General features: G+C 47.2%; 1 protein-coding gene across 1 annotated transcript; it reads right to left on the bottom strand.

Moving 5' to 3' along the window:
• Positions 1–44,934: 44,934 nt before the first annotated feature.
• Cryl1 (crystallin lambda 1) lies at positions 44,935–143,935 on the bottom strand. Its single transcript, XM_041634061.1, has 8 exons — positions 143,817–143,935; positions 135,277–135,384; positions 124,873–124,999; positions 77,858–78,019; positions 69,768–69,962; positions 53,605–53,710; positions 45,834–45,940; positions 44,935–45,476 (listed from the first exon to the last, which is right to left on the bottom strand). Exons 1-8 carry the CDS (start codon positions 143,855–143,857, stop codon positions 45,363–45,365), a joined length of 960 nt encoding a protein of 319 aa, XP_041489995.1. The 5' UTR covers positions 143,858–143,935; the 3' UTR covers positions 44,935–45,362.
• Positions 143,936–144,179: the final 244 nt, after the last annotated feature.

Below are 144,179 nucleotides of genomic sequence, written 5' to 3'. Positions count from 1 at the left end.
TGTGTATTAAAAAAAATTGAAAAAGCAATTCAAGCATGCATACACACCTTCATGCACCAGCATGCCTGGCAATTAACAGGGCAGCAGGGCACAGAATCAGGTGGTGGCTTGACATGTTAGGGGGTGTGTGTGTGTGTGTGTGTGTGTGTGTGTGTGTGTGTGTGTTGGCTTCTTCGAGTCTGTTTTTTCTTCTTTTATTTTTGAGACAGGGTTCTATGTAGCTCAAGCTGGCCTTGAACTCATCATATAGCTGAGGATGACCTTGAAGTTCTGATCCTCCTGCCTCTACCTTCCAAGTGCTGAGATTATAGCTATATACTGCCACAGCAGGCCTACGCAATGCTGGGACTCAAGCCCAGGACTTCATGCCTGCAGGCAAGCAATCTGCCAAGTCAGCCACAACCTCAGCCCTCTCTATAGCTCTTTTGATGAACATTTTATGTGTATGCATTTTATAAATACATATGTACAATAGACTCCTGTAGCATGTTCTGTATATGCCACACACAGACACACACACACACACACAGACACACACACACACACATCATAATCTTTCTTAAGAGGCCAATGTTTACTCTTCTAAAGGTTATATAGAAACTTCCTAAAATTCATGTTTATAACTAAGTGGTGTGTGTGTGTGTGTGTGTGTGTGTGTGTGTGTGTGTACGTGCCTGTGAGCAGATCAAGACTGATTTTTGCAAATACACACACTTTGGACAAGAGGGTGCTGGAGGTCAGTGGCGGGGGGCATAGAAAAGCAAGCTGACTCAGGACAAGTGCCCACCTCTTTTCTTACTGAAGGCATCCTCTTCTATTTCCACTCCATAAAAATCTTGGTAGGTGAAATGCTTGCTGAGCCAACATGAAAACCCAACTCTGAATAAACCCCCATGTTATATGGCAGGTGGAACAATGTATGCCCGCAATGCCAGCACTGGGGAAATGTGGGAGGTGGGGTGGGAGGTGAGGGTGGAGTGGGGGCTTGGAAACAGGTACATCCCAGGGCCTTGCTGAAAAGCAGTCTAGCTAAACAGCGAGCTTCAGGTCCGGTGAGAAATCCTCAGAAAACAAGGTGGGAAGCAATAGCAGAAAATACTTAAAGCTGATCTTTGTTCTGCATGTATACCCACATACAGGCATATACCCCACACAGACACCACACACACGCACACACAATTTACCCAGGCTCGTGTACACAATAAAACCAACCAAGAGTGGCTCAAACATTTCTGAGTTCCCAAAAATGACCTGAAGTGGCCACCATTATCAGTGACCATCTGCACCCATGACACCAGAGTTATTTTTTTTCACAGGACTTCAATGAGACTGGTCCCAGAGCGGCCACCCCCTGGGAGAAGAAGCCAAAGGACCTTGCCCCCCTCCAGCCCAGGTGGTTCACATCCCACATCCAGCACTTTGTAGCTAGGTGTCCATCAGCAACTTACTTCACTCTGTGAGCTATGGCTCTCTCATCTTTAATGGGGTAATTATAGCACGGGCGGCTGCAGTGTTGCAAATGCTAATCACAGGGGCATTATTATTATTCCTAATAACAGCCTTGCAGGCAAGCAGGCAGGGCGCGCAGGCATTCCTGGTTTGCAAATGAAGAGACAGCTCAGCATGGCCAAGGTGACTCACCCGGTGTCACAGCTGCCTATGGGAAGGAACAGGCTGGGACTCAGATCCACCCACGCTCCCTTCAGTGCTACTTTCCCTCCTGTACACCCAAGGGAAGACAAGGTAGAGACCTGCAACTGGCGTGGTTTCTGGTTAATAGTTTAAATGTAGCCGGGAGCCATGCGCATGAGCTCTTTCCCCCTCTTAAGCCTTTACATAAGGCCTGACTCCATACACTCAATTTGCGTCCATTGTACTTTGGCCACTACAACTGTATAGAGCGGTGTTCTCTAGGCAGGAATGTCCAGGCAAGACTAGAGGCACCAAGGGAAGTGTCCTAACCAGCTGGCTGCCCATGTGGCTCACTGACCTGTTTCCCTTGGAGACTCCTATTCATAAAATCCTTGTGCCAAGTGATGACATATATGTGTACATGCGGAGAGATGGACGGATAGATGATAGATTTGAGTCTTGCTGTCACTCGTGCTGAGTGAAGGGGGCCTGTGGTTAATGGCGTCCTCTGGAGATGGGTGAAGGTGACCTGTCATTCATCTGGGCACTGTTCTTGGCACGTATTAGATGCTCAGGACAGGGCATTGACTCAATGGGCTCTTCAGTAGGGCTGGGTCTCATTGGTTTTAGAGGGATTAAAAGGCTATGGACAGGGAGCTGGAGACAAGGCCAACCCTTTTACCAGCGATGAGACCGTGGCTTTCCTGTCTAAATGTCCCAGGTTCTTCTGGGGAACATAAGCAGTGGCCCGTTGGCTTCTTCTTAAATGACAGCTCTGGTTCAATGGTGGCAGCTGGTGAAGGAAACTTCCAGACTGTGGTCAGGCTCTGGAAAGACAGTCCAAGGCAACCAATGCTGTCTCACTGGGTACTGGCCCCAGGGCTAGGAGGCCACACCCTGAGTCTTCTTAAAACCTATCAGTTTTACACATCTGTAACCAGAAAAGGTTGGATGGGCAGAAATTGAATTTTAGAATTAACTCAGAAGTTTAAAGTAATTTCTGGGTTTATGTCAGAAAGTGTTTTATCTGCAGCCCTGTAACCCATGGGGCAAGAGCAGCTTTTAAGAAGGAGGAAACTCCCCGGAAGTTCACCTGGCGCCCCTGGGAAGCAAACGGAGGCAGCTGCTTAGCACAGCATTATTCTGCAGCTTTGAGTCACCACAGGAAGAACCACCTGCCTTAGGATGTTTGACTGACAGTCCTGGCGTGTCATTTAGGTCACTTAACTGATGGTCCTGGCATGTCATTTAGGTCACTTAACTGATGGTCCTGGCGTGTCATTTAGGTCACTTAACTCCTTGGCATTTTCTTCCCCCGTAAAAGGATCTACAGCTCACTCAGCGCGCTCATATGCTCTTACTAAGCCCAGCCTCTCCCCTGACCCTACTATGTTCTTCACCTGGCTGAGTTTAATTGAGCCAAGACGACTGTCAAGTCTGGCAGCCTTGAAGCAGAACAGGTCCTCAGAACTCTAGTCTGAGGTCACAACACAGAGATAGTTGACTTGAAGGCAACGGGCTGTTAGGCCTTGTTTGACTTAGCGGGCCCCTCAGTCACTCCTGGAGGCTCTTGCAGTCAAGAGGTAGACAGGAGACATCTGGGGCTGCCTCTGCTCACAATGGCTCCTTCTCTTTCCTGAGGCAGTGTCTCAGGTTGGTCTGGAACTTGCTTTGTGGCCAACGATCTTTGTCCCCCTGGTCTTCTTGTCTCCAAGGTCTGAGATTAGAGACATGCGCCACTAGGCATGGCTTCTAGTTTTTTAAGGGTAGAAATATAGTCTAAAATAAATAGAAAGCATAGCACAGTGATACACACACTGGTGCCACCTACCTACTCTGTAAGGAGCCAAGTGTGGTTTAACTCAAACTGCCACTGGCCAACATTTCTGCGGCTCAACTTCCATGAAAGGCCAAGTTTACTCCGTGCCCCCTCCTCATGACTGTCACCTCGTTGAAAGTTATTTTCTCTTAGGAACCCTAACTGACCAAACCTGGCGCCCCCTTTCTCTCCCCACTCAGCTCCATGGCACTGTGCTCAGCAGATGCCATGCTGAGGCCTTGGTCACTGCATTCTGTTTCCCTGGCTCCTTTAGACCTGCAGCACTCAGAGCAAATCAAGGATGGGTCATCGCTCTACCCCAGAAGACCTCAACGCTGGGCTGAAGCTAGAGCCAATGGGGGCTTAGAACTGAAGCCATATGCGCAAAGGCTGTATGACAACATCCCTAACCGAGCTGTGGGGAGGGCACAGAGAAAGGATGCAGGCTTGGGCAGAATGGCAGCGCTGGTTTGATTCTTCATCATCCTGTGGCCTCCTCGTGAGTGAAGAAGAGAGAATGATAACATTCATAAGGAATGAAAGGAGAACTCATAGAATACCCACAAGTCTTCAGTTCCCTCTCCAGGAAGAAAAGAAAACCACTTCACAAGGCAGCTTCAAAATGGGGATGTGGCCACTGGTAGAATTACTAAATGGATGTCTTCATCAAACCGCTCCTCTCAGGGCTCAGCAAACTACATGGAAGAGGAGACAGAAAGATTGTGAGAGCCAGTGGAGATGAAGGACACCAAGGAAACTATCTTCCAGATACAACAGGACTCATAGAGATAGTGGCAGCATGCATGGGGTCCGCACAGTGCCCAGGCAGATGGGGTCCCGGCACTGAGAGGGCAAAGTCAAAGTTATCTCCATCCCCAACCAGGTCTCTTCAGTTGATAACTGCCTGCAAAGTGGAGTCTCACCCCGATATACAAACCACACAAAGGGTCAGGCTCCATGCCCAGCAGTGGATGAGCGCAATGATATTTGGAGAGGTTGTTTTGTCTCATGATGCTTTGTCTGGGCATATTTTACCTTACTGGTCATTTTCTTATGTTATGACTTCTGATTTTGTGTTTTTATGGAATTTCTGTGTGCACATGAGTCTCTGCTTGTGCGTGAACAACTCATGCTTTTTGTTTTTCTCTGTTTCGTTTTATTCTGGTTTATTTGCCTGTTTGTTTTCTTACTAGTGACGAGGGATGTCCTTCTGTATGAATAAAGCTGCTTTGGCCTATGGCAGGGCAGAATATAGCCAGGCTGGAAGAGATATAGAGAGAGAGTAGGCAGAGTCAAGGAGACACAATGTAGCTGCTGAAGGAGAAAGATGCCACCAGAACCTTACTGGTAGGCCATTGCCTCGCGGGGATACACAGATTAATAGAAATGGGTTAATTCAAGATGTAAGAGCTAGCTAGAAGTAAGTCTGAGTCATTGGCCAAACAGTGTTGTAATTAATATCGCTTCTGTGTGATTATTTGGGTCTAGGTGGCCGGGAAACAAATGAACACTCTCTGTTATACTAGAGAGAGAAGTAAGGTGTGGAATTAGATGAGTGGGAGGGGGGACCTGCGAGGAGATGAGGGAGAGAAAACCATGATCAGAACACATTATATGGAAAAAAAACTATCTTCAATTAAAAAATGCATAAGCCAGAGCTGAAGAGCTGCCTCAGAGGTTAAGAACATTGGTTGCTCTTCCAGAGGACGTGGGTTTGATTCCCAGAACCCACATGGTGGTTCACAACCACCTATATTCCAGTTATAGACCTTCTTCCAGTCTCCTCAGGCAGTGTACACACGTGTGATACATAGACATACATATAGGAAAGATACCTCATACACATAAAATAAAATAACAAAAAATTTAAATTAAAAAACAAAAGAATAGGCAAGCCTCAGGATAGAGTGTATTCCAAGGAAGTCGGCTTCCACTAAAATAGAAAAACACACACAAGTAAAATGAAAGTTGTATTTCCCATCTTCCTGAGTCAAGTCTTGTAATGTTATTTGCTGCAGTTTAGATACACACGTGCAGAGAGGAACCCTCAGAACACAGCCTGGCATGAAGCTGTTATATAGAGAGCATACATCTACAGGCTTCAAGGAAAGGCTAGAAGAAAATTCCCTTTCATGCAGTACATGTGCACGCTATAACTGCACCAGAATGTTCTTTGGCAACTGCTAGTGACAGGGTTGAATGAGAGATGTTATGATTTTATTGATAAGTAACTTTTTAAGGAAATTTCTGGTTTCTGTGTGCATTGCTTATATAACACAATCAATTAGAAATTCTGGAACATTTTAATAAAGTTTATCTTTTCAGCGATGTGTCCGTTTCCTAGACGCATAGAAAACACATGTCTGGGAGACCATTTCTTACTATTGAATATTTCCACATAGAAAAACCTGTTCTGGGTAAAACCAAGTGCTAGAAACTTCTACCCACCGCCCACATCAAACTTCTGATCACATTGCTTAGCAATGACTGAAGATAGTTGATGCCAGATGTAATGATTGGAGACATCTTGGTGGCAGCAAGCCTGTCATCCCTGAACTTGGAAGGTAGAGGCAGGAGGATAGAGAATTTGAGGCCAGGCTGAGCTACGAGGCAAGACCTCATTCAAAAACAACAAAACTCCCAAACAAATAAGAAAGTGTGTGTGTGTCTGTGTGTTTGTGTGTCTGTGTGTATGTGTGTGTATGTCCCCACACAGTGGATTTGCTGCATGTGTTGAGAGAAAATCCTGATTGGAACCTCCGAGAAGAAGCAGGCCGCACTTGTTTCCTCTGAACACCTGGTCCCCTAGTACAGCCTTCACTTTGGAAAGTTTGGGTCCCTGGCATAGCCATCCCTCAGGACTTCTGCTCCCTTATCATCATAATTCTGTAATATAGAGCCCTATTCTGTGTTTATAACTTTGGCTTTGTTATTCCTGTATTCATGGCTCCTGGCAAAACTTAAATCTAGACTCTTACCACAGAAGTGTCCCATGGGAATCTTGATGGGACCTGAAAGTTCATCTGCTGTTCTGGAATTTTGGCATCTACACGCAATGAAGGTTTGTTTCCATCTGGAGATGTGGGTTACCTGTGTCTACGAGTTCAAGACTTCTTACCATTCGTCAAGATGGACCTGGGAAGACAGCAATGATTTTCATCTCAAGATCAACGAGAGTGGGAACTGTTGATGTGCCCACGGGACCTTGCTAGTTACCCCATCATTGTGACCACACATGCCTTACTAAGGATGCTCACACATCTCACGTGCTCACACTCATATGTTTGGGACACCCACAATCACACATACACAAATTTACATGTACTTGAAGTATTGCATACATGTTCACACACAAGACCCACAAACACACATGCTCACTTCTAAGTGTTTGCACATGCATGAAGTTCACACATCCATGTTTGTATATTTGTGCATTCCCATATATACCTTTCACACATTTGCACACTCGCTTAAATTTGCATATCTATCCTTACACACTCACAATTCTCACCTGCATTCATATGTGCACATGCTCACTTATTCACCCATGTTTGCACACACACACTCACACTCACAATGATCACCTACACTCATACATGCATATATATGCACACTTATATAGAACAGATTACACACTCATCCACTGTTGTATATACATATGCACACTTGCATGTTCACCTATCCTCAAACACACAAACTATGCTAAGGTATCACACTCCCCAAACATGGCCTGCAGCATCTGTGCTACTACATGTACTATGGTCCTATAGTGCCTGTGCTACGTGTACTATGGTACTATGCCTGTAGTGTATTCGAGAGTCCAGCAAGGGCCTGGAGATTGAAATACACACACACACACACACACACACACACACACACACACACAGAGAGAGAGAGAGAGAGAGAGAGAGAGAGAGAGAGAGAGAGAGAGAGACATGGGTCATCCTTGAAACAAGAGCTCCAAGAATGCCCCTTTATTGTGTTCCAGGGCAGCTTATATAGGGTCTTCTTGACTATTGGCCATGCCCTAGCTCTCGGGATTTTTCAGCTGCAAGCCCACCAGAAACCATATCCCTGCCATCAGGAACTCATGAGGGTCTTGTGCCCAGAGCATCTGCAAGCACAGAAAAACAAGCTGTTTACTCCGGCAGGCAAGAGGTTGTAGAAAATTCAGGATCTGAGGGTCTGCAGTCCCCAACAATGGGCTATTTTCACCTGTTCCCCCACCATCCCACCTCTTATCCTCGGACTGGTTCCTCACTGCCCTTCAGGGCCTACAATGTTGCCTTCATAGCCTTTTCTTGTTCTTCAGAAACACAGGCCCTTCCCTCTGTCCAGAGTTCTCCTGCCTGAGGCTGTTCTTGTCTACACATTTTCCTCCAAGGCCACACTTTGAGAGTACTTGGTTTGTGTGGGTCTTTCCCAGCTGGTGCCCAGTGCCAGTTGCCCTGCTAACTGAGCATGGCCTTGCTCAGCATTGTCCTCTTAGTCTTCCTCCTTGTAGTTGAGGCTCCTGAACCACTAGAACCCTTCACAGGACCACGCTGTCCTTGGCAACAAGCCTTCCAAGACTGTCTAAAGCAGATGTTTCCAAACACTACGGGCTCTGCCCACCTGCCCTGCCCTGCTCTACAGAGCCGCTCCCTGAAGCTGCAGAAAACAAGAGAGCAAAGAGGTGGCCCTCTTCGCAGGTGTGTGGCAGGCAGGTCCATCCAAACATTCACGGTGGATGTTTCCTGCTTTGAAGTTGACACGGCCTGTACTCAGGAGTCCACCCTGAAGAGAGCACGACCACATCTGTTTCCTCCCTTCCAGGGAGCAGGCTCGGCACTGTCCTTCTTGTCTGTCGGTGCCCAGGGCTGTACACAGCATCTGCTTCCCACTGATCTTCCCAGCTTGACCGGCTCCCACACAGCAGGAGACTCCCAGGGGACCCAAGAAAGCAGGGAACTTCAGGTTTCAGTCAGGGTTCACCAGGTGGGGCTCTGAGGTGTTGCTTTCATCTCTGACTTGGCAGGGCTTGCCTCCCGCACCTGGCTTTAGGATGTCTCCAAGATGCAGCACTAACATGGGACCAATATCAATATTTTCATGTTGCTATCTGGTTGTATAACAAAGGTCAATTTATAAACTTCAGAGAGACCTGCACAGCTGACACTAAGTCCTTCCTTCCTTCTTTCCTTCCTTCCTTCTTTGTTTCTTTCCTCCCTTCCTTTCTTCCTTCCATCCATCCACCTTTTTTCTTCCTCTCTCTTCCTTCCTCCTCCCTTCTTCCCTCTCTGCCTCTCCCTCACTCTCCCCTTCCCTCCCTCTCTCTTTTATAAAATATATCCAACAGAAGGTAGAGAGCAGCTTGAAGGGTGTGTGCATCACTTCCTTGGGGTGGATTTTAATGTCAGATTGGCCAGGGGCAGGGCTGAGGAGAGCCAGGTTCACACACAGATCAGCCTGCCGTTTTAATTCATTCCCGTCCATATCTGGCCTGTTGTGGGTGGGTTACAAGGACAGCAGGCCCCAGCCCAGGTGACAGTCTGTCAGCTGTCGAGCTTTCTCCTGCAGCAGCCAGGCAAGAAGTTAAATCTACTTGAGAGAGTCTTATGACTGGCATCACCTAATGCCTGTCACCTGAAGGGTGGCCAGACAAAATACAGCAGGACCTTTGACGGATTCCTGTATCAAAATATGATACAAGGATATCACCCAGCCACAAAAAGAAACACAGTACTGATACTGGCCCCAAGTCTTGGAAATATTATGATAAGCGAAAGAAGCCGGTTGTGAAAGGATAAATAATGTATAATTACATTTACACAAACAGGTGTAGAGAATGGAGCAGATTTGTGGCTAAGGCTCAAATAGGAAATTATAAAAAAAATAAATAAATATATCAGCAGTGGCAATACATGAAAGTAGACTAAATCTGCCAGCTAAAACGCAGAGACTCCAAGCCTCTCCATGGGCATCTGCCCTGCAGGTATTTTCTTATGTGACCAGTCTCAGCCCTGTGTTCCAGTTCAGGCCCCCAGAGCTTAGCACAACCGACTCCATGAGGGATGAACCATTCAGGCCATAAAACTCAGCACATAGACAGCACCACCTGCCAAAGTGAAAGCAAAGGCCGAATCCATCAAAGTCCATAGTCCTGGGAAAGTCTCTAATGTACTAACCTTGCTTTTCTGTAGTTCCGCTTCTAACTGACTCTTCTTGTTAACTGAAGTGTGTCAACCCAGGACATGGTTTTTGTGCTTAAAAGCTCACCTGAGAAAGGCTCAGGGCTACACTGGGCTCCCAAACACCCAGCATAGCTGCCGGCAAATACAGATTTTCTATTGGCTTAAACCCATGCACGAGCAGTCTTCTCTAGTGGATACCCCACACGGCGTCCTCGTCTGAGACATCTCAGGCTTACTATGGCCAAAACATGGTGAGAACTTGTGCAAACAGCTCTTTGATTTCCTTCTACTGCAGTTTTCCTCAGCTCCACAGCCATTCTCGGCCTCCCGATTTTCGCTATTTCTCCAGGATCTGCTCCTAGCAAGTCCCGCTATTTTGTCTCATCTGCCCGAGTCTGTCCATCTCCATCACTGACATCCAAGTTCACATCCCCAGGATTTCTCTAACTTGTCTCTCTATGAGTCTACTCTTATTCCTTATGCAGATGAAGGGGAGTAATTATGTAGTATTCTATATTATCCATGTAATATATCCTGTATTTCATAGCTTATGATGACAATAATAAAGCCACCCTTGTGAATCTCCCTCTGGTGAATTGTTGAATTAAGAGCGGCAGGCTGGGCTGCTTCTCGCCACCCGGCTAGCTTTACCCGAAATAATTACACGGAAACTGTATTCTTTTAAACACCACTTGGCCCATTATATCTAGCCTTTTCTCGGCTAACTCTTGCACCTGGACTAGCCCATTTCTAATAATGTATGTAGCCCACGAGCTGGCTTACCGGGAATGATCTTAACCTGCATCTGTCTGGAGTGGGAGAACCATGGCGACTCCCTGACTCAGCTTCTTTCTCCCAGCCTTCTGTTCTGTTTACTACTCCCACCTGTTTTAACCTATGAGGACCAAGCAGTTTCTTTATTGCTTAACCAATGAAATCAACGGATTGATATATGACACTCTCACATCAGTGAATAATTAGCAGAATGTTCCTACAAAAATCTTATATCTGGACATTTCGTCCTATTTAAAGCTTTGGCCTTGCTTTATGGTTGAGACACAATCCCAAGTCCTGGCTTCTCTGGGCTACTGTCACGCTTTTCTCTCTTCCTCAGAGCAATCTGCCTTGCCCTTCTTTCTGCTCCTAGACTACGTCCCAGGGCTTAGTACTCATTGGCCCTTCTAGCCTAGATCTTCTGAGACCTGGCTCCTTGTGTCACCTCACATATCACCTTCCCAAAGGGACCAGCTGTGACCACTTTGTCTCAATGTTTACATGAGTCCTGACCAGTTTTCTTCAGAGTACTCACCATATGCTAAGGTACCTATTAATTTTTCTCTCCCCTTACTTAAACATCACAGCACACAGTCCTTGGGAATACATGTCTAGAACGAAATTGTCACCCTTTAAGCATTTGTTAAGCAAGCAAACCCACACACTGTTGTCTTAGTCGGTGATGAGGTACCACTGGGAGGGGAAAGGTTTATTCTGCTTACACTTTCACATCACGGCTCATCACTGAAGAAAGTTGGACAGGAACTCAAACAGGACAGGAACCTGAAGGCAGGAGCTGAGGCAGAGGCCATGGAGGAGTGCTGCTTGCTGGCTTGTTCCTTGTGGCTTGCTCAGCCTGCTTTTTTATAGAACCCAGGACCACCAGCCCAGGGATGGCACCACCCACAGTGGGCAAGGTCCTTCCCCATCAATCACTAAGAAAATGCCCCATGTGCTTACCTACGCCAGATCTTAGGGAGGCATTTTCTCAACCGAGGCTGCCCCTCTCTCTGACGACTATAGCCTGTGTCAGTTGACAAGAAAACTGCCAGCCCACACCTGAACTAGGCTGTGCACAATGGGTTGCGGCTCTTCCCCCTTTTCAGTGGACTCTGTGAGTTCATTTCAGTGCTCATGTTACCCTTTTATGAAAAACCGTCCGAGTGATTGATTTCTGAAACTCCGCAGGCTCCAGCGTGTGTGCAGTCTCGCATCCCTCATCTACCTTGCTTTGAAGCATTAATGACAGTCGGGCTTGCAGGTGAAGCTCGCTCCTGAGGGAGGTATGCAGATGGACTAAATTCTCTTTTGCACATGACTGCATGGAATTTGGCCCAGCCCTGAGTGTTTCTCCCTCAGTCCCCCTAATGAGTCTGGCCAGATGTTAATGTACGTCATTTTGTCTGTTTTCCTGGGGTCATGAAGAAGGCATTGGAGGCACCTTCGCACCTTCGTCTTAAACAACAGCAGGTTCGGATGGTGAAACAGTCTTGCATTCCCCCACGACTTCCCATTACCATGCAGCAGCTGAGACTCGTGCCTCTCTTTCATAGTCTCTTCTGCATTGAGCAGCTGGAAACAACGTTCAGGGATCCTCAGACTCAGTGTGCAAAACAGTGATTTGTGCTGTTGTTGTTTAAAATGCATGCTTTCGGGCTCTTACTCCAACCTGGGAACTTTTAAGCAGGACCTGAGGTTTGTACATTTTGTCCCACATCAAACACAGGCCGCATGCCAGCTACACTGAGGGAACCAGCTGAGTCAGTGTTTGAGACACAGTTCTTCTTCCTGGGGTCTGGCCAAGGGCCCACCATTACCAGAACAAAAATCCCAAAAGCTCTGGTATACTGTTCACTGGTGCTGTAGAAACACCTGTCTTCTTAGCCTTACCGCTTACTAAAAACCTCCACTCTACGGAGGTAGCCATTAATAATTTGCCTTGGAGCCTCTTGCCAAGGACTGTTTCTGTTGTCGTTGATAGCCCTAGTTTATGCCTTCCCAAAAGACCAAATACCACCAAAAGGGGTGAATACAATCTCAGATTGTCTTCTCTCCTTCACAGAATTGGCGTAGAACTGGCTCCGCTGGCCCGTTCTCTCTGGATCGCCTCCCAATTCTTGCGTCTCTCAACAGCAGCATTCCCTTACAGAAAGGAAGCGGTTGGGACACAGAAGTACCCAAGGGCTGTTTTAAATAGACTTTGAAGAAGGAGCCTGTCTGGGTTTACAGAAAAATTGAGCTGGGCATGCAGACCTCCCCCTTCTCCTCTGGTTTCCACGTCTTTAAACATCTTCTATGTTCTTGGGGTGCCTTTATCAGAATGTCTGAACTGAGATTAGTGCCTGACTGTCTATTAGTGTCTTCTGTCTACATAATGTCACAACACAGCCATTGGCCTTAACCTGCTGGGTAACGTTATCAATCACAACAGCACACAGGATCGGTTCCCTGTCTATTCATTTCTCCCTCCCTCTCCTCAAATGCTACTTTTAATTTTAACAGACACCCTCTCAGGACTGAGACCAGCCTCATCACTCATTCTCTGGTTTTTAGAAATATAATTATTCCCAACGTATGAACCCAGATTACTCTTTGAACTTTACGTGATGGATTGCATTGCTCCCACCGGCGTAAACAGCACCTGAATGCTATCTCTCAATGCCCCTGGCAGCCTGGCTCACGGCTGGACTGCATTCCAGAGCTGCTGTGACCCGCACTGTGTGTCTTCTTTGAAAGGCCCCGTCAGCTGTCGCAGTCAGATGAGGATGCTGGGCCTCCTCGGCACCAGGAAAATTTTCATTAAAATTCATAGTGGACTACAGCTGGGCCTGAGGCATCACAGTAGACTCGTTCCCCAAGGAAGCCTATTACTAGCCCCATTCCAAGGCCAAGGTCGGGGGCCATTACAACTGTCCCAGACACCTGGCTGGGGTAGTAGCGATGTTCCTGGGCCTACTTGGGTGTCATAGGAGAGGGTCAGCAGGAGGGCCCTGGAGACTGCGTACACTTAACGACCTGCTTGGAGAGAGTTAAAGCCTCATGTCTGCCATGTCATCCCCCACAGCTTTGTGTGTCTGTCAGAGACTGTGTCCTCGGTGTGGGAGAAGGGGACGGCCAAAAGGCTGCGCCTCGTGAGTGGGTCACTGGTGACACTGCCCGCAGCTGGAATTGACCCCACACAGTTCCTCAGAGCCCAGGGTGTAAAGGAAAAGGCCATGCCTGGCCCCTCACCTCTCTGGCTTCTGTCCGTAGCATGCGCTCTTTTCTTTCCAAATAGTCCGTCACCATGATGTCTGGTGCCCCTCACTGTGCAGCGAAAAAGCTCTCATCAGAGCAGCGTGGAGGCAGTGCTGTGCTGTTGGCCCAATCAGGAACTGGGAACCACTCTGATCTCCTTTCATTAAGCACTACCTAGCCTCAAGCATTTTGTTACGGCAATGGAAGAGACTGAGATACTTACTGCACCTGTGGTTGAAGAAAATGACCCCGTCTCTGAGGCCATCATGGATACTGTCTATCGGCAAAGAAGAGTGTGAGAACAAAGTTCCCATTCTGAAACCTGTGTATTTAAATTTTGATGGAAAAAAAGGGGCTGCATAGAGAATAATAAGTTAGCTGGAGGGAACTCGTGAGCCTTCCCCCATCCACACACACACAAACAATGGAGCCTAGTGTCTGTTTCCTTCTCTTTGTGCTTGACTGAGACCCAAATGGTTCACTGTCCCTCAGGATGTTCCTGCTACCTCCCCGCTGAGATCTCACTGGCCGTGACGCACTGCCCTGCTTGAGTTAGGACACTACTGTCTTTCTTCCCTGTGGGAATGTGTTCCCAGGGCCAACTCCAACAACACTGACCTGGGCATCACTTGGGTGGTGCTGGAGTGAGCTGCAGGCTCTGGTCCCGCTGCTGTAGCCTGGAGTCCTAGCTGTCATCCCCGTGACCCAGCCGAGGGAGCAGATAGCAGAGCCACTGGTTGGGGCCACACCATGAATGGTTGGACGGTGACACCCAGAACATTGGGAGTAAATACTTCCTCCACAAGGAGTACAGACAGTCTAAAACTGGTCTTCAGGCAGGACACACACAGCCCTGACCCCTTCTGGGCTGGCTGGTGCCCAGCCATAGCAACCCACAGAGTTCTGAGACCTGGGGTTTGTGTAGCTGGAGTTCAGCGAGGGAAGAGGGAAATTCAGGAAACTCTGGGCTCTGTGCTTGCTTCACATCCAGGCAAGAACAGTCCATGGGCTTGAGAAATCAGAGGAGCCTAAGAGGTACAGTCAGAGATGAGGGAGCCAACCAGACAAGAATGGGACTTGCTATTGGGACCTTCTCCCTCCCCAGCCTGCCCCTCCTTCTCCACAATGTCTCTGCTATCAAAGGATGGAAGGGCTGAGAGAGAGTCAGTTTGTGAACTCTTGTCCTGTGGCCAGTTAGGAGAGTTGACTGGAAGCTTTGGATGTGACAGAGAAGGACAAAGAGAGTCAGTTCACAGCATCTGGACCACAGTCGTGGTTTGACTTTGACTTTGCAATCCCCCCTGCCTCTACCTCTTGAGTAGGATTACAGGAGTTCACCATTACGCCTGGCTTTGTTTTGTTTGGATTGTTTGGTGGTCCTGGGAACTGAACTCACGACCTTGCATGTGCTAGACAAGCCCTCTAGTACACAGCTACACCCCAGCCTCCATCTTGTATTTTAGCGCCAGCCTTATTGAGATAGCCAGCCACTCACCATAAAACCTTTGTACAGCAATAGTTCGGAGAGTTATGCGAGCATCTCGATTGTCTACACAGGCATTTTTTATCACTCTGAAAACAGAAAACCATACACACACCGTTTATGCATTTATAGCTCCTGGAAAGCTCTAAGCTATTCCCTCTCTCTACATATTAACTACTCTGAGATTTCATGTAAATGGATTCAGACCACATGTATCTAGTTTTAATGTCTGGTTTCTTTCTCATATGGTCCAGGTTGTCCCATGTATCAGTGTTTTGTTGCTTTCTTGTGGTTGAATAATAATCTCTCATACGGACGTACCATATTGAGTTGATGCATTTGTCTGTCAAGTTGTTGCTATTTTTCAGCTTTCATGAATTATGCTGTTATGAAAATTTGTATATGTTTTATGTGTCTTCTATGTGCTGGGTGTGCTCGCCTTTTTAAACAATGACGCATCACCATGATGCGTGACCTCTGGTCACACTTGTCATACCTTGCCCCTTTCCAAGTCCTGGGCTACGTGCAGTGTCAAGGATGTGCTCTACATCTGAATCCCTCGATGTGCCACTCTGAACCAGGGGCAGGTCAACAAAGAAGACAAAGCCTTTTGACTCCTCTGTGCTCCTCCACCCATTCTGTCCCCTCTGTTCCACCTTGGCCTGGCACATACCGGGGGTCCATTTCACATGCCAGCTAACGAAACATATCAGTCTTCTGCCTCCATGCACAATGAAGCCAGGTCACCGATGGAACATACCTGCTGCACCCTGACACCCACTGGGGTGTTCTCTGGTTGCAACCAGAGTCCAGCATCCTCTGAACTGGAGCAAAGAGCAGCTTGCGGTTCTTCAATACTGCTTACCAAGCCCCATGGACTCCCTTCTCTCAAACTGTCCAGCTCTGTGTGGACATCTACGAAATGATGCCTAGACCCTGGGAACCCGTCACAGATGAATCAGACAGCATCCCCTCCCTCATTGTCTTTCTCCAATAAATCACCTTCCTCTCAAAACCCGCAATTAGTCTGTCAAGACTCACCTCTCTTCTGGAAACGTCTATGAGCTAACACTTCCTCTCTGATCAGACAGTTGCAGGGGGAAGTAAGCTGGAACCTGATGGGCTCTTCTGTTCAAGAGGCACATGGCCCTGGGCTTAGCTCTCACCTCAGCTGTATGAACTGTGAAACCTAACAAGCTCGTCAGTGGTTGTTCTACATCCTTCCCGTCTGTGGAGGACTCCACAGGACACTGGCCACGGAGTACAACTCCTGCTAAGGGTGCAGCTCAGTTCCGGGCTTGTTCCAGGGTTTTCTGAGGCTTTCTCACTTTCACCATTGCTTGGTCATGTGACATGCTGACTTCCTGGTGGTTTTGCATTTCCCTTTATTTACAGTCTTTCGGGCTGACTGTTTAGGAGATCCTCGAGGCATTGTGGTCGCTGACTCTGGATTCCCAGTTGCCTGGAATAGTTTCTGAAATCACACTAACTCCTACCTTCATTACCCACAATGGGCAGAGACGAAATCTCGCCACAGTGGGTGTCTTGCTGTTTCCTAGTCCAGACAGGGGACCGCATTGCACAGAGAAAGGAATGAATGGATCAGATGGTCACACTCAGACTCTAAGGTGGGCGTGGTGATGTTTAATGTCCTACCCGGCCAGCCTGCCTCCCTGAAGGCCTTTACCACATCGGGTCCTCAGAGTATCTCCCTGTACCTTTGGTCACTCAGTTACTAGCTTCTGGGGTCGTCTCACTAATGGAATCTGCTGGGTCCCAAGAAGAGGGAGCTGGGGCCTGGTATGGCTGTTCACAATCTTGTCACCTGATGTCCCCAGTCAAGTGCCTGCCATCAGCCTGAGGCTCTCACCTAGAGGTCTCGAAAATGCTGTGGGCTGTCTCTTACTCCTCACTGGTATAAACTGAGCTCATGTGTGTGTGTGTGTGCGTGTGCGTGTGTGTGTGTCTTTAAGCTCAAACTCGTGAATAAAGTAAGATCTATTTGGTGAAATAGTGTGAATACTTCTATTACAGAACTCCAATATGTAAAGATCAAACAATCAAGAAATAAGAAAAAACAAGCGCTGTGTATGTGCATGTGTTCGTGTGTGCAGATACATGTGGGGGACATGTGCTTGCATATGTATGCATGTGCACATATATACACACATATGTGCTACAGGTGTCGTTCCTCAGGTAGTCCTCAGTCCACCTTCTCTCTCTCCTCTCTCTCCCTCCCTTCCTCCCCCATTTCCCCACCTGTGTGTGTACATGCAGACAAATGTTCATGTGGATTCCTATGTGTATACAGGTTTATATATATGAGGCAAGCCTCAGATGGCATTTCTTAGTCATCCTCCATCTTGTTTGTTTGTTTGTTTATACAGGGTCTCTCTGGGTAGCCCTGGCTGTCCTGGAACTTGCTCTGTAGATCAGAGTGGTCTCAAACTCACAGAGATCCAACTGGGACTAAAGGTCTGCAACAGTGGTTTATGCCTAGCTCACCTTGCTTTTAAGACAGTCTTATTGTCCTGGAGATTGCCAAGTAGGATAGGCTACTGGCCTGAGGGCCCCAGAGGTCCTCTTTCCTCCAGCTTCCCACTTGGGATTATAAAGATGTGGTATGCCTCGATGTTCATTATTTCTTCTTCTTCTTCTCCTTCTTCTTCTTCTTCTTCTTCTTCTTCTTCTTCTTCTTCTTCTTCTTCTTCTTCTCTTCTTCCTGCTCCTCCTCCTCTTCTTCCTCCTGCTCCTCCTCCTTTTCCTCCTCCTCCTCCTCTTCGTATGTGTGCTGTATTATTCACTTACAGGGATGTGTGCACATGCCTGTGTGTGTTGCTGTATGTATTCATTTATGTGGGTGTGTGCACACGCCTGTGAAGTCTGAGACTGAGTTTGTCTGTTGTCTTCCTCACCTACCCTATATCTTATTTTCTGAGACTGAGTCTCTCACTGAATTTGGAGCTCACTAATTGTCTAGCCTTGTTGGCCAATGAACTCCAACTATCAGCCTGTCTTCACACACACACACACACACACACACACACACACACACACACTAGAATTACAAATGTGCACTGACTTTTATACAGGTCTTGGAGATCGGAGTCCTGGTCCTCACATTTCCGTAGCAAGCATTTTATCAACTTGATCCATCTCCTCAATCCCCTTAGCCCAACTTTTAAAAACCAGATTTGGGGAGCAGCCTGGATAGCTGAGTGATTAAAGGTGTTTGCTATCAAACATGACGACCTGAGTTCAATTCCAAATCCCACAGAATGGATGGAGAGAACTGACTCCTAAAAGTGTCCTCTGACCCCAACACCCATGCTCTTTACAGGGTTACATGGAGGACTAAATACACACACACACACACACACACACACACACACACACTACATAAATACATGAATTAATGTGTGTTTTTAAAGAGAGAGTTTAAAAAAATTAAGGTGGCATATACCCCAGCTTCTTCCCACAATCTGACTGTACCAACCCTAACAACTCAGGGTGGCCCCATCCACAGAGCTCACTGTCAACATATTTGCTTCACAGAACATGCTTTGTGCTTGACTCAAAGACCAGATCTCTGACTCCCAGAGGCTTACAGCCTAAGGGTAGATACGTTACCTCTATCCTGCAAGATGCCAGAAATTGTAGGAGGGGTAGGGCCCTTGGAAGGACAGAACAGATTCTGCTTGGAAGATGCAGGAAGGCGCTGAAGAAGAGGCGAGTACTGGAGTTGGAGGTTGGGCTGGTAAATCCAAGGGAATATCTCACAGGTTAGGGTCAGGCACCCAGTGGGGTGTCTCAGCCATCCGAGTCAGATGGAGGGCAGGCACAGGGATCTGAGGTCAGAGATCAAGGATGGAAGGCAGAGGGGAAAGGATGGAACAGTGCCAGCATGTGCACAGGGCAGTCTGCTGGTGCCTTGAAGAACAAAGGTGGGCTGTCCCTGGGCATGAGGCAGAGTAGGTAAGGCAGGCTGGAGAGGGTAAAAGTGGTACTACAATAATCCAGGCCAGGAACCTTTATGATCCCTGGCTGGGGTAGCAACTGGGGTAAGGAAATTGTCACACGAAATTCAGTTCAGCAGAAACTGGGAAGTCACAGTGTGCACCATGGGAGATGTTCTGGAGGCAACACCCGCAGCGTCAAACATCAGCTGGTAAGCACGCTGTCTCTTCCACATGATAGTCTTCAGAGTGGCACAGTGTCTTCATCAGACCTGGTGCTCACACAGCTGATACAACCACAGAACAGGGCAGGTATCAAATTTTTGAAAACAGGGAACAATGGGAGAAATTGATCTTACTGGTGATTAAATGAGATACAAAAGAAATGGCTAATTACCAGGAGACGGTCCTTCCAACCAGGGGGAATATCGTCTGCTGACTCTACAGAGTCCCTGACCATGTACCTAAAGGGTCATTTGGGTGTGTGGTGATCCTGGCCAGCTCTGCCAGGCCTCTGTTTCTGCAGAGAGGTGCAGCCATGTTAAAAACGGCTGCTCTGGGCTGGTGAAACTACTTGGCTAGTAAAGGTGCTTGCCACCAAGTCAGATAACCTGATTCCAATCTGAGAAACCTGCAGGGTAGAAGGGGAGAACTGACCCCTTCAAGCTGTCCTCTGACCTCCACATCAGTCATAGACACACATACACACACACACACTCTAACACCCCAGGTCTCAGCATAGACACACACACACACACAAACCACACACACATGCGTGTACCTGAATACCCCAGGTCTCAGCACACACAAACACACACACACATACACACACATTAATGTATCCTAACACCCCAGGTCTCAGCATAGATACACACACACACATGCGTGTACCCTAGGTCTCAGCATAAACATGCATACACACACACACACGCGCGCGCGCACACACACACACACACACACACACACACCAACACCCCCAGTCTCAGCAGTGTGATCCACCTGGTGAGCACAGTTCCAGTCTAGTCCCAACTGCCTTGAGCTCAAAGATGGAAAGCAACAAGACAGGAAGACGAGTGGGACATGTCCCCACACACAGCTCCTTGTGCATGAGGAGGAGGGGAGACCTAGGATCCCTGGAATCCTGCTTTATGGTGATTTCTCCCATCAGGTCCTCTCGCATCCTACTGAATCCCACCCTGCCCAGTGCTCTCCATTTAGATCTCATTCAGTCCTCAAACTAGTGTTGGAGACATCAGTCCTGATCTGTCTTCCAGGCCTCTCCCTCCTTGTGAACCTGTGTGTATAACTTCAGGCTGAGAGGCCATGGATGGCCCTCAAGTTACTCCCCATATAATAACGTAGGTGCTCCAATGAGATTGGGAGTCCTGTAGAAGCCAGGAGCGCTGGCGCTTGCCTGTAATAATCCCATGACTTGGTCACTGATGAGAGGACAGTGAGTTTGAGGGCAGCCTGAGTTACATAGCTATGCATGTCTATGTCGAGTTTAGTGCTGGAAACGAGAAAGCCACCCAGGTCCTGGCCGTTCCCCATATTGCACAAGGTCTCTCGGCACCAGCTCTGTTTCTCAGTGTGTGGTTTGCCTTAGGACCAGCAGAGTTCTCCAGTCTTCAGTGCACCTGAAGCTGCTCTTCTCCCCAAATCAGGCTGCAAAGGACCCAGCTGGTGGAGTCTCTGCTTGGGCTCCTTCTGCCTTGTGGAGAAAGACTGGGCTGTCTTGGGTAAGTAGCTGAGCGAGTGGAGTATGGAGCATTGAGTACGGAGCCAGGAGACCAGACAACGGATGTTTGGTTTGGGCTTGGCTACAGGCGTTAATTGAAAGTTGGCACAAACACAAACTTCTTGTTTCCATGCTTCTCCCAAACAAACAAGGTTGGGTAAGAGTGCCTTCCTTCAACACCTTGCAGCCTGGTTCTTGTCTTCCTCTCCAGGGAGGTCCACGAGGCAGCCATAAAGGTGACTAGTCCTGGCAGACAGGGTCTTGACCATTTACAAAGCAAGTCTAGGCTGGCTATATGGATGACCCAGTCACACATACCAAGGACTGAACAGCGAGTTCAGATGGGAGAAACCATTAGGAAACTTCAATGGATCACCCACAGCATTCTTCTCACCCTTGGGAAACCCAAGGTCAAGAGGCTTAGCCCCTTTTCCACTATGGTGACAAAACAGTTGAGGCCAGGTAAGTTATAGGGAAGAGCCAGTTCTGGAGATCTGGTGAGGGTGACTCTGGGGATGGTGTAACACACCAGGAGTATCCGTTGAAGAGTCTTGCTCTGAGAGCAGGGAGGGGGAGGGGGCGTGCCAGGCTTGCTCTTACTACCACTGACTCACTCACTTAATAACCGATTAACTCCCTAATCACCTTGACAGAGTGGAACCCTCCTGACCCCAAGTGCCCCAGAAAGACTGCTGCCCTAGGAACTGAGCCTCATTTTGGTGGGGACAAAGCACATGGGAGCCACAGCAGAAAGCACCGGTGTCCAGTGCCGAACACCTGTCTCTGGCATAAACCCCCTTCACCCCGGACCATTTAAGCTTTGTCTGCACTTACAACAAAAAATGTTCTTTCCAAAAATGTTGGTGTGGCGTTGCCTAAGAAAGCACAGCTAAAATACATTCAATACAAACTCACGGAGAGAGAACTGATGCCTGGAATCAGCCAGTGCCCACTTCTGGGATTGAAGCTACAATAGCCAACTTTTCTCAAATCTGTTTCTATTATTTGTGTGTGTGTGTGTGTGTGTGTGTGTGTGTGTGTGTGTGTGTGGTAGAGATGAAGCCTAGGTCTTGCCCAGGCCAGTCAAGCACTCTATGATTGAGCCACACCCCAGCCTTCTACACAAACTCCATAGAGAGTTAATTTTCAGACCCTATGTGTGGTTAATTTGTAGCAAAATGTGTGGAAAGGCCATAGGCCCAGTCTGCCTGAAGATCTAAAGGACAGGTCAGGGCAGAAGGCAGCTGTTGGCTGGGATTTTCATCCAGGGGAAGCAGCCTGGCCCAGGAGCTGACTGACACCGAGAAGTGGAGAGCGAGGCACTCCTGGGGAGCCTTTGGGTATGTTTTCATTGTGTGTATTTCAGCTGTGCTTTCTTGGGCCACACCACAGTCACTTTTCTGGAAGGGGTTTTTCTGTTGGAATTTCAGGGCAAAGTTCTAGCATCTAAAGTGCGAGGACGATCCTTGACTCCAGGCACGGGACTCGCGCCTGGAATCTCAGACTCTCAGTCCTTGGGAGGCTGGTACAGAATAATTGTCATGCATTTCAGGCCACGCGGACTTACACAGTGAGTTCCTGGGCTAGTGTGAGACTGATCTCAACAAACAAACAAAGCGGGGAAGAAAAAGAGAAGAAAGGATCCCCGAGGCTACACAGAGGTGAGCGTGTGCACTCGGAGGCCAGAGCTGACCTCAGATGCATTTCTCAATTACTTCTCCACCTTAGTTTTTGAGACAGTTTCTCCCTGAATCTGAAGTCCACTGATCGGTTAGACTGACTGTCCAGCCAGCCCCAGAGATCCTCCTGTCTCTACCTCCCGGCATGTGGGTGCTGAAAATCTAGCTCATGAGTTTGTTTTTTCTGCTTCGTTTTGGTTTTCAAAGAAAAATGATCCATTTCCATAGCTCAGGCCTGTGGCTGCTGACAAAACTTCAGGACAGTGTGCAGAGCAGGCTTTGGGTGCCGAGGGCTCCTGGAAGGCTGCACAGTCGTGCGAGTGGCCATTCCACTCCTCTCCGCATGGCTGGGTGTGGTTGCGGGGTGGGGGAGGGTGCGAGTGGCCATTCCACTCCTCTCCGCATGGCTGGGTGTGGTTACGGGGTGGGGGAGAAGCTGGACTACTGATTCATGTTTTATCTGGTTCACCCTTTTTACCTCCCCAAGTGAATCCCATCCCCGGTCCTTACACATGACCATCTTGGTACTTGTGAAGCAGTTAAAGATAAAATACGGACTTAAGGAATGGATTAGACAAACCTCCAGCCTCTCCAAGTTAGAACGGTGCTTCAGTCCCCATTATCTTTCAAAGGACTTCAACCCAACACACACGAAGAGAGCATTGTGAGTCTGCGATAACAAGCAATTGGATAGAAGCTGGACACGGTGGCATACACCTATAATCCCATCACTTGGAGGTTCGCTAAAACAGGAGGACTTACCAGGACAAAGCCAGCATGAACTGCAAAGTGAGATTCTGTCTCAAAGTTTTGTTTTTTGTTTTGTTTTGTTTTGGTTTGGTTTTTTTCAAGATAGGGTTTCTCTGTGTTAACAGCCCCAGCTGCCCTAGAACTAGCTCTTGTAGACCAGGCTGGCCTTGAACTCACAGAGATCTGCCTGTCTCTGCTTCCCATTTGCTGGGATTAAAGGTGTGTGCCACCATTGCCTGGCCTGTCTCAAAGTTCTAAAACCAAAATTTCATGGATAAAGATATATGGATGACTACAAATAATTTTATATGTTATTTTATTTTAGTGTGTGTGTATTTGGAGGTCAGAGGTCAAGTTATAAGACTAGTCCTCTATACCATGTTATTTCCAGGAATCAAACTCAGGTCATCAGGTTTGGAAATAGGCCCTTCTACCTACTAAACCATCCCACTGGCCTAGAAAACCTTAATTTAAGACCATATTAATTTAAAAATTTGTTTTAAAAATAAAGTAACATTAAGATATCTTTTCACCTACTGAGATTAACCAAATTTAAAAGACCAGTTACATCAAGTATTGACAAAGATGGAGACCAACTGAATTCATATGTTGCTGATAGGGTCCAGAGCGGCACAACCATATTAGCTGGCTACTTCTTGTTATAGAAGTTACAGGTAGACTTACAATATCAACACAATTTAAGCTTGAAAGTATCCCAAGTCCATGTACTGAAGGTCTGGCCCCTTGTCAGCGGCAGAACTCAAGAGAGGTGGAGCCTAAATGCCCTTAAGGGGTTGTTTGAGACTCTGGCCTCCCTTTCCTTCTCTTTCCGTGCCCCAGACACTTTTAAGTAAGCAGTATTTTCTGCCGGCTGTCTCCTAAGCCGTGCACTGTATTGTACAGGCACAAACCTCAGAAGCCCATAAGCCATGCACTGTATTGTGCATGCACAAACCTCAGAAGCCTGTAAGTTGCTTACCTCAGGTCTTTTATTCCAGCGACAGAAGCTGACGAACAGGACTATGACTCACAGACTGCACTTTTAGACACAGAAATCAAAAGACATTTCTCACAACAAGACTTGTGTGCAAATATTCACAGAGGCTTTGTTCCTAGAAGTCAAAACTTTCAGGTGACAATTCCCACAAGTCCATTGTCCACCAACAGGTGACGGAAAACCCTGGCGTAGCCACTGAATGAGAACGGCTCACCATTGATTGATTTAAAGGAAAAAGACTTCCGATTGCGTAAGCATATGTGTGACTCTCAGACTCCATTACAGTGAGAGCGAAAACCCAGACAGGTTGGAGAGCTCTCACAGACGACTCCGTCTGCACAGAGTTCCACAGCCACGGAACGGCAACGTTCATCTCTCGTGACACACTGGGTGAACACGTGCTGGGCCAGATGTGAGAAGGTGAATTCGCTGCGAAGGGCATGAGTGGACTTCGTGCAGGATGAGGATGGTCCATACCTGGGACTCCGTCTGCACAGAGTTCCACAGCCATGGAACGGCAACGTTCATCTCTCGTGACACACTGGGTGAACACATGCTGGGCCAGATGTGAGAAGGTGAATTCGCTGCGAAGGGCATGAGTGGACTTCGTGCAGGGTGAGGATGGTCCATACCTGGACTGGGGTGATTTCAGTGTCAGCTGCAGTGCACACACCCAGTGTGAGGCTCTGAGTTCAAGCCCAGAAATAATTCAGAGGCACACGCTTGCGTGTGTATCTACTGCATATAAATTAGTTAGTTAGCACACTAAAATATTTCAGTCATCCGTGGAATATTGTCTCTTCAAAGCTTTCAAAAGGATGTGTCAGGCATCAGTCCTGAGATTTAGCATCCATCACAGCACACTGAACAGGACCGTGGTTGCCAAGTTTTCCAACGGGACTGGATTTAGAATTACCTAGGAGACACACCTGCTGGCATGCCTATGAGGACATTTCCAGTGAGGATTAACTTAGCAGGGGTGACCCACACTATCCTGTGGGCTGGGTCGAGGACTGTATCAAAAAGGGAAAAGCTGCTGAGCGCTTTCCTTCCTGAACCCTGGATGCGATGAAACCACGCCTTCCCACCGTGATCCACCTTTTCCCTCTCAAACCCCAGTTTAGATCCAAAGCAAAGCAAGATCAGCATGGATAAATAGAAAACAAACTATATGTAGCAATTATAAACCAGATGTATTGTAATTATACCACATGCTGAAAGAAAAAGAAAGTCCTTTTAAAATCTCTATAAATGACACATCATCAACCTAATCAACATCTTTTTAAAAAAGAAAGCTGAGCTGGGAATGTAGCTCAGTTGGTAGAGTATTTGCCTAGCATGCACGAAACCCCGGTTTAGATCCCTGATTCTGCATGAATGGGCCGCAGTGGGAAGTGCCTGTGATCCTAGCAATCAGGAGCTGGAGGCAATGTTGTGGGGAATTTAAGAATAGCCTGGGCTACAAAGACCTTGTCTCAAAGAAAGGAAAAATAAAAACAAGGCCTTTGAGATAGCCCAGCGGGTAAAGGCACTACCAAGCTGATGACCACACACACTCTCTCTCATACACACGTACACACACTTAAGGAAAAGAAGAGGAAAAAGGAGGAGAAGGAAGAAAGAAAGGAAGGAAGGAGGGAAGAAGGGAGGGAGGGAAGGAGGGAGGGACGGAGGGAGGGAGGGAGGGAGGGAGGGAGGGAGGAGCAGCTAAGAATTTTGTATGGTTTCTCTGGATCCCGATTCAGCTGTCTGTTCACCCTCTGTCCCTAACCTTTGGCCACAGAACGAAAGAGAGCCCATCCAGTCCATCCATTTGAAAGGGCATCACATGTCGTTTTTTAAGACCAAACTCATCTCATTTCCTCATCAGCTCACTGCAGAGGTAAACATGGCAGGGAAGGGAGTTGCAAAAAGGTGAGCACAGCAAGGAAATTCTAAGGCGATTTAAGACACACCTGGGCAGGAACCGTGCGTGACTCAGATCCAAGAGCTGACATCCTTGGTTCCAAGACAGGCGTGTTTGTGCGATGTGACCACACACCTTCCAATAGAAAGGTACTAACTATGCTCAATAAATAGAATGTCAACAGCTGGAAAAATAGACTAGAAATCATTTGTTCAAACAATCCCATTGTTTACCACCCAGTTAAAACTAACCAAAACTGCAGTGTGCCCGACATTCTTGTATTTCACGTAATGGTTTTTGCCAATATATACTAAAGTAGTTTCTGTGTAAACAGTGTTCTGTTTGGAAATACATTCAGGCTGGCTTTACACTCAGCAATCCTTCTGCCTCCACCTCCAAGCGCCTAGGTGACCTGCCTGCATCACCACACCCAGCTAATACTAAGAAGATAGTTAGAAGTCCCTTTCTATTGGATGCCTGTTCCCCTTCTGGAGATCTACTCAGCTTTGTGTGTGAAATAGTTTCTGCAAATCTCTTGCAGTAGTAAGACACGCTACAATGGTTGAACAGAAAGGAACTACAGTGACTCGGGGAAAAAAAGTGGCTAACTTCAGAGCTGCCCTGAAAATAGAAACTAAAGAGGATCCCAGAAAGCAGGATGACCATGAGGAAAACACAAAATCAGCTCCCTGGCTACTTTCACAGGTACTTCTGCTGTGTGTGTGTGTGGTGAGCATATGTATGCATGTCTATACATGTGTTCTTATGTGGTGTGTGTGTGTGTGTGTGTATGCATACATGTGGTGTATATGTGAAGTATGGGTGTAATTATGTCAGTCTTGTGCCCAACCAACAATGTTTTGCCAGGCATATTATTTTCCTAAGATTTGTGTGTGTGTGTGTGTGTGTGTGTGTGTGTGTGTGTGTGTGTGTGTGCAAGCCCATGTGCCAATACCGGGAGCCTTACAGACAGCAACAGCCTCAAGGGTTGCACCTACAAGTTCCCCTTAGAGTTTGGCAAACCTGGCAGGCTCTCCCTGAAGAACAAGAAGGACTGTGGCCGAGGACTCAGAGCCACCTCCTGAGGCTGAGAAGACTGCCAGAACCTGAAAAACACCTCAAAACAGGCTTAAAGGAAGTTAGTGCAGGTCAGAGTCTCTAGCCACATACACTTCCAAAGCATCGTAACTTAAAAATGACTAGACGAGGAAAAAGCAAGAGTAAATGAGACCCAGGATGGAGGCCACAAGAAGCCTGCAGGTAAGTCAGATTCTGAGTTTACTGGCAAGTGACTGAAACAAACCAGTAGATATGTTAGGAGGGGTGTAGGAAGGGATGGGAGGAAGGAGCAAAGAGACAGACTCTAGGTGGAGAAATGTGGATGTTGAGTTACAGCTCTGAAAATATAGTTCTGGGGCTGACGAGCCATCTGCAAGGCGTCACTGAGACCAGGCAGTGGTGAAGGACTGTGAACTTGAAAGCCTGCAGGCCTCATAATCCCAATGCAGGGGTCTGCAGGCAGGATGGCATGTTTGAGGACAACCTGACCTACATGGGGTGGGGGTAGGGGAGGAATCACTTCTTGAAGCACAAAGAGAAATGAGTGTTTTAGACATTGAGTGGAAGAGAGACGTGGTGCACACTTGTAATCTCAGTACTTGGGAGGTAGAGGTCAGAGGATCTGAACTTCAAAGTCACCCCCAGCTTCATAGCAAGTTCTTAGCCAGTCTGGGCAAATAAGTAAGTAAGTAGTAAATAAGTAAACAAATGTCAGGGCTAGGGAGATGGCTTAGTCAGCAAGGTGCTAGCTGCTCATCTCTCCAGGTCCGGGTGAATGCCAGGCACTGCCGTTTCCATCTGCACCCTCAGTTGTTGCAGGGGGGAGCTGCTTGTTCGTCTCGGCCGCCCGGCTAGCTTTGACCCAAAATAACCACACAGAAACTGTATTAGTCAAATCACTGCTTGGCCCATTAGCTCTAACTTCTTACTGGCTAACTCTTACATTAATTTAACCCATCTCTATTAATCTGTGTATCGCCACGTAGCAGTGGCTTACCGGCAAAGTTTCAGCATGTCTATCTCTGGTGGATCCATGGTGTCTCTCTGACTCCGCCTTCTTCCTCCCAGCATTCAGTTCCATCTTCCCTTCCTACCTAAGTTCTGCTCTATCAAGAAGCCAAGCAGTTTCTTTATTCATTAATGGTAATCACAGCACAGAGAGGGGACTTCCATACCACTCAGTATGGGGCAGAGGGTCGAATCCCTGGAGCTCATTAACCAGTCAGTCTAAAGATGAGCTCCAGGTTTAGGGAGAGACCCTGTCTTGAAAAATAAAGTGGAGTGTGGCTCAGGATATAGACCTCTGGTCTTTGTGTTTATGTGTGGGGGGGTACACATGTATACACATATACAAACATGCACATATATATACCACACATACATGTATAAATATGTACATACATATACCACATACACATATATATACATAGACACACAAACATGTACACATGTACACTACATATAAATATACACATACAAACACATACATACATACACACACACACAAATTCAGGCAAAATAAGACATTTTTAGTCAAATACTAAGCAAATTTCTTGCAGATAAATCCTCATGACATGCAATCTTATGTAACTATTTAAGTATACTAAGATTATGTAGTTATTTTTTTTCACTCTTTATTCTTTGGGGGCCCACCACCTAACTCCTAAATAAATACATGGAGACTTATTCTTAGTTATGAACGCACAGCCTTCGTTTGACTTGTTTGTAGCCACCTTTTCTTAAATTATCCAGTCTTCCTTTCGCCTCTTTTACCTTTCTCTATCCTATATTCCTTTCTTTCCTTCTTACTCCATAGCCAGCTGTGTGGCTGCCCCCTGGGTGTCCTTTCCTTCTCCCTTTTTTGTTCCTCCTCCTCTTCTATTTATTCTCTCTGCCTGATAGACCCCCCTATTTTGCTTCCCTGCCTAGCTATTGATTGTTCAGCTCGTTATTAGACCAATCAGGTTTTTTAGATGGGCAAAGTAACACAGCTTCACAGAGTTAAACAAATACAACATAAAAGAATGCAACACATCTTTGTATCATTAAACAAATATTCCACAGCATGAATGAATTAACACATCTTCAACTAATATTTCACAAGATTCATTGCATCGCATATTTAAATTGAGTAGTTTACAGTATGTAATTACACGTCAATAAAGCTGTTTCTAAAAGCTTTGGGGGCTGAAGATGCAGCTCAGTGATGAATGCTTGCCTCGTGTGCATGAGGCCCTTGGGTTCAACCTCCAGCACTACAGAAATAAGTAAATAAATAAGTTAGCAAGTAATTCTGGTCAACTTCTTCTAGTCTTTCTCCTCCTCACTGTCTCTTTCTTGCTGAGGTTTGATTGTAGGATCCCAGGTAAAACTGTTGCATGATAGATAGTAAAAGAGATGCCAAATCCCCAATAGATATCTTTAAGTGGAGACTGTGCTTTAGTTTCTTGCTACCCAGACCCAAATAATCACACAAAAACTATATTAACTACAACACTGCGTGGCCGATGGCTCAGGCATATTTCTAGCTAACTCTTATATCTTAAATTAACCTATTTCTATTAGTCTGTGTATTTCCATGAGGCTGTGGCTTACCAGTAAGATTCTGGTGTCCTCCTTTGGCAGCTACGTGGCATCTGCCTGACTCTGCCTTCTCTCTTCTCTCCTTGTATTCAGTTTAGTTTTCCTTCCTAGCTCTGTTCTGCCCTAACATAGGCCAAAACAGTTTCTTTATTAACCAATGGCAATAAAACATACTCATAGCATACAGAGGGGAATCCCATATCAGATATCCCTATCAGGTGGTGACATTATCTCTTCCCAGAGAAGAGTCTACCTGCAGAGGTATAGACCTGAGCTCATGATAAGAAGCCTATTTAGTCAGTTCATCTGTATAGGGAGGACCGCTTGGGGATGCTGGGCATAGCTTTTGAGATTTTTGCTGTTAGCTCTCCTCTTTTCTGTCTGCTTATCCGCAATAGAAACATATTTATGTTATTATTCAAAGTGAAGGGAAATTCAGGAGGCAATGGTGGGGAGAGAGTTGGCTTGGAAGACCTGAATTCTGGGTTCTGTAATGTAGCTATCAAAGATAATGTACATGAAATCCCTAGAACTATGTTAGGGTGCAGTAGTATATGCTCCATAAAGTGATAGCTATTGTTATCATCAGCAACAGCATTACTGGGGGTGCTATCACTTAAGTATGACTTGAAGTGCGTCTCCCTAAAAGTTCATGTGTGAGAAGCTTGATCCTCCATGTGACAATGATCAGGGGTGGAGAAACCTTGAAGACACAGGATCTGTAAATAGGCCTGGAGGGCTTTATGTTTGGGGGAAATGAGATAGCTCTCATGGGACCTGGTTAGTTCTCAAAGGGGTTGATATCAAAGAGCAAGAGCCCACTCTGCAGTCTCTCCCCCTTCACTGTCCTCTGTAAAGCCCTCACCCAGCTGAGGAGAAGCCAGTCCTTGCACCCAAGCCTCCAAAACGTGAGCTAGATAAACCTCTTTTCTGTGTAAGTGTTGGGTGCAGGCAGTTGTTATTGCAATGAAAACTGTACGAAGAGGGGTACAAAGAAGCCAGAGATTGGGGCTCTACCACACGACTAGCCCTGTAAAGCACATCTTAGCTCCATCTACTGAGGATGAAGGTGAAGATCAGTTAGATGCTAGATGACCAGACTGTGAAGCACAGGACACAGAATCCCGACCTTTGGTGTCTCTTCTGACTCCAATAATCTATCATCTGCATCAGACAAAGGGGTGATTGTAAATAATTACTATAGTATAGAAGGCAATGAGATTTTCCAATGATCAGAGTCACTGTAGCAAATCTGATGTTATTTGTAAAGTAAGCTTGGTAGTTTAAAGGAGTTTAGTCCCCATAGGCTCATGCATTTAAATACTTGGTCCCAGTTGGTGGAACTTTGGGGGAAGGATTAGGGGGTGTTTCCTTGTTGGAGGAGGTCACTGGGGGTGGGCTCTTAAATGACACAATTTAAGAATTGTGTCATTCTCTATTAACTCTCTCTGCCTCCCATGTAGTCTCTCGGCTGTTCTTGCTACCATGTTTAACTCTGCCATCATGGACTCTAACCCTCTGGAACTCTAAACCCAATTAAATGCTTTCCTTATAAATTGCCTTCATCATTCTGTTTGATCAGGCAATAAAAAAGTAACCAATATACTACACTAGCTGTATCGTGTCTATGACCAACATAGCCAACAGAATAATTTTAAAAGAAGGAATTTTTATACTGGCTCGCAGTTTCAGAGAGGTCAGACCATGACTGTTGGGCCCATAGGCTTGAGCAGAGCATCATAGTGGCAGGGACGTGTGGCAGAGGCCGTGTACCTCACAGTAGCAGAGACAAAGAGATACAAAATACACTTGGTCTCGGTCAAGATACTTAAAAAAAAAACAGCTTGTAGTGACTTATTTTCTCTAGCTAGGTCCCTCTAATGTTTCCAGAACTTTCCAAATGGTGTCATTTAGCTGATAACTTTGCCCCTGGCACATGAGTCTATGTAGGGCATTTCTTAGTCAAACCACAGCACCCACCTTGTATAATATCCACTGTAGGTAGCACAAAGAGAAGCTGCATTTAGGGCTAAAGTCAACTAAGTTTTGTTGTTGTTCGGTTGTTGCTTTATTTGTTTGTTTGTTTGTTTGAGACAAAGCCTTACTATCTTGCTCTTGTTAGTCTCAGATTCACAGAGATCTGCCTGCCAGTCCTAGGGCCTGGGATTAAAGGCATACACCACCACACCCATCACTATCAAAGTTAACTAATTAAAGGTTTGGTAATATGATCTAAGAACCTCTTTGTATATTCTGAATGTCCAAATTTGTCTTGTACTATCAAAATATTATATACATATTTAAATACCTACACACACACATACACACACATATATATATGTATATATATATATATATATATATATATATATATATATATATATATGTCCTGCCAACTTACACCATTAGTGGACTGTAAATAGGAAACACTGTTCCATTAATTCAGTCACTACAGAGAGAGGGGCAATGAACTTATAGACATATAAAGATTGGGGAAGTTGAATTAAATGAATTAAGCCTATCTGTCTGAAAGGGTTAAGCTCTGCCCACATGTCATCAAAGGGCAGGTCACTGAGCTGTAGAAAGTAGCCAAGGGGCCGGGTGGTGGTGGCGCACGCCTTTAATCCCAGCACTCGGGAGGCAGAGGCAGGCGGATCTCTGTGAATTCAAGGCCAGCCTGGTCTACAAGAGCTAGTGCCAGGACAGGCTCCAAAGCTACAGAGAAACCCTGTCTCGAAAAACTAAAAAAAAAAAAGTAGCCGAGGGGACTGAGTATCTTCAAAGGAGTCTTGTCATCTTAAGCATAATAAGAGTGGCCCTGGTACTTGGCAACCTGCCCAGTTCTGGTGGCTTGGGGATTCCACATCACTATAGAAAATTTTTTCAACTTCTGGTGTCATGTTAATTATTGGTTCCGTTTTCAAAGGTTAACCTGTGCCAAACATAAGCTTTTCTTGTGAAAGGTGAACTTTGCCTTCAGACCTTTTTCTCAGTAAGGTGCAAGGACTCTGGCTTCCAGACCCCACGGTGATCGATAAACGTCCTTCACTTTCCTCCCTTCTGCGTGTGTTAGAATTCCAGGGCTCTACGTCTCTGACTACGAATCTTTGACTTGGCTCCAGCTAGGTGCGTCTTTTCCTAGTTGAACTTGATACAAGACGGTTGGTTCTAAAGGGACATCGTTTACCGTCATGAGTCTGCTGTCCCTGTTTCCTCCTCACAGAAAGTGCCACTTCCTCAAAAGCACACTACATGGCAGAGAGAGCTCTGGTGTTTCTTCCTTAAGAAACACTGTCAAGGACCAGAGATGATCTGATGGACATCACAGAAGTGACACCCAGAACCAGTGTGACACCTTAGGAGACAGATTTGAATCAGTCCAAGAAGGGACTTCCTCAGCAGAGGGGCACTGGCCTAGCATGCACGAGGCCCTGGGTTTGAGACCCCAGAATGAAGGAAGGGAGGGAAGGAGAGAGGTCTTCCTAAGTCAGTGTCATCCCAGACCACATAGGCAGCCAGGAGGCAGGAAGACGCTGTTCTCCACAGATTTCTAGAGTCGCTGGTGACTTGATCAATGTACCTGCCGCTGCACACTGGCCATAGCTGACATTCCTGGGCCTGCCTCTGCAGAGTCTGATTTGGGGGGCCTGGGGACCCCTGCAGAGTCTGATGTAGGAGGTCAGAGGATGAAAAATCTGTATTGTCAACAAAAGTCCAGTTGGATTGAATTCTCCCTAAGGTAGCTTCATAACCCTTGGTTTGTCCATTTCTTCTCTGATTCTCTGAAATGAGAGACTGTGTTCATAGTAACAGAGAGGCGTGGCCTGCACAGGCCTGGCCTGGGGATTAGGAGTCCGATGGCTGGTGGGTCATTCAGGCCAGTTTTAGAGGACAATCTTCTCTTTAGAAAAAAAGTATACATTTGACTTAAATCAATGTTTTAAACTATTACTTTAATATATAATCCATACATAAATAATATGACATTTTACATCCCTTTTAATTTACTTTCTCTTATATTACTGGGGTACATGTTAACCTGTGGTACAATGACTGCTTGGTGACAGCGAGCTTCCTTATTTCACAGAGCACTGGGGGGCTTGCTGACATTTTTGTGTTGGAAATCGCAAATATTTGTGCTTTCTTGTGTTTTTCATATTGAGTTTTTTGTTTACAACTGGATTTGAGGATGAATGCTACCAACTCTTATAAATTTATCCCAGAATAGTTAATACAAGATTAAAATTAAGCATCTCAGGAATGTTAGCACAATGACCTTTGAGAAGCCTCCTGGGCTGATGTTTCTCTTTGGGGAAGGACCTGACATTCAGCGTTGCCATTCTTGTTTGTTTGTGTGTACATTTTGAAACCGAGTCTTGTAGAGCCCAGAGCAGCCTTAAATTCTTGACTTTCTTACTGTCATCTCCTGGTACTGAGATTACAGGTGCACCACTGCACCTGCCATGAGGACTGGGATTACAGGTGCACCCCTGCACCTGACCGTGAGTACTGGATTACAGTGCACCACTGCACCTGGCAGCAAGTACTGGATTACAGTGCACCACTGCACCTGGCCGTGAGTACTGGGATTACAGGTGCACCACTGCACCTGGCCGTGAGTACTGGATTACAGGGGCACCACTGCACCTGGCCATGAGTACTGGATTACAGGGGCACCACTGCACCTGGCCGTGAGTACTGGATTACAGGGGCACCACTGCACCTGGCCGTGAGTACTGGATTACAGGGGCACCACTGCACCTGGCCGTGAGTACTGGATTACAGTGCACCACTGCACCTGGCCGTGAGTACTGGATTACAGTGCACCACTGCACCTGGCCGCGAGTACTGGATTACAGTGCACCACTGCACCTGGCCGCGAGTACTGGATTACAGTGCACCACTGCACCTGGCCGCGAGTACTGGATTACAGTGCACCACTGCACCTGGCCGCGAGTACTGGATTACAGGTGCACCACTGCACCTGGCCGTGAATACTGGATTACAGGGGCACCACTGCACCTGGCCGTGAATACTGGATTACAGGGGCACCACTGCACCTGGCCGTGAGTACTGGATTACAGGTGCACCACTGCACCTGGCCGCGAGTACTGAATTACAGGGGCACCACTGCACCTGGCCGTGAGTACTGGATTACAGGGGCACCACTGCACCAGCCATGACTCTTTGTTTTTGTTTTAATAGGTAAAGAATCATACCAAGGTTTTTTAAAATTTTGTCTTCTAAAATGATTTTTAAGGAGTATGTTTTCTATGATATTATTTCCCCAAAGTGTAGCATTTTAATTAGTATATGTGCCTTGTCTGGAAATCGTCTTTCCTTCAAGTGACTACAGATTTTGAGGCTGACCCAAGCGCATGTGCGGCACTGATGGACCTCTGTTGTCACTGGGCCCCTCTTATCACACTGCCTGGATCTATTTGTATTGGGGGTATTTTTCCAACCCTTTAAAGAGATAGTTTTAAATTCTATTGCTCTTCAACAATGCTTTGAAAAACCAAAAAGAAGATTTGAGAGACACCACAGAAGTGACAGTCGGAAGCGAGAGGGACACTTCAGGAGACAGACTCGGCTCCTTCTGGGAAAGGGAGCATTTGCTTAGCATGTTGTTTTGTTTCTTTTGTTGAACCAAGGCATCAGTTAAAACTCAGGGTGAAGGGAAGGCCTTCCCCATTACAATGTGTCTGAGTCCTTGTTTGAACGTCCAGTGTCACCTCCCCCTGGAGGCCATCCTGTCTCTCGGCCAACCCTTTGATGCTCCACTTGAATGGTGCCTTCATTCTGTCCTGTAGCTGGGACACTCAGCACCCCTTGTGACTGGAGCATCTACTCATTTGCATAGAATCTAAACACATTAGATTCTCAACAAGTACTTGTTAAGTAAACTGATGTCTAGTCCCTCAACTTCTGGCCACTCCTAGCAATGAATAGATTAGATAGATAGATAGATAGATAGATAGATAGATAGATAGATAGATGATAGATAGATGATAGATAGATAGATAGATGTAGATAGATAGATAGATAGATAGATAGATAGATAGATAGATAGATGTAGATAGATGATAGATAGATAGATAGATAGATAGATGATAGATAGATGATAGATAGATGATAGATAGATAGATAGATAGATGATAGATAGATGTAGATAGATAGTTAGATGTAGATAGATGATAGATAGATAGCTCCTAAAGACATAGAAAATATAAAATAAGACTGTAAGAACATAGATGTATACTCTGAAAATTCCCAGGAGGGACATACCATCAAGCAAAGATGTTCTCAAACTACCCAACTGCACGAAAAATCTCAGGAGACAACAGGACGGGGTCCCAATTGCCAAAGGTGGATGTCCACATTCCTGAGTCACAGGTACAGCCCATCAAAGCATACACTCCTGAGCTTGTAATACTACTCATGAATTTTAAAGCCTCACTGATCACCTTTAAGCCAGTTCCTAGCAACTCACACTGGGAATGCAAATAAATGAAAGAAGGCAGCATCTTCCCCCCTTCCCGTGTGCTGAGCATGCCTCATGGTAACCAAATGTGTAACGAGGACACGTTTGATTGTGTGTATTCCTACTGATGGACTGAGAATGGCCAAGGCTGGGGCATAGCTCTCTGGTAGAACTCTGGCTTAGCATCCACAAGGTCTTAGGTTTAATTCTCCAACACAAAGCAAGCAAATAAAAAAGGAATGATGGTGAGCCTAAGGACATGGCTCAGTCAGCGAAGTGCTGGAAAGCAAGAGGAACTGATTTCAATTCCCAAGACCCATCTAAAATTCAGGTGTGCAGGAGGTGCCTTGGGAGACAGAGACAGAGACGGGGGGACCTTGCAGCTCACTGGCCAGCTAACTTGGCCAGATAGTGGATCTCCAGGTTCAGTGATAAACTTTGTCTCACAAAACCAGATAGACAGAGATAAAGATCCTGGGCCTCCAAACGCATGTTCAAATAGATGCATGTGTACCTCACACATACACATATACATAAACATGCGTGCTCTCTCTCTCTCTCTCTCTCTCTCTCTCTCTCTCTCACACACACACACACACACACACACACACACACGGGGTGGGGGACACTGGAAGTTTAAACAGGACTTGGGCTGTTGGATGACAAGGGACTCTCAGCACCTCCTGAGCTCACATACCTGCAGCCCGCTCACACTCAAGAGTTGTCTCCAAAAAAGGCTTCGGACCTCGCTGGGAGCCTGTGTTTCTCTTTTCCACACCTACACACCATTTGGCCTCCATGCAGAAATGCAAATGCAAGAGGAAACGTGTGCTGTCTAAATTGCCACACGGTCAGGCATCTTCCCATGAATCCCCTCACAAGTCCTGAGGGATGGAGGATGCTTAGATTTCATGTACCTTTTCCACTCAGTTTCAAGGACGTGGGAGAGGAAATGTGGAGTTATTTGGGGACATATTCAAACAAGGGGAAGGAAATTCAGCAAAAGTCCCAATATTGTATGACTTTTCTAAGAATACAAAATTAAAAGGCATTTTTTTTTTCCAAAAAAAAAAAGGATAAAAAGGATCATTTGAGATATTTATGTGGATATGGAGAATGGCAGCCTTGAGCACGGGTTAGGTGCCTCAGCTTGGCTGACTGACCACCATGCAAAGCCATGTCCCAAGGGTGGACAAGCCGGAAGACCAGTTAGGATAGTGAATTCCAAGTCAGAGTGCTGGAGAGTGACAGAGGGGAGGTGACATTTGCACCTGAGCAACTGAAGAATGAAGAAAGCCAAAGACAGGGACAGCTGGCAGCTTGACTCTACCAGATACAAATGAGCCCCCTCCTGCTCACCCTGGAGGTGTGTGGGGGGGCACCATTTCACCAGGAAGTCAAGGGTAGGGAAGGGAAGTTTGAATGAGGCCTGGTCCTCCACAGGCCCTGGCTCCCTTCCCTTCTACCTCCTTCCATCAGCTTTGGGCAGAAAGGATTTAGGGACAGAGTGGCAGATGTCTTTGTGACACTGAGCGTCCCATCTGTGCAGAGCCTTCGGGGCAGCTTAACATATGCTCACTTTAAGGCTGAGGTGTGGCACTGGCAAACCTGGGTAACTTTTACCTCAAAATCTGACTCCGCCTTAGAACCATGAGAAACAATGGCTGACTAAGCCTCCCCTCCTGTGGTCGGCCCTACTCAGACCCAGGCAGCAGGTGAAAGTCACAACCGCAAGTTTCTTGGGGTTAGGGGTGTAGCTCAGTGGTAGGACACATGCCTAGCATGCACGGTATCCTAAGGTTGAGCCCCAGTGCCACCAAAATTGCTTTTCTCTTCGTGTTGATTCATCTCACGGTGTTGACCCTGAAAAGTGACTCTGACAGATATTATGGTGTCCACACTTGGAGCTCCACCCCTCAGCTGCCAGGGAGAGATGAGAGGGGCCCACAGCCCTCTGCAGCCCTCTCCAGAGTCACTCCTAGGGAGGCATAGACAGGCAGCGTCTGCAACAGTGTTGTTAGCAGGCTGGAGAAGACCAGACTCACACCACACAACATGTAAAACCACGAGGGGTCAGATGCTGCTGAGGCCATTCCCGTGCCTGGGAGCCCTAACTTTATCACTCTGACCACCCACAACTGCTATCTGCTGGGCTTGTATCATCAGACCCAGACACTGTAGCAATTGCATTATCACCTCACTTCCGCATAAGACACCAAGACCCCAGCAAGTAAGGCCTAGGAAGCTTGGGCAACTCTCACACAACTACCTACTGCAGAGGGTAGGCAGTCTGGCCCCCGAGCCCAGGCTTCTCATCTCTGTGTTCTGGGACTTCTCTGAGCAGGTCACCAGCTAGAGTTGTGTGACACTGATCTTCAAGTCAACGCTACAGTGCTTTCGTGTACCATTGGCTGCAGCAATGTCCCCAATCTTTGGAAGGAGACCGTCTTTTAGCTCTCTCAGGGAATCTGTTCTCGGGTGAAGTCCGTCCTCTCGTCAGAATTCACAGTTGTGTGAGGAGGCAGAATGTGCTTGAGGCAAGCATCAGACCCTGAGACTAGCCCAAACCCCACATGCCCCCCCCCCCCCCCACATAGAGTAAGTCCCACAGATTGGAGCTCATGTTTGTAATGAAGCATTACATCCTGCCTCATCTGTCTCTCTCTCTAATATTCCTAGTCCATTCCCCAACTCTCGCGGTACCTCCTGACTGCTTCTGCTGAGATTCCTCCTCCTTCCCAGCCAAGCCTGTCCTGTAGCTGGGGTTTGCCTATACTTCCCTCCCCAGAGTAGCACAGGCCTAGGTTCTCCGTGTCCATATCCCAGAGAGGTCTGCCAGCCCTCCAGCAGTGAGTGGACCTTCAGCGACTGCCCACCAGGAACTCCAGTTCCCTGGTCAACAACCACCATACTGCAGTTTGTTTACCTAGTTTATCTAGTCCTTTATCTTGGTTTACTGTTTCCCTTGCTGTTGTATGAAAGGCTTTTGCTGGAGGGGCCACACTACACTTGTCTATTCAACCCCAAAAGGGAGCCCACTTCAAAGTAATGGCTGCACTGAAGCCCAACCTGGTGAACCCTGAGTTTTAATTGTAGTCACCAGCAGGAGTAAGGGTGAGGGGCTCCTTACAGGAGCAGGGATGGCTCAACAGTAGCTGCATCGCCCAAAAGCCCACCCCAACATGGGTGATGTCTCACGAAAGCTGAATCCCTGGATTTTTTCTGCATGACCTGCAGGCAGCTCAACAGGTCCAAGACTCTCTCCACAGCTGGGCCCCCACTTACTGCTTCCGTGACCTTGGAGAAGGGCCTGTAAATTTCATGTTTCTCGGGCATTAAAGTTTGTTTACTTCCTGAGTGAGCGTCCCCTCTCTACCCCCTCCCCCACCCCGTTTAATCTGAAGGATATGGCTGTGAGATGTGTGCCTAGAACCCAATAGGCTTCCTGAAGGTGGGGGCGTAGGTGATGGCGTTGCTAGGATACTGAGATGGCGGTGGAGATGGCGGGAGTGATGGTGCGGGTAGCGGTGCTACCAGAAGTGATGGTGAGAGTGATGACGGTGTCTGCGCAGGTTCTGAGACGGTAGTGGTGAGCTAGCAAATGCTCAGTAAGCTCCTGGGGGGGACCCCAGCATTCTGCACTTAGACCATCTACTGTATGTCAAGACCCCTGGGCTCTCCACTGCCACCGCTGGCTCCATCTGCACACGCATTCATTAGTTGACAAACACTGAGGTCTACCACAGGTGTGAAGCTAGCCAGGGGAGGGTGCCGGAGGCCATGTCCTTCAAACTCTGGTCTTGATGAGTGATCGGAAGTCCCCAGAGCAGGGAGACTCAATGTTATCAGCACCCAGGGTTTTAGTATAAAAATAGAATATGCTTGTGCTGAAAGAGTATAAAGAAAACACACACACAGTTAGAACCACCCAGAAGTAACCAATCTTAACATTTTGAGGCCCTTCCTCTCAGGTGTTTTTTTATGAAAATGTCCAGTGTGAACTGACAGCCTGTTATTCTCAGTTGACAGACAGATCAAGGCCTCACAGGTCTCTGGGATTGACCCAGCTCTCTTTTCTCTGGAAAATTCCCTTTCTCCCACGAAGTTCAAGCATTGGCAGCTTTTGTCACTGGAGAAAGCCCCTTTCCATATTAGCTACACTGTCCTATGCAGACGGAGCCCTGGCGTGCGGCAGGGGGTGGCTCAGTGGTGCTCACCATGCCCAGCAAAGGCCTCATGCCCGTCACAGGAACTCGGCTCACCTCCTCACGCTCAAACACCAAGGAGTACCGCTTGATGCCACCTATGGGTCTCGGTTCCAGGAACACAAAGGAGAGTCTTTGCGCTTGTAGGACTTTTTCAGGTGACCCACTGATACTCCATACTGTCATATGCATTTGAAGAGCATCTTTATTGAGTATGTCTGTACCCTCAGGGATGCGGCTTTGTAGTTGAAGACAATCTTTATTGAGTATGTCTGTACCCTCAGGGATGTGATTTTGTAGCTTATTTACATACAAGATGATTTGAGCAGTGTCTACAGATGTTTGGGTGTTGTTTTTGAAAAGTAGGGGTTATAACACAAAAGAAGTGCAGAGAAAACTCTAAAGAGAACCTGAAAACTTTCATGGGGAGCATGTCTGGAATCCTGCATTTGGAAATGGAAACAGGAGGGGACCCCGTCTAAAACAAAATCAAGCAAGTCAAATGCTAAATCCAACTAACTCTCATTTCATTCCAAGCCACAACCACTGAGTTCCACAGAGGCTGGCCAGACCAGGAGGGAGCCAACCAGAACATGCCGGATGTCCACGCTGTTTGAAGATTGAAGCAAGGCTTGGTTAGGTGCCCCTTGACCCTGGATATGAGGTTCCTCTCAGAGGAGAGACACGAGATGAAGGCAAACTGGTGATGTGGCCTCACCACCCACTCAACTCCTTGGCCAAGCGGTGCCTTCCGGGGACGCCAAAGAGGACGGCTATGAGGAGCCACCCCCCAGAATGCACTTGTTCTACATATACAACTTGTCCCTCCATGCCTTTCATGGACACTTTTTTTCTTTGGTGCGTGTGTTCACACCACAGAATACAGTGTGCATGTGGAGGTGGGAGAAGAGTTTGTGGGAATCAGTTCCCTCCTTCCAACATGCGGGTTCTTGGGATCAGACTCAGGCCGCCAGGCTTGGCAGCGAGTGCCCATACCTGCCGAGTCATTGCGCGGGCCTCTTGCTTTGTTTTTATCTACGGAATCAATCTTTAGTCGTACTGCCTGCTCTGCTGAGTGATCGTCTGTTCATATTCATATTGTGTGCTGCAATGTAAGGTCTAGAGAGACGGGAGATTTCTTTTCTTTTCCTTTTTTTTTTTTTGCCTGCTTTATTCTTTTCTCTTGTTATGCCCAAATCCGCGAAGTCCCCACGCTTAGCTTATCATGGCTGGCCCCCACAGCTCTGTCTTCAATATTTGAAGTAGGTCTTGGCATATGACAGATATTCAATATCTGTTAAGTAAATTCACTAAAAATTAATACATTTCAAACAAATTGTGGTGGCTAACATGACGGTCTCAGACATTCATGTGGCCACACCTCGGCTGGATGTAAAGCCACCAGCTCCAACACTGTGTGTGACAGGGCAATGCAGTCCCTGTGAGACACAGGGCACAAAGCAAGGCCATGCTCAAAACTAGCCTAGTGGTGAAGGCAGCCACAGCACAGGAGGGCTGCCCCTGTGAGCGTGGGGACTACAGAGCGTGGCTTCTAGAGTGGAAACAAACCAGCCAGGCGTGGTGACCACACCTAAACAGTTCAAGGTCATCTCAGGCTACGTGGACCCAGTCTCAAAACAGCTATAGCAATCTTTTGATCCTCAGGTACAAGCTGAGCAGCAACTGTAGGCACTCCACTGTTAGTGTCTCAACCAGGGCAATCACATGGAGTCGGTACACACAGACACTGTGGGGGCCTTGGAAAGACTCTGGGTTCAGAGGGCAGAAAAGGAGGAACTGAGTACATCCATCATGCTGATAGAGATTTATGACTTTGCAACCCCGAGAAAATGATTCAGAAACTAGTCAGGATGATGTCTTATTGGGAAGGTCCTTCTAATTAACTCCCTAATTTTTTTTCTTCTGCAACAGCAATTTGAAATAGAGAAATCCAACAATGATGGCCCAGCAGTATTGCCTGGTCATTACAGACCCCTGTTTGAATGTGACAAGGGGAACATTTCTTCTAACCCCAAACCAGATCTCAGTCTCCTCGCGAGAAAACATCAGATAAACAGAGGCTGGGATTCTTCAGAAATGTCAAAGCTGGTAGAGGCAAAGCCAGACAGAGGAGGATGGGCAGGCAGAAGATGACGTCCAAAGTGGCACCCCATCCTTTGCAGCTTTTGACCCAACAGCCCTTGTGGAGGAGAGGATATGAGGAACAACAGCCCCTCAAGAGCCACCATGCTCTTCCACAGCAGCCCCCAGCCTGCCACGCTGTGGGGAGGAGGCCCTCCCGGTGTGGCAGCTCCTCTAAGAGGCATAGTTCTTGGTTCCTGTGAAGCTGGGCTCGCAATCTCTGCTGCAGTTCCATGTCTGACCAAACCCTGACTCTTGACAGCTGCTTCCAGCACCATCTTCCTCAAGCTGGGTCTATGCACCCTACCATTTGTTCTTGTTTGAACCAATTGCTATTTTCAGCTCTGAGGTGAGGGCCAGTATCTGTATAGCCTATCAGTTCCTCACTTTATGCTGTGATGGCTACAAGACCAGGAAGCCTTCCTGCCACTATATCAGCTCCTTCCTAAGTAGCCATAGGATTGATGCCAGGATCGCTATGGGTACCCAAATCCACAAATGTTCAAGTCCCCTATATAAAATGGCCCCACAATGGCAGAGAACCCACACACATCCTTCTGCATACTATAAGGCACACATAATCCCCAGAGGATTCATAACAACTAATACAGTGTAACTGCTGTGGAAATGGCTGCCATGCTCCGTAGCCATGACAACGTAAGGGGAAACGTTTCTACATGTTGATTTTCAGAACTTTCTAGAATTCTCTTCCAAATATTTTTGATCCCCATTTAGCTGAATTTCTTAGATTCTGAACCTTCAGGTATTTCCAAATGTGCCTGACATTCGGCCGGGAAGACATGACAATGAAAGTTGTAAAATATAACTTAGACATACAATAAAAACCAGCGTTTTCAAATGGCACCACCTTCTGTCCCCCTACAGCCAGGCAGATGACAAGTGGGAGCTACTTATGCCCCATGCTGGGCTAGGTCTCCCTCAGGGGAGTGTTCAGGACCCAAGGCTGGGAACTGCATAGCCTTTAGGACTCAGGAAGGGAGGACACAGGCAGCTCTGAGAACACAGCTGTAATTCTGCGCCAGCACTGGGAAGTGCCTTGAAGGGAGGGTGGAGAGGTCTTAGCTGCAGGAAGGTGCACCAGGCCCTGCTGCTGGGTGAAGCAATGAGATCAGGAAGGGTGAGGGACTGAGTCACCATAGCTGAAGGGTTCTCTGAAAGAAAGAGGAGGCCTTTCAGGGTTGAACACTTCCTTTCCATCTGGTCCCACCAACTTCCCAGTGAAGATTTCAAACACAGGACATCTCCTGTCCTGCCTCTCACTTTCTGACCTTGCACAAGGCATGTCTAGCACTTTTCCCAGCAGGGACAGGCAGCTCCTACATGTAGGCATTCCCCCTAATCCAATGCCCCACGGCCTCATACCCTCACAGCAGGCTTGTGTCCAGTCTGGTCCTGGCTGCTATCAGAGTGAACTTGCAAGACCCTGACCTGATCCAGGGCTGGGGAGAGAGAGAGGTCTAACTATTAGCATGGCCTGGCGGCTCAACCTTATCAGGCTGGTTGGGGCCTCTGTGGAGCTCTCTCCTGACCACGGGGAACTGAGTCATTCTAAACACAGCCTGTTGGGACCTCATGCTCTTTTGCTGGCAGGCACTGGCTGATTCCTGTGATCCACTCAGGCTCACAGCCCACCTCCTCGAAGCTTCCTTTGCAGGCCCTCTCAGTGGTACCATCGTTCCTCCATGTGCATGAGGTCTTGGAGCACGCAGCCTGCTGCACGGTCACTTTGATTCACGATAACCGCAGCTCTTCAGCCATTCAGTGTGGGCTGAGAACATGGGGGTGTGCTGATTAAGACTCACAAGCTGGCGAAAATGATCTAAGCCACTGCTTTCCACACAGCAGCCTCCACCCTGAGGAAATGTGGCTCCTTACCTCATGACCCTGAAACACTCACCACCCAAAATGGCAAGGCCAGTGCCTTGCCAGACCTATTGGGGACTCCTGTAATGGTATCCAGCAATCAGTCACATGGAGAAATGCATGCACTGGTGTTCTTAGAGTGTTCTGGAAGCTTGTGCCAGCAACAGACTTCATGTTGAAGGAGGTTCTAGAAACAAATGTTAGAGCTGGTGTCTTTTTGGCTGAACTCTACCACTGTCTCATTACCGCAGACATCGCTGGGCAGCCCACAATGCTCCTTAAGCACATCTGACCAGAGGACCACAGGGCACTAGCTTGGGAAAGTACTGGCCCAAAATGGAGGACCATTTACACATTTATGTATGTGTTTCTTTGTTTGGTGTGTGTGCGTGTGTGTGTGTGTGTAGAAATTGACTGTCGTCATGGAGTCAAGACTTTTATTCAGAATATTATTTATTCAAGCTGAAGGTGATTGCTTTATAATGCAGGGTCACAGGACACTCAGAGAAGGATTAGAAAACGATTACAAAAATTCTTTTGAAGTAGATTAAGATGACAGAAAACTGTAATCATCGCCTGCAAATGCACGTGTAATCACACTGAAAAGAGGTGAGGATCTTCGGCCTGCTTACCCAGGTGGCAGGAAATCCACACCTCAGAGCCAGGCAGCACAGGGTCAGGTGGGAGTGACCAGAAGACACTTGGTGTCTACAGCTGCTTACAATCAGACACAGGGGAGCAGACCTGGTCTTCAGGCCAACGTCGTGGGCTTTTCAATGTCCCACAGGGATTGGATCAAGAGCATCTCATCTCACTGGACAGAGCTTCCCGGGGAGGAGTGATGGAGACATTACAAGAATCCTACTGGGGCTGCGCCTTCTGTTTCAGTTTGGCAAGACTCTTGAGACAGTCGTCCCTCCACTGCCTTCTGGCAGCTAAGTGTTCGGGATCATCAGGAACCTTCATGCACATGTCCTGGGAGAAGGAGGGAGGAAGAAAAACAGAGAACACATGCAGAGGAAATAGTCTGCCAGAAGTGTAATTGTCTCTCATATTTATGCCAGCTGTATGGACACCGCTTCCAAACACAGAAGCACAAATCCCACAGTTAGTTAACACAAGCTCCAGACCTCCAGAGATCCCCAAGACAAGTCAAAATGAGCTGCCTACCTTGGGAAATCCTGGGGACTAGGATGCAACTATAGACAGTCAGGAAGAACTAAGGGTCAAGACTGCAGCTACTGACAAAGCCCCGCCCACAGACAGCACGGGAGGGAAGTGGGCAGTATGCACCAGCTTGCATTCCCAGCTTCCCCTGGAAAGTCCACATACCTGGTTAACTTTCTCCGCTGTGGCCCCTGAGAATTCCGGAACAGGCCCAAAAGTCTTGAGGACCCGCTTCATTCCATCACTGTATCTGTCGCAGTAGCTGACAATACCTGAAAACAGGAACCCACATGCCAGCATCAACATTCTGCCACTCCAAACTGAGACCTGTGTAGAAGGTTCTGCCCAGGAAAAGGGAATCTACAGAAAAGAGGCAGGAGATGAGCAACCTTCTAGCCTGGGCAAACAGTCCTCATAAGTCTATCCTAGCTTTCTAGAAACTCCTGAAGAGCACTGGGCCCCTCAGGCCTGCCATGCATCCCACACCAATGCATCTCGGGAATCCTCCGTCAGTGCCATTCAGGGGTCCTCCATCTCAGGGGTCCTCAGTCAGTGCCATTCAGGGGTCCTCCATCTCAGGGGTCCTCAGTTAGTGCATCTCAGAGGTCCTCCATCTCGGGGATCCTCAGTCAGTGCAACTCATGGGGTCCTCCATCTCGGGGGTCCTCGGTCAGTGGTGCTCACATTCTGACATGCAGAAAGCACCCTTTCAACCATGGACTGCTAAGGGTGTGTCCTGGGCTTCAGTGCATTTTTCTCCCCCCTTTTCCCTTTTTCTTTTGCCTTCCACCCCTTTTCTTTCTTTCTGATACAAGAGCTCATGCAGCCCAGGCTACATAGATGACTTGGAATATATGGTCCCATGTCCACATTCAAGTTCTGGGACTACAGGCATGCACCACCACTCCTGCTTCCTGTGGAGCGGGGGATCGAGCCAAAGGTTCTATGAATGCTAAATAAGGACATCTTCAGGCTGCTCTCCTTCCCCCACCTTCCTTTTAGAGACAGAGTTTCATTCTGCGGCCCACAGCCCACAATAGCCTTAAACTCATGGTAATCCTCTTGCCTCAGCCTCCCAAGTGCTGGCACACTACAGGCGTGAACCATCATGAATGGCTTCAATTCATTCTTCATGAACCCCAGATGTCAAAACTCAAGTCACTCCCTTCTTATCACACACTTAAGTCTCAAGGTCAGGTTATACCTTATCAGGTATTTACGAGGTGAGGAGACACACACCGGGGTTGTTTTCATCCCTTGCCACACTTCCATAAGGAGGGCTGGAGCAAGGCCTGCCTGAAACCCTGTGCACAGGCCGTCCCAGCCCAGCCAGGCTGATCGGTTTCTCCACTGCAGGGTTTTGGTGGAGAGGTGAGTGAGGAGAAGGGGCACACAGTCCGTGCGAGCTGCTGCAGGGCTGGGTTGGCTGATTAGCCATGGAACCCAGGTGAGCTCCGAAGGAAAGTACAAGCCTTGTCTAGCCTGGGCACCTTTCTGAAGTGTAGCCACCTGCCCTAGGGCATTCAGTTCCCACTTCTTCCCTACAGGCTAAGTCTTGGGGCTGCAAGAGTAGACATAAGTTAGAGACAAGATAAGCCAGAAGCCAGGCCTGGGACCTCAGAGGCCAACGTGTTTAGAAGTCTTGGCTGTGCTGATTCTGGCCCATACTTTTCCCCTTTGTGGTGCTGGACGTGAGTTCTACCACTGAGCTAGCCTTGGGCCCGTGTTCAGTCTTCCAGAGCCACAAAGCCTCAGCAGGGGGTCACTGGAATAGAATCTAGACACAACTACAATGTATTCATTTGGAGTTGAGGGGAGCAAGAGACACCAAAATGAATATATTTGAAAGATGTTAAATGATCACAAAATAAATATATTTGAATAATAAAATAAATATTAAATATTAAAAATAAATGTATTTGAAAGATGTTAAGTGATCACAAGTTAGTTTGCTTCCATCGTTATGACAAAACTTCTAAGATGTGTGTGTCTAAGATTTGTGTGTGTCAATAAGGCAGTGAGAGCGGCGTCGAGACTGTGCTCATCACTCATGCGCACTGCCGTCAGGACGGCTGGGGCCAGACCTGCCTTAGCCACACCGTGCATGAACCTCACATCTGCCATGTCTCAGCTCCGCCAGGCTGATTGATTTCTCCATTGCTTTGGGCTTGTGGCAAGCAGACCCTCATGGTGGGGAACACATGATGGAAAGAGCTGCTCACCTCGTGATGACCAGGATACAGACGGGAAGAGCCCAGCCTCCCAATAGCCCATCCAAGGGCACCCCAGTGGTCCAACTTGTTTCTAAATGGACCCCGCCTCTTTTAAATAAATTTATTACATCTGTGTGTGTGTGTGTGTGTGTGTGTGTGAGAGAGAGAGAGAGAGAGAGAGAGAGAGAGAGAGAGAATATGTAGGTATTGTGGGAACTGGTTCTCTCCTACTATGAATGTTCTGGGAGTTGAATTCAGGTTCTCAGGCTTGGTGGCAATCCCCTTGGCCCATCTACCCCCCAACCCCCCACCTCTTAAAGGTCCCATGCTCCTTTTTAAGTAACACCATGAGCCGGTCAGCAAGCATTCCACAGTCTTTGGGAGACATTTAAGACCCAAACCATCACAGAAGAAAGTGAGAAAATTGATTGTGACTGCTTATTTAATCAGCCTATAGTGAAGATGGAGGCCAATCCCTTCTCAGGACCCAGCCCCATCTCCCCAGCCAATGGAGGCCAGTCCCTTCTCAGGAGCCAGCCCCATCTCCCCAGCCAATGGAGGCCAGTCCCTTCTCAGGAGCCAGCCCCATCTCCCCAGACAATGGAGGCCAGTCCCTTCTCAGGAGCCAGCTCCATCTCCCCAGCCAATGTAAGCAGCAGCCTGAAGGGATCTGATACACAGACCATGTTTTATCTCTGGGTTACTTTACATTCCTTCAACAAATGCTCATCTTCCACCATCCTGAAATCATTCCAATCTTACAGAGACGTTCTAGAACTTTCTCTATTGCCTTTTATAAAACTCCTGAAAATTTAAAGGGCATCTCTCTCTCTCTCTCTCTCTCTTGCAGATTTATTTATATTTTCATTTAAAGGATATGAGTGTTTTGCCTGCATGTATGTGTATGTGTGCACTATATGCAAGCTTGGTGCATGCGAAGTTTGGAAGAGGGAATTAGGAATGGCTCTTCCACAGCCCTTGGAAAGCTTAACTCTGCAAAGGCTAAATCTAATTTTTTAAAAGAAGATTTATTCCTGTTTCATGTATATGGGTGTTTTGGCTGCACGTGTGTCTGTGCCGTGGTTGTGAGCCTCCACGTGGTGCACGTGTGTCTGTGCCGTGGTTGTGAGCCTCCACGTGGCTGCACGTGTGTCTGTGCCGTGGTTGTGAGCCTCCACGTGGTGCACGTGTGTCTGTGCCGTGGTTGTGAGCCTCCACGTGGTGCACGTGTGTCTGTGCCGTGGTTGTGAGCCTCCACGTGGCTGCACGTGTGTCTGTGCCGTGGTTGTGAACATCCACGTGGCTGCACGTGTGTCTGTGCCGTGGTTGTGAACATCCATGTGGTGCACGTGTGTCTGTGCCGTGGTTGTGAGCCTCCATGTGGTGCACGTGTGTCTGTGCCGTGGTTGTGAACATCCACGTGGCTGCACGTGTGTCTGTGCCGTGGTTGTGAGTGTCCATGTGGTGCACGTGTGTCTGTGCCGTGGTTGTAAACATCCACGTGGTGCACGTGTGTCTGTGCCGTGGTTGTGAGCCTCCACGTGGGTGCACGTGTGTCTGTGCCGTGATTGTAAACATCCACGTGGTGCACGTGTGTCTGTGCCGTGGTTGTGAGCTTCCATGTGGTACTAGCAGTACAACTCAGATCTCTGGAATAGCAGCCAGGGCTCTTGACTGATACTCTCAACTCTCTCATTTCTTAAGAGGTGTATGTATGGACAACGAAAGCACAAAAAGGAGTTGATTCCCAAAAGATTAGAGTTAGCTTATCTTGCTGATGCAGTTTGCTATGTGTGAGCCCTTCGGGATAAAACAGGGGTTTACCTGAACCCTAGCACCTCCACCAACAGGAAGCCCCCCTGTCTGTTGAATGTTTGGGCCAAGTCACAATCCACCATGCCATACCTGGCTGACACCCCACAACACTAGGTGTTCAGCTTTCTGGAGAACCATCACTATAACCTAGACCAAGGCGTCTAGTTTTGACCCAGCTCATGAACCCACACCTACATGGATTCATCTGACTATGGAGAGTCTTCTGTACTTTATGAAAATAGGTCAGAAGGGCCCCAAAACAGAGTGACAATATTGAGTGTCCTCTAAGGACAGAACTGTCAGGGAAGCAGGGCCCACTCCAACACCAGCCCTTGTCTTTCAGCTCAGTTGCCCCCCCTCCCCCAAGGATGGCTCAACACAGATAACACCCCCAACGGGCTTCCTACTCAAAACAACCAGTTCACCTGGTGGGGGGTCTGGGGTTCCACATTCTGAGATACTGTCCCTCCACAGAGACACCAAAGAGCTGCCAGAGACAGGGCACGATCCAGAATCTCAGCAGAGAAGCCAGGCCTGCTGCTAGGACTTCCCCTGCCACGTAATCAAAAAATGACCTTGTCTGTGCTTATTCTGTACTTCTCCCTCAGGCCTGGGTGAATCTTTGGAGGAGAATTAAGAAAAGTAAAAATGAACAAAAACCCTGGAAGAGAAATAAATTAAACATAACAAGCTGGATAAAGATAACATTTTAACGGTGGACGTGTAGCTCAACCTAGCATGTCACCAGGCTCTGGGGTCCATGCCCCAGCACCACCAAAAACAAAGAAACAAAAGGTCATTTATTAAGCAAACAAGTATTTGGTTTTTTGTTGTAATTGTTTTGTTTTTTGCAAGAATGGTTTGTTGTTGTTGTTGTTTGGGGTTGGGTTTTTATAAATAAACCTAAAGTGTCTGCACTTGCTTTAGAAAAATGGTAGCTTTTAAGGCCAAAAACTCCTGTAAGTTCAAGACTTATGAAAACCACGTCAGCAAAACAGGAAACCTCCTCCCCTCCCCAATCTTGACATACTCCAGGTGACACCCGAGAATGAGGGCCATTGGTTCCCAGCCAGATCTCATAACTTCCTAGCTCTGGGCTTCGGAACGCTCAGAAGTTGAGAATTGCATCCGACCCCTATTATCATATGAAGCCAATTAAGCTTTCTTATCGTATCGGTTTTGTTTGAAAAATTGTCGTGGCCTCCTTCCTGTCTGCCACCCCACTGAGCCTCCAGTGTCTGGTGTCACTGCTTCTGTTTCTGTTTGTTTCAGATTCAAAGCTGTTCTCAGTTCCCTCCTATCCATTTCGCATAATACCTTAACTATCTTAGTTCTCTCAAGAAAAGAGAAATGCGGCGGTTATCAGACAGTGCCCATGCCCATTTCAATGCTTGGCTGTGCTCCCCGCTCATAAGGGTTGGCTGGAAAGGCTTCTGGAATGATCCAAGACCATCCCGACAGTACTTCAGAACTCACTCTATTTCACATGTGCGAAGGCGTTGCCTTGGTGCTTTCTTCTAACCACACATGGTTATCCTCCCATACAAAGCACGGGAGAGACGCCCTTCCTCCTTTAAAGAAGCCTCTGGTCTTGCACTGGTATTGCAGGGCCTGTGTAGTGGGTCCACTCAGCAAATTGTACATTCGCCTGCTGTACACAGGGCCGGGTCTGGGAAAGCTGCCTTGGCTGTTGGTTGGGAGTACAGTTCATTAACTAAAACATCATGGGCTCACAGGACAAAAGTCAGATCTGAGAGGCCAACAGCTCCAACCCATCACACGACAGGCATCTCCTCTTGACGTCTACCATGCCACCTTAATTCGCCCAGGGCGTGAGCCCTCCCTTCCCGGGTCACTAGCACCGGTTACTAGAAAGTTTTTTCTGCCACATCAGTCACACACTGAACCTGTCTGCCTGCCAGTTCCAGTCTTTTGTTTTGACTCCACCCACTCAAAAAACAGGCAGGGTGTGGTGATGCACTCTTATAAACACTAAGAAAGCTGAGGCAGGAGGATTACTTGACGTTTGAGATCAGCTTGGGTGACATAGGAAGCATTAGGAGAGCTGGAACTAGAGTGGAACCCTGTCTCCAAACAAAACAAAATGATGGGAACACATTTATACCCTCTCTGAACCGCGCCTGACCCAGGAAATTTCTTTGTAGCAGTAATTCTAATAGGCATTAATAACAAAAACCCAGAGTCAGACATTAGGGGGTGAAGGCTGAAGGGTCAGACAAACAGTACAGGCAGCCACAAGAGAGACCTTTTACCTCTACCAATACTCAGACCAAATGGGTGATCCTGTCTCCAGACTGTTCCTCAGACTGCACTGGGCTCCTGTCTCCTCCTGCCTTATATTCCTCTCTCCACCCAGCCGTATCGCTCCTGTCTCCACCTCCCTAGAGCTGGGATCAAAGGTGTGGGATCCCAAGTGCTGGGATCACCTTTGTGTGAGTTCTGTTTCTCTTTTAGACAGATTCAATCTTGTATCATCTGGGGTGGACTTGAACTCACAGAGATCCGCCTGCCTCCATCTCCCAAGTCCTGGGATTAAAGGTGTGCGCCACCACTGCCGGGCCTCTAGTGGTTTAGTTCTGCACTCTGATCCTCAGGCAAGCTTTATTTGTTAAAGCGCAAACAAAACATCACTACACTCTTTTCTCAATATCTCTTGTGACAATATAGTCTTGATTTACAGATTCCTTTTATCTTTCTAAGTCTTTTACCACTTAATAGGACTCTGTTAAAGTGTCATACGGTTATTAGATGTGTTTACAGCAACAGGGCAGTAAAAAGGTAATAAAAGTCACTTGTAGCTCAGTGAATGAGTGCTTGCCTAGCATGTAGAAGGCTCTAGGTTTGATCCCCAGCAATACACACACACAAAAGAAAAGCAAAAACCATAAACAACATTTCCTATTGTGCCAGATATGGCTCGTGCCTATGATCCCAGCATGCAACAGGAGAATCGTGCATCTATGGCTTAGCCAGATCTATGTAGTCAGACTTCACCCAGGACCAAAAAAAAAAAAAAAAAAAAAGTTACAATTTACTATTATATAATACCAAGAGATAGCTAACATATAGGTAGCATCTTTTTAGATTTTGGTTTATCACTGCACTGGTGTGTTTTAAGTTGGTATCAGTAGATCATCTTTGGATCATTTAACTGGAACTACCAAGTCACACTGATTCCCTTCCAGAGTTATCTGACCTGCCCCACCTTGCCAGGCCCGTCCCATGAAGCACCTGGCTTGTGAATCCCGGTCTTCGGGAAGGCCGGCCCTCAGCAAAAGTGTACGCCCACAGGCACTCGTGCATGGGCAGAGGACAACTGCATCACTGGGCACCACTCGGCACTGCCTCTCATCTTTGTTCTCCATCTTGCCTCTGCAATTCATTTCAACACCCTAGAGAAGCCACAGCCTCTCTTCCATCAAGCAACAAGATGCAGGGCAAGGCCCCCAGCACAGCACTTCCTTTTCTTTCTTTCTGATTCCATCAGAGACTCCCTGTGGTCCAGACCCCACGTGGACTCACATGTCAGTCCACGGTGCTCTGTGCCTCAGCCCTGAGTTCCTAGGGTTGCTCAGAGTCCTTCTAGAATCTGCCATTACCACCTTGTTTAAAAAGAGACAGCACAGGCGGCAGATAAGAAAGCTCACAGACGCTGGGCGGTGGTGGCGCACGCCTTAAATCCCAGCACTCAGGAGGCAGAGGCAGGCGGATCTCTGGGAGTTCGAGGCCAGCCTGGTCTACAAGAGCTAGTTCCAGGACAGGCACCAAAGCTACAGAGAAACCCTGTCTCGAAAAACAAAAAAATAAATAAATAAATAAAAATAAAAAAAATAAGAAAGCTCACAGAAACATTGCACACCACAGAGTCCCATCTCTGTCCCGCGTACCTTCAGCATTGAGGTGCATAGTCTCCAAGGGTCCAATGAATGCGTACCTCATGCCCAGCCCATCCGACATGACCAGGTCCAGGTCATTAGGAGACACTATTCCTTCCTACATGGGGAGAAGGCAGTGACACACAGTTGAGTTCTTTAGAAAGGCAATTTTGTTAACATTGCTTGTCCTAACTTTTTGAGGGCAGTATTTCCCGCCACCCCCAAAAAACCCACTTGCCAATGCACTTTAATATTTTAATGGAATTTTGTACAGCCAACCTCTCCTGTATGTGGGTCCTAAAAAATGAGTTTTTATGGCACAGGTGCTGAGACCTTCAATCACTCTGAACCCCTTCTCCTCCTCACAAGCCCCATGTATCTCCTGCAGCATTGGAGACAGTGAAGATAAAGTAGGCCCAAGTTAAGGTGTGTGTGTGTGGGGGGGGGGCGCCTGGATATTTGATCAGGAGGTGGAAGTTCGTTTAAACACCCCAAAGAATGGGAAGTGGCTCGCAGGCTTCACCTGCCTGCAAGTCGGGCCTTGTTCAGCTTTTAATGAGTTTGTGGGAAAGGCCATTCTTTGATGAAACACGGTTTAGGATAGGTTTGTTTGCTAAGGTGGGGCCCTAGAAGTTTCTGCAGATGTGAATTGCCAAGCAAGAGAAAAGTTGTGCTTAGGAAGCCAGCCAATTGGTGCGCATGGCTTCAGGTATGGGGCTGAATTCACCATAGTGGCGGTGTATTCTGGTGACTCACTGCAGGTCCACTCCCTGCTGAGGACCTCTGTATCCCGAGCATCTCAACTCTCTGGAGGGTGGATATGAGGAAAGAGAAACATGTCCCCCAAATTCCTGCTGGCCAGACTGGCAGTACCCCTGTGGAGCCTGCCGCTCAGGGACTCTTGCTGAGCAGTTTCTTTCAGAGAGAGCCATCAAGACTTGATATCTGTAAGGCCACTAACCATGCCACCTCTCCCATAAGCAGCCCTGGGAGGCCCCGGTCAGCCCGCAGCTGGAAGACAGAAATCTTATCCAGATGCATCCATAAACAGTCACCCCGTGCACCTTGCACCCAGTGACAGGCTCAGGCAAGCAGTCCACCAGACATGTCACCTCAGTCTGGGTTTGGATCATTCTCCAAAAGGAAAAGATGTGTCTAACATCTTTCCTAAAAGAATGAACCTTGCCAACCTGAAGGAGGGGTCAGAGATGTCATCACGGTCCTCAGAGAGGAACCCTTTGTCCTCCAGAAGCCCCTGGGATTTGGGCATTAGGGGCTGAACAGTCCCTTGCTGGCCTGGTCAGCGGGCGCTTTCCACTTCCCAGACTCCAAGGGTAACAAGACTCAGAGCAGCTGGGAAAGGGGATTTGCAGTAGTACCTCCCCACCACTGCTGCTGTACCCCAACAAATCAAAGAGACATAGGGAGTCTTGGGTCTGTGTGTGCTTGGATGACCCCAGGTCAATTGAGGGAGAAGACAGAGTTGCAGAATCAAGATAAAGATGGAGCACACCATCCTAGAGCGACAAGCATAAGTCAGGTCTGACTAAGGAACTCAACTTCAGAGAACCACTTTCCATCGAGCACGTGAGACATGAATACAGAAAGATGTACGTGCTCAAGATGCCACACAGTGCGGAGAACCATGATAAAGCAAGGCCTGGCAGAAGCTCACTGTCTTCTTAAAGACAGACACCCACTTTCTGTAATACCAAGTCCTGGCTTCTGAGACCGGCCCTCTGTCTACGCCCCTCAGCAACAGAGTTTGCCTTTTGCACACTTCGCATCAGCAGATACATACATAGAATGCGTTCTCATGTGACTTGATTCTGTTTCTCAATATCACACAGGGGTGGGGTGAGGCTTGTCTTTCTACTTGTGTACAGCCCTGGGATTTATCCACTGCACCACAAAAATAATAATGTACATATTCTATATGTGCCTGTAGTTTGTCCGTTCTTGTTTATTCTAGGGTGCAACTCCTATACACAAGGCGACAGAGAATATTCTGAAACAACTGTTGGGACCATGTTCCATCTTCTGCTTTATTAGACAATGTGTTCTGCTCCCCAGAGCATTGCCTCATGTTCATGGCCTCAGGCACCAGCACTATGTGCAGGGGTTTTCATCACTCACTGCCTTCCAAAGACAGGGTGCCATGATGTATGCAAACCCTGCTGACCTGGTAGGGCACTGTGGAAGTCATCCTGGGTCTCTTGCTACTACTAACCTCCCCACCGTGTGTTTATTCATAGAAGAACAAAGTCATTTATTCGGTTCATCAAAATGCTGACAAGGGTCGCTTCCTATCGTTCTCAAAAACAAAGGGGTAGGAAGGGAGGGCACTGAGAAGCAAGAATCCACAGAAAGCCCATGGTGATGTCCAGAACTTCCCAGATGCTTCTTCCTACCTGGCCAGCTCTTGCTCGCCTACTGGCCTGAAGTGGGGTTTAGATTCCTGTACTCTTCAGACCATGGAATGTAGAGAGGCAGTGTGTGGTCTGAAGACCCTCCTTCAACCTAGAGTTTCAGCTCAGCATTCCAAAATGCCTGAAGTATTCACATTAGCCTCCAAACTGTGACAGATACAAACACTGAAACCACCGTATGTTCACAATGCTATCTGGCTCTTTCTTCTACAATTGGATGTAGTACTTTTAGAGTTGACTTTAAAAGAATTTTAAACACTCAATGAGCTACCCAGATTAGCTAACTTTTTTCCCCTCTTTTTCTTTTTTGTTGGAACTGGAAGGAACCCGGGCCTCACAGGTGCCAGGCAAGTGCCCTACCAATCCCCAACAGCTTGCCTTTCTTTCTGGTGTAGTCTGGAGGAAAACAATCTAACAATTATTCTCCTCATTCCTTCCCCCCATAGCACAGACAGAAAAGGGAAGAATGTTTTATTATCTTCACTTCTGCAATTCTTTCTGCCCTGTGTGGACTATTCAACCGGATTCCTCCAGCCTGTATTTCTACCAAGAAGCTAATCTAGAGGAAGAAGACATGCACGGGTCCTCGGTTTTGCTCCTGAACTCATTTCCACCCCAACTGTATAATACTTGCCTGATGGTCTGTATAACACATGTCCTCGTGGGGGGGGGGGGGGGTGGCAGGTAGGAACGAGCGCTGACAAGTGACTCCTGGAACCCAGATGGAGCCCAGCACACTGGACGGAACATGGAACCCGATGCCAACCCAGCTTAATGCTTATCAGAATAGCTATCTGCACTTCCTCCATTTTGTGGCAAAATTCTCAAGACACGCGTACAAAGGACAGTCCCAGGAGGCTAGACGAGTCCTAAAAACTCACACAGAGCAGCAAACACTGCCATCAGTGTTTGGTCAAAGCCTGGCTTTTGTACCGCATTCCGAGAAACCTCGGGGTGAGGAGGGCCCAGACACAGTGGTAAGGAATCCCCTTTCAGTGGGAAACTTCTGCTCTGGCCTTTCTTTAAGATCTGGGACTTACCACAATTTCCACTGACGCATGGGGACAAGGAGGGGCCAGACAGTCAACAGAGAAGCAAGAAAACGTGAGGCAGATGAAGTGTTTGGTCACTCTGCCACACATCTTAAGCATAATTAAAGGTTTGGAGGTGTACCAGATAGAATTCTATTAGTGGGGACACACAGAAACTCTCTCGCGCTCTCTCCCTCCCTTTCTTCTTCCCACTGTCTTTCTCTCTTCTCCCTTGGTGTCTACAGAAAACTTGTTACAGAATATCACACCTCCCCTTACCAAAATTCACAAATAAAATGGAATGGAATTGTCCTAAAGCTTAAGTACTTCTTCCCATAGACTTTAACTCACCACTTGGTGACTTACAACACCTAACACAGCATAAACACTATGCAACATGATCACTCAAGTGGGTGAAGGTGCTTGCAGTCAAACCTGATAACCTGAGTTCAATCCTTGGGTCTCATGTAGTAGGAGAGAACCAATCCTTGCAAGATGTTGTCTGACCTCCATATCTGTGCATGAATGCACTCACCCAACACACTCAATAAATAAATAAATGATTTAAAACTTGTAATACTATCTTGTTTACATGTTCAGTTTTTAAAAATATCTTCAACCTGTAGTTCTTTGATCTGCAGAAGGAAAACCCACAGATACAAAGAGCTCACTGCATACACACATGTACAGAGATTTAGTACCAAGGAGTTGGCTTATGTGACTGTGGGTTGGGCTGTCATGGTGCACAACATTTGATGACTAAATTCCGTGACCGTCGCCACTTTAGGTCACCAGCTGCATGCGCTTATCTCCCTTCTACTTGATCATCCACGCTTCTCTTTTCTTATATATGGTTGCTTGCCCTCATTTTCCCTTTGCTTTTCTCATTTTAATCTTGGCCACCTCCCTTTGTCTACTTTTTAAAAATAAACTTCCAGTTCTGTTCTTCCATTTTTGTTTTGCTGATTCCCCCACACATGGCCCTGAGTTGTCAAGCATCTCTGAGCAAACAGTCCTTACTTGGCCACCATGGTCACCTTCAGGGACCCAGCCTAGCTCCCAGGTGTGTAGATAGGGTTCTCTCTGAGTTCCTCCCCTGCCCAACCGTCAACCAAAACTGTCAGGGTGTAAGCCCAGTGTCTTAATCGAGGAACAACAGAAAAGCAAAGGGTAAAGAGTAGAAAGAGGTTGTATCATGAGTAAGTTCCAGACTGTGATGCGCACGATAAGACTTGGGGCTCTGCCATCTTCAGGCACCGAAGAGGGACAGGAAGGAAAATGGATTTGTTTTGATATATCCGGCCACTGGGAGGAGGTTACAGATCAAGATGTCACTTTGGTCCCTATGTATATGGAACAACCCTGAGCTTCAGCAGTTTCTCTGTCTCCCACTGTGTTCCCAGGTAGGTTGGCTAAGACACCAACAGGTACAGACTTAACACCAGCAGGAGCCAAGCTTAGGGCTGTCCCTCTTGGAGACACTCATTCCTGGAGCCCTTAGAGATGGTCCAGAAACAGAGAGTTTCATTTGGATCTGGAGGATGAAATTGAGAACTGATTGGGCACCGTAGTTTACTGATGGAGCACTGGTCTTGTAAACTGAGGGCTAGCACAACGCAGGTCTCACAAGAACTGAGATAGGACCACAGCTTAGTTCTCTCTATTGGTTGAGTCTTATATACTGGTTTTTTATTTTCTTCTCCACACATCACTGCTCTTCTCTGCACCGCAACATGATGCAGAGAGGAAGGGATGCCAGAGAGCGTTCAGCAGTCCAGAGCGCACACTCTCCTTGCAGAAGGTCTGAGTTTGGCGCCCAACATTCACATCAGGTGGTTCACAGCAAGCTGCAACTCTGGTTCCAGGAGTAAGAGCAAAAAAGACCTGCCCTAAACACTCCCACCCTACCCATACCACCTTCCAGGGAGATGTGAGGCAAGAGTAAATCTTACTAAGGAGAAAATAAAAGACAGCTGAGAGCTGCCTCATGACCCATAGTGACTCATGGGTTTGGGAGCAGCATGGCATCTTGCCAACGCTTACAAGAGTTCTTGGAAGCAAGACACAGACATTCCTGCATGATGACATGGGCAGATTTTACTAACTGTGGAAAGGCCTACTGAAGCCCACACATGCAACAGGACACTGAATCATGCCTAGAAAACACACATTTGTCAAGAGCCACCTGAAAGACTAAAGAGCTTGAGTCCTTCCCCCAAGTCCCACAGGGCAGGGGGAGAAGCAGCAGGTGCCCTCACTGGTGAGCCTGCTGGGGACAGGTAGCAGGAGAAGCACATCTCATCTTCAGGGACATTTTGGTCACACACAGCAAATGATGAAAATTCCATTTCCTGGCCTGGAGAGCTCATACCCCAAACTACCCATGAAAAGACCCCAAGGACAAAGGCATAGGAGCAGAGGAGTCAGACAGAAGCAGAAGCTATTTCAAAGCAACCTGCAAAGGGAGAAACATCCCAACATTTAAAAGTCAACCAAAGGAAACACCGAAGCCATTAAACATCAACAAATATCACAGCATTCATATTAGGGACTAGATGGATGAAACCCTAACTAAGATAGTTTGCTGTCAGTGTGTGAAATGCTTTTATATCCTATAACCTTACTGAACTTTCAGCTCCAATATTTCACCTGTGAACTGCAACTTTACCTGTTCTAACAGAGGTTTGGGGAAGTCCTTAGTGTTTTCTGTATACAAGATCACATCATCGGCAGAGGTGATTTAATCTCTTTCCAACATAGATGCTTCTTATTTCTTCTTTTTCCTAGTTTATCTGGCAAGGGTCCCTATCATGATATCAAGAGAAGCAGGGATGTGGGCAGCTTCTGCTTTTCCTTCATCTTAGAGGAAAGGTTTTTGGCTTATTGATATATGAGCTCCGAGTTATGATGCTTGCTGTGGGTTTGGTACATATGGCCTTTGTTGTGTTGAGGTATACTTTATCTTTCTTTTCTTGGAGACAGGGACTTACTATGTAGCCCTGGCTAGCCTTAAACTCACTATATAGACCAGGCTAGTCTCAAACTCACAGAGATCTACTTGCCTCTGCCTTCTAAGTGTCAGGATTAAAGGTGCATGCCACCAATCTGGCCAAGGTACACTAATTCCTATACCTAACACATAGTGTTGGTTAGTTTGTTTTCACAACAGAAGGATGCTGAATTTTGGCAAATGCTTTTTGGCATCTACCCAGAGGATCACACAGGCTTTGCTCTTTGTCCGCTGTGATGATACATCACACTTCTTGGATTGCCAGGTGTTGAACCACTCTTGCATTCCTGGGACAAACCCCACTGGATCGTGTAGATGATGCTCTTTGTGTGCTATTTCTAATACTCAGTTTGCTAGTTTTCACTGAGATTTTCAGAGAGCCAGGCTACATATCAGCTGCTCTGCTTCCGGGAGCATCCCCTGGTTGCTGCTGAACCATACAGTGTGCACTGTGCTAACTTCGAAGTGGGGTTCTGGTATAGTTCTGAGCTCCCCCAAAAGCCCTCCTGCTCAGAAGTGTAGCCTGCTCTCAGTGCCTCCACGTAGACCAGCACCCACACGGAGCTGTCCTGATAAACAGCCATGCATCCGCTATAATAACACAGCAGCCCGATAGATGTGCTGCCTCGGCACTGTCACTGGACTGAGCAGCTTTGTAGGACTCTGCCCGACAAAGCCACGCATCAAGAAAGTCATCAGCCAACTTCACAGGGGTGAAAGAGTGAAAAGAGCTAAGCCTAAGAAAACTCTGACTCCCTCTGGCAACTTGGTGGCTGCAGCAGACACACTGGCCACTTGACTTTCTGCACAGCTGAGTGCCCTCAGTCCTGCATCCGGCAGAGCTAGAAGCTCTCACTTCTGCATGCTGCTGGCAGCTAGGTACCCCCAATTTCCCTTGCTGCAAGCAGGGTATCTGAACAAAGTGTGGTCTCCAACCCTCCCCAGAGATGGAGGTACATTCCGGGGCTCTGTCTACAGCCCTTCCCGGAGCTGGAGGTACAGCCTAGGCTTGGTCTACAACCCTTCCCGGAGCTGAAGGTACAGCCTAGGCTCGGTCTACAGCCCTTCCCGAAGCTGGAGGTACAATCCAGGATTGGTCTACAACCCTCCCTGGAGCAGGAGGTAATTCCCGGGCTCTTCATCCTCCAGGTTCCTGCTTCTACTCCCGTAAGCTCTCTCTTCCTGACAGAAAACCTGATCACAATTTGCATCTCTGCTCAGGAAATGGAGGGGTGGAGTGTGGCTGGTGTTCCATGTCTGAGCAATGTGACCAGGAAGCAAGCCCAAGTGAGATGGGGTCTGGCCAGGGAGCTTGTGATCGGAGGAACAACTCTCACCTCCTACAACTCCAGCCTTGCTTTGTTCAGCCTGTTTGTTTTCGCTCTTGTTTTTGTTTCTTGAGACAGGTCTTATTTAAACCCAGACTGGCCTCAAAGTCCCATGGTTTATGTTGTCCTGGGTATCAAAACTAGTGCCTAATGCATGCTTGGCAAACACTCTAACAAATGAGCTGTATCCCAAACCCATATCTGTGCTTTACTGAGCATAAATTAAGACTTTTAAAAAAACAAATAAGTTTTGAGCTGGGAAGTGGAGCCCTATACTCACAAGGCAGAGGAGGCAGAGCTCTATGAGTTCAAAGCCAACTTGGTCTACTTAGCAAGCTCCAAAACAGCCAAGGTAACACAGTGTCAAAAATCAATTTTCACATCTCTTTTGGAACAGGCAGAGGCATTCAATGCTTTAAAGTAGGGCTCAGATTCATACAGTATTGAAATCATCAGAACGTGTATTGAGTAGAAGTCGGTATCAATGGGAGACCTGAGTTCCAGATAAAGAGAGAGAACAAAACACATAAAAGAGGCAGAGAAAAATAAAGGGGAAAAGCAATCAAGAAGTGAAATGTCATGTAACTCCATGCAATGAAGACTCCATCAAGTACAAGCTAAATTGGCATAATATTCTATTAAGGAACAAAGAGCTGCCAGACCCCTAAGCTACCCCACCAGCTGCAAAGTGCGGAGATTCTCTTTGGGTGGATAAAACACAGTCTAAGGAGACTTTCAGGCCCAGGCTTCAGGGAAGCCACATCCAAGGCTTCTCCAGGGTTGACACCCACTAGAAACCCTGGCTGGTCACGGGCTGGGAGGTCCACAGACTGCATTTCTCATAAGCTCCCAGGTGAGGCCCAGGAAGTCCTGAGGGATGCCACCTACACAAACAGGATGTGAGGGCCTCAGCTAAGAGCAGTGGTTCTCAACCTGTGGGCTGAGACCCACTGGATGGAAGGGTCAAACGACCTTTTCACAGGGGTCGTCTAAGACCATCGGAAAACACAGATATTTACATTATGATTCATAACAGTAGCAAAAATCACAGTTATGAAGTAGCAACAAAAATAATTTCATGATTGGGGGGGGGCGTCACCACAATATGAGGAACCATATTAAAGTGTTAGGAAGGTTGAAAATGCTTAGAGCAGCCCTGGGGAGAGCAGCTCCACCTGAGACAGAGGGATGAATTCAGAAGCTATCACCGTAAACTACATGTCGGACACAGAGACTCCCACCTGGTCTTCACCACGTCCCAGTGAGAGAGGTCCATTATCATCTCCACTTCATAGACCCTGCAGCAGAGGCAGATGGATGTGGCTCTCAGTTCCTAACCAGGCTGTAGCATGTGGACCAAGCTGCCTAACTTACTGTTCGATTTCCTATTGTGTAAAGTCTAAAATAACAGCACGTTTCTCCTGATGTTGAGACTTGACTGGCAGATCTGAAAACATCCGATCAGGGGAAACGGAAAGGAAAGCTTCTCCAAGCTCTGAACTTGGTGTGTGTGTGGGGGGGGGGGGGGGGGGGTGACTGTGAGGAGCAGGAGGTTGTGCCCGGTGGGCTAGGCTGAGTCCTAACTCCTACAGCAGCTCCGGGTCCATGCTACAGGTCTCTAAGGAGCCTCAGCAGCTAATCTGACGACATGATCTTTGAAGCTCACTTGCTAACTGGAATAATCCTCCCAGCACCTGGCACTGGGGTCTGAAATGAAGCTCAATGCTGAAGTTCTGGAACCCCCAGGGTGTCTTGATCAGATGCCACAGGCCACACCCCTTGTGAAAGGCTAAGAGGCTAAGAACTGAATCCAGTATCTCAGGATGCAGGGGCCACAGACCGTCTCCCACAACACAGCACTGTACCTTGTGCTGGCAGATGCTGGAAGATTGCGTACACAGGCTGACCTTCCTTTTCCTGCCTGAAGACTAGCCTGGCCAGAAAGGAAAACAACTGCCTTTGTCTCTCTGAGGTTTCACCAACTAAGCCGGCCTACCACAGCATGATGGCTGAGATGCCACTACCCCTGGACAAACGATGTTGCCAGCTATCGTCCCTCTCGAGTCCACTTAACTTCCAATAGGAATGGTTTATGAACTACTATCTATTTTCCAGGTCACTCATTCTGCCTAGAAATTATTGCCCCTCAAATATGTCCTCATTTCCCTCTCCCTGAGAAAAAAGGGCACATGCCAGGTGTGCTGGCAGATACCTTTAATCCCAGCACTCAGGAGGCAGAGACAGGCGGATCTCTGTGAGTTCAAGGTCAGCCTGGTCTACGGAGTGAGTTCCAGGACAGGCTCCAAAGCTACAGAGAAACCCTGTCTCGAAAAACCAAAAAGGAAAAAAGAAAAAGGGCACATGATCATCTGAGGGGTTATTGGGCACTGTGTCCTGTGAGGTCCTGGTGGGAAAACAAAAAAGCATGCCTTGTCACTCACTTGTCAATCTATTCTTAAACATTTCAAGGGCGAAGAGAATGCTTTCTCCTCATTCCCGTTGAGCCCCAAGAACAGCAGTCCTGCTAGGGATTATACTGCTCAGAAGGATAAAACCCACGGTAAGCAACTTCCAAGGCTTACCAAGCATCAAAGCATGCCAACAGGCTGAGAACCTGCTAATGGCTTCATGATTCATTCCAGGCTCCCCACCTACCTTTCCCTGATGGGGAAAGAACTGATGGGCAATAGACTCAGCTATTGTCTGGCCAAAGACTTTTCATCACAACACAACTTCCCTCACCGTGTTAATGCCTCAGGAATATGAACTTGAAATTACATTCCCAGCCGAAAGGATCTCATCACCCAGTGACCGAGCCCTGGCAGGGAAATGTTAGTGTTTCTAGACTGCAGTCAGACCAGTATGCCCAGCATTTACCAGCTCAGGAAGGGAGAACGAAACAGGACTACCATCTATGAGACAATACTACAGACCCCAGTTCTTTCCTTCCCTTGGATACCATTCTTCTCCAGAAGGTGTGGGGCTGTAGCAAACAGGTGTGCACAGACATGATAAGAACATGCCTCTCACTACTGCACTTTCTCTTTCTTACCTAGAAATGCTGCCGCAGCATGGGATCCTTTCACAAGCACCTGCTGTGGACATGTCCACAGGGGAGTCCTTCCCATGTCATTCTTTGCTTCTCTTAGGATTGGTCTTGGTTGTTTAGCTACAAAAATTTAATTATGTCCTCCACTGTTAGTGACTTTAATTTAAAACAGGAAAATATATAGGTACTGATAAGTGAAAGAAAAGGTTCTGCTGTTTGGACATTACATGTCCCACAAAGGCCAATGTAGTGAAGCCCTAGTCTCTAGCTTGGCACTACTGGGAGATGGTAGAGCCTGGTGCAGTGGCTTTCAATCTTCCTAATGTTGTGACCTTTTAACACAGTTCCTCATGTTGTGGTGACCACCAATCATAAAATTATTTTTACTACTACTTCATAACTATAATTTTGCTGCTCTTATGAATCATAATATAAATATCTGTATTTTCTGATAGTCTTACGTGACCCCTGTAAAAGGGTTGTTTGACGCCCCTCCCCCAAAAGGGGTTACAACATACAGGTTGAGAACTACTGGGTTAGTGGGTCATAGGGAATGTGTCTCTGAAGGAGTATATGACCCTGGTCTTTCCTCTTCCTCTTTTTTTCCCAGTCTGGACACCAGAACCTCTTCCACATGCGGACATGCGGTCCTGCAACAGGCTCCAGGCAGTCATGGGCTGAGCCCTCCAGGACTGGAAGCCACAGTCAACGTTTGCTCTCTAAAGGCGCTTGTCTTGGGTATTTTGTCACAGCTGTGGAAAGCCAAGTGTCACAGTTTTGCTTCTCAAAACAAAATTTACAAATAAATAAAATTGACAAACCCCTAACCAAACGCAATGGGAAAAAGCAGACATAAAAATGAATTTCAGAAACAAAACTGGTGGCATAACTGTAGATTTAGAAGCCATAAAATGGATAAAAGTAATATCACCAAAACTTTACCCGTAAAAAATCTAATACCTTGAAATAATGAACCCATTCCTGAGCAACCATAAGCAATCCAAACTGAAACAAGAGGAAAACAGACAGAAATTCTACCACTAAAGAAACTGGATTTGTGATGTAAGGTTCCTAAAAAAGAATTCTCCAGTCTCAATTAATTCTGCTCAGATCTACCATGTAGATCTGCTTTGTGACTCCAGAGAGCAAGAAGACGGAGCACCCACGGAGAACTGGAGAGGCGGGGAAGCCACCCCACATATGGAAGCTCATTCTGTTCTCTCAGTCCAGGCAAGGGTCAGACACTCCAGCCCAAGTTTTCCGAGCAAAGGGGAGCTCCGAGGCCTTTGGGGCCTGCCTGCAAACAGGACTAAGTAGTCCAAGGCTTGCTCAGGTTGTATGATGAGCTTCAAACAAGCCTGCCCTTCTTAAAATGACCTTGTCTCCAAAAGCCAGTGAGAGAGGGAATATGGGAGGAGGGAGGGAGGGAGGGAGGGAGGGAGGGAGAGAGGGAGGAAGGGAGGGAGGGAAGGAGGGAAGGGAAGAAGGGGGACTGGGAAAAGGGAAGCTTCGCAAGGCCTGCGACTAGCCTCAATTCTGCTTTTGATAGCAAAGTTACCCTAGAGTTTTGGAGCAAACTTAGAAAACCCCAGTCCAAGTTGAAACATTCCAAACAAGCTGAAACACCCCAAAATGTAAACTTAAGTTCAGCAGGCTCTATCTGAAGTTGTGAGGCCTCACTTAACTCCTTCCAGGCCGGAGGCTGAGAGCATAGCAGCCAGATTTGCAGCAGAAGGCCAGGGTTCTGCAGAGGTTTGCCCAGCCTTTGCTGATTGTAGTGGCTGAAGAGGAACCGGGCCAGAGGCAGCACAGACCTTCCCATAAGAATGTATACAACAGTCAGGTATCCTTCAGCCAAACCCAGCAGGTACAGCATCAGACACACTTCTGTGGGAGAGGGCTCATGCGGCTGGCAGTTACTGTGGGGAGATTTTCTCCAGTCACCTCCAGATAAACCACAGCCTATCAATCAACTTTGGAAAGCTACAGAAAGGAAGGGGTCCATGTGGACACACAGAAGCCAATGCCAGCAACTGCTTCAGCAGAGAGCCAGTATCCAGGGTCCCCTGCTCAAGGTACAGCGAGATGAGTTAAAGAGCCCCAGCAATACCACTCCTGGGAATATACCCAAGAGATGCCCAATCATATGACAAGAGCATTTGTTCAACTATGTTCATAGCAGTATTATTTGTAATAGCCAGAACCTGGAAACAACCTAGATGCCCTTCAATGGAAGAATGGATGAAGAAAGTGTGGAATATCTACACATTAGAGTACTACGCTGCGGTAAAAAACAATGACTTCTCAAATTTTGCATGCAAATGGATGGAAATAGAAAACACTATCCTGAGTGAGGTAACCCAGACCCAAAAAGATGAATATGGGATGTACTCACTCATAATTGGTTTCTAGCCATAAACAAGGGTCACGGAGACTACAATTGGTGATCCCAAAGAAGCTAAGTAAGAAGGTGAACCAAAGGAAAAACATATAGTTATCCTCTTGGCTATGGGAAGTAGACAAAATGGCCGGGGAGAAAATTGAGATCTTGGGGGTGGGGTGGGATGGGGGTAAGGGGAGATGGGGAGAGAAAAGGGAGAAGGGGAGAATGGGGGGAACTTGGGGAAAAAGGAGGATTGGGATAAAGGAAGGTTGGATAGGGGAGCACAGAGGCACAATTCTTAGTTAAGGGAGCCACCTTAGAGTTGGCAAGAGACTTGAACCTAGAGTGGCTCCCAGATGCCCAAGCCAAGGTCCCCAGTTAGTTCCTTGGGCAGCTGAGGATAGGGAACCTGAAATGACCCTATCCTATAGCAATACTGACGAATATCTTGCATATCATCATAGAACCTTCATCTGGTGATGGATGGAGATAGAGACAGAGACCCACACTGGAGCACTGGACTGAGTTCCCAAGGTCCCAATGAGGAGCAGAAGGAGGGAGAACATGAGCAAAGAAGTCGGGACCACGAGGGGTGCACCCACCCACTGAGACAGTGGAGCTGATCTATTGGGAGCTCACCAAGGCCAGCTGGACTGTGACTGAAAAAGCATGGGATAAAACTGGACTCTCTGAGCATGGCGAACAATGAGGGCTGATGAGAAGCCAAGGACAATGACACGGGGTTTTGAACCTACGTAATGTGCTGGCTTTGTGGGAGCCTACCCAGTTTGGATGTTCACCTTCCTAGAAATGGACGGAGAGGGGAGGACCTAGGACTTACCACAGGGCAGGGAACCTGGACTGCTCTTTGGACTGGAGAGGGAGGGGGAGAGGAGTGGGGGGAGGGGGAGAAGGGTGGGAGGAGGGGGAGAAGGGTGGGAGGAGGGGGAGAAGGGTGGGAGGAGGGGGAGGGAAATGGGAGGCTGGGAGGAGGTGGAAACTTGTTTTTTTTTCTCCTTTTCTCAATAAAAAAATGGAAAATAAATAAATAAATATATGATTTATATGCTAAAAAAAAAAAAGAGCTGCTGCTAAGCTGATAGGGTAAAAGGAAGCATGCTCCTGGGCTCCACCCTATGCTCTCTGCATGCCTTCCACCTCCCGGTCCCTGGGTAGAGCCCAGAGCCCCACAGACTGGACACATTGTAGCTCGGCCCTAACAGTCTTCAGACCCTTGCACTGGAGCACAGATTTTCTCTAGAACCACAGGAACGGCAAGACTTTGGGTTCTAACCACACTTCCTTAACCTTCCCGTGTCTAGACAGAAGGAGCTTGCAGGGCAGTGAACTTAGCATCCCCTCCAGTATGCTTTCCTCCAGCAATACAAGGAGATGCACCAATGCTGCTCAGATCTTCCAGCCTACAATCAGTTCCGCTGTGTGGTCAAACAAGATGATTTTTGTGCACGTCTTCTGCCTAAAGTCCTACACAGGTCTCTACGTTCTTTCTGAGTTGGTTCACAACTTTCAGAGTAAACTGAGCAAGACTTAATTCAGAGTAAAGAATTACTCTGAATTTAAAAACAAAATTAAAAAGTTGAGCAGATAATTTCTAATCTTAAATTATACAAATGAGACAAGTTACTACTAATTAAAATGTTTATAAACCTTCACAAAAAAAAATAAAAATTCACCAGGCAGTAGTGGCACACACCTTTAATCCTAGCACTCGAGAGGCAGAAGCACACACCTTTAATCCTAGCACTCTGAGTTCGAGATCAATCTGATCTAAACAGCTAGTTCCTAGATACCCGGGCCACACTGAGAAATCCTGTACTAAAAAGCCAAAAACCAAGACAAACAAACGAACAAAAACCCTAAAATCCTAACAGATAGAAAGCCCAAATTGCCAGAGCACCACTTCTCACCACGCCGTCTCGAGTCTATTAGACTGCTGTTCTGTCTTAAATAGACCTCGAAGAAGGTATTTTAAGTGCAGGATTCCTTTCAAATATCCTGACACTGATTGATTTCTGAAACATTCTCAAGGCGTGTGAGAGCCCAGCACGTACACTGCAGGTGTGGAGTGGGAGGCAGGTTTCAACGCTGAGTCACGGCACAGTGCGCACCTCGTGCACGGGCAGTGGGGTCACAAGGTGACTCTAACAGGGGAGTCACACACGGCATGCACATCTGTTGAAGCCTGGAGGAAATGCTGGAAGGAAATACAACACCCACAAAAGATGAGGTACAGCTGGCTTCCTGGTTCCCGTCCTGTGCGCTCTGCAAGGAGCTGTGGCGCTCCACCCAGTAGGGACGGTCCAGCCAAGCCCTGTCCCCCTCGCCTGAGAACCAGGCAGTCCTTTATACACTTCACTATGACCTGCATGGATGCAGCTGCTATGTGTCTGGCCCATGAAGCAGACAAGCCTATTACTAACAAGTTTAGTATTTATCATGGTTTTCCTCAGTTCTTGAAATAAGCTAGGTTCTTTAAGGGACTACAAATTTACTTTGTACAAAAAGAATACTTTCTCATCCTGAAACATTTTGACACCAAGAGGTAAAAACTGGTCTGTGGGAAAACACAACATGTCACACACAGGTAGTTTTGTACAAAGGGCAGGAGAGATTTGCAATTGTGTCTGCTATCAAATAGTGACTTAGAAACAGTGAACTGCTATGTTGTGTTCTGTTTCCAAGTGGAAGGCCCTGGGTCTCCAGAAGAGAGCAAGGAGCCATGAGTGTCCTCTAACTCTGACAGACTTGGAAAGTGACTCCTTCCCAACTCAACCATGGAGGCTAGAGAGGAAGGAGGGGAAGAAGACAAGGAGAGGGAGAAAAGGTGGGAGGGAAGAATGGAAGAGGGGACACAGGGAAGGAGGAGAAGGATGGGATGGAGGCCAGGAGGAACCGGAAAGGAAGGAGGGACCCAGGGCACAAACCTCCACCAGTCTCCAGGCCTCGCCGATGATCGCGTACTGCAGGCGGTTCAGGACGAAGCCGTCGACCTCCTTCAGGACTCGCACAGGGGACTGCCCGATCTTCCTCATCAAGGCATAGGTTCTGTCCATTGTGGCTGGAGCCGTCTCTGGGTGGGGGACTAGCTCAACCAGTGGGACATAATATGGTGGATTGACCTTAGGAGAGGGAGAGAAGAGTAAGAGAATCAAGGCCATGGCTGACAATGGGTGTTGCTCTGGCCCACCCCAGCTCACCTATATTAGGTGGCAGGTGGGGTGGGGACAACTTTGGAAAGGTCCTTGGCTTCCACATCCAAAGAGAAGACTTGAGAAAGGAACACACGCACAGGGGCACATGCACACCGGGCGGGGGGAGGAGGGGTGAGGTAAATGTGCACAGAACTGTAGGGGTTTGTTTTTGAAAAGAATACATAAGGTGCACCTTGACATCCCATATACAATTGTGGAGAACTCCCAGAGAACCCCAAGCCTTCCAGCCTCCCCAGGACAAGGTTTCTATACTAGTAACTGACATAGCTTTCCCTATCCCCACTGTCCAGAACCACTTTCCCATCCTAGACTCAGGTGTGATGATTCATGTGTGCAACCCCAAAGCCTGGAAGGCAGAGGACAGGTAGACACTAGCTTCAACCCCTGTCTCAAATACTCCTTAGACAGAACCTCCCAAAGCTTGGTTCTTTCCTGGTCCCTCCTTGTGCACCTCACCCACTCTGGCGACCTAATGTCTGAGAATCGCAGAAAACCCAGCACCCTGGCAGCCTCACACCTCAGGGTGCTAGAGACAGGAAGGCCCCACCAATGGGAGGGACCCAGTGGAGATGCTGGTGTGGTCCTCAGCTCTGGTTTTCTCGGTTCATACTTGGTTCCTTGGCTATTTCCCATAAAAATGAACAAACATCCCCCCAAAAAAACAAAGCCTAGCAGTGCCTAACAAGTCCGTACTGTGACAATCTGGTCCATATTTAAGGGGGTAGGCCTCCTTCAGAAATGGAAGGTTTTCAAGATGGATAGTCAGTAAAAGACAAAAGTATTCATGTATTTAATGCCTCTGAGCCACCCCCTTAGAATGGTTAAAGCGGTCAATTTTATGGTATGGCTACCACAATTAAAAGTAAACAAATTAAAAACAGTATTCTGATCTCCCCACCTCCAGCTCCAAATTCTGGCATAATCCCTGCCCCAGCCAGTTAAAGGCTGTGCAGCTGAGGAAGCATAGTGGTGCATGCCTTTAATCCTAGCACCTAGCAGTCATGAGGCAGACGTAGCTGGGCTTCTGTGATGTCGAGGTCAGCCTAGTCTACACGGAGAGTTCCAGGCCAGCCAAGGCTATATAGTGAGACCCAGTCTCAAGAAAAAAAAAAAAGTGATATATCTGGCATTGGACCCTTCAGACTCCTGAGATGGAACCTGGTCGCCCTCCTCTCCCTCCAGGAGGCTCCGGGTAGGTTGGTCTCACTCTGCTCTAGCACTTGGCCTCTGACAATGAAATCAATCCCTCTTTGGAGTCAGAGATGAGCAGCGATAGTGCTTTGGACCATACAGTGGACAGAGGAAAGGGCAAAATGTCCCACAACAGAGGAAGCTGATGTCCAAAAGTCTGCCCGGGATGGTATTCTTCTCATGGGTCTAAGCAAGGCAGGGTAATCCCTGGTAATACCCACGGATGTCTCCTGGGGAATGGGGCCATGGTCTCAGACCCTGCAGGACTGTCATTACCCACAGGCCACAGGGGCCGCTCCTCTCAAGCTTCCTGAGAAGTGAGCTGGAAACCCGCATCTAAACATGCTCCGTACCCAGCCCTCCTCCCCCGACACCAGATTGTCTAGAAGCAGGTGTGCGCATCACCCCAGGGTTCCCTCAACCAAGGCTGTAAACCGATAGGACTGACTTGATGTCTAACCAGAGGGTATCACCAGAGAAAAAGGATAGGGAGCTGGCCTTTCATTCTCCCAAGAAGCTGAGGCAGGAGAGTCTCGAGCTTCAGAATGACTTGGACTACATGGCAAGACACCGTGGAAATAAGAGGGTCGGGGGTGGAGCACGGTGGTTCAGCCCTTACCTAACACACAGGAGGAAGCGTGATACACTGGCAGCAGACACTTTATATAAGAAAGCAAGCCTTTATCCAATTCCAGGAAGAGGCACCCTGCAGCTGACCAGGAACCTGGGACCATCCCAGAGCCTGTGGCCTCCTTCTAGGCAACCTGACCTATACAACCGAGCACTGGGGGGGCCAGAAACCCTGATCCCACAACACATCAGGAAGGAAGACGAAGGGAAAGTTTTTTAAAGTGAAGCCAAAATAAGTACGATGCTCTGCAGTGTTGATGGCAGCCTACACTGTACGGTGGGGACATGGAGAGCGCCTTGGTGCCCCCACGCCAGTCTCCCTAAAGCCATTTCCACACACAGCAACTCTGGCTTCCTTCCTACAAAAGGAAAGTTGACATAAAACCCATCTGAGGACAAGAATGGCATAGCAGGGAAGGTGGGTGCATGAACACCCCTTCCTTTCTCGAGGCTCAGGCAGCAGATCTTAAATGGCTTCTGAAGGGGCAGTCCAGGAAGCCCCTCACTGCTGACAGCACACACCCACTGCTCAGTACCTTCCACTCACCCTGGAACAGAGATGACCAGAAATTCTGCCCTGACCCTGCAAAAACCATGCCCGAGAGAACAAGGGGCTGTCCTAACTTGCCGGCTGGAGCTTCCCAGTGTGGAGGTGGAGGCCACAGTCTATTGCAACGGTAAATATCCACTGTGCCAAGGCCCTGCGGGGGCATGACCAGGCCTCCTCCTTGACATCTGATTTCCTGTCCAGGCAAAGATCCCAGAAGACTATAGGGCTGAGGACGTGAGCTCAGCCACTCTGGTCAGGACTGTGGGATTAGGAGAAAATGTAGATTCTCAAAGACTAAGGATGACTCTTGAATATTTAGGACAGTCCATTTGACTCGAGATGGCCCACAGTAGTATGAAAGACTCCAGAGACAGTTAACTTTAGTGATCGGATTTGCTTTAGTTAACAATATTTTGGGCTAAAACGGCACCTCATAAAAATAATAAAAGATTGTGTGTGTGTACACACACACATGTACAATCTTCTTGTGTCCTACCAAGACTAAGACCTATGGCCTTCTGCAAGCTGAGCAAGGCTCTGCACAAACAGATCAATTTGTAGTGGCTTTTCATCTTGTTTGTGTTGTCGTTGGTTTTTTTTTTTGTTTTTTTTTTGTTTTTTTTTTTTGAGAACTCTGTAGCCCCCTGCCTCAGCATCTAGTCCTGGGATTATAGAAGAGAACCATTGTACCGTATTTTAGAGAGGTTTGAATTTATGCTTTAGTTTATGTACTTGTCTATTATTCTTTATTTTCGTCTTTTAATTTTATTTTTATAATTATACCATTTCTCCCTTCCCTTTCCTCCCTCTAACCTCCCCCATGCACTTTCAAGTTTATAACCTCTTTCTCTTTGTTGTTTTACATATATCCCTAAATACAACGTCCTCAGTCCATACAATGTCATTCGTATGTATATTATTACTTCAGTGTTGACCAGCTGGTACTGGCGAACCAATCAGGGGCCACTGCCTTGGGGAAGACCATGTCTCCCTCTCTCAGCATTCCATAGCTGCCTGCATCTCTTTGTCTACAGTTGAGGCCCCATGAGCTCTCCCCTTCCATGTTAGTATTACGTCTACAGGTGTCGTTCTTGTTCAGGTCATGCTTAAGTCTTATAAGACTTCAGGAGTGTAGCTTCTCAGACATTTCTAGGAAACACATCACAGCAGACTTCCTGTTTCTTTGGCTCTTCTTCTTGTTTCTTCTTCCATGGAGACTCAGAGCCCCCAGTGCAAGGGTTGAGCTACAGATGCATTCATTGGGACTAGGTTCCATACGATCTCTTGTTCCCTGCATTTTGACTGGCTGTGGTTTTCTATAATAGTCTCTGTCTGTTGCAAAGAGAAGTTTATATGATGAGGAGTAAAAACTATACTCGCCAGCAGGTATCAGGACAAATATTTCGAGTATCGTTAAGAATTACGCTGGCTTAATAAAGCGGTGGTAGTGTGTTTCCCTCGAAGATCCATGACTTCACTGGCCCTGAATGGCTGACTTGGTTTCTAATACCAGGCATATTTCCCTCTTGCTGAGCAGGTCTTCAATCCAATTAGACAGCTGTTGGCTACTGCCAAGGTATGAGTGCCCCTATTACACCCTAAGAATTATTGTGCCACATTGGTCACTGTTTTAACTCAAGGGCATCATAGCTGGGTAGGACTGTTGGCTGCTTCCCTCCCTTAGAGGCTTGTGTGACATCGTCTGAAACCATGAAAGCTGATGCTCAGGGAGGAAGATTTTGGATCAGATCCAGCTTGGGTCCTCCAGGTCCTGTGTCAAAGACCACTGTGTCTTCAATATTTATTTATGTTTGAGTGAAGGTCTCATAAATTCTGGCAGGCCTCAAACACACCATGCCACTGAGGACCGCCAGCTCCTAAGAGACCCCTGCCTCCAGCTCCTGAAAGTTAGAGTTATGGACATTTGCTACCCCACCCAGTTTCATACAATGCTAGAGATCGATCATGTACACTAGAAGAGCCATCTACCACCTAGACTTGCCTTGTGCCATCTGTAGTACCTAAACAAGGCGGAAAAGTCTTTCTGAGAACACACAGGTGATTTCTGAAGTCTCTGATTTAAGTAGTGTTCCTTTTCCAACTTAAATGTTTCCTTTAACCAACTTAAATGCGAAACAACCTATTAGAAGTTGATGGCTTTCTCACAAGCAAATACCTTCCACTGCAGTCGTCAGTGGCTGTTCTCCAAGGGACTTTTTATGACATCTCTCTATCACAGGAAAAACTACAACTTCATGGCCTCGATGCCTGGGTGCTTTCAGTTTCTGTCCCTGTCAACCCTAATGTCACTTGCATGTTTTGTAACTGAATGCAGCCATTTCCATTCGATGACCTTCCGGTTCTGGGGCGGCAACTCCGATGCTCATTCATCTTTCTTTCAATGGTATTTCACAATACAGCAAAAGCTGGAGTCTGGGCCGCCTGTGTCATGGCACTGAGTATCTAGTGGGTGTCTAGTTGCTCATCCCTTTTCTTTACCCTGAGCAGTCTAGCACCGCCTCTCAACTGCTCTTCTCTGGAGGAAGACTTTCCATGCTCCCAATTCCATCCCCAGCTCCTCAGGTTCAAGTACGGCCCTATACCCTGGCTTGTGGGGTCTGGACTGTAGGAGACCATTTCTCTCCCAAAGCAGCATTGCCAAGGCTTCGTGTTGCTGCTCTGTGCCTACGTTCACACAGTCCTTCAAAGTAACATTATGATCCTCCTGAACACTGCTGGTGGGCCTCCCACCCCAAAAGGCTCTGGGCATCTGAAATGTTTTAAGCTCTGGCACTGTGCTTAAAAATCTAAATTTCAGAGCTTTTCAGACTTGAAGATTTTTTGGATTAAGGATGTTCATTTGGTAAAGGCTATGTAAACATTCCAAAGTTCAAACTCTGAAATACTCTTAGTCCCAAGCATGTTGCTATGGTTTAGATAGGAGATGCTCTGTGGAGCTGCATAGATGGATGGTTCAGCATTTAAGAGCATTCTGCTCTTCCAGAGGACCAGGTCCTATTCCCAGAGGCCACATAGCAGCTCATAGCTGTCTGTAACTCCAGTTCTGGAGGATCTGCTGTCTTCTTCTGGCCTCTGCCCACACCAGACACATATGTGCACAGACATACAAGCAGGCAAGTCACCCAAACACATAAACTAAAAATAAATAAATCTTTATTTTTAAAAAAAAGCCCCCCCACACACACACTAGCTCATGTGTTTGAACACTTGGTTCCCAGCTGCTGGTGCTGTTCTGGAAGGTTCTGGAACCTTTAATTTTCCTCACTGGAGAAAGTGAGAAATGGTCACTGTGCAATGGGCCTTGAGGCTGACAGCTGACCCCACCCCCAGCCTGTTCTTAGCTTCTCTCCCCCATACTTTCTCTGTCAGGATGCCCCTCACACCAAGAGCTAAAATAAACACCTCTCTCTTAGCCTACTTCCTGTGAGATATTTGGCCACATCAATAAGAAAAGCAACTAACACAGGTACCTCGTCTGTATTCTCTAATCTCCAACACCCCCCCCCACCGTGTGTGTGTGTGTGTGTGTGTGTGTGTGTGTGCGTGCTCTCCCAGAGATGCCATCATGGCCCCGCCCCACACACTCTCCCTGGCTCCTGCCCTATGGCCTTTGCTTGTGCAATACCTCAGCTTCCAGCACAGTTCCCATTAACCCAGCCAGGCTGGCCCTGCTCCTCTGTATAGCTTTTGGCTGGTGATGACACCATATGCCATCATATTTATCATGGCTGGAGCTACAGTGGCCTTCCCACCCAAACGGGCTGTCCTGGTTCTGCACGGCTGTACTGAGTTCAGAGTCAGGACTCCAACAACACTCACCGTGTGATCTTTAAACCCCTGTGCTTGTTCCCTGCCTTCACAAAGACACAGTAACCTCAAAAAGACTCATTGAGCCCTCCTGCACCTGCTAATTGGAGCCCGTGGCCCAGCAGACCAAATAAGGCGTTCCTGGTGAAGAAATGTGCTTACTCAATTAGAGTGGATGGGGAAGGGGGAGCAGCAGAGATGGGGGTGGGGTGGGTGGGGGGGCTTCAACTCAGAATTCTGTCAGTGACACCCGGAATCTGCATTTGAACAGATCCGATTCTACAGTGAATGACACAAGGCCAGTGACACGCGTGATATGGACATTGTAAAATCTTGTGAGCATGTGTGTGAGGGGTGTATGCATGTGCGTGTGTGTGAGGGGTGTATGCATGTGCGTGTGTGTGAGGGGTGTATGCATGTGCGTGTGTGTGAGGGGTGTATGCATGTGCGTGTGTGTGTGTGAGGGGTGTATGCATGTGCATGTGTGTGAGGGGTGTATGCATGTGCGTGTGTGTGTGTGAGGGGTGTATGCATGTGCGTGTGTGTGAGGGGTGTATGCATGTGCGTGTGTGTGAGGGGTGTATGCATGTGCGTGTGTGTGAGGGGTGTATGCATGTGCGTGTGTGTGAGGGGGTGTATGCATGTGCGTGTGTGTGAGGGGGTGTATGCATGTGCGTGTGTGTGAGGGGGTGTATGTATGTGCGTGTGTGTGAGGGGGTGTATGTATGTGCGTGTGTGTGAGGGGGTGTATGTATGTGCGTGTGTGTGAGGGGGTGTATGTATGTGCGTGTGTGTGAGGGGTGTATGCATGTGCGTGTGTGTGAAGGGGTGTATGCATGTGCGTGTGTGCGAGGGGGTGTGTGTGTATGTGTGTGTGGACACGAGTGCACACTTGTGCTAGCCAGAGTCTGAGGTGAGCTGACAACCCCTGGCATCAGACCTGGCCTTCTGCCTCGTTTGAAACAAGGTCTCTGTTGCTTGCAGCTGCGTACACAGGGCTAGCTGGCCCTCTCTCTTGTCTCTGCCTCCCATCTCCCTGTAGCAGTTCTGGGGTTACAGATGCACACACTACTATTCTCAGTTTACATGGGTTCTCGGGTTTCAACCCCGGGCCCTCATGCTCACACAGCACACACTTTATCCACTCAGCCAGCCCCCAACCCACGTGGACATTTTCAATGCAGCTCTTTCACTTTGATAATCGGGCTGCTCACCTAGCCGCTAGCCTTCTACCACACGAGTGCAGTGCCCTGAGGGTTAACACATTAAATACTGCCTGTTTTATGCTGTGCACAGATAAAAGTCCAAGGCATTTTGGATCATATTCCTTTTTGTAAAATGATGACATTGTACAATCCTAAACGTATGCAAAACGATGGAACTGAATTTGTGGTATGTGGATTACACCTCAATAAAGCAGTTCAAGATACCTGCAGATCCATTGCAATCTATTGCCCCTAAAAATAGAACGAGATACAGTCACGTCCCCAGGCTGACCACACTCCAGAGGGTTGGAGTGTACCCTGGTGCTTGACTAGCGAGTGAGAGGACCTGAGTCTGAGCCCAGCACCACATAGGGGGAACAAGCCAACAACGTACTCACAGGATGAGCGACAATGCACTGCTTCACGTGGGCCAAGCCTGCAAACAGCTTGGAAGGCAGCAGACAGGAGCTGGAGCTGCTTAAGATGACTCTGTCGTCCACGAGGCGATCCAGCTGGGCGAAAATCTTCTTCTTCAGCTCCAGGTTCTCCGGAGCACATTCCTGGAAGGGACACATTTGGAGGACGACTTAAGATCATGACAACAGTCAGGCTGTGTTTGCTTTATCCCTAAAGTGAACAAATCTGGAAATGACGCATCGAGGGACCCATAATCCTAGCACAGGGCACCTTGAAAACAGTTGAGGCAGGAAGTTTTACTGGTTTTCTTCCCCAACCCTCACTCTGCAAAAGACTATGAAACAGAGTTCTGCCTTTCCCAGAAGCAGGTCACAAGACTCTGCAGGAGGTGCCCTGCACACACAGAGGAGAGGAAAGGGGCACCTTGGCTTGGAAGACAGGGAAACAGACAGGACGAACCTACCCAGAAGGCCTTGCTCACTCCTTAGGTCAGAATCCCTCTGTCCACTCTTCATCTTACCAGCTGGAAAACCACATGGGGTTTCTTGGATCCTCACTTCCGACTAGTGTGGTGCCACATAAAACTTAATTAAGTAAATGTGCATGTTCTTATTTGTCTCTGTTTTGCTAGTGGAACTGCAGCCATGGACCTTGCCAGAGGTGAGAAAAGATCATCCAGTTGCAGAACTCGCTCCACTACTGGTTTTAGACAGGTCTGAACATTCTCACCCTAAGAGGCCTGGGCTGGGGTCAGTTCCATGGGAAGGTATTTGCCCAGCATCTGGAAGCAACTCTGCCTCCATTTCCCAGAACTAGGGAACAGGGAACCTGCCAACTGAGAATTCTCACGATGCAAAAGTCCGCTATAACGCGAGTGCTTTCATCCTATCTGCCCCGACCATCACATCCACATCTTCAAGGGAAAATCTCATCCTACAATGAACAAACACACTGCACCTGTAGCTCCCAGAGGCACTCAGGGACCCATTCCTAATTGGGAGTCCTCTGGAAACAGTCCTTTGTTTTTAACAATTGCAAAGCACTAAATGGGGTGGGCACCCGGATAGAAGAGATAGCGGAGTGAATTTGGATTAATTACTGCTGATAACAAGCACTCTGAAATTCTAATTACAGGGCTGGGTGGGACTGAGATGGCAATCGCAAACAGCCCAGGCTGGCCACAGGTGAGGGGTGTTGCTGGGAACTTGGAGTTGAGGGGGGACACCCTGCTCTGGAAGGAAGCACCGCACCCACGGGGATCACACTGAGAGTCACTCTTAGCAAAGTGGGTCCCTGCTCACCTGGGAGGCAGAGACCTTACACTATGACCTTTGTGACATTCACTTTCTTCTCACAATGGCTCGAAAGCCAAGGATTAGAATCAATGAGGTGCTCCTTAACTACAAAATCCCAAGCCCCACCCCGGACCTTGTACAGGAGGGGCTGAGGTACCCACATTTTTCACAAGCATCCTGGTGATTCCTTAAGCTCAGAATTACCATCCATAAGTTCAGAGCCACAGTGCATTGTCACTACTTAAAAAGAATGGGTACACCCCACACTTGGCATCCTACAGATGCCAGGATCCCCCATCTCCTAGCTCAGTGGTTCTCAACCTTCCTATTGCTGTGACCCTTTAATACAGTTCCTTATGTGCTGACCCCCAACCATAACATTATTTCGTTGCTACTTCATGAATGTAATTTTGCTACTGTTATGAATCGTAATGTAAATACCTAATATGCAGGATATCTGATATGCCACCCTCGGTGGAGTGACTCACACCAATCAACACAATCACACTGGCACTTTGGCCACTCCAGTGACTCTAACACCCAGCCAATTTCCCTGGAATATTACATGTATGCAACAGTTAAGGTAGTGTAAAGAAACTCAAGAGCCCAACCGTAGAAACTTAGTGTCAAAGTGACATCAGAATCACTCCTCACAGATAAAAACTGTCAGTCAGCCTAGAATCCCAGCATCCCATCTGGGGAGAGGAGGTCAGCCAGCCTAGAATCCCAGCATCCCATCAGGGAGAGGAGGTCAGCCAGCCTAGAATCCCAGCATCCCATCTGGGGAGAGGTCAGCCAGCCTAGAATCCCAGCATCCGGGAGTGGAGGTCAGCCAGCCTAGAATCCCAGCATCCAGGAGTGGAGGTCAGCCAGCCTAGAATCCCAGCATCCGGGAGTGGAGGCAAGAGGATCAAGAAGGTCAAAGCCACCTTCCGCTGCACAAACAGCTTGAGACAGGACAAGGCTACACTGTGTCTCAAATAAAATAATAAATAAATACAGCAGGGGCTGGAGAGATGGCTCAGAGGTTAACAGCATTTCTTGATCCTGCAGAGAACCTGGGTTCAGTTCCCAGCACCACATGGTGGCTCACAACCACCTGTAACTCTAATTCCAGGGCATCTGATGCACTCTTCTGGCTTCTGTGGCTACCAGGCACACACATGATATACAGACACACACGCAGGCAAAGTGCCCGTACACATAAAATAAAATTTTAAAAAATGTTAATTTTATTCAAATGGGAAGGGGTCCACACTGTGTTTGTTTATACCTTTTAAACAAATAATCAGGCCACATGAAATTTTATTACAGGAAAAACCATATAAGCATCTCATCTCATACACAGAAGCAAAGAATGGAGTCATTTAAGAACTGTAAAGCCCATTGTGTTCGGTCCGCTTATCAAAACGGGAAAGGAGCTACAGTAGCTGGCTGTTCCTACTGAGTCACTCCTGGATCAGTTAAGTCTGCGAGGTGGGTTCGGTTTAAATGGAGCCTTGTAGTCCAGCCAGAGGTGAAGACCGAGGCAGGGCTTGTGTGAGCTGGGAAAGAATGGGCTCATTGTGCGCCACCCTGCAGATTCTCCTCTGCAATTCTATGCCTTTCTCCCGATCGTTTGATCATGACAGAGGCAAGAAAATCTGAACCACAGGAAACCCAAGCCTCCTGCAATTATGTAAGGGTTTCCAGTGGCCTGTTGGCTTGACATTTGGTTGCTCTTGCTGTGGTAACCAAGTTGTATGAGACGAGGGAGCCACGGGCCTCAGGCTTCGGTCCATGTCACGCGCTGGGCTCAATTTCCTGTCATTCACTAAGGTAGCCCAGGTCTATAAAAGAGAGTGGGCCATCAGTCAGAATCTCAGACGCCCACAGGCTGTAATCCTTGCCCTGAAGGGCTGCAAAGATGGGGCAAACAGCTAGGGCAGAGAAATGTAGAGCTGCACCGGCTCTCTGGTCCGCACCTCCCTGCTTCTCCAGTCACCCCGCCGTGGGTGTACTTCTATAAAAAGCTACTACGTGTGAAGTATTTGCACTGTCCGGCCTCACTGCTTGCCTCTAACTAATTAAACTCTGACCACATGTCCCAAAGGAGCTGATTTACTATGTTTGTTTGGGTTTATTTGTCAGGAGGGAGTGGGGCTGCCACATCTAACAAAAAAGATAGGCTCATACACAGCCGACACCACAGGCATGACTAGATTTGGGCAACAAAATCAAATGGTGAACCCTTGGGAAGTAAATTGTGACAGAACTTCCCAGTCACACAATTCTTAACAGCTATCAGAATCAGTTTCCTCCTTTAGTTTGTTTGAGACAGGGTCCCTTAGCCCAGGCTAGCCTCCCATTCAATACATAACCAAGGCTGACTCAGAACTCCTGACCTCCTTGCCCAGGCATAAGCCACCATGCTAGCTTTACTCAGTGTTGGGGATCAAACCCGGGGCCTGGCAACTGAGCCACATCTTTGGCCCAACTCTCACCAGCTTCCAAGTCCAGGCAGAAGCCACAGCTAACAGGTGAGGCTAAACTTCAACACTGCCTTCTCCCCCACCCCCCAACTATGGGCGTAACGTTTCCACTTACAATTCACAGACAAATGTCAGTGTCTCATACATAGGAAAAGTTAGCTGGGTTGTTGAGGACGTATCAGGACTGCACTCTGGAGAATCTGCACAGTTCCAGCAGGATGGCTCACTGGACAATTCCCAGAGAGAACAGGGCACAAGGTGAGTACCTGCTTGTCAAGTCCCGCCACTGGCCACAGGACACACATTCCCACAGATGTCCGCCATGAAGGGCGAAGATGAAACTGCTGAGGTTTTCTTTTAATGGCCTCTGCCCTGCCCTGCCCCACCCAGTCACCCCACACAATTGAAAAGGCAATCCATGACTCATGTAAAATATCTGAATGGAAATGTCAGTGTGCTTTCCAAGAAAGCCCAGAAGTCTGCAGTACTTAAGGTATTTTGCACACAACATGGTTCCAAGAGCTGCTTTTAACGTGGGGGAAAAGACTCAGGAAGGTCAGGCAGAGAAGCTGACAGAGCCCAGGGGACAGTCACTACAAGGCTGGAGGTGAGAGCAGAATGTAGAATGTGTGGCAGCTAGATGTTAGCAATTAATCTCCTGCTTCCGGCTGTCGAATAACCACCACTTTCTCTTCAGTGCTTCCCCAAGAGCACAGTCTTTAAAAACTATCCGTTAGCAGGCGACTGTCCACATTCCTGAAGAGGAAGACAGGAGAAGCGAGAGGGGAAAAGGAGAGACATGAAGGGGACAAGAGTTTCCCTGCTTCAGAAGTAACTGTGTTCAGAGGAAAGGATGTTCCTTTCCAACCTCCAATATCTCTGCCAAACAAATGGGGCTCATTTCCCCCTAAAAATCCAATTAAAGTTTTGGTTTTTGTTTTGTTTAAGTATATTACATGTGCTCACTCTGCTAGACTAGAGGTTTCCACAATGATCCTAAACAAATTATACCCAGAGACCTTCCCAAGGCAAATAGGGGGCACAGTGTACTGGGCAGTCTGGGGGAGCAGTGGGGTACAGCATACTGGGCAGTTGTGGGGAGCAGTGGGGTACAGCATACTGGGCAGCTGTGGGAAGCAGTGGGGTACAGCATACTGGGCAGTTGTGGGGAGCAGTGGGGTACAGCATTCTGGGCAGCTGTGGGGATCAGTGGGGTACAGCGTATTGGGCAGTCGAGGGGAGCAGTGGGGTACAGCATACTGGGCAGTCGTGGGGAGCAGTTGGGTACAACATACTGGGCAGTCGTGGGGAGCAATGGGGTACAACATACTGGGCAGTCGTGGGGAGCAGTGAGGTACAGCATTCTGGGCAGTTGTGGGGATCAGTGGGGTACAGCGTACTGGGCAGTCATGGGGATCAGAGGGCACAGTGTACTGAGGGATCAGTTCCTGGAGCTTAAGTGTTCTGCTTATAGAGATTAGTGCTGTCTGCTTTAAAAAGCAGTGCTGCCTCAGGTGATGTCACAGAACCTCAAGAGGCAAAGGTGGCACAGCACTGTCCCTCCAAACATCTATTCCCATCCTCATTCCTGGGATATTTTTGTACCTTTTATGGAATCATTTATTTACAATTTAGATGCTTGACATGAAAAAAAGAATACAATAAAAACAGTTCACTTACATCTCTATTTATGCTGTTGGCTTATGGAATTTCTAGTATTTCTCAGGAGGAAGAGGTGACACTGACCTGAGTGCCACGGGCTAAGCCACTGGAGCGCCAAGAGAAGTGACATTCTTAATACACGCTATTGAGACTTTTGTTTTTGTAGGGTGTTTTTTGTTTGGGGTGGTGTGTGTGTGTGTGTGTGTGTGTGTGTGTGTGTGTGTGTGTGGCTAGCCTTGGCCTTACCATGTAATTAAAGATGACCAGTAACTCCTAATCCTCTTGTCCCCACCTCCCACCTCCCAAATGTTAGGATTACATATATGAACCATGACACCTGGCTACAAGTTGATTTAAAAAAAAAACCTGCCCAACCACAGTAAAGCAGGATCTTATTCTGTAGCCCAGGCTACTTCAGAACTCACTCTGTAGCCCTGATAAAGCCCATCTCTGCCTCCAGAAGGCTGGGACTGCAGGCTGTGCCACCACACCCACCTGCTACATTTTGAAGAAGACACTTTGCAATTTCCATTAAGTTTTAAAAAAATCCATTTTAAAGCCACAGCATTTGCTTTATTTAATGCTGACAATCGGATGGCTTGCTTGCTTCTTTTCCTGATTCCTTTACCATCCGTTCAAGCTGTCATCCTCACCTGTGGCACTGAAGAGAGCGCACGCCCCACACCTCATATGTCCCGGGTGGCCTCGCTGTGTGGCTAACGATAACCTTAAATTCCAGTCTCACTGCCTCCACCTCCCAGCTGCTGAGGTCCCAGGCATGCACCGCCATGCCCGGCATTGGCGGCACTTGGCCTTCTGCAGTCTAGGCAAGCACTCTACCATCCCCAGTCCGTTTGTGTTGTGCTGTTTTCTTTGGGACAGGATCTAGCTGCATAGCCATGGCTGGCCTGGAATTGGCTATGAAGACCAAAGCAGCCTTAAAGTTTTAGAGATCCTCTTGCCTCTGCCTTGCACATGCTGAGATTATATGTACACCGCATCCCTCACTCACCTTTGTAAAGAGATTCCTAGTTTTGTCTGTTACATATTGAATACTTCAATCTTTAAAAAAAATTGTTTTCTTTTTGAAAAAACTGAAACCACACTGATTTTTTAATGGCCTTATTTGGTGGTTTTGGTGGGTCAAGATTTCTCCTACAAGCCAGGCATGGTGGCAAACACCTAACTCTCAGCACTCGGGAGCTAGAGGCAAATGCATCAGGAGTTTGATGCCATCATGGGCTATACGAGACTTGTTTTAAAGCATAACAAAATAAGATTTAAAATATTTAATACAAATAGAGTCACTTTAGCCCTCAATTTCTAATATAATGCTAGTCTGTGTCAACATGAATAGTCAAACATGAGTGGTTAGCAATACAATATTCTTTCCTAGGCTCCAAAAGAAACCAACCAAGTATTCATATGGTGTGTGCATGTGGGGCAGAGAGAAGTCATTGGACCAGGGTCCTACACCAAAGCCATGACATTTCCTTGAAAATAGCAAGAAGGTAGGGTAGGGACCCCATGTTGATGGCCTGCCTCACAAGGCCACACAAAATGAGTCTAGTGCACAGCTGCGCGTGATGTTAAGACATGTGTATTGGTTTTCTCCCATGGTTGCTGATCCACAACTCCTTCCCCAAGGCCAGCCCCATCCTGCCTTTAGCTGGCCATAAAGAAATCCTCTGACCTCTCCTGACAGTAAGTTATACTCCTCATTCCAGAAGAGTCTTGTCCATGCCCTAGAGGAAGGAATGCTGTGTGGAGCAGCTGAGCAGCCTGCTGAGGCCCTGGAGTCTGACTGGTACCCACCCTTGCTGCTGCTGTGAGATTGGACCCTTTGGTCCAACCATATTTTAATACCGTTGTCCTAGCTTCAATCACACTTTCTCAGGGAAATCTCCCCAACACTCAAAGGACAGGGTTCAGGGTTCAGATGACTGTCTGCACTGCTAAACAGGTGGGAGGGAGACTGTGGAGGGTGCAAGCCCAGGGAGGCTTCTGGAAGCTTTGGTCTCCTCTCTACCAACCGCAGCCTTTGTGATATGCTTTACAATAAACTATATGGAACAAATCAATCCAACACAGTCACCGGACTGTGGGAAGCCCGGGTTACAGGAGTGAAATGCAGCAGGAAATGAGGCATGGTCCCACACCTGTAAATCACAGCACTAAAAGGCAGAGGCAGGAGGATGTTGTGTAGGAATCCCATCTTGGCTACATAGTTCCAGGAACAACACCCACCTTGTCTCAAAAACAAACAAACAGAAGTATAAAGAAACCAGGAACTTCTGGAAAAAGTGCAGGGGTGGGGGAGCAGCCTTAGGGGTTGGTCCACCATCCGCAAGACTGTCAGACCCAGGCTGTCAGACCCAGGCGTGTAGACAGATTTCTGCGGCCCCCAGCCAGTATCTACCTCGGCAGAATGCAGCCCGATGGATTTGCAGGAAGTCACTTCTGAAGTCTGTGTTGACTGCCTGTGAGAACACAGGGATAGTATCACCTTGGGACTGACACACACCTCTATGGAACCACAGTCCTGATGTTTTATCTCCCATCAAGAAAGCCAACAGAGGAGTGGAAAGGGAGATGCTTAATCTAAGTGCATAGGAGGGATTGTCTATTAGTTTATTGCCATGACCTTTGGCCTATAATAGAATGCAACTCTCACCAGGGTTCCACACGGGGAAGAAAAGAAAACATATTGTGACTCCGAAAACAAGGGTAGATAGTTTCATGGGGGGAGGGAGACACTCCCATGTGGAAATAAACCTTTCTTCCATCAATATGTGAGAACTTCTGATTCTGAAACTATGAGGTGCTAGAAAACCTAGTCCTTCTTCAAATACTGAACAATTCTATACAAAACAAACCATCCTTTTAATTGAAGTGCTTCACTGATAGAAAGCTAAGAAAATCATCTTTGAAAAAAAAAAAAACCAAAGCAAAAGCATTGGAGCAGATGCTGGGGCCACAGGGTCAGGAGTCCATTTCAGTGTCTGGATGGGAGCTGATTCAAATACCTTCCTGAAAGGCTGAAAAGATGAGACACGTTTGAAAACCATAGCCCAATCATTAAGACTCAGGTCAGTGAGAGACACTGTCTTAAAAGAACAAGATGGCAGGGGGCTGGAGAGATGGCTCAGTGGTTAAGAGCATCGCCTGCTCTTCCAAAGGTCCTGAGTTCAATTCCCAGCAACCACATGGTGGCTCACAACCATCTGTAATGAGGTCTGGTGCCCTCTTCTGGCCTGGAGACATACACACAAACAGAATATTGTATACATAATAAATAAATATTTAAAAAAAAAAAACAAGATGGCAGGCTCCTGAGGAACAAAACCCAGCGTTATTTTCTAGCTCCATATGCATACTCTGACATATGAACACGGCTACATAGGTGCACCTGTACATACACAAACACACACACATGGACACATTCAACACAAAATAAATAAGTAAATAAATGAATGAATAAATAGATTTATTTTATTATTTATTATGCAGGAAAACATAAAATGGTAAGAGTCTGGGGGTACAGTCAAAGAGTAGAACACTTGGCTAGCATAACAGAGGCTCTGAGCTCAACTTCTGACACCAAAAACAAAACAAAACCAACCAAAAACATTAGCAGACAATCTGGGTATGGTGGGCATGCCTTCAATCACAGAACTTAGGCAGCTGAAGCAGGGGGGTCATGAGTTCAAGGTTTCCATCTCAGGAAACCAACCCCCCTCAAAATTAATATTATGTGTACGCGCGTGTACAAGATACATGTGTGTGCATGTGTGTGAAGTGTATTGTGTGAGTGTAGGTGTGTGTAATCGGTTAGGTGTTTGATGTGTGTGCCGCTGTACACACAGAAGCCAGGGGAGGGTATCTAATGCCGGGGGAGGGTCTCTTGCTGAACCTGAAGCTTGAGATTTCTCTCCTAAGCTGCATCCAACACACCCCAGCAACCCTTCTAACTACCTCCCCACCCCGCCCCATCAACGGTGGAATTACAGGCGTGCACAGGCTCTCAGGCTTGCACAGCACGAGATCCTAACTGCTGAGCCACCTCCCCAGTCCCTCTCCTCATTCCTCCTTGTACCTGGTTCTGTGAGTTAGCAGAGCAGGGACATTCGATGTCCAGTGTGCTGACAAAGGGCCTGAACTAAGAATGGGCAGACAATCAGTGAACATTGTCACTGATTAAAGAAAGCCTGTGGGACTTGTTGATCTCACGCCATGCCTTCGGCTTGAGGACTTCAGTCATCTAGTGTGCTCTAACACACTGTCTAAAGGGGCTGCAAGAAGAAACATGAGCCCTATTCCTGCCTTCACTAGCCAGTCCTGGACCCACGTGTTTAAAGCATGCTCCTGTCACCATGGCTTGAGGGTCTGGGCTTCTAGCCTGTCAGACTTCTGACTTAGGGTGATTCTGCTCAGGGTCTGTGTACAAAGGCCCCTCTCCCCCTTGAAGAGTGTGTTTGGAATCATGGTGGTGGCCACAGATAAACTGGGTGTATCTGTGGGACTCTAGGAAGGTGGATGTCTGAGAGAGGACAACCTCAGCATTAACATGTGTTTTCAAAGCACCCTGGTTAAGGAATGGACTCGGGACGGGGGGGGGGGGGGGGGGGATCTTTGCCAGGACAAGAAGATGCGGGGAGCTTGCCAAGAAACAGTTCTAGGAGATGGCAGACACAGAGACAACTGACTTAAAACAGGGCAGGCAACACACGTGGTAACTGAAGAAAGCAAAACCTCACTGTGGTGCCAATCCAAACTGCCACTTAGACGCTGGCCTGTTGTCATGACAACAGACACATATGATGCTGTGCTCTTGGTAAAGTGAGAAGACAAACAGCATCCCCGACTAAGCAGAATTCCTGGGGAAGAACAGCACACACTGCCAACAGTTCTCACTCACCACCAGGGGGCCGGCACAATACACCACAGCATACACCACAGCATACACCACAGCATACACCACAGCATACACCACAGCATACACCAAAAGCTGGATCTACTGGGCTGGAGAGATGGCTCACCTATAACTACAGCTCCATGAGTATATGATGGCTTCCTCGGTCACTGCACTCATGTGCACACACACACATATATACACAACTTAAAAAGAAAATCTTTAACACCAAAAAACTAGCTAGGTAATGGTGCCCCCACCCCCGCCTTTAATCCCAGCACTTGGGAGGCAGAGGCAAGAGGATCCCTGTGAGTTCGAGGCCAGCCTGGTCTACAGAGCTAGTTCCAGGACAGGCTCCAAAGCCACAGAGAAACCCTGTCTCGAAAAAAACAAAACAAACAAAAACAAAAACAAAAAACAACTCCTCCTAGATATAGGGAAATAGCAGAATGAGTTGTTTTAGACAAGTTATTGTTGCTACAAATAAAAGAGAAACGCAAAAGTTAATCCTTTCCAGGCTAGGTGTGGCTGTGGTGCACACCCATTATTCCAATACTTAGAAGGCAGAATCAAGAGGATTACAAGTTCAAGACTAGCCTGGGCTACAAAGTGAGACTTTGTTTTTATTTTTAATAATTCTTACTTAAGATATTGGAAAGCATTCATAAGAGTGAAAAATTAAAAGCCAATATCCACATAGGGAGGAACTCAGAGACAAGCATTTGTACCCATCTTAACTTTACCTTTTCAATGAGTAATTGTCTGTTTCAAAGTCACAGGACTTGGATGGCTGAGACAGCCGGCAGAACTTTTAACTTCCTCAGAGTGCTGGGGGTGGGGAAAGCAGTCTAACCCTCCCAGGGTTGTTTCTCAGGAATAATCGTGACAAGAAACAGGACAGTCTTCCTAAGAACTGACGCCCAGCCTCAGCTCAGCTCCGTCTCCAAGTACATTAGGGAGACCTGCTTCCGGCCTTCTGGAAAAGTCTCTAGAGGCAGAGCATCAGCTAGAGCCCCGGCTCTTTCACTGGCAGTGTCTCACAACTTAGAACTAGGGCCGAATGACATTCAGAGAAGTCAGTCTTGGCTGTGAACTCTGAAATAACAATAATTAACATGTCTGAAAAATTACAAGATTTTTAACATTTTTTGAATATAACAAAACTATTAGAAAAGATCCAAATAGAAATTCAACAACGGAAAAATACAATTAACTTAAAAGATGCATTTCAAAGCAGATTAATTAGACCTAGCTGAAGAAATAATAAAGACACATCAGGATAAAACATCCAAACTGAAGGGTGGAGAATGCAGGGAAAGCAAGGCAGACACAGAGAAATGCTACACAGTAGCTCACACAGTAGGTGCAGTCCCAGGAGAGGAGGAGTGACTGCGGGTGGATGGGAAAACAGAGCAGGAGGAGGAGGTCGTTTCCAACCTGACTGAAGCAGTTACTTTGTTTGTTTGCTTAGGTTTTCAAGGGTCTGCTTGTAAGGGTCTGTGAGGGGGATGAATGTGCGTGTATGCACACACAGGTCAACCTCCGCCTAGTGTTGAAGACAACATCTCTCCCTGGGACTGTTTAATCTAGGTTGGCTTAGCCAGTAAGTCCCAAAGATCCTCCAGTCTCTGTCTACCCAGTTCTGGGGTTACAGAGAACTCCAGTTCTCATCGTTTCAAGGCAAACATTGCCCAACTGAGCCATCTCTCTAGTCCTTTTAAAGACCTTTTTAAGGGACAGTTTGTCTGCTACACTAAGCATAGAACAACAAAACACTCCCTCTCAAACAAGAAAAAAGGTAAAGTCTGACACTTGAGGCTGTCTTCTGACTTCCACGCATGTACTATAGTACACACACACACTTTAAATATATATATTATATATGCCTAAACTTTCAGTCTAAGAAAGGAAAGCTTCCTTCCAAGTGGAGATTTATAAAGTCTCTGTAGCATTGACTACCATCAAATTAAAGCTCTTATTAACACGAAACTTGCCCAGGGAAGAGAACTGCTGGGAGAATACTTGCCCACCAGCAGGGATATGATTAGCCGATGCTGCAGATGAACAAAGTTACAAGCCTTCATGGTTAATAATACTACAGGAAAATAAAACTTCTGAAGTCATGAGTCTCTTGGAATACGATACAAATGTGTTTTTGTCTCACTGACATGTCGGAAAGCAGGAGCCCTAAAATTCCCATACTGAGCTGAAGTAAAGGGGAACAAGAACAAAAACCCCATCCCTGGAGGAGGGATGAGAACAGATGCTGTCCACCCCAGGGAGAGCCAGGATCCCTGCAGAGGCCGCCCTGAGGACACAACACCCAGGACAATGGTCAGAATCTTCCCCAGGCTCAAAGGTCTTAAGCTGTATGTAACAGATGAACACTTTTGGAAAGGAGAGCATGGAACCAGACCTTCATGAAGGACATGCAAAGGGAGGACCAAGTGCTGAGAATGGAGCAGATGTGGAGAGGAAATCCCACATGAGCCTCTGGCCAACTAGTCATCGTCTTTTTTTTTTTTTATAAATTTATTTATTTATTAAGGATTTCTGCCTCCTCCCCGCCACCGCCTCCCATTTCCCTCCCCCTCCCCCAATCAAGTCCCTCTCCCTCATCAGCTCGAAGAGCAATCAGGGTTCCCTGACCTATGGGAAGTCCAAGGACCGCCCACCTCCATCCAGGTCTAGTAAGGTGAGCATCCAAACTGCCTAGGCTCCCCCAAAGCCAGTACGTGCAGTAGGATCAGAAACCCAGTGCCACTGTTCTTGAGTTCTCAGTATTCCTCATTGTCCGCTATGTTCAGCAAGTCCGGTTTTATCCCATGCTTTTTCAGACCCAGGCCAGCTGGCCTTGGTGAATTCCCGATAGAACATCCCCATTGTCTCAGGGTGTGGGTGCACCCCTCGCGGTCCTGAGTTCCTTGCTCGTGCTCCGTCTCCTTCTGCTCCTGATTTGGACCTTGAGATTTCTGTCCGGTGCTCCAATGTGGGTCTCTGTCTCTGTCTCCTTTCATCGCCTGATGAAGGTTAATATTCAGGAGGATGCCTATATGTTTGTCTTTGGATTCACCTTCTTATTTAGCTTCTCTAGGAACATGAATTATAAGCTCAATGTCCTTTATTTATGGCTAGAAACCAATTATGAGTGAGTACATCTCATGTTCCTCTTTTTGGGTCTGGCTTACCTCACTCAGGATAGTGTTTTCTATTTCCAACCATTTGTACGCAAAATTCAAGAAGTCCTTGTTTTTTACTGCTGAGTAATACTCTAATATGTATATATTCCATACTTTCTTCATCCATTCTTCCATTGAAGGGCATCTAGGTTGTTTCCAGGTTCTGGCTATTACAAACAATGCTGCTATGAACATAGTTGAGCATATACTTTTGTTGTATGATAGGGCCTCTTTTGGGTATATTCCCAAGAATTAGTCATCGTCTTAAACACATGGCATTACTGACAGAAATGGGAATCTTTGGCGCACCTAGGGTAACCACAGCAACTCCAAACCTTAAAATTCACCCAACTGTGGGCTAGAATTTTAAGGTTTGGAGTTGCTATGGTTATCCTAGGTAATCATAACTCAAATCTGCAGTAAAAGCCTAGCAGAAGGAAAGGTGTACCCATACCAGACTTAAAAACTTCTTACTAAAACTTAAAGCTTCTACTGTCCTGCTGGAGATGGCTAGATTTTTAAAGTAACAAGGCATACAAAAGACAAGAAAGATTGGCAGCAGACACCCAGAAAACAAAGTGATCATCAGAGACTCAGGTATGGCTCAGACATTGGGGTGATATGATGGTAATTATAAATAATTATGATTAATATGCTAAAGGCATTCGTGAGAAATTGGTTCATATGTGTTATTTCAGCGGAGACTCAGAAGCCATGAGAAGATGCCCAAAAGAATGCTAGAAAAGAAAACAGCAAAGAAACAGAGATGAAGAATGTCTCTTGACAGCTCATCAGAAGACACGACTCAGAAGAGAAAGGCGTTTGCATCCTTAAAGACTGGGTTGGTCGACAGAAATCATCCAAAACAATGAACAGAAAGGCCGAGAATGAAAAGAGCATCCATGATTGCCAGCAACAACGTCAAGTAAACACATGAAACTGGGTGCATTGTGGGTGAGAAGGAGAATGGGAAGGATGGGAAGGAAAGTCATTAAAGGCTAAGAATATTATACTTATAATGAAAACCACAAAGCACAGACCCCAGGAGGTCAGAAGATACTGTGGGTGTGGGTGTTTATCTGTGTGTGAGTGTATGTGTTTGTGTGTGAGCTTGTGTCTCTGTGTGTGTGTGGTGTGTGGTGTGTGTGTGTGAGAGAGTGTGTGTGTGTGTGTGTGTGTGTGTATGGTGTGTGTCCACGAGAGAAAATCAGATCCACTGGAGCTGGAGTTACAGGTGGTTCTGAACCATCCAAAGTGGGTACTGTGGGGACACTTAACTCAGGTCTTCTGGAAGAGTAGCAAACCCTGGGCCATCTCTCCATGGCCCGTATGTTTTTTAAAACCTCCCATACTTCCTGTACCTAGATACAGTATATTAAAAATGCTGAGAACAGCAAACAAAAGGAAATTCTGGAAACAGACAGGAAAAGTGAATATATACAACAAAAGTAAGAGTTACAATAGGTTTTCTTAGAAACGATACAAAATAGTAAACAATGTAGTTAGATCTTTGTTTTGGAGCTTGGGGGATTTACTTTTTTAGATTTTGTTGATTAGTTTTGAGACAGGGTCTTACTACACAGCCTTGGTTGGCTTGGGACTCAGACAGACCAGGCTAGCTTCAAGTTCACAGAGATCTCCGTGTCTGCTGAGTGCAGGGATTAGTGTGTGCCACCATGCCTGGCTGGAGTTACATCCTTAAATGCTAGAAGAAAACCCCTGCCAACCCAGGGTTGCATAGCAAGTCTTCAAAACTGAAGAAGTAAAACCATGCCTAAGGAAAGCAACAACTTAGGAAATTTGTTCTTGGCATATCTAATGCATCTACAAGAAAGGTCAGAGTAAAGTCCATAGGTAAAGGAAAATAATCTGTACAAAGAAGAAATAGGATCACAGAAAGTACAGCACAAGTTTTCATGCTGTCAGTTGCTCTACAACATAACTGACCAAAGTGGGAGGTGCAGCAATGCTCATATGAAGTGAAGACAAGAGGTCCAGAGATGGTGAGCGGTCCAGCTGTCCAGAGATGGTGAGCTGCCCTGCAGTCCTGAGATGGTGAGCTGCCCAGCGGTCCAGAGATGGTGAGCAGTCCAGCAGTCCAGAGATGGTGAGCTACCCACCAGCCCACAGCCACCCTTGAGCAATGATGACACAGTCTCTAAACTTCAAAGTTCCATTTGTTTGGTTTCTGGAGACAGTCTCTCTGTGTAGCCCTGGCTGACCTGGAACTGTCTGTGTAGACCAGGCTGGCCGTGGACTCACTGAGATCCTGCCTGTCTCCCAAGTGCTAGATTAAAGCATGCCCCACCATGCCAAGCAAGACATTAAAAGCTTTATTTTTCAGAAGTACAAACAATGACTGATAGATAGAATAATGTGATGGACACGATGACTAACACAAGCTCGGGGAAAAGAAAGCAGATGTGACAAACAGAGAACAGCTGAGATGCACATTTAAGCATCTGTAACGCGAGTTGCATTGCATGTGAATGGCATCAACACCTCAATTAGAAGGCAGAGGTTTGGGGGTTGGATCCTGAAAGGTAAATGTGTAGCCCTAGATATAAGTCCAAGGGAAAAGAGGGGAAACTGCTATGATCTGGGTATAGCATCTCCCAAGGGTTCAGTGTGGGGATCCTGGCCATGGGAAGAGCTATCATCTAGGCCAAGGTGGTTTTGGGTCCTTCCCTTCAAAATGATGCAGTTCTCATGGTACCCTGTTAGTTCTTAAAAGACATTAGTTACAAAAGAGCAAACCTACCTACTCTGTCTCCTCCTTACATCTTGTCCTGTGATGTGAACAAAAGGGCCCTCGTCAGAAAGCCTAACGTGTTGAGACTTTAACCTCTAAAACTGAGCTGAAGAAATACTGCTTTCCTTATCCCGCCCCAGGGCTCTAATGGGTAGGATAAATATCTTTTCTTTAGAAAGTACCCAACTTCAGGCATTTTGTTACAGCAAAGGAAAAAAATACAAAACGCATCCTTGTAAACGCGAAAGAAAGGTAAAGGAACTACATTGTATCTGAAATGGAGGCCTCAGAACAAAAAACACTATGGAATAAAGAAGAGCAAACATCCTGGAGAGAAATGATGGTAATGTTCCAAGAAGATACAGCAATCCTGAACAGTAACACCTCTCACACAGAGCAGGGGTGGGAGAAGAAGCAGGGACACACAGAGCAGGGGTGGGAGAAGAAGCAGGGACACACAGAGCAGGGGTGGGAGAAGAAGCAGGGACACAGAGCAGAGGTGGGAGAAGAAGCAGGGACACACAGAGCAGGGGTGGGAGAAGAAGCAGGGACACAGAGCAGGGGTGGGAGAAGAAGCAGGGACACAGAGCAGGGGTGGGAGAAGAAGCAGGGACACAGAGCAGGGGTGGGAGAAGAAGCAGGGACACAGAGCAGGGGTGGGAGAAGAAGCAGGGACACAGAGCAGAGGTGGGAGAAGAAGCAGGGACACACAGAGCAGGGGTGGGAGAAGAAGCAGGGACACAGAGCAGGGGTGGGAGAAGAAGCAGGGACACAGAGCAGGGGTGGGAGAAGAAGCAGGGACACACAGAGGGCTTCAGGATAATGGGAAGACTCTGGTGCGATAGTTACAGGCACATGCCAATGTGCTCGTGTCCAAGCCCACAGAATAAAAACCACCAAGAGTGAACCCCAACTTGAACTATGGACGGTGAATGACATGTTTCATTGTTTACCAACTGCATTCACTGGTGTGGGTGGTGAAAGGCGTCCTTTTAGCTACTGTGGTAGGACGGTCATGGAAAATCACTGTACCTCCTTCTGACTTTTACTGGCAAACCAACATTTTTCTTAAATAAAAAAACAAATATATTAAACAACATATTTTGGATATTAATTACTAATTTCCTTATAAAGTTAAGTGTGTGTGTGTGTGTGTGTGTGTGTGTGTGAAGTAAAAACTAAGAACTGGGAAGAGAAGCAGACATATCCTCAGGACAAGCAGACAGAGACTGCAATACAACAGCAGCTGTCAGTCTATCAGCCAACTTGATCTGTTTGACCACCCGCAGGCCACTCCTCCCAAGAGCACAGGTGAACTAGTCACAAAGATGGTTCATATCGTGGCCACGGCATAAAGACATCATCCAGGAATGTTCTTGCATTAGAACTGATGTAGAAATGGACAACAGAAGAACAATTAGGAAATGCCCAAATATCTAGAAATTAATTAACACAGATCCTAATAATCCAGAGCAAATGTAGAATTAGCATGGAAAATTAGAATTGCTTTGTTGAGACAAGGTCTCACTCTCTATCCCAAACTAGCCTGAGACTCACTAAATAGCTATATATATAGCCTATGCTAGCCTGACTGGAAATTAGAACATTTTAATTTATTAAAATGAAAACAGCACATAAAATAATTGATTTCAACTAAAGAAGAGTTGAAAGGGCGGTTGACAGCTGTACATGTATATAATGAGAAAAAAGAAAAATAATTAAATTATTTTAGCTCCTTTGGCCCCTTCGACTTTTCTTTTTCTAAGTTCCAACTTCTCTGTTTGCTTGTTTATTTATTTTGCAGTGTAGGGATAGAGCTGGGATGCTAGGTAAGCATTGTCAATGAACTGCAGTCATTTTTTAGATGGGTTCTGCTATGTAGCTCAGCTGGTCTCAGATGTAGTGTTCCTATCTGTGCCTCTGCAGTTCAATGTATATTTTAATTGATACATAAAAATAAAAAAATTGAGGCTGAGGAGATGGCTCAGTGGGTAAGAATGCTTGCTATGCAAACATGAGATTTTATTAAATTTCAAGACTCTCCCTTACAAAGCCAGAAAAAGAGAACTGGGCATGATGTTGCTTGCCTGTGATTCTAGTGCTTGGGGTCAGGAGTTCAAGACCACCCTTGGCTACATAACAAGTTCAAGGCCAGCTTAGACTGCTTGATTCTTTGTCAAAAACAAGCAAGAAAACAAGATTTCAGCAAACTCATTCCTAACACTGGTATGGAAAGTAAGGCAGGTCTGTTGTAGGCTGGAGGGCTTGTGCGAAGTCCTGAGTTCATCCCTGACACTAAGAAATCTTAATAATCATACAAATACTATAAACAAAGGCGATATGTTGAACTTTAATACACAACAACATTATGAAATCTATACGTGTATCAAAACACTACACAACACCCCACAAATATGTATAATTCGTTGCAGGCATGTCACTGTGCAGCTGCTTATGCAGGCCAGAGAGGACATCAGGTATCTTCCTCCATTGCTCTCAGCTTATTCCCTTGAGGCAGGGTCTCTCACTGACCTCAAGCTTGCCATCTGGGGCCAGGCCAACTGGCCAGTGCACTGGGAGCCCCTAATGCTGGGGTTACAGGGCACACAGCCATGTACCTCTACATGGGCGCTGGGGATTCAATCCCAGGGTCTCATGTTTGCATAGCACTGAGCCATAAGGGAATTTGCCAGGAAGTCCCCTCCTAGAAGGTGAGGGCGGATGCATTCCGCAGGTCCCTGTGCGCAGCCATGCTCACACCTCCACAGCACTGCGAGCTGTGGAAGACAAGAGATACCCAGTGAACAGTTCATGGAGAGCTGGACAGAGCGCCACACTATGGAGCCCGCCCCACATTCTAGCAGTAAGAGGAAATGACGGGCGAGTTTTAAATGATGGAGACCTGGAAATCTAAAACAATGGCAGAAGAGAGGAGGAGAAGTGCATCCAAAACGAATTCAGGAAACAGAGTCACCTCACGGTGGCTGGGCGGACATGGGGGGTCTGGAACTGAGGACATGTGCCAGGCATCTGGCTCAGGGAGCTGGCAGACGGAGGCACCCACAGAACTCTCCAGACTGAAGACACAAATGACTGCCTTGGAGTGGGTGGACGTTAGGATATGCTTTCTGCACTCACACAGTAACAGCAATGATCAAATCTGTGGCATGAAAACAAGGCAACAAAATAAACTATGACAGGTTCGAGCGCTGTCCTCAGGAAAGTTCTGGAACCCTTCCAGCCTCTGAGGCAGAGAAGACTGCCAGTGTCCAGCCAGTGTGAATATTTCCCTGGCAGCGTCCACCATCCAAGAAGCCATTACATAGCAGCACAAGCCATTTATGAGCCCACACTTAGAATAATAGCTCAGCAGCTGCCTCGCTCTTTACCATATTTCCAAGCACAGATCACAGGTTTCACCCGCTCAGCCTTGCCTGGGCCTGTGGCTGTGCCTAAATCCAAGGCTCCCATCACAGGGAGCGTCCAGCCCAGCAGTTCACTTAATTCTGGCCAACCACAGGAGAGGTCACCAGGTTTGCTCCTTCCTAGAGTAATGGGTACACAGTTTTATCTTCTAATACCTGCTGGAATGTGCCTCCCCATAGCCTTTGTTCTCAGAAATCAAATGAGCAAAAGCAGAGAAATGTCAACATCTGTTATTATCACTAATATTTCCAAGCATTTCAAGCGATACCTGGTACCTGGTGAGCAGTTTATGTCCCTCTTCATTTAATTCTCAGAGTGAGGATGGGGAGTCTTGGTATGTATGGTGCCTCGGTAAATACAGAGGCATGAGGACCCGAGATTGGCTACCCAGTTCCCACATTAAAGCCAAGTGTTGTCACAAGCATCTGGGAGCCCAACCCAGGGCTATGGAGCAGCAGAGACAGGCAGATCCCTGGAACTCCTCAGCCAGCCAGTGGACCAATGAAGTCCAAGTCTAGTGAGAAAGCCTGACCCCAAAACTAAGGTAGACAGCAAAAGGAGACACCTAGTGTCAACCGCAGGCCTCCACACACTCAGAAAAACACACTACATATGTGCAGACATACACACATGTGCTACACAAACACACACAAAAAAATAAATAAGGAAATTTCAGAGTAACCATGTTATAGTTTGGATTTGAAATGACTCCCAAAGGCCCGTGAGACAAAGGTTGAGTCTCAGCCTATGACACTATTGGGAGTTAGAACTCTTAGGAGGTCGACCCTAGGGAAAGAGCACTGGGACCCCAAGTGGGAGGGACACGATCTTAAAGGGAACTATGTGATCGGTCCTCTCCTCCCCCTTTTCCTTCCTGGCTACCAGGTGCTCCCACCATGGGGAGCTGCCTCAACAGGCCCAAGAGACCAGTGCTGGAGACAACACAGCTCATATACTTGCTTTTCTCACATTTTACAAATGAGAAACATTTCCTGAACCCATGGGGCTAAGTACCCACCAGCAGTAGGATGACACCAGGTCTATCCGGGCCCTGGCTTCGAAGAGGACAACTAAACTCAGGTTCCCACAGAGAAGGTCAGCTCTTAGTGACTCTTGTGTCACTCATAACTGACAGACACCTGTGTGGGAAGCCTCTTTTAAAACTAAGTATGTTTGCATCTCTACAAAAGCAATCCTTTGTATCACTACAAAGAATTTAGGCAGCCCGGTGGTGGTAGCGGTGGTGGTAGCGCATGCCTTAATCCCAGCACAAGGAGGCAGAGGCAGGTGGATCTCTGTGAATTCGAGGCCAGCCTGATCTACAACTCCTGAACAGGCTCCAAAGCTACAAAGAAACCCTAAATCGAGAAACAAACAAACAAAAAAAAATTAGGCAAGTATCTCTCAAAAACTTATCAAAAAAGTAATATTTTGTGGGATTTCAGGGGGCAGGGAGGTTTACTCCATACCAAGTTTAGTTCAAGTTCACAGTGTTTGATTTTACCTAGGAAAAAAAAATAAATGAGATTCTGTTTGCATGTCATTCTGAAGGGAGCCAATTAGTATCAGAACTAAAATCTGTCTAGCACACTCCCCACCCGCCACTCCCTCCATCCTCCCCTCCCCTTCTCTCCATCTCTCTCCCTTTCTTCTTCTCACTCTCTCTCCTCCATCCACCTTCTCTCATTTTGTTTTCTGAGTCAAATGTTTTTTTCATTTTAATTTGCTCTTATTTTTCAATGACATGAGGAAGAGACCTGGTCAGTTGTCCTCATCAACTTAGTCCATGAAACCCAATACATGAACAAGTTCAACAGAACCGCCATATATGGGCTGCCCATGCATGCTTCAGCATTGCCAGGGCATAAATTTAAAAAGAAAAAATTCATTTCAATGACATAGAAGTTGAAAACCCCATATCTGAAATGCTTCCTGAAAAGAACATCAGATCCTCTGGAGCATGTTGTGAGCTGCCTGGTGTGGGCTTTGGGAACCAAACTGGGGTCCTTCACAAGAGCAGCAAATGTCCCTAACCTATCCATGTCTCCACCCCTATAACTTTACTTTTATTCATACTTTCTGGCTTCTAAGTTGGCATGTGATATAAAGACATGTCCCCCTCAAAATAAGCCCTTTAAGAGCAAGAAACTGTACCATGTTCCCTGGGATGGGACGGGACCTGTCCCCAATCTCTTCAGGACCCCACTGCATCCTGTATGCCCCAATGCCACAACGTTCCTGCTCCTGCTCTGTGGAACTGAAGGAATCGAAGGTACTCTCTCTCCTGTGCTACCTCTGATGTGAGGCTACACCTCTCCTATTTCAAGGCCAGGTCTTGACTGCCTATGGCCGTGAACTGACTCTACCTAATAAAGCTCACCTACAGAGTAATTTCACTTCCTCTTCCTTTCTGTGAGCTACCGTGACATCTTTAGCTCTTATAGGCACAGACTAACCTTTGAGACCATGAGCTAACGTGAGGCCTCCCCTGTCTACACAGACAGCTCAGGAATGTTTTCCCAGTGACAGAGGCTCTCTCACGTGTGCCTTCCACACATACCCTGGGATTTTTAAGCATACATACGTATAAATGGAATGCAGTTTTATGAGAAATTATTGTAAAATTTTCCGTTTGTGCCATCGTACCCATACTGAAGATGTCTGGAGTTTTGGAACATTCTGGGTTTTAGATTTTTAGGTGAGGGGTGTTCAACTTGTACCAACAACAACAGTTTACGTAGAAAGGCAAAACAATTTCTTCACCAGCCCTTCCCAAACATTCTAAGGCAGACAATGGCCACAATTTACAGGATTCAGACTTTTAAGCATCCCAACTATTCTCCAAGTTTAAAGGACTAAGGACGAATAAACAAAAGTTCCTCAGCAGGGAACAGCTTGAACAGAGCCAGAAAACTAAGCTAGGAGTCCCAGAATTCCACAACCACTCCCCACCCTGCTGACCTGCTGTGTGAACTCAGGAGAGCCACTCAACCTCTTCGGACCCGAACCTCAGAGAAACAAACACAATGCGATTCAGCATCGAACCAAAACACTTCAGTGTGCAAGGTTCTCTGGGGCTGGGCCGGGGTGAAGAGTTCCTAGGGACACCTCCAGAATAACTGGGAGGTTGGGTTTCATTTTCTCCCTTAAGAAAGGAAAGAGCCCTGAGCAAGAATTTGGAGACACCCCACGCCTCACCCACCTCCTGGTCCTTCAAGGGGACAGGACAGTTCAGCCCTTGAGCAAGGGTCAGATAAAACAAAGACAGGCACAGATCACACTGAGATAGATCTGCCACTCCCACACAGGTGGGCTCACACCTCTCGGTCTCATGCGTTATTTTGGGCATCTCTTCTCAGCACAGACCTGGCGCTACCCCACGAGGAGCTTACCAGATGTTGGCAGCCATGACCCAATTGCCTCCTGAAGTCAGCCCCTCAAGGGCTCCCAGCTGTCCTACTGGCAGAGGCAACAAGAAACTCTTTAACAAGCATTAAAAAGTCCAAGGGACAAAGGAAAATGTTGATAAATTTAGCCATATTGGAAATGATGATTTATGTGCATAAAAGGACACCAAGAACACAGCAGGGCACTCTTAAAACAAAGGATTTAGTACATAAAATAAAAAAGCTGTTAGTATGAATCCATTAAAGAATTGTTAAAAGATCTTACTTAACTGGGCAAACCAGGTTCTGTACCCCAGGCAGAGAGGAAGTTAAAAAGCAGCTCAGACACCCAGTCTTTCAGAGAAAGGAAGCACAGACTACAGCACCCTCAGCAGAATGGAAACATTCACATCTCTCGGGCAGCTCTGGGGGAAAATGAACTGGTGAGCTCCAGGAAATCGGGTGCGTGTGTGTGTGTGTGTGTGTGTGTGTGTGTGTGTGTGTGTGTAAGTTATACACATGTGTAATTACTACATACCTTACCTATTCATACAAATAAACATTTGGATATGTGTCTATGTGTGTGAATACTCACTAAAGCATTCTTTTTATTATCTAAATATAGTATTTTATTAATTCTTTGAGAATTTCATAAATCTATACGATGTATTTTTTTTTTAAAGACAGGGTCACATGTAGCCTAGGCTGCCCTTGAACCTCTAATCCTCCTGCCCCTGCCTCCCAAGTGATAGGCTTATAAGCGAGTACCACCATGCTTGGCTTTTTGGTATTCTTTATAATCCCACTTATAATAAGCTGATAATTCTTAGACATCTATCAACAGAGATTAGCTACATTGTATAATAGTTAAGCATGGCAAAGAACGAAGACAAGCTGTGGAGTTACACAAGAGGAAACCACGCATTTAATTCAGAATCATCCAATACAAAACTATGGCTGCACTTGTCTGTCATAAAAGTAAACAGTGGGGCTGGGAGTAAAGATGAGTGCAGAGTTCTCACTGTAATGAACACCACTCTGGGTGTGAACCTCGTGCTGAAACACAGCTACACACGCATGCACGCGCGCGCGCACACACACACGCGCGCACAGCAACTGTGGCTCATGCCAGCAACCCCAACACTTAGACGGCTGAAGCCTTAAGTACAAAGCCAGCATGTAAGTACAAACACAGTAAGTTTCAGGCCAGCCTAGGCATAAGACCCTGTCTCGAAAACAAAAACAAACAAGCAAAAAATACCTAAAATGAGAAATTTCACATTTGACTAAGACCCTCCTCTATCTGCTGCTGTCTAGCTCTGAAATCAAGGCACTGTCCTCGGCTGCTTTCTGGATGGTTGGGAAGCTAGCCTCCTGTGGCTCTCGCTCCTTCCCCCAGCAGCTGCTAGCCCAGTGCCTGATGCACAAGTCCAAGACAGTCTCAAATTCAAACTGTACTTTATCAAGTGCCTTCGTGCCTTATGGCACCTCACAAGTAGGTTAGGTCACATGACATGGACTTTCCCCTGAAACCGACAGGAACAAGAAACTCCTTTGCCCTCTAGAACTGAAGGGCCTTCCCTTTCAGGACCCTGGCTTACTATTTTTGTGGCTCTGAAAGCTCTCCGTCCCTGTCCAGGGCCCCATGGGGCTGTCAGCGGCAATGATGCTGTAACTGTCCCAGCAAAGCTCTTCTGAAGGGTGATTTGTCTCCACTTCCCTTCTACGAAACCTATTAAATCTCTTTAACTTTTCTCTAATGTCATGGAGTGATCCTTGAGGACAAAACACACCTAAAATAGGGAGCTATGTTTTTTGTTTGTTTGGTTTTGGTTTTTCGAGACAGGGTTTCTCTGTAGTTTTGGAGCCTGTCCTGGAACTAGCTCTTGTAGACCAGGCTGGCCTTGAACTCACAGAGATCCGCCTGCCTCTGCCTCCCGAGTGCTGGGGTTAAAGGCATGTGCCACCACTGCCAGGTGGGAGCTATGTTTGTGAAGTTAGGTCTTTAATATTTTTAATGTGTCTGTGTCTGTGTGTGTGTGTGTTTCCATGCATGCAAACATGTCATGATGTACATGCAGAAGTTAGAGGACAATCTATGGGAGTCGGTTCTCTCTTCCTACCATGTGAATCCTAGGGATCCAACTCAGGTCACCAGGCTTGGCAGCAAGCAAGCACCTTTAACCTGCTGAGCCATCTCAGCAGCCAGCATTGTTTGTTTTTTGTTTTGAAACCTGATGTACCCTTATGTTATTCTATACAGTTTGTATGCCTAGAGTCTCTCATGAAAAAATGCTACCAGCCCCACTTTAAAAATACCTGGAGAAACAGACGTCACAGCCTTCATGGGGATGCTCTTTATCTACACTAAAATATGTTAACTACTTGAATTTCACAAAAGAAGCTAAATTGCTGAAAGTTTCCAGTTTTGCAATCAGTGGGCCTCTTGATCCCACATCTCCTCAGAGCTTAGTTTTCATGTTGAAACCATGCCACAGCTATTCAACCATCCTCGGGATGAACCCATGATCCCTGGTAGGATTCGCATTCCTGGCCATCCACAGAACACACTAGAAGCTGTTTTCCAACACTCCTTTCTAGAAACGCCTCTTTCCTTCCTGTAGCTCGCTGTTGGGTTTCTAGCATGCTTGGGTGAAAAGTCGGTATGAGGCCTCTAGAAACCTTACATGAAATCAGAATGCAGAGCGAGCTGACTCGCACCCCTGCCATGGACCGCTTTGCTATCGCCGCTCATGTCTGCAGCCAGGTTTCTCGCCTAGTCCCAGTGTCTGCCAGGGATGGCCTACTTTCTGCAGCTTTTTGAGGGCCCTGGAAGCTGTGGTGAATACACAACATTTCCTTCAGGAAATGAACCATGTATTAGATAGCAAAACCAAGCCCCTGTAAAAGAGTTTTTTTCTTTTTTTTTTGATTTTCAAGACAGGGTTTCTCCGTAGCCTTTGGTTCCTGTCCTGGAACTAGCTCTTGTAGACCAGGCTGGCCTCGAACTCACAGAGATCCGCCTGCCTCTGCCTCCCGAGTGCTGGGATTAAAGGATTGCGCCACCTTCGCCCGGCTAAAGGAGATTTCTTTTCAGAATATCCATCCCTGTCACTCAAATCCCATCCCCCGAGTGGTTTACAAACACAACTTTCATCTTTCCTACATGCACCTTTAGACAAGCAAACAGTATTTCACACCCTCAACCCTGCACCCGGGCTCTGAAAGCAACCAGAAGAGCCTTCTAGAAGGTCAAGTCTGGGTCAGCATGTAATTTGCCATATTTACCCACCAAGTGCTTTCAGTGACAAGTGACCAAACACCTAATCCAAGCTGCCTTGAACAAGGAAAAAATTAGTTGGTTCACACATAGGAGGACCAGATCTGGGGAAACTTGGGGTGTGAGTCCCATAGCAGCTGTAGCTTTTCTTAGTTATACCTTCTTTCTTATATCCATCTCATCATGAGACTGAAGATAAGATGCCTACAGTACTCCTTGGTCCTCAAAGCCATGTGTGTGCGCACGTGTGTGTGTGTCTGTCTGTCTGTCTCTCTGTCTGCAGGAAACATGTCAAGGTCTGGAAGGAACCCTTGTCCTCCCTGCACCTGGCCTCACAAGAGACAGAAGCCATTCCCACAGGCATAGAGCAGGTCAGGTCCGTTCCTACAGCCACTTCATTACACCAAGCTGAGTCTGAGTGAACGGTAAATGGACCTTGAGGGTGTCTTAGCCTGTCTCCTATGGCTAATAACACAATACCACAGACACGGAGGAGTTGAGGGCAAACCAGTTTTTTGGTTTTTTTTTTTTTTTTTGGTTTTTCGGAGCCTGTCCTGGAACCAGCTCTTGTAGACCAGGCTGGTCTCGAACTCATAGAGATCCGCCTGCCTCTGCCTCCCAAGTGTTGGGATTAAAGGCATGTGCCACCACCGCCCGGCCGGCAAACAAGTTTTGATCTAGCTCACAGTTCTTGCCATAAGGATCCTCTTCTGGTGATGGCCTCCTTGCTGGCAGAGTTGAAGGTTTCAGAGAGAAGGTTATGTGTTTAGAGAGAGGCCTGGCCATGCTGGCTTGTTTGTTTACTGAAACAGTCTTGCCATATAGCCCAGGCTAGCCTTGAACTCACAACAATCATTCTATCTCAGTCTCTGAACTCCAGCTGTGTATTGCCACATCTGTCCCAAGGTGGTTTTTATAGCAGACTCACTACTGAGATAACCCATTGTATGAGTGGATCGATCCGCTCATGAAGGGAGGGCCCGGGTCACTTTGAAAGTCTCACTGCTCCCACCCCTGCTATCTCATAATGAAGATTAAATTTCAACACGAGTTTCAGGGGACAAAGCATATTCAAAGCATAGCAAGAGGAAGGACCTCAGCATTTAGAGCACACTGCACAGGTTTAAATTGGAGGTCGATCTTTTATACCTATTGTCCCTGGAGAAGGCTGTGGCTGAAAGGGCCTAAAATGGTGACACAGAGCTAAGCCATCTTCCCTGTGAGCAGCCCCCTCCTCTCTTCTACATCCCAAGAGCAGAAACATAACATATCCAGCATGTGTATATGTGCACCATGAGTGTGCCTGGTGCCTGTGGAGGTCAGAGGGCAGAGGGCAGTGAATCCTGGAACTGGAGTCGGGGCGGGCTCTGCAAACTGAATCCTGACCCTCTGCAACGCAGCACGTGCTTGCTCTCTCCAGCCCCACATATGCTCTTTCTGAAGGAAACAAGATTTTTTTAAAATAAGAGCACATGTTCAATTATTTGTTCACCTCTGTAAAACTGTGTACAAATATCACAAAATGCATGTAGGTTAAAAAGAGACAAAAACTCTAGTAATGTTTATTCAGGTTGCATATCTCTTGTCCTAAAATTTTGGAGGAAGACGTGTTCTGAATTTCAGTTTCTTGGGTTTAGGATATTTGCACAGACTTGGATGGTTGAACATCTCTAACCCACAAATCCCCAAGTCCAAACGCTCCTGAATCTCACATTATGAGCACTGTGGATGCTGTAGTCTCAGACTGGAGATGCTGGAGAGGCTGTAGGACATCAGTCACCGAGGACAGTGACGGCTACTGTGACGCTTGTGTATTTCTAAGTCTGGACGTGCATCACGGTTTCCTCCAGCATCGTGGGGAGTCCACATTATCTCCAGCTCCACCTGCAAAGGGAGGCCAGCGGTAGCCAGACCTTTCTCTCCAGCACTGTCTAGAAAGAGGGGCTCCAGCTGTTCTCAAGCACACTCGGGCCTCACTAAAGCAGATGCCAGAAAAGATGAGAGCCCCCAGGGAACCTCAGAACTCTGGGAGGGGCCAGGCAGTGAGAAGAACCTGGGCTGGGAACAGGATTGCGAACCAGCTGGTCCTTGGCATTGGGGAGGTGGGTATCGTCTGTTTTCGCTACTGGGCTTCCTTAAGAGCTGGTAGGCTTGGGCTTGGGACAGAAAGAAGTTGAACCAAAATTACACCCTTCGGTCTAATTCACATCGCCCCCCTGCTGACTGAGGTATGGAAACAAACATTCCACTTTTCTCAGCACGTGGAGGAAGATTTGTGAAACTAGTGACACATGGCCGTGGACAGAAGAGGCAGCAAGCAGGGCACACAGGTCCAGCCTCACAGTGCCAGCCAGCACGCCACTCTCGGCTGCCATTAGACTTTATTTTAAGGAGTCGTTAGGCTGGTACATTTTATGTGGCAATTTCTAGACGTTGAACCACTAGTGAATCATTCAAACCAGAAATGCACAACTTTTTTTTCTGACTGCAAGTTAGCTCTTAAGCTGAGCCTCTGAGCTGGCCTTAAGCTGGAAGAGTTTGTTGAGTCCAGGGTCCTCAGAGAGCCACTGGGAGCCCTCAGGATGGAATCCAAGCCCATCAGGAAGCAAAGAGCATATCTGGATGCCAAGGCCATGGTCCCGGGTCTGCCTCCCAAACACAGTAACATGGTCCCTGTGACAAAGTAACAAGCATGCCACCAGAAAGCCTGGTTACAGTGTTACTAGGAGGAGCCCACATGAGGTCAGGCAGAGCCTGGATGAGGAAAAGCACAAAAGGCTGGCTTGTGAGGCGGCAGGCTCGAGGTAACTGATACTTCATTTCTAGCTTTATCATGGTTTATACAACAAGACAATGGCTCCCACATACTCTAATGTCTTCTCAGGAAAGTACCAAAGCCAAGCTCATTGTATGTAAGAAAGAGAAGTTTCTTGCTGCTCACTCACGTTATTAATGAAAGGCACCTGTTTCCCCGTGTTCCTTAATCTCTAGGGAAGGGATCCCCTGCCTGTGGGCTGGGGAGAGAGTAGATGCCAAACAAAGGCATCCAGCACAAAAAGGACAGGCTCTACGAAGGGCAACACAGTTGGATGCTCGCAGTGGCTACTGGGAACTGTCCCAGTTAAGGGTTGAAACAGGCAATAGAGTTTTTGGTTTTTTGTTCTTTTCTTAATTTGGGTTTTTTGTTTTGGTTTGGTTTTTTGGGTTTTGTTGTTTTGGTTTTTTGAGACAGGGTTTCTCTGTAGTTTTGGAGTCTGTTCTGGAAATTGCTCTGTAGACCAGGCTGTTCTCGAACTCACAGAGATCCGCCTGCCTCTGCCTCCTGAGTGCTGGGATTAAAGGCGTGCACCACCACTGCCCGACTTTTTTTTTTGGGGGGGGGTGTTTTTTAAGACTGTGTCTCAGTCTGTAGTCCAGACTAGCTTACTATATAGCCCGGGCTGTCTGAACTTGAGATCCTCCCACCTCGGCCTCCCAAGGCTTACTTACAGGTACACACTGCTATACCTGGCTTGACAGAATTTTAAAGACTGACTGTATGTTTCTCATAATTCCACTTTCTGCCATAACTGGCTACTGAGGGGCTCCCCGGGTGACTCGGCGCTCACCTGAGGCTCCGGCAGCCGTCACACGGTGCCCACCATCCCTGCTTTCTCCACAGCAGGGTGAACTGTGAACTCCTCCACGGCTGAGTTACGAAGACAGAACATGTTCCACAAACAACAAATTAACAAAGCAGAGGTCTGGGGGGGAGGGGGCGACAAATGAAGCTCTGTGTTGCCGTGGCTGGCCCAGCCTGGTAACACACATCACCCATGCATGGCAGCCTCGTTTGTGTAAATGACTATAATGAGGGATATTTTTCACAACCAAAACGTGTATCTCAAGGGTTAGCTTGAGGAGAGAATAAGAGGGAAAGTTGAGAGGAAAACGTGTTCCTGACCCTTCTCATACACCAGTTAGCACCCCTGTCCCTCACCCCAGCAACTCCAGAAAAGGCTACTGTTGAGTTTAGAAAATGATACCCACAGTACAATGCCTTGACATGCTGAGTATACTGAATTAAAGGAATTCAATTAATCAAAGGAACTGATTTAAATTCCTAAAAGCTGCCTCTGATAAAGTTCATTCCAACGTTCCACCAAGCGCAGAGAGATGTCTCTCAAGCTCCCTGGACACATAGCATTGTCCACCTTGGGCAAGGCTCATACCCCGTCCTTTGGAGGACCAAAATGACAGTCTCCATGACCTCGTCCCAGGTGTGTAGCCAATTGCCTTGGCTTCCGAGTGATGGGACGTAAGGCTTCTGCTTGGGACTGTAGAGGCCACCAACAGAAAGACGCCCTCTTGATGCCACCCCACCCACAGGGCACCACAGTTTCTGGACACCGACTTTCAAATGAAAATAAACAACCAAGGCAGTGCAGAGTCAGCAGATCCGAGTCCCCCAGGGGCTAAAGCTACAAGGTGAGTGGCAGGAAGCCCAAAAGACCGGAAAACCAAACAAACAATAGCGGACAACATTTCCTGCAGCCACCCGAACTCCAGTCTCGTGGTCTCAGCCCAGCGTGGAGGTCGGCCCCAGGAGCTCCTTATCAATATTAAGTTGCTGGAAAGATTTCCTCATCGGCTTTTAAACAGCCAGAGTCCCTGGTGTGTTCGGTATGGTGTGCGGGCTCTAGAGAACTTGGTTAACAGCAGTCAGACGGCAACAACTATGAGTGAAGACACTAAGAGAAAAATCCCTGGGAACAACTTTCCTGGTTGTTAAACCCCTCCGGGTTTCTGAAGCTTTAAATATGTGTGCCTGGTATGCTGTGCTCCAGACAGAGGCTGACTTAGCACGTATGAGGCCCTATGGTTTGGTTGTTGTTAGGAATGGGGGCACTGGGGATCAGACCCAGGGTGTCACCCACAATAAACAAACACTTCCTTCTGAGCTCCAGCCCTAAAGCAGGTACTGAAGGATCCATAAAAACATTCATGACTGGACACATGGCTCAGTGGTTAAGAGCCCTTGCTGCTCTTAACCTGGGTTTGATTCCCAACACCCACTTGGTAGCTCACAACTGTATATAGATCCTGTTTCAGGCGACCCAGTGCCTTCTTCTGACCTCTGTGGGTACTACATTCACATGGTGCACGTTCACATGGTGCTCCTTCACATGGTACACCTTCACATGGTACACCTTCACATGGTGCACCTTCACATGGTGCACGTTCACATGGTGCACGTTCACATGGTGCACATTCACATGGTGCACCTTCACATGGTACACCTTCACATGGTACACCTTCACATGGTACACCTTCACATGGTGCACCTTCGCATGGTGCACGTTCACATGGTGCACCTTCGCATGGTGCACGTTCACATGGTGCTCCTTCGCATGGTGCACCTTCGCATGGTGCACGTTCACATGGTACACCTTCACATGGTGCACCTTCACATGGTACACGTTCACATGGTACACCTTCACATGGTACACCTTCACATGGTGCATGTTCACATGGTGCACCTTCACATGGTACACCTTCACATGGTGCATGTTCACATGGTACACCTTCACATGGTGCACGTTCACATGGTACACCTTCACATGGTACACCTTCACATGGTGCTCCTTCACATGGTACACCTTCACATGGTACACCTTCACATGGTACACGTTCACATGGTACACGTTCACATGGTACACCTTCACATGGTGCATGTTCACATGGTGCACCTTCACATGGTGCATGTTCACATGGTACACCTTCACATGGTGCACGTTCACATGGTACACCTTCACATGGTGCACGTTCACATGGTACACCTTCACAAATGCAGGTAAAACAGCCATACACATAAAATAAAATTTAATTTAAAAAAAGAACCTTGCTTTCTACTCATTCGGTGAATGAGTTGATGTCTTTACAAGGCGCAGTGCTACAAAGGCCCTAGAAGAACCCCAGGCTCCAAGAACAGCGTTAATGCTGATCACAGACACTGTCCCTAGAACTATAGAAATAAGGATGACTATGCAAAAACAATACAGGATATGAAACTGGGCGTAAATAAATGAAAAATGTAATAAGAGTTTGGGGGTACCTGAATTAGATGTTTTTTTTCTTTCGAGTACCTATCCCTAACATTTTTGTTTGTTCTTGTTGTTATATGTAGCCCCACTGGCCTTGAAGCCACTATGTAGTATAGGCTACCTAGTTAAACTCACTAAGGCAGATGGTTGAGATTACAGGCGTGTACCCCCAAGTCTGACTTGCCGATACTTTTTAAAGGGCTGGTTTGTGTCTTCTGGAATTCCTCTCAGAAGCTGGCTGGCCCAGTCTGAGGATTAGCAATCAAAGTGCTAGGGCTGCCCCTGGGCCTAGTCTTAGGCAAGGTCACATCCCCAGCTTTCCCCACCTCCGGTCCTCACACCAACAAGCCTCAGGTCATCGCTGTCTGTCACCTGGAGCTTCATTCAGGTCATCATTGTCTGTCACCTGGAGCTCCGTCTCCGCGAACTCTGCTCATCATTGCAGTCCGCCCAGGCCATTGCAAGCCTAGGTCAAAATCTCCTGGGCCAGGCCCTACTCTCACAGATGTCAATAAAGACAGCACTGAACCCTGGAAAGCACATAGGAGCATGTGCACTTGGATGAAATAAAGGCAGCCAGAGAAAGTCAAAGTCAGATCTACGCTAACCTTCACCAGTCTGAGACCAGAGTCCACTGCCTTCTACCATTCTGGCCGGGACATGGCTTTATTCTCAGAAGGCAAAGGCAGAGAGCAAATTGCCATGGACTAGTTCCCTACTGACCTTGCAGATCACAGCCTGAGACACACAAGTCATTACCCACTCCTTCGTCACTGAGGGCTTGTGGGGTAAACGCTCACTGGAGGGTCAGCGTCGCTGGCCATTATCAGGCCTCACCTACAACCAGGTGGAATGCAAGGCAGGTGTCCTCCCCTACCGGGACTTTACTTCCCTCTGTTTGTGCCTCGACTAATCACTTTCTCAAGTTCTGCTTTGGTCACAGAGCCATGTGTTCCTTGATGTTAGACATATTTCTAAGCGCTGCATGGGGAGGTTATTTTGTGGTTGAGAGAACACCTTGGGCAATAGTTACAACAAAGCTAGCTAGTCCTGGTCAGGTGCTGCACACGGTCACTCACGAGGTGGGAGCTGAGGCGGTGACTCAGTGGGAGAGAAAGGGCCTGGGATGCCTGGATTCCATCCATCCCTAGCACATCCCTAGCAAGACAAGGTAAGTTTGAGGTGTCTAAGATTGCTGCCAGCATCACACACACACACACACACACACACACACACACCACAAACACAACACACACACGTTGTTTTGCAGTAAGTTTTTTTAGGAGGGTTATGACAAGGTCTCCCATAACCTAGGTGGCCTCCAATGACACGAGCAACTGAGGATGGCCTTGAACTCTTGATCCTTCTACCTCAGCAACCCAGGTGCTGGAATTCCAGGATTAACTGCCATGCTAAGATCTATGTAAAGTTTCTTTTTATAGGTACAGAACCTACACTTTAAAATAATGATTTAAAAGAATAGTACAAGCTGGGTGTGAGGGTGCATGCCTGTAACCCTTACACTATGGAGGCTGAGACAGGAGAATTAATACAAGTTTGAAGTTAAGCGAGTTCCACCTGTGAAGTTCCAGGCCAGCCTGGACTCAGCAAGATCCTGTCCCCAATAAATAAAGGAAAGTAATCATAAATAAAAAGTATACTACATTAAACATACACACTAGTACCACTGTTGCTTATTATGACGGTTAAGTATTATATACTGAATGTAACTGTATCACTAGTGTAAGACTTGCAGCTTGATAGGTCAGTTTGTACAGCATCACCACAAGCATGATTGACACATTGCAATATGGTGTCGGGGCATAAACAGGAGGTAAAGATCTCTCGGCTCTCATATAACCTTATCAGCCCTACAGCAGTGGTCATGCAGTATGTGACTGTGCACAACCACAGGGGAAAACTTGCCTCGCATGCACATGGTGACACATTTTATTCCGTGATGCCACTGTATCTTTGAAAGCTAAACATGCCCTAATAAAGAGGCAAAATAGAGAGGGAGGGAGGGAGGGAGGAGGAAGGAGGGAGACAGACAGACAGACAGACAGAGCAAACACACAGAAACAAGAAGTCAAACCTCCTGCCCAGGTCTGGAAGCATACTGTTTGAACAGGATAAGAGGGAACTATCAGAAAAATAGAGTTCTGGTAAGAAGAAAGATGGACAGAACATTTTTCACATTTTGCAAGTCAAATAATGAAGCTGTGTTCTTCTGAATGACCCTTGAGCAGAGGGAGCTTGCACTCCTTAGGGTCTGGAGCCCTGGGGAATCCAAGATACAACAGATGTCTCTGATAACCAGAGTGTCTAGAAGCCCTCTCTGTCTCCCTCCTCCACACTTGGTGCTACCACTAAGACTCAAGCCTAAACCACCATAAGCTTCCTCAACCAGACCTAAGATGTGTGACAAACCAAAAGAGCCTTCTTCCCCCAAAGGTGGTTTCTGTGGTGACACACTCAGAAACCTTGCCCAGGGCCTCAGTCCACACATAATCTCTTCCCTTTTGCAATGTTGAGAAGACTGCCGATACTAAGATAAATTTGTTCTTTGTCAGGAGCAGACAAAACACAGAGCCAGGAAGGCTAGGGGGGAAGAGTGGGTGCCTTGCTGGTAGAGATAAGAACTGTCTCAAGGACTTTCTAGAATGCCCCGCCAGCCAGTCCTTCAGAGCTATATTCCTCGTTCACCTGCCTGGATGTACAGACGGCTGCGTCAAAGTTTCTCTGGAACATTCTGTGAGGTATTGCACAACTCCTCCTGTCAGCTGATGTCAACCCCTCCCTCAGTCAGTCCCCATGGCCCAGGGCCTGTGTATGGAAGTGACTTACTTGAATTTCTCCTGTTTGCTGACAAAGCTTCACTTCCCTGTGTGGCTTGCCATAGCTTGCATCTGGATTACAACCTTTTTTCTTCTGCTTGAAGGTATTTCCTGTGGGTTGGCTTTTTGTCGTTGTTGTTTGTTTTGCTGTTTTTACCTTTGACACTTTATAAGCAAGACAGGGCCCTCCTAGCCCCTGGGACCCAACCTGCACACATCAGCACCACTAACACTTGAAACTGAAGAGGTCAAGCAAGTTACAACTTTTTCCTCCTATTAACAAAAGATACCTGAGGAACAATGGTGAAGAAACTTGACCTAGCTACCAAAACAATCTCACAAGAATCAAACTTCTTCATAAAGAAACTGACAAGGACAGGATGCAAGGCATTGTGTTGCTTTGTAGTAACAAGTCAACTAAATTTTCATACAATTATCTGAAAAAAAATCATTCTCACGGTCTTAGGATATAGCTCAGTGCTGGGATGCTGCACAGGGCCTGCATTCTACCCTCAGAATTAAAAAAAAAAAAGTCTTTACTGAAAATGTACATACTTCTTTTGTGGCCATCATTCCCTAAAATAAACAATATAACCACAATTCACTTAGTATGTATGTTGTATTAATTATTATAAATCATTTAGGGATGACTTAAAACATATGGGAAGGTGTGTATAATGTCTGCACACATGCTACAAGCTTGTACAAGACCGTACAAAGGTCTCAGAGCTTGGTATCAAAAGAGGGTCTTAGATCCAGTCTCCCACAAATACTTGATGGCCTTCAAGAATGTTCTTACTAGGTCAGGTGTAATGGCCGGGGCCAGTAATTTCACCTCTTGGGAAGCTGAGGCAGATGGATTGAAGAAGTTTGAAAGGATGGAGGGGATCCAAGAACCCCGCTGGTGAATGAAAACAGATGCTCACACTGCTGTCATCCCCACTTCACACAGAGACATTGGTCCACCAAAGGTCACTTTGGGGACAGAGCTGAGACCTGAATCCCAGTGCTTACAGCTCTAAGGGCCAGCCTGCACTACAAGTGGTGAGCTGCGGAGCGCACAAGGCCAGCAAACATCTTGTGCACAGCCATCAGAAATCAGCGAACATAACCCTGGATCAGCACCCCGCCACACTCCCAACTACCAATGAAAGAGTATAAAACACAAACAAAAACAAATAAAACCAAAACACGCAACAGAAGACTCTCCCCCAGCCCTCAAACCCCTAAAATATTTACGGCCCCAAACCTTAAAGAGAAGGTTTGCTGAGCCTTGCATTGGAGTAAGCTTTATTAGCACTTGAAAAGGTAAACTGAGGCTCATTAAAATTTTAATAGTTTATTTGAGCAAACAATGATTCCTGAAGTAGACATCACCAAACCCAAGAGAGTCCGGGTTCTGTCCCTGGGTTTGCAGAGAAGGCTTGCGTGGGATGACTGATTGACAAAAGTCTGAGCAGTGGTCTCATTTGAAAGTCCAGTGGAAAGTCCCTGGTTACCCAGGAGTGCTCGGGGGCCCTTTGTAATGGGCTAAGACCTACATTTGCAGAAGCTAAGGGCAAGGGGTCTACTGCAGCCCAGTACACACTCATTAAAGTAATTTTAGACGCAAACCTTTAGCAGATGATCAATAAAAACACATTTACGATAATAATGGTTTTAGTCTTTAATCCATAAAGATTACCTCAATATGCTAAACTGTATTGTTTCCTGAGCATTAATGTTCAACTGTAAAAACACAGCTAATGATTCAATGGTAGGCGTATAAATGATTTCCTGACCCACAGAAATGCACGGCTGTGAAAGTCGGGATGACAAGGACATGGAAGAAATGGAGGATACAATTACACACAAATCCCCTTTATGATAAAGGTCTTGGAGAGAATAGGGATACAAGGGTCCTACCTAAATATAATAAAAGCTATTTACAGTAAACCGACAGCTAACATTAAATTAAACGGAGAAAAACTCAAAGCCATCCCACTAAAATCAGGAACACGACAAGGATGTCCACTCTCTCCATACCTCTTCAACATAGTGCTTGAAGTTCTAGCAATAGCAATAAGACAACATAAGGAGATCAAGGGGATTCGTATTGGAAAGGAAGAAGTTAAGCTTTCGTTATTTGCAGATGATATGATAGTGTACATAAGCGACCCCAAAAATTCTACCAAAGAACTTCTACAGCTGATAAACACCTTTAGTAATGTGGCAGGATACAAGATCAACTCCAAAAAATCAGTTGCCTTCCTATACACTAAGGATAAGGAAGCAGAGAGGGAAATCAGAGAAGCATCACCTTTCACGATAGCCACAAATAGCATAAAATATCTTGGGGTAACTCTGACCAAGGAAGTGAAAGATGTATTTGACAAGAACTATAAGTCTTTGAAGAAAGAAATTGAAGAAGACACCAGAAAATGGAAAGACCTCCCTTGCTCTTGGATTGGGAGGATCAACATAGTAAAAATGGCAATTCTACCAAAAGCAATCTATAGATTCAATGCAATCCCCATCAAAATCCCATCAAAATTCTTCACAGATCTGGAGAAGACAATAATCAACTTTATATGGAAAAACAAAAAACCCAGGATAGCCAAAACAATCTTATACAATAAAGGATTGTCTGGAGGCATTACCATCCCTGACTTCAAACTCTATTACAGAGCTACAGTATTGAAAACAGTGTGGTACTGGCATAAAAACAGAGAAGTCGACCAATGGAATCGAATAGAAGACCCTGACATTAACCCACAAACCTATGAACACCTGATTTTCGATAAAGGAGCTAAAAGTATACAATGGAAAAAAGAGAGCATCTTCAACAAATTGTGCTGGCAAAACTGGATGTCAATCTGTAGAAGAATGAAAATAGATCCATATCTATCACCATGCACAAAACTCAAGTCCAAATGGATTAAAGTCCTCAATATCAGTCCGAACACACTGAACCTGATAGAAGAGAAAGTGGGAAGTACTCTACAGCACATGGGCACAGGAGATCACTTCCTACGTATAACCCCAGCAGCACAGACACTAAGGGCATCATTGAATAAATGGGACCTCCTGAGGCTGAGAAGCTTCTGTAAAGCAAAGGACACTGTCACTAAGACACAAAGGCAACCCACTGACTGGGAGAAGATCTTCACCAACCCCGCAACTGACAAAGGTTTGATCTCCAAAATATATAAAGAACTCAAGAAACTAGACCGCAAAAGGCTAATCAACCCAATTATAAAATGGGGCACTGAGCTGAACAGAGAATTCTCAACAGAAGAACTTCAAATGGCCAAAAGACACTTAAGGTCATGCTCAACTTCCTTAGCAATCAGGGAAATGCAAATCAAGACAACTTTAAGATACCACCTTACACCTGTCAGAATGGCTAAAATAAAAAACACCAATGATAGCCTTTGCTGGAGAGGTTGTGGAGAAAGGGGTACACTCACCCATTGCTGGTGGGAATGCAAACTTGTGCAACCACTCTGGAAAGCAGTGTTTCGGTTTCTCAGGAAATTCGGGATCAACCTACCCCTGGATCCAGCAATACCACTCTTGGGAATATACCTAAGAGAGAGGCCTTATCATACAACAAAAGTATATGCTCAACTATGTTCATGGCAGCATTGTTTGTAATAGCCAGAACCTGGAAACAACCTAGATGCCCTTCAACGGAAGAATGGATGAAGAAAGTATGGAATATATACATATTAGAGTATTACTCAGCAGTAAAAAACAAGGACTTCTTGAATTTTGCATACAAATGGATGGAAATAGAAAACACTATCCTGAGTGAGGTAAGCCAGGCCCAAAAAGAGGAACATGGGATGTACTCACTCATATTTGGTTTCTAGCCATAAATAAAGGACATTGAGCTTAGAATTCATGTTCCTAGAGAAGCTAAATAAGAAGGTGAATCCAAAGACAAACACATAGGCATCCTCATGAATATTAACCTTCATCAGGCGATGAAAGGAGACAGAGACAGAGACCCACATTGGAGCACCGGACTGAAATCTCAAGGTCCAAATCAGGAGCAGAAGGAGACGGAGCACGAGCAAGGAACTCAGGACCACGAGGGGTGCACCCACACACTAAGACAATGGGGATGTTCTATTGGGAACTCACCAAGGCCAGCTGGCCTAGGTCTGAAAAAGCATGGGATAAATCCGGACTAGCTGAACATAGCGGACAATGAGGAATACTGAGAACTCAAGAACAATGGCAATGGGTTTTTGATCCTACTGCACGTACTGGCTTTGTGGGAGACTAGGCAGTTTGGATGCTCACCTTACGAGACCTGGATAGAGGTGGGCAGTCCTTGGGCTTCCCACAGGTCAGGGAACCCTGATTGCTCTTCGAGCAGATGAGGGAGGGGGACTTGATCGGGGGAGGGGGAGGGAAATGGGAAGCGGTTGCGGGGACGAGGCAGAAATCCTTAATAAATAAATAAATTTAAAAAAAGAAAAAAAAAGAATAAAAAATGAAGTAAAAAAAAAACCAATTATACACAAATGCTTAGTCTGCAGGCTGCCGTCAAACTTAAGGGCAACCTGGAACTTGCACTCCTCCCGCCTCCAGGTCCCACATGCTGTGGATAGAGGTATGCGCCACTCCACAGTCTATACACACGCGGCTGGAACCCGCGCTCTGCGAACACTATTCCACAAACCGACTGCCATCCTCGTGACCCATTTCTACAATGCTTACTAAACGAGGGTTTGGTTTGTTTGTTCTCGAGACAGAGTCTCACACTGTAAGACTGGCCTCAGGCTCACTAGTGTAGTCTAAGCATCCTCAAACTCACGGTAAACCTCCTGCCTCAGGCCTCCCAATGGCTAGAATTACAGGTATATAACTCCACGTCCAGGCCACTTTCCTTATTTTAAGTATGAGAGCTCTGATCCAGCTTTGGGATTCCACTTCTACGTGGGACGTGGAAAGCAATTTGTAAGTCACGTTTGCATCAGTAGTGTGCGTATGGAGAACACAGGCTTTGTTATTCTCCACAGCCTCAGGCATCCGTCCAAAGTCTCGGAAATTATCCGTGATGAATAAACCAGAAGGATGCTCTGTTCGTGTTTTCTATGCCTTCATTTGTGATGAAACTTTGGGCAGAATATAATGTATAGGAGAAGAATTTTTTAAAAAGTTTGCAACCAACTGAACCGCTAGACAGTTTCATCATGAACTGTATGTGACATTTAAAAAGAAAAAAAAATCAATTAATTCCAACAAGGTTGGTTGGAGGACAGTGGAACAGGCATTCCCTAATTTAGTTAATGAACCCAGTTTTATACTAAGACAAAAGGCAGATGAAGAAACAAAATTTCAAACCAATATCCCTCATAAAGACATATGTAAGAATCTCTAATGAATAGCAACCAATTGAGGTCTTCGAGATGATTAAAGGCTCTTCCTGCCAAGCCTGATTAGCTGGGTTCGATCCTGGAAACCACATGGTAGAAAGAAACAACTGCATGTGAGCACACACACACACGTGTGTGTGTGTGTGTGTGTGTGTGTGTGTGTGTGTATTAGCAGTATAAATATCAACCAAACGAACCCAGAAAACATAAGAACAGTAATACATCATAAAAAGTAAGGTTTATTTTAGGCAAGCAAGGTTGGTTCAACATTCTAAAATAACCCAATAAAATTCACCATATGCATAAGATTCTGGGTTTGGTTTCCAGGGAGAGAGGGAGGGAGGAAAGAAGATACGGTAATAATGGGTTAAGAGAAAACCACACAGTTCTTGGAGCAAACAAAGAATATGCATTTGACTAAACTCAGAGTTCAACATCCATTCATTATCAATACTCAACAAACTGGAATCAAAGGGAATTTCCTCAACCCGATACAAGCACCAAAAATAAATTTTAAGAGGAACTCTAACATCACAAGATACAGCAGCATGGGTATCAAGTCTTATCTCCTGATCGATACCCACGAGACACAAAAATTCCATCAATAAGTCATAGCAATCGGAAAATTATTCAGATACATGACGGCCTAAACAGAAAATCCTAAAACACTACCCCAAACTGCTAGAGATAATGAGCAAGTTTAGCAAGACCCCAGGACAGACTATTAATGAACGGAACGACTGGAGAGGGTTATTTTGGCAGAGTTATCGAAGTGGAACTAAAATCACTAAGTGCTTGCAAATACATCTCACAGAATGCATGCAAAGTTGCTACTAACAAAACACATGAGAGAATTTTCTAAAAACAGGAAACAGAGGGGCATACCATGTACCCAAATGAACTCCAAGGTGCAGTCTTGGCACAAGCCAGGTCGCCATACTAACCTGTAGTCACTCGAACTGCAGCCAAAATCTCAGGGGGATTGCTTGCTTGCTTTCTCTCTTTTTGGGCGTGGGTTGTGGAATGGAGCAGAGCGCATGTGTGGGCGCTGGCGTGTGTGCGCACACACACACGCACACGCACACACACACATACACACACATACACACACACACACACATGCACGCACACACACACGCACGCACACACACACGCACAGTTCTCTGATGAAGGTCAGAGGACGGCCCCAAGCATGTGTCACAAGTGCCTTCCACCTTCGGCTTGACACAGGGTTTCCCACTGACTTGGAACTTCACCACACAGAAGGCTAGGGGGCCCTGGTGTTTCCAGGGATCCATCTGTCTATGTATGCACCCCAGGACGGCCTGGAACTAACAGTAATCCTCCTGCTGTAGCTTCCCAAATATTAGGATCATAGGTGTGTGCCACCACTCCCAAGTGTACTGTTTGGGTTTTATGTGTTTTTTATTATGTGCATGTGTGTTTGTCAAAACACATGCCACGTGTGTGCTGGTTCCCATGGTGGCCAGAAGAGGATGCTGGTGCCCGGGGAACTGGAGTTATAGGCAGCTGTGAGCTGCTGGACATGGGTGCTGGGAACCAAACCGGGTCCTCTGAGCCACCCCTTCAGCAGCTGTGTGTGTGCGTGCGCAAGCTGGCACACATGGAGCTCAGAGGGCAGCCTTCAGGAGTCGGTTCTTTCCTCCCACCATGGGGGCCCCAGGGAGTCACATGCACCTTTACCTGTTGAACCATCTCACCCATCCCATGTGGTTTCTTTCTAAACAGTTTCTGTCTGTGATTGGCTGGATTGGTGGATGTGAAACACACACATTCAACAAAATTGTACTAAAGCCCCCTCCCCAAACTCAAGTTCCTCTGATTAAACATGAGTTCCAGCCCTTCGGGCCTGTGTAACCATTTGTGTAGGCCAGCTGTGCAGGCATCTGCCACATGCATACAGTACTGAACACTGAGACTAGCACGCTTTGTCATACATAAATGATATGTTTGCTCGTGTGTGGTGATGGATACCTGTCACCCCCGTGTTGGGAGGTGACGACAAGAGAATCAGACGTTCAAGGCCATCCCTAGCTACATAGATAGTTCCAGGCCAGCTTGGGATACATGAGACCCTGCCACAAAACAAACAGACAAATATATAAATACAGCCTTAATAAACTCAACTTCATTTCTTAAACGTTTAAGAGGGTTAAAGCTACATTCAGTGGTAGAATCCTTGCCTAGTAGGCACAGACTCTGGATTCAATCCCCAGGAAGCAATGAAACAAGGAGCAAAAATCTATATTAAAAACACTTTAACATATAAAACAGGTGTCACATGCCTAGTGAGGCCCATCTCAAAAAGCCACACCACAAGGGAATCATGGAACTCCAGTTTCAGTGCACAACAAGCCAGCTCAATGCTGCCTTCCCAGAAGCCTGTGTACCCACCCCCCAACCGCCTCCATCCCCACTGAAGCGACCATTGTGAGCCTCAGTGACTACGACCAGAGGTCCAATAGGCTGCTGTTCTTTAAAGGAACACAGACATTTCACAAATGCTGCTACTTATGAGCACAGCCTCCTGTAACTGATGCCCATGTCTGGAAGCCCTTTCCAAATGAGACCAGTACTTCCCAGGCTGGAAAGAAAGGTGAGGGTCAGGTGCAAGCTCCCAGCAACTGCAGAGACTGTGTGAAAGAGGCTTCTAGATTTCAGCCCGGCCCTGCCTTTGGAAGCAAGCTCCATTTCAACTTCCTGAGTTAATAAGCCACTCTCGAGGCCTCGGCAGCCACCGTGATCCCGGGCTTCAATCGCGGAGATCAGATTATGCCTCCTCCAGGAGCTAATGAGCCTTAATGCTCTCAGAGGGCGATGCTTTCAGACCGGCTTTTGAGACGCAGCTTATTTTCCAGTACAGTAGACTTTCTTGCCAAGCAAGATTTGGTTTCAAAACTGCACTAAGTTCTAGAAATTCAAGTTTGTTTCTTGGAGGCTCTCAACACTTCAAGAGTGCTAGGAAACCTTCTCACGCCTACTCCTGCCCTCTGGGACTCGGGTAGAGGATTACCTTGGGAAAGAACGAAGCACAGCTCACTGGGGCTTTGGCCACAGAGACTAAGCAAATCCTACACCGGGACTGTTTGGGGTTGAGGAGCTGCAACATGCAAGCTACCAGCTACCGGGAGGCATCTGCTTACCCTTAAGCTCCACCTCCCACTTTTGAACATTTCCCTAGAACAACAATTTTGAGGCAACAGCTTGCTAGCACCCTATTTTTCAACAAGAGAAAGGAAGCAGTGGGAACTGGGGATGGGTGCAGCTCCTGAGGCGGCTCTAGAGGGGCAGATGTAGTAGCGCACACCTGTGCTGCCAGCTCTTTAGAGCAAGAGGCAGGAAGGTCAGGAGTTCAATGAGGCCAGTCTGGTCAATGTTAAGATCCTGTCTCGAAACAAAAACAAAAACTGAGGTCCCAGAGGTTTAGAGGGTGCAGCTCGTTAGCAGAGCTGTCTCCTAATTGCATGAGGTCCTGTGGACAGGCACCAGTAGGCTTTTGAAACTCCAGCTTGCTTGATACTCATAGAAAATTAAGCTCAAACATTGTACTTCTGTTTGATAGTCTTAAGGAAATTAAATACAGCAAGAAGTGGATTTTTTGGGGATAGTGGACTTAAGAAAACACTTTGCTCTCTGTGACACGAGTGTGTGTGTGTACACGCATGTGCACGTGCGTATAACACACATACACACACACACAATACATAAATGCTTGTTTCTAAAATGGGATCTTGCTTGCCTCGGGTTTGCATCGATTCCCCTTGCCTCCACCTCCTAAATGATACAATTGCAGGAGTGACTCACCACACCCAGCCTTCTCCAAGTTGTGTATTTAACATTCCTGGGTATTAAAACATTAACATAGTCTTTAAGACAGGCAGCATAGCATTACATGGTTTTTCTATGGGGTTTTGTTCATTCGTTTGCCTGGTAAACAAAGGTTGAAACATTGATAAGTACTAATTATAGATGTTGATTATCAGGTTTATCACCAGCTTATCGTGGTGGCAGCAGGACCACAAGTTCTAGGACAGCCTTTGCTGCATGACAAGACCTGGTCTAGGCAAGGACTGGAGATGTACCTCAGCGATGGAAACTTGTGTACTACGGCTCAGCGGTGGGAAACCTGAGTGCCAAACACAACGCCCTGGTGTTGGGTACCCAACATCACAGGGAAATAAGAATTTTAAAAAAGATTGTGTATAGAAACTACAAGCCAGGTGTAATGACTCACGCCTAGAATCCTGGCTCTTGGGCGGCTGAGGCAGGAGGACGTCTTTGGGTTCAAGGTCAGCCTGGGCTACACAGTGAATTCCAAGCTAACCTGAGCTGAACTGCAGGGTGAGACCCTGTCAGAAAAGAAGGAAGGAAAACCTACACTCGCACGCCCAAGAAAACCGGTCACTTAGCAAATGGGATTGCCATGTGACTTCCTTCCCACCTCCCCTTCTGATTCGTGTCACTCTTCTGGAAGATTCTATCAGGATAGAAATTACACCCCAAACTCTGTTTCTAAGGGAAAACACTGAGTGTCCCGGTGACAGGATTATCCTTGGCATGGTAGAAACCTTAATCCATCTGGCCTAAGGAACCTTGCGCTGGTGTTAAAAGCCACCTACGTGACTCCCATCTCAACTGCTTTCTCACTCCCACTAAGCTCCTAGGGCACACGAGCTCATTCCCGCCGTTCATCTCCTGAAACAGTCCCTACCCTGGCCCCTTCCACCCCCCCACCAAACTCCACCTGCCAAATCCTATCTGCCTTAAACCTCCCCAGCCCTACTCACTGTCTCCAGGTTTCTGAATTCCTGTACTCCAGGGCTCTGTACTCCAGGGCTGCCTGTACTCCAGGGCTCTGGAGGCAGAGGCCAGGGAACATGACTTCAACCTACAAACTGAAGGCTAGCCTGAAAAACATAGCAAGAAAGTTCTCGAACACAGGTTTACTCACTATCCTAGGGCATGTCTTCACACCCACTAGTGCTGGCTTATGTGTAAAAAAGCTTTCCAAAAGCAACTTCAAAGGAAGCAACATGGCAGGTTGCAAAACCACATGTCCTGTGACGGAAGAGAAAACAGCCTCAGTGTTCGAGGACTAGTAACTGACGATGGGGTGAAATTTCTTTTTATTTCTGGGAAGGCAGATATTCTGGGTAGGATCAAGACAGTCTCACAGGGTCCAGGCTAACCTAGAACTCAGTGTACCCAAGAATGACCTTGTATTGCGCTGCCTCCACCTCTCAGGTACAGGGAGTACTGCGTACCCACTTATGCCTGGCGGGAGTGAAAGTTCATGCAGGAATTCAAAAGTTCTATTATGAGCATCTCTGAAGAAGCAAAACATCCCTAGGCACCTGGCTAGACAGACCTAAGATGCGAGAACACGCTGGAAGGAGAGGATGCCTGCTGGGAGACAGGACCAAAATGCTTTGTGAAATGAGAAACTGGAAAAATCCCAGTGGTCCGCCACACATCCACATTTCAGATCACACTCTATAGCTAGATCTCTATAGATATATGTAATCATAACAGCTGCTGCTCCTTAAACAGACACTGTGCTACGCTGTGCTGCTGTATCAGCTGATGCAGGTTCCAGGGATGCAGCTTCACACTGAAAACATGAAGAAAAAAACAAACCTGTGCCCCCAATGGGTGTGCACTTTTCTCACCATTGTCCCCTAAGCTGGACACTGTGACCACTATTCACACAGCCTGTCTGTTGGGTGTGACAGGTCTTCAAGCTTATCTAAAGTCCACAGGAGGATGGAGGCAGGTGCTAGGGGCAGGGGTGGGGGGAGGTGAGAGGATGGGGGGCTGGAGGGGCTAGGTCAATGCCTTGGTTGATTTGGTACAGCAAATCAACCCCCAAAAGAGGTGTATTTTAATCCTATCGCTGGGTAAGTACAGCCTTGCCTTCCAGGAGAGTCACCTTAGACAGATTCCCAAGTGGAAGCCCTCCTGCCACTCCAGAGTGAGGTCAACGCCCCCCTACAAATGAAGTTAATATGCACACCAAAGCTCCCCAGCCACTACCACTATATGCTGACGCTGTCCCCTGGCCTGTCTGACCTGAGTGTATTCTAAGCCACAGGCTTCAGGGAAGGCTCCTACCTGCCTTGGTTATTCCCTGAATTGTTCTAGCCCACCCCCACCCCACACTCCCACAATCCCAGCACCTGAAGCACGCACTGAACAAAATTCTGATCTGGAAGGTACAAAATGTCCACACCTTCCATGGTGGAATCTTGCCTGCGGGTGCTTCCAGAAAAGCTGGAAGGCAACCTCGGGCCTCTTCAAACCTGTGAGCCTTGGCTCTGACTCACCTGAATGTGCATGGCGCCCTCTACTGCTTCTGCGAGGTTAACGCAGCCACTGATGAGCGCCGACTGCTGCTCTGCGCTCAGGGAGCCTTTGAGAGAACCGGACTGCTCCAGCGATTTCAGCTCCTTCCTGCAAAGATGCGGAGAACAGTCGCTGTGGCAACTAAAGTCAAACTTAAAGGCAGAGCTGGGCAGACCCAATGCAAAGTCACGATGAGACACAGCCTCACACCTTTTAGATGCTACTATCAAAAAATAAGGAGAAGGAAGAGGAAGGAGAAGAAGGAGAAGAGAGAGAAGGGAGAAAGAGGGGAAGAGGGAGAAGACGTGATGGTAAAATGTGGAGAGACTCAAACCCTTGTTCCATGCTGAGGAAGTAGACAGTGCCGCAGCTATTGAGTCAACCTGGAGATGCCTCAAAACCATAAAAACAGAAGCACGTGATCCCACTGCTTCTAAGTCTTTTGGTGGGAGGGGGTTCAAATTTGTGCTTATGTGGGTGCACAGAGAGGCATGCACGTACACGTATGCAGTATGTGTGGAGTCAAGGGGTCAGCTGTGGATTCCGTTCCTCTGGAGCCATGCGCTGCTTTTGGAGACAGGGCTGCTCAGCGGGCCGAGGCTCACTGCTCCAGCTAAAAGCCCTGGGGATTCCAAGTACACACTACCACACCAGGGTCTTCACATGAGAACTGACCTGAGGTCCCCACGCTTCACACGGCAAACACTAATACAGTTCACTATCTCCTCAGGCCCAAATACAACCTTGAGGAGGTTCTACACAGCCGGTTCACAGTAGCGCTGTGGAAGCTGGTTAACAGAAAGTAACTGGAGCATAGACATGTGATCGAGTACTATTCGTCCTGAAGGAGGAGGAGAGGGAAGTAAAGCGTGTCCTAGCCAAAAGGAGGACCACTCAGCCTCTAAAGGGGAAGAAACTCTGGCACATGCTGTACGGCTGTTCTTAAAGGCATCGTGCCAAGTGAAACCAGCCATTCACAAAAAGGCAAACCCTGTGACAGGTCATACTTGGTTATGGTACCAAGAGCAGTCAACTAGGAAAAGAACGCAGGGTGCTGGTGCCCAGGGCTGAGGGTTTGGGGAAAGAGGAGTTAGAGGCTACTGAGTGCAGTTTCTGCGCTGGAGGGTGGAGAGCTTCTAGGAATGGTGGTGACAACCACACAGCATGCACAGCCTGTGCCTCATGCACCGCCTGCTCTTAAGATGATGAGATAACAGACTTGGGGACATGTATTTTGTCACACTGAAACTAACTCCATGGTGGGGTGTGGCTATAACCAACAGTTCATTCTGCTTCCTGCCTTAGTCCCCTGGCATGGGAGAGTCCAATGAAAGTATCGTCTTAGCCAGGTGTAGTGAATCTATGATCCTGCCACTTGGAAAGGCTGAGGCAGGAGGAACATGGGTGTATGAAACCAGACTGGACCACATAGAGAGATTCTGCCAAAGAAAAAAAGGAGAGTTAGGAGAGGGAGCCAGTGCCATGCCGTGTAACCTGTACAGTCACACCGGGCATGCTGTTTGAATGCGGAGCCCACAATCTCACAAACTATGCTACCAGCACTGCTCACATGGCATGAACCACTGAGCGGGCAGGGCACACACATGACCACATGCAGCTGCACAGGCACCACCTGGGCCCCCAAGTTATACCACAGATTTTTTTACCAGCAAGTCAAACACCTTTTAGTTCATTTTACATCACAGGTTTCACCTTTTGAAGAGGACATACATCAAAATGGTGTGCGTTTATAGAGTCCCACGTGATGTTCCAATACGGGTACACATTGTCTAACCGCCAAATCACAGCACATAGCCATCCCGCATTTTGCAAACATTCAAAATCTCTCCTAGGTTTGTGAAAAATATAGCTTGTATAGCACATGGGACACTTGGTCGTCACTGCTCATCCTGCCCCTGCCCTTCCTCTCCCTCTTCCCCAGCCTCAGGTAACCACCATTCTACTCTCAACACGTAAGTAAGGTCACATGTGACATTCCTTTCTGCAATCATTTTTGTCTTCAAGCCTCTGATGTCCTTGATCCCAAAGCCAGCAGGGGCACACCACAGGGGATCTAGCCAGGTCTGTGGAAATGAGGGGGCCACACACTGCAAGACCGTATCTCAGGAAGAGGGTGGCAGACAGGGCTCACACAGGGGTCAAGCTTTCCCTGGGCAGTCCAGAGGGAGCCTGGGAAGTGGGCTCTCCATGTTAGATGCTGTCTGAAAGCGGTACAGCTAAGGATCGGATTCCTCGACATCTCATATATGGATGGCCAAACCTATGCCAAGGCTGCGTGGGTAAGGAGCAGCAGGCATTCTTTTCCACCAACAGAGGGGCACATGGCATCTGCGTGTGTCCTCGTAATCTTCAGGGCACCCTGTGGCCTTGCTTTTCTATAACTGGATGCAGCTAGCCTTGCTGTACCTTGCTAGCACAAGGCTGGAGTGGAAGCCCTGAGGAGAGCAGGGGCAGCTCTGAGAGCAAGGGAGTCTCACGGCATCGGGGCTGTGACCTGGTTTAGTTTCGGTTTCTTCTCTCCGAAAACTATCATTTTGATTTTAGTTTTATGTAGAAAGAAAGTACCTTCTGTTGCTGGAAATTAGGGGGGGAAAGATGTGTCAAAATACACAAATAAGCTTCCATATTATCTTTAAGCAAAGGGTTTCCATGTGGTGATGAATCTACACTGTCAGCTTGACAGAATTTAGAATCACCCCATCGCACACCTCTGGGCAGGTCTGCGAAGGTGTGTCCAGAAAAGCTTAACTGAGGAGAGAAGACCCAACTTTGGGCACTGCCATCCCATGGGCTGGAGGCCCAGACTGAAGGAGAAAGCAAGATGGTCGGTGGAATAATCTCTCCTCGCTTCCTGACTGGGACCCAAGGTGGCCAAATGCCTCATACCCCTGCCGCCATGCCTCCCATCATGCTATACTGTATCTTTTCTTTGTGAGACAGGGTTTCTCTGTGTAGCTCTAGCTGTCCTGGAACTCGCTTCATAGCCCAGACTGACCTCGAACTCAGAGACCCTCCTGCCTCTGCCTCTGCCTCTGCCTCCTGCCTCCTGCCTCCTGCCTCCTGCCTCTGCCTCTGCCTCCTGCCTCCTGCCTCTGCCTCTGCCTCTGCCTCTGCCTCCCGGGTGCTAGGATTACAGCTATGCAGCAGCCACCACCTCCTGGCTATGTATCCTTTCTTAAACTGTAAAGCAAATAAACCCTCCCTGCTGATGTTGATTTTTCAAGTATTTTGCCCAGCAACAAGAAAGAGATACACTAATCCTTTTCAGAAAACAACCCTGAGGTGGCCATGGGTCAGACAGTGTATGGGTCTCTCTCCTGGCACAGGTGGAAATGGGCACCAGTAGTAGATTGTCACCACATGGGAACTGGATTTTTTATGCAGGCCTCCCTATTTGTCTAATGCTGACTTTGAACTCAGGATCCTCCTGTCTCAACCTCCTGAGCACTAGAGAACACAGCATACGCCACCACGTTCAATTTGGGCCTTCATTCTCTTCTCGTTGTTTTCTTCTCTATTTTAATGGCCTCAAAATTCCATGACAGAGTTTTTTCTTTTCCTTTTTTTTATTTTTTGGTCAAGCTGTTTCCATTAAAATGTACTTGTCTGTAACAGTACTCTAACACACTTTTGCATGGTTGACCTGATAATGTGCTAGCAATGGCTGCAATACACCAATTTACCACTAGATGTCAGACTGACATCAAGATGCAGAAAAAAAGCACTTGCGTGCCAACCCTGGGGTGTAGGCCCAGCACTTGGAAAGCAAGAGGTGGAGGATCAGAAGTTCATTATCATCACTCTCAGGTACACAGCAAGTCTGAGGCCTGCTTGGGACACGACAGACTGTCTCAAAACCTAAAATCTCAGAAGGGAAAAAGAATGTAAACTATTATCACTGTAACGTAAGGGTGTTTAAAAAAACTGTAAAAAAAAAATCCTTTTTATTTAACATTTATTTACTCATTCGTGGGGGGAGGTCCACGTGAAGGCCAGGTGTCGGGTACCCTTCTCTTACTCTGCCTTATTCCAGGCAGGATCTAGAGTTCACATTTTCAGCAAGGCTGGCAGGTCCCCGCAATTCTGTCTCGAGACTACCTTGGCACTAAGGCAGCAGGCATAGTCAAGACCACATTCTTGGTGTTCGGTCTATGAGTTAGGATCCAAAGCTAGGCTGTCAGGACTGCAGCAAGCACTCCATCTCTCTGTCCCCAGACTGTCCTGGACTTGTTACATATACCAGGATAACCTCAAACTCAGAGATCTACCCTCCTCTACCTCACAATGCTGGGATTAAAGGTGAGCACCACCAGGCCCGGCCCAAGTGATGCCATTCTTGAGCCCACATCTTCAGTACCGCCTAAGCCTGCACAGCCCTGTCCTGCCATCAGCATGCTCATATCCAAGCGCCCTGGCCTCAGAAGGTTCAGGAATAGTGATCACCTGGTGCCCGCTGTCTAGAGCCAGCCGTGACATTCAGACTCCTGCCCGAGTTTTCACACGCAGCTGCTGCAAACAGGTCAACCCAGGCTACCTCTGTTTGAGCAGAAAAAACAAGCAAAGGAAGTGAAGCAATCGCCTAACCTGTCACGATGGCAGCCAAGTAAGAGCAGAAGCTGTGAACACCCAGATAACTGGGGTGGATTGACCCAACTGAATCCACAACCCGACTGTGGACCTTAAAGCACCAGGCTCAGGTTACTCCTGGGCCTGCACCCTGTGCGTCCTTCTGTGACGAGACTGCATCCGCCACGCCACCTGCTCATACTTTATTTTGTATTCCTCACAAACATTAGATATATTATCCCTCCATGAATACATCTATGATGTCTTACATTTATTCTTTCTTAAAACACATAAACTATATATATAGTTATATATATATAAAGTATACTTTATACTATATTTACACTTGTTATACTCTCTGATAATAGATTTTATGTTTTCCACGTGTAGCCAACGTATAGAAATATAGTAATTTTTTCCTTCCACATGATGCTTTCTCTGCTTCCTTGGGATCTGACCTCCACAGCCTATGCTGCACCGTCTCCTTTCCACTCCCTCACACACGGTACGCTAGAACTACCCACCCTCGGGTGCGCTCGCCACACTCCTCTCACTGAGCCATCTCCCTTACCTGGCGTGGCACCTTAGGCTCTGCCAGCATACGGTGAACATGGGCTCCAGACACCGACACAAAAGCGAGGGGCTGTGTTCTGTACAACACATTTGTTTACAGAACACCCATGGATGACATGGATTGGGGCAGGGAGAGTTCTCCTGGCAGCACGAGGCCACCAGTCCCCAAGCCTCCAAGTCATTGGTGGTTGCTGACTGCAGAAGCCTAGCCAGGGAAGGCATACTAGTCCCCACGTGTCCTGTCCCGGTCCCTGGGCCAGCCATCTTAGTGGGGCTGCATCTCTTCTGTGCCTAGCGGTTGGCACTGGGTCGTGCCAGGAAGTCACAGTGGACAACTGTGGACATTTTGATGCACTGTGCCTTCCAGGCTTCTGCTGAGTCACTGCTAATATTGCCCCACTGGCCAGTGCACATGTCCTGGCCCAAGTCCAAGATCAGAGTAGAAAGTCACCTTGTGCTGGGATGATGCTCACATCTGTAATGCCTGGGCCGGCCGGGCTGACACGTGCATGTAATTCCTGGGCTTAGGAGGTCAAGCCCACCCTGGGCTACACAATGAGACTCTGCCTCAAAACAAAACAAAAACTACACTGCAAAGGGACCAACAAGGATGCTCGCCTCACAGGCATGAACCCCCAAATCCAATCCCTAGTACTGCAAAACAAGAAAAAAAATGTGTGGAGGTATCAACAGGCAGGCAATAATTTATGGCCGTTTTGTGGCCCACTATGCTAGCGAGTGGTTTGTGTTGTTGTTTTATTTTGTTTTGTGACAGTGACTCCTGATCCTCTTGCCTCCACCTCCTGGGTGCTAGGATGCCAGGCACAGACCACCACACCTCACCCACTATTCCAGCTGCTCTGGCCTACCAGGTGTGGGAAAACTAAACATAAATCCCCAAGCAGGAAAACAGACAAATCCAGAGGAATCCGGGTGGGAATCGGGGTGGGAAGACAGCTTAGTATGAGGTTCAGGCCAGGCCAGAAAGGAGGCTGGCAAGGGTAAAAACAAGTGATCGGGTCACCCCCAGGGCATGAGTTCAGAAACAGCGTCAGCGGTCAGGAGCCAGAGGACAGGGCCTTGCTTCAGAGATCACCTCAGCAGTTTATTAACTCCTGATCTGTATAAAAAGCTGAGACGCTGGCAGAGGGAATTGAGTCCCGGTGACCACAGAGAGTAGAAAAGGGCCGATGAGAAATGGAGATGTCACCCAAAGACAGTGATCACAGATGAAAACAGCATGCTCATACCTCAGTGGGGGTGAGAACTTGGAGAAATTCAACAAGCTGCAAATTCTAAGAAATAAACACACGCCGATCTACAGGCAGTGTTGGCACTCGGCTGAGTGGGTTTCAGCTGCTCTTCATAAAGTGCTCTGAACGCCCTTCGCTCTGAAGACCTTGAGAGCTAGCACTACTGAGCTCGGAGCAGAGCAAGGGTGAAGTAGGGAGGCACGGGCAAGGCCTCTCCCCTTAGACGGTAACAAGTTCCCCACTGTGCCTCCCTCCCTGCTAGGAAAAGATTAGTCTTAAATGACATGTTTTCCCCAGGTACTCAGATCTCCTTGTCACATGGCATGAGTTATAATTTATTTAATGTCTTGTTGTTTTATTTTTTTGAGCCAGGATCTCATTCTGTGGGCCATACTAACCTGGAATTTACCACAATCCTCCTGCCTGAGCTCTTCTAATTCTAGGATTACAGATGTGAGCCACTCACTATGCCTAGCTTCTAATGTCTTAATATTAAAAAAAAAATGTCAACTTCTCGTATTCTCCATTTGTTTTACACTTTCCAAATCAATGTGCGCTAGTTCTGCTATTTAAGATTAGTTACCAAGAAAGGGAGTGCACACCTGGGATCTCAGTGCTTTGTGAGAAGAGGCAGGAAGGTTGTAAATTCCAGAATAAACAGATACCATCTCTGAAAACACAGAGGGGCCCGGAGCTCAAGGACACTGGCCTAGGCTCAATCTAACATACAAGGGATTTCTAAGACTGTCAGAGAGAGAGAGAGAGAGAGAGAGAGAGAGAGAGAGAGAGAGAGAGAGAAAACGCTGCTACTTGAAGAGGCCAGAAGGGGGCTGTGTGCCCCTGAGCTAGACTGACACGCAGTTATCCGCTGCATGAGATGGGCCTGTCAACACAGGTGTTCTTAAAGAGCAGCAGGTGCTCTAACCACTGGGCCAGCTCACCAGGGTGTTTCCTGCTAGTGCTCCAACCACTGGGCCAGCTCACCAGGGTGTTTCCTGCTAGTGCTCCAACCACTGGGCCAGCTCACCAGGGTGTTTCCTGCTACTGCTCTAACCACTGGGCCACTTGGGAGCCTTGCTGTCCCTGACTGGGACTGGCTGCTCCCCGACCGCTGTTCACTGCCTGAGGCCACATGGCCTACTGCCACTGCTCAGCAACCTGTGCCAGTCCCTGCCTAGGACTGGCTGCTCTCAGGACCAGCTGCCCTCTGCCACCCCTCGGTGACCTGCAGCGTTTCTTCTGCTGCAGCCACAGGGGATCCTGCAGCATCTTAATTAATCCATTACACTGGGCTATAAGATGAGTCATAGGTCCTACTGAAAAACCTATTCTTCAGCCCTGAGGCAAGACCTGTCGTCTGTAGTGACCAGCACAGAGCTCGGGTGACACTGATAAATGCAGATCACTGAAAACAAAACGCACAGCTCAAACCTAATGGTGCCCTCCCCCTAGAGCAGCGGGCACTCACCACAAAACTGGCAGGTAAATGCCAGGGGCCACAAAAGCCTTTGCTCCATCATTTTCACAGCAGCGCTCCCTGTGTGTTGGCTTCCAGCAGTTTGGGCCCTTTGAAGCCAACAGTAACACTAGGACAGTTCTGAAGCTAATGTCACTCCGCTCCAGGGCCACCAACCACAAATGCAATCACCAGAAAGCCAGGGACAAGTCTCTGCTGGCTGAAAAGCTGTCCCCATCCAAGGATACAACACCAAGGCTTGTAACCACCCCACCAGGGGAGGAGATATTATTTCTCCACTCAGCAATTAGACTTTGACACAACAGATCTCCAAAAGTTAAAATTTCCCTGGGAACCTCATGCTGAGGAAAGGAAAAGGCTGAAGCCTGGAGCCAGCTCAAAGAGGAACTGACTTGGGATTCCGCTAGCTCATCAGGCCACCAGAAGCTAGGTGACAAAGTTCGGTGATGGGCGGGACCACACCTCGACCAGGACTTCTCAGTTATGTATAACACTTACCCTCGTTTAAACCTAAGCCTTATGTTAGGATCCCCAAAAAAAGACTTGGGGGTCACTAGACTTTTTATTTGTTCTTCTTCCCCATATGGCCACACTGACCAAATCTCCTTCCTCTGCTTTCCACTGTAACTTGTGTCTGTAATTGATGTGTCAGGATGCATTACTAAGCCTAGCTTGTGGGGCAGTCAGAGCCCAGGCTTTGACGCTAAAACCTCTGGTAATGACACTTTGACCAGCTACTGTTTCCAAAGCAAGGTCTGCAAAGCCCTTACGTAAACTAGTCAGGTGGGACAAAGCGCTGCTGTTCCTCCCGTCTTCGGGAACGGCGTCCTCAGGTGCAGCCAACTGCGGGTGGAAATAATAATCAGGAAACTGTTTCTCATCTGCATGGAACATGCGTAGACTGCTTTCTTGCCATTGTCCCTAACAATGCAGCACAGCTACTTCTGCAGCATGGGGACTGCATTGGGAATAACAAGCCACCTAGAGATGGTGGAAAGGACACGGGATGAGTGGGCTCAACATAGATGCTATGCCACATTCCTATGAGCAACTTGGGCATCTATAGATTCTGGTGAGGGTGTCCAATCAATATACTTCTACTAATGTATTTAAATATTCCCTGATGACTTCTAATCCCAGAAATATGAGAGGCCAGAATTTCTGAAGAGTCACTTTACAAAATCTATAGGTAGGATTCTGAGTTGGAATAATTATCATGCACCAGGGAGTAACCGCAAATGAAAAACTTTTAGGTTCACCTGTTAGCTGGAAACATGCTTTTAATGGGAAGAAGTCAAGAAATTAGGTCTACTTAATGGTAGAGCACATGCTTACACATACAAAGCCTTGGATTCAATCCTCAGCACAGAAGAGCATTTACAGATAGCAGAAAATCATGGAAAAGTCATATGCCATCAGCAGGTCAAAAACAAGACGGTATCATTACACACATACTATGGCTCCCTAATGCCGTCAGGGATACAGAGCGCCAGAAACTCTGATTTACTGCTGGTGAGGGTGCAAAACAGTACAGCCACTTTGGAAGTTAGTGCAATGACTCTTTATAAAACCGAATGTATTTTTGCCATTGAATCCAGGAAGTCATGATCTTCAGTATTTATGCAAAGGAACTGAAACATGTCTGCTCTAATCTGCACATGAACGTCTATAGCATCTCTATTCACAATTTGTAAAACTTGGAAGCAACCAAGGTACTCTTCAGAAGAGAAAAGGATAGTCCAGGCAATGGACTATTGGTCGGGGTTCAGTGTGGTGTGTCATTAATACATGAAGGAAGCTTAAGGGCACATTGCTAAATGAAAGATTCCAACGGGAAAGAGCTACAAACTAGCTTGAAAAAGACCAATTATGGAGACAGTGAAAACATCAGTGGTTGCCAGGGACTGGGGAAAGATATAGGAACAGGCAGAGAACAGAGCATTTTTCGGGTCGTAGAACAAGTTGGCATGGTCCTATAACAGTGGACACACACGAGGGGGCAACCCACAGAATTCACGATACCAGGACAGAATCCTAATGACAATGATGGATCAAGGCAGTTTCATCTCCTGTGGGAGAGGAATGTTGAAGGTTGGGAAACAATGAATTCTGGGAAGTTTGAGGCATAGGAGAAATCGCTATACCTGCCTCTCAATTTTGCTGTGAGTCTAAAACATCTCTAAAAGCTTAAGGCGAGTGCTGCCAGCATCAGCGTCACCCTGAGGAGCTGTAAATAGGGACTGAGGCTGATATTCACGTTGGGCTCTTCCACCCCTCCCTCACTTGCCAAGGTAAAGGCCCTCTTCATCAAGGGAACCCCTTCACTGCTAGATTCACGCTCTCTTCCAGGGAACCTTAAACCTGGCCTTGGTTGTCTCAGAGTAGCTGCAGAGCTGCCCCTATGGGACAGATAGTCACAGCCCTGATGAGTGAGACAGATGGAGAGAAACAGGGCCATCTGATTACCTCCAGATGTGTGAGCAAGCAGGGCCTACCTGATGACTTCCAGGGCGTTTGTTATCTGCTGCTGCTCAATGTCATAGAGTTTCACCTTGAAGCCTCCACTGGCAAACAGCAGAGCCCAGCTCCGACCAATGAGTCCACTGGGGAGAAAATTAAATAAAAAAAAAAAGATTCAAGTCATTTATTGATCTAATCACTTTTCATGTCTCAGATAAAGCACTATAAAAATGATACAACATCCCATTCTTATAACATTTAACAAATATCTGAAAGTTGGCACAGCCTTTATGTTGGATTGTGTGGCACACAACACCTAGAAGGACTGAAAGGGAAAATGTGTCACCTCTGCAACACTGCCCCTTTTACTTGAGCATCTATGTTGATACCGTCTGGGGACCACAGAAGCCCTCACTCATGAATACTGAGGGACAAGTGCACTTTCCCTGCCCGCCCTCTGCCCCCAGCCAATGATGCCCACTTTCACTACATCCAGCATGGTACAGGGGGCCAACACCATTAGACACTCTTCGGGTCCCCCTCTGCTAGTCTCTGCAATGCTCTAGACAGAAGATGCTACCAGTTCCTCTTCCATGCTTGAGGAAAGGACGGGGACAAGGGACGAACCCCTGGCCGCTTGTCCTATGACGAGGAGATGAAGCCAAGAGGTCCGACTCAGGGGCCTTACTCTTAGTTTCAGGGTTTGTTTGTTTTTATAAAGAAGAGTAAGAATTTTTATCAAAAATATTTTTAATATAGACTCCAAGAATGTGGTTAAGGGAAAGAAAGGCAGGACTAGAGAGATGGTTCAGCAGTTAAGAGCACTGGCTGCTCTTCCAGAAGACCTGGGTTCAATTCCCAGCATCCACATGGAAACTCACAACTGTCTATAACTCCAGTTCTAGGAGATCTGATAACGTCACACCAATGTGCATAAAATAAAAGTTAAATAATTTTTTAAAAAGGGTTAAAATGTTAAACAGAGAGAAAAAGGCATTAAGAAAGACACACCAGCCGGGCGGTGGTGGCGCACGCCTTTAATCCCAGCACTCGAGAGGCAGAGGCAGGCGGATCTCTCTGAGTTCGAGGCCAGCCTGGTCTACAAGAGCTAGTTCCAGGACAGGAACCAAAAGCTACGGAGAAACCCTGTCTCGAAAAATCAAAAAAAAAAAAAAAAAGAAAGAAAGAAAGACACACCAAAGAGCATGTGTGTGAGCTTCTCTAAGAAAACCCCCAAGATCTAACTGTTGTTTCCCTTGCTTCCAGACAAGGTCTCCTGAAACAGCCCAGGCTGGCCAGGGAGCTAAGGAAACCTTGAACTCCTGATTTTCCTGCCGCACCTCTGGAGTGCTGGGACTCCAGGCTTTTGTGTGAAGAGCAAACCTACAGCCTCCCCCATGCTAGGCCGCACTTTACCAGATAAGCTATGACCTGGGCGAGTCTTTGCCCTATGTCCCATCCACCCCTCCAGACTTACTGAAAGTCAAAGGACAAAAAGTCACCATTTCCAAAGGACTAAAAACAAAGTTATAAAACACAGCTGAGCCAGGCGGTAGTGGTACACGCCTTTAATTCCAGCACTCAGGAGGTGGAGGCAGGTAGGCAGGTGGATCTCTGTGAGTTCGAGGCCAGCCTGGTCTACAAGAGCTAGTTCCAGGACAGGCTCCAAAGCTACAGAGAAATCCTGTCTTGAAAAAAAAAAAAAGAAAGAAAGAAAGAAAGAAAGAAAGAAAGAAAGAAAAAGAAAAAAACATAGCTGGGTGCTATATATATATATATATATATATATATATATATATATATCTGCTATCCCAGAATTTGGGGGTCAAGATGAGAGAGTCTTAAGTTAAGGGCCAGCATGGGCTACATGGTAAGTTATGTATCCAAAAAAGAAAGTCCAGAACACATCTAAGGTCCAAATCGGCTTCTAATCCCACTCTTCAATCAATGGAAGCAGAACACCTTGGAGAAATGAATATTTCTAGGACTGAGCACACAAAATAAAGATGACCCTAGAGCAGTCTGCAACACAGAAAGCCAGGAAGAGCTAAGTAAGGTAGGTGCTTGCCTGAGCCAGCACGTCGAAAGGACACATAGAACCGTTAGGGAGAGTGCTCAGGGACCAAGACAATGATGTTACATAGCAAGGAATCAACAAAAGCACCCTGTGAAAGAATCCCAATGGTTCATGCAGCCACACCACCCTCGGGGACACGCTGTGATGGCTATTCTGGGTCGTCAACTTGACTACATCTGAAATGCCTAACACCCTGGCAGCTGAGTGCACCTCTGAGGGGATTTCCTTAACTGAATCTTTTGAATTGGGAACGCTTTAATCCAGAATTTAGAGGTGGGAGGAGCCACCTTTAATGTGGGTCACAGCTTCTGCAGGCAGCCCACATAAAGGACACGAAAGCAGGAAGCTCTCGTTCTTCGCCTGCTTGCCCTCTCTCTCACTTGCTGGGAGTAGGGTCTACTTCTTTGGGATTCCGGCGTATACTGACGACCTCATAAACTGAACAGCCACTAGATTCTTGGATGTTCCATTGGGAGACAGCCATTGCTGAACTAGCTGTACCACAGTCTGTAAGTCGCTCGAATAAATTATATAAATGATGGATAAAATATATATATTCATTCTATCAGATCTGAACCCTGACTAATCCACCCTCCATCCACACCCTAAATGCAACTTATGCAGAACCACTCTCAAAAGTATAGAAAAGAAAGAAACGGGAGCAACTCAGCCGCAGAGAAGCAAGGCAAACAGGACCTTAGCCAAGTTGCTCAAGGTTACTATCAATCGTGGTGAGTCAACCAACAGTTCACTCCCAGGATGTGCCGTGATGAGAATGACCCTTGACCTCTCAACCCTTCCCCCACTGTCTGTCTAATCAGGCAAAGTATTAGAAGAACGAACAGAATTCAACCTCTTGCCTGCTGTTCTTCAAAACTGTCTAGGTCACCACGAACAAGGAAAGTTTAAAAAACTGTCACAAGCTAGAGGTGTTGATACCAAAACAGTGAATGAAGTGGCCCTCTGCATCTGTGAGGGATTAGCCCCAGGGCCTTCCTCCCATGTCCCAGTAGGTGGCCATGTTCCTTACCTAAAATGGCATAACATTTGCACAGAACCTATACCCATTATCCCATATCTACAGATCCTGCCTTGATCATTCGTAAATGACTTACACAAAGAAAGTGCCATTGTACATGACCGCATAGTACACTGTTTACGGCAGTGGTTCTCAGCCTTCCTACTACTGTGACCCTTTAACACAGTTCCTCACATTGTGGTGACCCCCAACCATAAAGTTATTTCATTGCTACTTCAGAACTGTAACTTTGCTACTCTTATAAATCATAATGTAAATATCTGTGTTTTCCAATGGTCTTAGGCAAGCACTGTGAAAGGGTCATTCAACCCCAAAGGAGTTGAGAACTCCTGGTTTAGAGAACAGCCACAGAAAGAAGTCAGGTTTGTTTGTTTTTTTTTTCAATTATTTTCAGTCCAGGTTTGGTTAAATCTGCAGATGTGGAGCCCATGGACACAGACGTGTGAAGCTGGTCTCCCCTAGGGCTGATTCTAAGCAAACACGGTTGTTGAGCATCTCCTATGTGCAGGCAGGCATGGCGTGGCTGAGAGTGCCTAACGCAAATGACAAGTCCAAGGAAGACCTGGCTTCTGTCTGAACCCCAAGGCCCGTGAGGTTCAGCAGACGGTAACCAGGTCTTTCTGGTGCACCTCAGCCCGCAGATACAGTTTCGGCTCTGTGCAGGGAAGTGGAGAGGGCAGCGCTCATCAGCACCTTGACTTTGTTTGCGCTTGACAGGATGAACTCCTGCACTCTGGGAACCTTTGTAATCTTGGCACATTGTAGAGCTTGGTAAGTGTTAGTTGTTGACAGCAAAAAAAAGCTGACGTGCTAATGACAAACTCCAGATAAAGGTCAGCGGTGCTTCCTGGGGCTAACCCAAGCGCAATGGCAGCTGGCTGGAGCGATGCAGAGCGCCAGCTGTATGCCAGGCGCCACTCCAGCTCTGATCAGAAGGAGCTGACAGGGGGCAGGAGACAGCCAGCTAACGGAAGTGCTGGGAAAGAGGAAGTAGCAGGAAGAAGGGCTTTGAGTAGGGAGTGCAGACTGGGAGGCAGAGGAAATCCGAAAGCACCACCGGGGCCTATCTCACCAGGGAAGTGCAGGTGAGGGAAGCTGCCAGGAAGAAGTATCCCTGGCAGAGCTGAAGTGTGTTTGCAGGTCCAGGAGAACAGGTGACAGCACTAGCGTGGAGGTGGCAGGAAAGAGCGGCCAAGGATGAAGGCAGAGCAGGGGGTCGGAGGGGTGGTCTCATGGCATACACAGTGCCTCAGAGGCCATGGTAGGGTTTAGGTTTTTAATCTGGGTGTGATGGGTAGCCAATGAAAAGCTTCAGCTTACCGATGTGAAGTGACTGGTTTTAAAAGTTTAAAAGGAGCTCTCTGGAGCTGGGAACGGTGGTGCATACCAGTGCTCAGGAGGCTGGGCCAAGTGAGATTTGAGTTTAAAGCTATTCTGCGCTATACTGCAAGATGCTGCAACACACAGAGAGACGCACAAACACACGCTATACCTCAAGATGCTAGGCAGCAGCAGCAACTGTAGCTTCCAGTCAGCCCTGCGATCGCTAAGGAAACTAACACTTCCCAGTGTGCCTTGGCACTAGACTGGGATGTGGAGATGGGTGGTTGGATTTAGGCATTTTCCACTCCTTGTAGACTAACCTTAAGATGTGTTTATCCACACGGCCCCATCACAAGTCAGACAAGAAATGTCTGCACTTGGGTAAACATGGGAGTAAGGAGTACAAAACTCCAGAGGCTGCTTCAAGAAGTGGTGATAGAGTGGACCAGGACGGAAGCAAAGGGTGAAGAAGAGTGGTCGGCTGGGTTCTAGATTCATATCTTCTTCAGACATAACTGCTGCTGGTCCATATGATGGGGGGGATCAAGGATGATGCCAAATTATATTCCAAGAACAAGAAAGAGTGAGACATCCCTATTGATGAAGACGCTAGGAGAGTCAATCAGAAGTGCAGGGAAGCCAATTTTTTTTTTTTTTTTTTTTTGGTTTTTCGAGACAGGGTTTCTCTGTGGCTTTGGAGCCTGTCCTGGAACTGGAACTAGCTCTGTAGACCAGGCTGGTCTCGAACTCACAGAGATTCGCCTGCCTCTGCCTCCCGAGTGCTGGGATTAAAGGCGTGCGCCACCATCGCCCGGCGGAAGCCAATTTTTTTAAGCGGGAAGCCAATGTTAAAGCGGTATGGATCTAGCACATAACTGGTTATGAACTGGGTTCCTAGTCAAAGCCGGGCCTCAGATGTCAATATGGGCGCTTGCAAGAAGGAGACTGATAAGATTGCCAAGGGAGTGAAGGTTGATACAGAAGTCAAAGGGTTGGGCTTTGGGACAGTCCAGCTTTTTGCTTTTGAGATAGGGTCTCACCAGATAGCCCTGGCTGGCCTGGAACTCATTATATAACCAGGAGGATGCTCCACCTCTAGTGGAAAAGTGCAGTGCTGGTCAGGTAACCCAAGCAAGTACAAGTGGTTGCATACAGGACTGCCCACCTGAGTTCAATCCTAGATCCCGCAAAGTGGCAAGAGAAAACTAACTGCTGAGAATTGTCCTTTGACCTCCACACATGCTCTGAAGCACACATGCACATGAGCAAGTGCAATGATGGGGGGGGAAGAGATGATAGACAGATAACAGATATATAGATGATGGATGGATGGGTGGATGGGTGGGTGGGTAGACAGACAGATGGCAACCAAATGAGAAGGTGTGAAGGGGGCTGAGAAACCAAGGAGAAGATAGCACTGCCCCCCATCTGTGTTCACCTGATAGGGTTCAGATTTGGACTGAGACTCAGTCACTGGGTTTAGCTGGATAAATAGGGATGTGGATGAAGGTGAGCACAGTCTAGGGTGTCGGTGTCAAGAAAAGCCTGCCTCTGGATATTAGCTACCAGTCTCTCAGGAACAGAAGGAATAAGTGGGCGTGCTAATATATTTGGCAGTTTCTCAACTGTGGGAGTTTTGACTCCATGTTCTGTGATATCAAAATCTTCTATACTTAATATGTGTTATATTTTATATACAAAATTTTTAATCAAACTCTTAGGGCTCTAGATGTGCAGTGATCAGTTTGATCAATATGGTAGACTTTAGCCATGTGCAACTATTAAAATTTAAACTACAGTCAAGTAAATGTTAAAGTTCAGTCAATGAGCAGAACTGAACACAGTTCAAGAACTCAGTGTCCACATTGTCACAATGGCTACCAGGATAGGCAGCATGGTTGGACAGAGGTCTTTCCATGCCCACAGGTCAGACACTGGGAGACCCTGCATCCTTTGGAACATGCTGACTTCTCCTGGTCATTACTCCCTAAACAATAAGCAACCGTTTACATAGCATTCATACTATATTACTTACTAAGGTCCTGCACCAGATGGGGTAAAAATGACTTCGGGAATAGCTCAGCAAGGAACTTACCCAATATTTGCAGGGCCCAGTCCAGTCCCCAGTCCTGAAGGAAAATGAAAGGAGGAGGGAGAGAGGGTAAGGAAGAGGGGAGCAGGCCAAAGAGGGGGCCAGGGTGTAAAGGCACTTGCTATGCAAACCTAGCAACCTAATCTGAGTTTGATCCCCAGGTCCCACATAAGAGCATGACCTCTACTCATTCTCTCTCTCTCTCTCTCTCTCTCTCACACACACACACACACACACACACACTAATAAAAAAATAATTACTTTTAAACTTGTATAACTGCTTTAAAAAAAAAAAAAACAGTGAACCCCAGCCAGGTCTATTTTGCTGCTGTTTTTGTTTGGGACTCTTGTCCAAGTTGGCCTGGAACTTGATGCTCATGTCTCCGCCTCCTTGGGATTACAGGTGTGCAGGTGTGCGGCCTTGCCAACCTCTCCATCCAGGTTTAAGGAACTGATTTACATCCTGGGCACAACCTGTTAAATGGATGTTCCCTGGAATCACCTACGGGGCCCTGAAAGACAGAGATGGAGAGTGACAGAGAAGACAGAAATAAAGTTAATAGAGACAAGATACACAGTAGAAGGCTAGTAATAGATACTATACAGACAGATGGATGATTGACTGATCGCTGGATAGACAGATGGGAAAGAGGGGTGGGGAAGGGTGAGGGGAGGCCACTTCGTGTTCATAAGGGTGTTGTAAGCAAAAGACAGACAGAACTTTCTCATTAGAAGTCAGCATAACATCCAATGACCCCAGGTCATCCTGTGGTCCTTAAGATGTCCCAAGCCCCCTCCTTCTAAGTTCCCTGACCATGAGTTCAGATAACTGATTGCTAGTAACTCCTCCACCTGATACACCTGTTAGGTGCAGGTGGAACACGATTTAACTCCCAACACGAGATCCAAACAACCCTGGCCCTTGACCCTGGTGCCTATCACAGAAGGTGAGGCAGCACAATTCACCACAGGGCAAAGGGCACTTTTTATATTTCCCTGACCATTCAACCACAGGCATCCACCGGGAAGGACAAAGGTGCAGGTAATTCCACAGTTCTGTGAGAGGAAAAAATGGTCGGAGGCATCCTGACACTTTCCTCCCAACGGTTCCAAAGGAAAACCCCTGAACTTGAGACCGGTCTGCAGACAGGGCAACGGGTGAGCAAAAGCATAAATGGGGACATGAAACCACTTCTCAAATAGCTATCAACCTATGAGTTCCTACGTTGCTACATATTGACAGAATTGGAGACTGCTAGCCAATAAAAAGTACACATAAACGCCCCCTCCTTACTGAAAAAAAAATAGCAATGAAGGAAAAAAGGGAGGCATGAGCACAGAGATCAGTATGGATGAACTTGGGCTGTAAAGTGACTCGGCCTCCTGCCATGAGACACACATACACAAAAGCAAGGAAAGCCAGGTGTCTCGTCAAGGGTTCTGCCCCCAAAGGCTTTCCAGCCTAGCCCCACGGTGCATATGAACCTTCCTAACAACCCAGGCCAATCTCTATCAATTACTATCATCGTGGGTAAATCACTTATCTGTGTTCTTAATAAAAATAAGGGCACCGTTTTCAAGCTGGGAGTGGAGGCACTCCAGTAATGGGAGGTAGAGGCAGGAGAATTAGGAGTTCAAGTAGCCTCAGCTACTTAGAGATTTTGAGGCCAGCCTGAGCTACACTGAGACTCCCGTCTCAAAACATTAGAACACAGTCTTCGCAGGATCATATTCGGTTAGTACCTGATGTCAGGCACCTCTGAATAGCCCTGCAACACTGAGCCTGCACTGACAAAGGTGGAAACCTCGAGGTGACCCACACCGACTTGAGGAACACATTAGCTCTCCTCAGGGCTCCACCAAGCCACAGCCGCCACTGCGTCTCCTGCCAGGCCAGCTCCGGAGCGCAAGTGCGAAGCGCGTGGAAGAGCGAGGTACAGCCTGATGCCCACCCGAGGCACCCACGGCCGCCCGCGCGAGGCCCCAGGTTCCGGACGCTGCCAGGGCGCCAACCATTGCAGCGCAGCGCCTCTGAGACTTTTACCTGCCCACGATCACCACCCCGCCCGCTGCGGGGGACGCCATGGCAGATCCGGGCCTGGCGGCACAGCTGAACAACCAGAAGGAGAAAACGGAGCAGGCCGGCTATGAACCGGAATGGGGTTGGGCGCCAGGGTGGGCCCGGGCTCCAGCGTGGGCGTGCCCGAGCCTCGTGCAGCCGTACCCATTGGCTGCCAAGCTCCGGGGCGGGGCCAAGGCGCAGGAGGGCGGAGCCTGCGACTAGGCTCTGGGTTGTTCAATCTAGCATTGAGAACTGGGGAACTTGGATGAAACCGGGAAGACCGGACACTTCTAAGCTGAGCAATTTTTACTTTTTCTTTTTTAACAGGAAACCGTTAAAACAGTG

Source organism: Microtus oregoni, unplaced genomic scaffold (genome assembly GCF_018167655.1).
Source record: "Microtus oregoni isolate MIOR12 unplaced genomic scaffold, Mior012 000045F_ref0000178, whole genome shotgun sequence".
Taxonomy (NCBI): domain Eukaryota; kingdom Metazoa; phylum Chordata; class Mammalia; order Rodentia; family Cricetidae; genus Microtus; species Microtus oregoni.
This window is presented reverse-complemented; position numbering and strand designations above follow the sequence as displayed.

Coding starts and splice junctions, on each gene's coding strand:
- Cryl1 (XM_041634061.1), bottom strand. CDS start 143,857: ATGGCGTCCCCCGCAGCGGGCGGGGTGGTGATCGTGGGCAG. Junction 69,963..77,857: donor AGTGCATTGTCGCTCATCCT/GTGAGTACGTTG, acceptor CCCTCTCCTAAG/GTCAATCCACCATATTATGT. Junction 53,711..69,767: donor AGGCCTGGAGACTGGTGGAG/GTTTGTGCCCTG, acceptor CTCCCCATGTAG/GAAGGAATAGTGTCTCCTAA.